The sequence below is a fragment of the Rhopalosiphum padi genome, chromosome 3 (genome assembly GCF_020882245.1).
Source record: "Rhopalosiphum padi isolate XX-2018 chromosome 3, ASM2088224v1, whole genome shotgun sequence".
Taxonomy (NCBI): Eukaryota; Metazoa; Arthropoda; class Insecta; order Hemiptera; family Aphididae; genus Rhopalosiphum; species Rhopalosiphum padi.
Window position 1 is genome coordinate 70,037,991 of NC_083599.1, and position 121,896 is coordinate 70,159,886.

Sequence of the window (121,896 nt, forward strand, 5' to 3'; positions counted from 1 at the left end):
AATAGTCATGTCTATTTTTGCTGTTTCTAATTTCGTCTGTTTCGATGTTCTTTGACATTATTTCCTTAATCTCGGATGTGGATTTTGCAACGATATTCAAATCGAACATTTGATTGGTTCGCACATGTTTATTTTTTAATATATTGGTTGTTAACCCTACGTATCTCTCTTCTGATTCTTTGATTTGTGAGGTTGGTATAAAGTCTATATATTCATTATCGGTTTCTATTTTATGCGGAATTAGTATGTCACGTGTTGCGTAAGCTTTACACGTTTCGTTTATAAATAAAATTCCTACTCCTTGTAGAAAATGATTTTCACTTCTTCTGTCATGGTCGCATGTAATGAATATGGTTTCACCTGGAGAAGCGTAAATCCATTCATTTTTGAACTGTAACTTATGGAACAAGTTTGTCTGTAGTTGCACATGCATTATTTCACAACTGTCTGGAACCTCTTTTGGATCTTGTAATAGAAGTACTTCGCAGATAGGGCGTACACTTCTTGGATGTAAAGGATAGATTTCAGGACATATTAGGAAACCACTAGCATGTTTACACAGATTTTGGTCAATTTTATCATAAGTGGAATACAGTTCTTTTGACCTAGTTATGGCTAAATAATTATGATTAGGTTTTACATATAAACAATTATTATTTTCACAACTTGGTATCGGTATTAGCTGAAAAAGAGTTAATTCATGTTGGTATACTAAAGGTACACTTAAAACAAATACAACTTTGTCATTTAAATAATAGATTGTTATGTCTGATAGAGGCATCATTTCTTGTACGTTATTTTCATTTAAATCCAGAGGTAGGTCTGTACCACTGGGTAGCCCTATCTTAATATCTAAAAATTGTTTCAGTAACTCCTGTGGACTTATCAAGTTGGGATGTATTAATCCTAATTTCGCTGTTTGTATGACGTCGAACAATATACTGGTCTCGGAAAGATATAATTCTAACATTAGATTAGCTTGTAAGAACTGAAATGATACGTAACTTTTTATACTTAATTCGGTCGTCATATTCTTAATTTCTTTCATAGCGTCCTGTAGGTTAATTACAACTAATTCCCCCTTATCTTGATTAAGTTTGATAACTCTGAGTTGTTGTTCTAAAACATTTATCTCCGTTTGGTTACTATCAGCTAACTTTTTTACATTTAAATTGGACTTTAGAACACAAAATTGATCGCATAGACCAAATAAAATTTTAGCAGCTTTGGTTATTGCTTTGAATGGTATCCCCCTTTTTGTTAATCGTGGGTGACCTATTGAATCGTAAATTATTCTTTTCTTTTCTTCCGCTACCTTGGCTAGTAATTTTATTAATGCATAAATAGTTTCACAATTTGTTTGAAACATATTTATCGTGTTTAAATGATTACATAACTTGCTCATTGCTTCAAGATATGTGTTTACGTCTTTCGTTTTTTGATAAAAGGATGATATGTCATAATACGCTACTAAGTCCCATTGGGTAGTCCGGATTTTCATCGGACCTTGATTTTCGAAGTATAGACCAGCTTGCGTATTAATTTTTCCGTCCGTATATCTTTCAATGCCGTGTATGGAATAAACGCCCATTAACATATATATTATTCTGAAAAAGTTATTTACAGGACTTATTTATGTGCTTTATTAGAACAACGTTTGTTTCATTTATTTACTAATTTATTTATTATTATTTATTTATACTTCTGAATTATACAATATATATATTTTATGAAAACAAAACTTCTCATTATAGATATAGAATGTTTTTATACATAGTCGTTAATATTAATGTTTTTTAAAATTTTAATGTTTTTTAAAATTTTTTATTTGTACTAAAAAAAACAATAATAATACTAATAATGTTTGATAATAAAGACTAACTTATGACTACTTATAACAATAAAAGAAAATTAGAGGATCCTATAGCTAAATATAATAATTATGACACAAGTGTTCATAAATCGGTCTCGAAATATTTTTTTGTATTATTTACGTGGATCCTATAGTCCCTCCTCCCCTTCTTAATTGTTATATTTTCGTTGTCATGTAACATTATTACTTCGTATGGACCTGTCCATGTTAAACTCAATGCATTCTTTTTGTTTTGTTCCTTTAATAGAACTTTATCTCCTACATGTAATTCCATCTGATTGGCTCCCTGATCGTAATATTGTTTATTCACATTTTTCTTTTCGATTAGGTTTTCCCTTGCCGTTTTATGGGTCTCTTGCATTATTCTTTTTAAATCTAACGCGTAGTTATCGTGATATTCTTTAATTATTTGATTTTTTTCTTCTTCCGTAAAATATTGTTCTTTATAAATTGTTACTTCGATATCGGTGTTTCGGAATAGGTAACGGAACATTGTACGTATGCGCTCGTAGCAGGTCAATGTCGTTAACCCTTCTAGCCTAATTATCGAGAATTGTTTAATTTGTTTTTCGATACAGAATAATTTTATTTCATTTATCGCATTATAATAGCTTTCAGCGTTAATTTCCGCGTAATGGTTGTTTTTTAGATTATAAAATATTATTAATTTGTCTAATCGATTAATCACAATAAATTTGTTATAATCGTTAAATTCTAATTGCTGCGGCAACTCGTTGCTACTTATGATTTCCCTTATCGCTGGATGTGTTATTTTTTTATCGCCCGAAATGGGTAAAATTATGTTTTCGCCGCTTTTTACGTGTTTAATACTTCCTTCTACTTCTTTTATTTTAGAGTTAAAAATTGGCTTGTTCTCCGCTATTTTAAATTCCTCGAACTCACTTATTGCCTCATCGTTCGTAACAACATGTATACGTGATAAACAATCAGCGTTCGAATGTTGTGGGCCTGCTCTATAAATTATTTCGTAATCGTACTCTTCGAGTTGTAATCTCCATCGCATTAATTGAGACGAAACGTCTTTTATATTAAATAAATATGTTAGTGGTCGGTGATCAGTTATTATTTTAAATTTTTTCCCGTATAAATATGGTCTAAAATATTTTACTGCCCAAACTATTGCTAACAATTCTTTTTGTATTACGCTATAATTTGTTTCGGCTTTATTGAGTGTCCTACTCGCGTAAGCAACCGGTTGGTCTTTTGGTACTTCGCCCTGTGATAAGATAGCCCCAATTGCATATTGGGAAGCGTCTGTCATTAAGTTAAAATTTCCATTTTCCCAATTTGGATAAATAAGTAAAGGTGGGTTCATTAATGCGTTTTTTAATTCTTGGAATGCGTCTTCACACATGTCCGTCCACACGAATGGTGTGTTCTTCTTCAATAGGTTAGTTAAGGGTTTAGCGATTTTAGCAAAGTTATCAACGAAACGGCGATAATAATTTAATAAGCCCAAGAAAGATTTGACGTCTTTCTCGGTTAAAGGTCTCGGATATTCCTTAATACATGTTAATTTATTTGGATCTGGTGTTACCCCGTTTTCGCTGATTACGTGCCCTAAATATAAAACTTCTTTACGTAGAAACGCACATTTACTAGGTTGCAGTTTTAACTTATGTAATCGTAATCGCGTAAACACTTGTTCTAACTTATTTTGATGATCTTTTAAACTTGACCCATGGACGACAATGTCATCCAGATATGCTGTGCATAACTCTTCCAAGCCCATTAAAATAGATTTCATCGCTCGCGTAAATGTTGCCGGTGCGGAACTTAGTCCGAATGGTAATCTTAGAAATTCGTAATGACCTGATTTTGTTGAAAAAGCTGTTTTGTGGGTATCCCCTTTATCTATCATTATCTGGTGATAACCACTCGCCAAGTCCAAAGTTGAGAAATACTTAGATGAGCCTAGTGATTCCAATATTTCGAGAATATTAGGTAATCCGTAAGCTTCATTTTCAGTAACCTCGTTTAATTTACGAAAATCTACACACACTCGCATTTTTTGTTTCCCGTCTGCATCTTTTTTCTTTTTCACTACTACCAGCGGAAAGTTAAATGGTGATACCGAATCTCGTATTATATTTGCCTCTTTCATTTCTTTTACTTGTTTCTCTATTTCATCTTGGTACGCGTGTGGTAGCCTATAAGGACGTATGTTAATCGGTTTTACGCACCTAGGTGTATTAATTTTGTGTGTTACTATATCTGTAGCACTCAATCTATCACCTTCTAAGAAAAATAAGTCTGAAAACCGACTACATAAATCTAATATGCTATCGCGCTCCTCGTTATTCAAATGTTCTGTACTAATGGTTTCTTTAATTTTTTTTATTCGATTAAATGAGTGATTTCCCTCATTAGCAATAAATACGTTATCGTGGTACGGTTCCCATTTCAAATTGCTCGTAGTTAATTGTTCAATTATAAACGGTTGTTCGGATATATTTACGATGTTGCTAATTATTTTATCACCTTTGACCGGACTGATACTATTAGCGATTATCACGTCTTCATTGATTTCGTATTTTTTTTACCGTTATTAATTCGTGATCGATTTTTTCATCGGCTCTAATTTGCAATACACAATTGCTCCTTGGTGGAATAATTATTGCATTATTATTTATTTTTTCTGGTATAATTAAAATTTCCTTATCCCAATCTAACACAACTTTATTTAATTTCAAAAATGTTATGCCTATTATACCTGCCTCGGGTATTGGGAAGTTATCTTGCACAATATCAAATTTAACTATAAAAGGTTGCTGTTTAATATAGATCGGTATCACTACTGATCCCACTGTTTCTACTGGACTTGAATGAATGCCCTTAATGTTTTTTTTATCCTTTTCATTTACGATGATGTGCCCTTTTAAACTTGAGATTTTTATGATGTTCATTTCAGAACCGCTATCAATTAAGAATTTAATTTCGTTTTTTACAAATTTATCGGAAAAACATGTTATGTGTTCCTGACTTATGGGTGTTATTATACGCACATTACTTCCCGATTGTATTTCCTCAATGGACCTATTTTGATTGTCTGTTTTATACTTTGTTTCCTCGAGTTTCTTTTTCTCGTTATACTTTAATTTACGGCACTCACTAATGTCATGATTATTTTTCTTACAATATTTGCAAAACTTGCTCGAATACTCTCGTTTAATCTCCGTACTGGTACTTTGACCGTTATTCGGATTCCTAAAAGTAGGTAATTTATGCTCGCTCGTTCTACACTCATTCGCGTAGTGACCCAATCTCTCGCAACGGTGGCATTTAATCGTACTTTTATCATTAAAATGTTTTTTATCGAATTTATTTTTGTTATTCTGGGATTTATTATTCACGATCGCTTTATTATAATATTCAGTTGTTTTCTCCTCCTCCATCGCGTTTATTACTGCCTCTTCAAATACTTTTATATTTCGCGCTTTTAGTATTATTCCTATCGATTGTGGAATACCTGCTATGAATACGCTTAGTGCGTGTGCTCGAACCGTTTGTGCTATTATGTTTGTTTCAGCTATTTCTTTGCCTATTGTTAGCGCGTGTGTTAATTCGTGAGCAGTTTTTTCGATCCTAATTGAGAACTCTTTAACTGATTCTTTTGTGTTTTGTCGCATTTGACTCAGTTGTACTTGTAAATACGACACCGAGTGTGCTGACCCAAAAATTGTTTTAAATAAATTTTTTAATTCGTCCCAGGTTGTAATTTCCCTGTATCTTATGGCTTCGAATGCATTGCCCTTTAATTGCGTTAATATGGCTTCTAGTATATTTGGTTTTAAAGCATCGGGGATATTTTTAAATATGAATTCGCATTTAGCCAAAAATGAAGCTAAATCGGATTCTGATCCTCCCGAGAAAGAAGGTAGTAGCTTGAGTGCCCCCTCAAAACCTAATTTATCTGAGTTAACCATTTTGATTCTTAGCGTATGTGGGTTATATGCTACTACTTGCCAATTACCGTCAGACATACAATATAATATTTAAATGACTTACAATTTTTGCATATCGCGTCGTTTCTTTAAAATTGGTCTTGAATGTTGCCCTTGGAATGCTCTGAATGTTGCCCTTGGAATGCTCTGAATGTTGCCCTTGGAATGCTCTGAATGTTGCCTTTGGAATGCTCTGAATGTTCTTCCTCTTCGCCTGGTCGTGAACGTGGTTTCGTCGGTGGGTCTCAAAGTACTTTTTTTTTTTAAAAAAAAACTTTCGTTTGATGAAGCGACCCCACACCTGACACCAAATTTTATGTAGTAACCACGTCGCTCTCACCGCTTGGTTACTTCACGCTTCTTTAACGACGAATGCACGTACACGTTGTCGACTCGGATTCGGAAGTGGTTTGTATTTAGGTTGATAAATAAGTTGATTAACACAAGTTATTAAAGTTAAAATATTTATTACTTATAAAACAAATTAGAATAATGTTTAGAATTTAAAGTGTTTCGACAGAATATAAAGTATTCTGCCGGAGAGTAGCTATTAGCACTAAAACTGGGATTTGTACTTGATGTAGGCGGCAATACGGCTGTTACAAAGTCCGCGACCTGCACAAGTACTATAAGTTGGGATTGAAGATTTAACTATCTCTGAAGTCCTCTCTAAAAAAGGCTCCTATTTATATGGTACATGTCGTGGTTAAGGAAAGGGTGATTGACGTCATAGGAAATGGCGTGATGTGCCTAAATCGGCATTAACCAATGCGGAGGCAGCATCAGTGGCTTGTTGTGGTGGCGTGATATTGTTGTAGCCGCCTGTACTTTGGAACGACGTTTTTGTGTAAAAACGTCGGTTTACTACACAATGGTGTTGTTTGAACAATCATTTAGATTTATAAATTTAAATTTATAACGGTACCATGAACTTACAGTCAACAGTCATTACATCTAACATTGGATTAAATCATGAATGCTGGTTAGTATGTTGTCGTCGTTCATCGTCGACGTAGAATATTAGTAGCTTCCCAAGTGTTGTAAATGCAAGTAGCTCGCTTGGCATAAAATGAATGATTCAACGATCTGTGTAACTGCTATCTAGAAAAACATCTTCAGTTAATATAGTGTAATGGTTGGAGGTTAAATTGTCATTATTAGCTACTAATCGTGGAGAATGAAATTATATACATGACAATTGTTGCGAAGACAACACTTAATAATTCAGAGTTGGCAACCAGCAGACCTGAAATAATAGGTAAATTACATTCTAAGCATCACAAAATTTCAGAAATTATTCAATTGAAGGGGGTGAAGCATAAATAAAAAAAATACTCTAAAATTACCAACACTTTTGAATAATACAAAATAATAATATGTGATAAGGAGAAATATTTTTGATAAGACGTAAAAATATAGTACAAGTATAACTTTTTGGTTCCTTTAATGTTAAAAGTAACTGATGGAATTCAAAAGTACAATTATTTTCAACAACTGCTACCAGCTATATAATATTATTCTCATTTTACATACAAAATTCTGATTCAATCATAATAACAACAAATTACAGATGAGTCTGTTCAATAATTAGGTTTTAGACATTATACAAAGATGGTTGCGAATAACGCTCAATTTAAATACAGTAACGACGCTGGTGTAAGCTTCAATGGTAGCCATGTAATGAAATTAATAGTAATTTTAAAACATTTTAATATCTAAGATCCATTGCCAAGACAGAAAATTACATGACAATGGTGTTGTTTGAACAATCATTTAGATTTAAAAATTTAAATTTATAACGGTACCATGAACTTACAGTCAACAGTCATTACATCTAACATTGGATTAAATCATGAATGATGGTTAGTATGTTGTCGTCGTTCATCGTCGACGTAGAATATTAGTAGCTTCCCAAGTGTTGTAAATGCAAGTAGCTCGCTTGGCATACAATGAATGATTCAACGATCTGTGTAACTGCTATCTAGAAAAACATCTTCAGTTAATATAGTGTAATGGTTGTGGGTAACTGATGGAATTCAAAAGTACAATTATTTTCAACAACTGCTAACGGCTATATAATGTTATTCCCATTTTACAAATAAACAGGACGTAGTCTCCCCTCCTCCCCGTAATGTCATCGATGAAATTTTTTTTAGATTCGTAGTGGAAAGATATATTATAGAGGTACTCGTTTATGTATACCATATTACTTGGTATGAGGTATATTTTTTTATATATACAGACGATAGACCCTCGTATAAACAATAAACCTCATAATATTATAAAAACTTTTTGATAAGATATGACATAGTATTAATTAGTAGGTACCTCAGTTAAAATAGATTTGTAATAGAATAATCGTTATTATCATCAAGTTTTGGAGTAGTAATATTGCTTTGAGTCTTGATTTCAGTCCCCTCTTTGAAGAAGAAATTTAATGTAGTTGGTATTTTGGGGTGTCAAAGTCCTGAAAAGTGTCGAGAAAAACTCTGAATAAGTAACTGAAAAACGGGAATTTTTTCGCATAACCTCTTTTCGACAAAATTAATTTTTTTATTGTGCTGTAACTCTAAAATGAATCATTGTAAATATTTTAAATTTTCATAATTTTTCCTTCAAATAACAGTAAAAAACAACTCCAGCGTCAATATCGAAAAAAATGTATGAGCGTATGAAATTTGTTTTTTTACATAATCGAATAAAATAAGGATATATTACAATTTAATTATAGGTAGTAATATAATTTATTCTACTAGTTATCCTAAATTTACAAATCATTTCCGTTCAGAATCGTTTTCGTATACAATGATATCTGTCATTGCATTCAAATTTAACACATCTACGTATTATTGTGACCTACTCATCTCCATGTCTACTATACAGCAGAGTGATATCCACTTTTTTATTTATTGTAATACAATAATTATTACTTTATATTTATATAATTCATCTATTGAATTACAAAAATATTTTTACAATATTTACATAATATAGCTTTTTGTAGGTCATTATGAATTTAATTTTTGCTTTTTTAATATGTATGGTTAAAATTACTTATTATTATTATTTTTTTTTTTTGACGACCCCTCTCGAAATAGTATCCTGGCTACATCCCTGGTTTGAACGTCCCGTGCACGTAGGGGGGTGTTATGAATATTTTTGCCTACTTAGTAGGAATGTAAAAATATTACTTGATGCAGTGCCTAATGGCTAACACTATATCCATTTTATTTTAGTGATGTTTATGAAATTGTTTTTTTGGTCCCGAGGATTATCGAGTATTCGGATGATTCTGTACCAATATTTCTATTTGTTGTCTTTCAATAAATATTTATTATGTATATATTATACTAATACTATATAATATATTTTTTTTCGTGTTCTTCAAGTATTGTTGGAGTACAGTTATTATTTATTTATTTTTTCGAGTGATTTTTTTTTTTTTTTTATTTATTAATTTTTTTATGATACTATTAATTTAAATTATATATATATATCCCACGCCACGTTGATCGCTAAATATCTTATTACCAAATCAACTAGGGTGGTGTTCATGTGTCGTTCTGGCGTTACCGGGCATTGTTTTTTAGATTTATTTAATAAACCATTTTGCTATCGACATAATTTTCTAAGGATAATAATCCTAAAATGTACACATTGTTTTTCAATTAATTTTTTTGTCGTAAGATTATAAGATATTTCTGTTCTTCTCGTTGTTTTTGGCAATTATATTCAGATTTGTTTTTGTTGTTGTCCTTAATATTTACTATCGACCGATTCTATCATTTCCGAACGTCTCGTTGTTTTTTTTTTCTTTTTTGGAATCTCAAACGAATCCGGCCATTCCAATACACGAGATTGACGGCCTCGCAACACACGCCATGCAATGGATTGTTGGCGCCAAGTATTTGTCACCACCTATCAACCCAATTGATTTGGTGTCGACAATCATTCAACAGAATCCAATTCCCCTTAGTTGTGTTCTACGAGGGTGTGGACCACGTGATACTAACGAATTACTATCGGTGTTGACTGATTTCGAAGAATCCACATCGTTCTGCGAGCAAAGTCACGATTAGCACTGACCACATCATACAAATAATCCACCAAATCCCCAAAACGAATTGAGAGGACAGGGCAACCGACAAGGTTATCGTGGATGGTACAATCGAGGACACCAACAGAGGAATCAGCCCACGGCCCCAGTTGTGGCACCTATTTATCAATTAAATGTGTTGGAAAACGAAGAAGCGCCTTACCAGTGATTGCAGAACGTAACGAGAGCCCAGGTACATCTATCTGCAACCAACCATTATCGTCACCTACTGATTTTCCTGAACGCACTGTGCAACGTCCTGAGCTTCAGGTCAACATTTTCAAAATAAGTACGCCAGCACTGTTAGACTCCGGTGCGTCCATATCCGCAGTCTCCGAGCAGTTTTTCGCTACACTGAAGAGTCAAGCTCCCACTCCATCGAAATTCTCTATGCTGCCCGTAACGAGGATGACTATTTCTACCGCCATCCAAAGCCACAGTAAGAAGACCACCCGGCAAGTGTATGTACCACTAAGTGTTTTTGGCCATGAAGCTCCGGGGATTTTTTTGGTTGTTCCACATTTGTCAACTAATTCTTGGCGATGACTGGCTCACCCAGTACGGTGTCGTTTTGAATTATGTAACCCACCAGGTCGACTAGGTCGAGTTCCCAAGATGGAACACGGTTTTTTCGTTCCGACCAGACACCGGAGATACAAAATCAACACAAATTACCTAGATTATCGTACATTAGAAGCTAGATCGATTCATTCCCAATGCAATAGAACACAGTATATCTGACATATCATCTGTGAAACAAGCAACCTTCGTCTGTTACGTGTCTACCAGTGGACTGTTTTGATAATACACAACTGGTTACCGATCCCCTTACAAAACCATGGTTTGAGTGCATCGTGAATTTCTACGAAGTCCATGAGCGTAACTAGGATTTAATAGTTACAGGGGCTAGAGTAGTATTTTCCTAGAAAACCAAAGTTCAAAATAACTGTTCAATAACTAAAATTTATAACTGTACTTATACGCCTATATTTTGATTAAAATAGTTTTAAAATATCATCATCGTTTATCACCAGGGCTCGGAAGTTTTACAAATGCATATTTTTCTTGGTTCATCCTAGAACATCCAAAGTAAGATACAAATGTGTTTCACACTTCTCTGATGTCATACACGAAAGTTAAAAGTTTGAAACATATTTGAATCTTACTTTGGATGTTCTAGAATGAACCAAGAAAAATATGCATTTGCTAGAACTTTCGAGCCCTGGTCATTAGTATTGATTGCCTCAATACAATAAAATTTCTTCCGCGATAACTATAACCAATTATTTATAAATTTGGTTTTGGTACATCCGCAATAAAACAATATGAATTATAAATATAAAATATTTATTAATTATGAATTATTTTAAACATTCTTTTTCTTATTTTTTCGGATTTGCGTTTTAGCTACAGGCTAAGCCCTCCCTAGCCCCCTACCCTTGTTACGCCGATGACGATGTCCTGGATGAGGAACGTTCAAAACTTATAAGTCTACTGGACAAATACCATAATATTTTCGATGATCGCCCCAGCCTTAACACCTTATACAGTTGCCGTTTCGAAGTATCAGAAGATGAGCCTTTTAAGGTGAAACCATATCCTGTACCATTTCCCGTAGACCTGCAGTCGAAAAGTAGCTCCAGTGGATGCTTTCATGGGGGGTTGTCGAACGCAGTTCGTCACCCTACTGTAACCCAATTGTTTGAGTAGCGAAGGCAGACGTCTCCGTTCACTTATGTATCGACGTGTGAATCGGTTGATTTTACCGATGCGAGATACGTCCGTTCCGCTTGAGGAACTTTTGATTCGATTTGGGGGGAAAACAATTTTCTCCAGTCTGGATTTCAGTGCCGGATATTGGCAAATGCCGTTACATCCAGCCATATGGAAATTCACGGCGTTTGTTTTTGAAGGATGGACCTACCAGTTCTGTGCCGTACCTTTCGGACTAAACATTTCGTATACAGCGTTCGGCAAAGCATTAGAGACTGTACTAAAAATTAGAATGAATGACACCGACAACAACCTTGACGACCTTCAAATATATGTAGACGACGTCTTAATCTCATCCACCTCATTTGATGAACACCTAGTGCACCTAGCCACTTTGTTCAAAAAAATATCTTTGTCTGGAACGACATTGAAATGATCGAAGTGCGAGTTTCTCCGACAAAAAATCAAGTTCCTTGGACACATTGTGACTCCACTCGGGATGTCTATAAATCCGTCAAGACTTCAAGCTATTCGTGAATTCTCTCAGCACTGGAATAAAAATGAGCTACAATCATTTATCGGGTTTTGTAATTTCTATCGGAAATTTTCATGTCACCGTGCCTCAATGATTAGCCCACTTATTGAACTTATAAAAAAGGATTGTATTTGGCATTTTGGGTATGAAGAACTGAAACTGTTGTTTCTAACTGAATACGGTTCGTGAATCATTTACAGAACACTATCTGTCACATCCCCAATTCGACTAGAGTTTCTACCTTCAGACTGATGCGAGTAAAGTTGGGCTAGGTGCTGAGCTGTTTCAAATATCTCCAAGTGAAGAACGACGTACGATATATTTTGTTAGCCACACCTTAAATACAGCTGAACGTAATTATTCCATAACAGAATTGGAATTGTTATCTATTGCCTTTGCTTATGAGAAATTTTGGGTATTTATCCTCGTATATCCAGTCACTGTCCTGACTGATCATCAAGCCTTAAATTTTTTATTTCAATGTCACCTACACGATGCCCAACGAACTCGGTGGACGTTACATCTTCGAGAGTTTAATTTTTTGATTTTTTGATCTAGAAGGAAGTTGTGGATGAAGGTTAGCATGTATCCCATAATGTTCTATTTCTGGATGGAGGATACTACATTTTTTCCATACCATTTCATAGCTCTTTTCTATGTCAGGAGCAATTAGGATTAGATGTTGTTTTTTTATTATTGCTTCGGTTATATCTGTGTGGAGTGTAGCTAAGACATCATGAATTGAATGAGTTTTGCGGAAGCCACATTGTTGTTTTGTGAATTTTTTGTTCGTTTACCATTTTCAAGCACTTTACTAAGGGTACTAATATGCGAAATTGGACGGAAACTAAAAATACTAAATTTGTTTTTTTCAGGTTTAATATAGGGATTACAAGTAGATGTCTTCATTGGTTATGGAATTCCATTGTTCCAGATTAAATTGTTAATTACAAGGAGGGTGTTGATAGCTTTGCCAGATAAGTTCTTCAAGAAGGTGAAAGGAATATCATCAGGTCCGGGACTTTTGCTATTACAGTTTTGCAGTGCAAGGTAGAGTTCTTTTATGTTGAATGGCTGATTGTATTCCGCGTTGTCGGGTTGAGGATTGGGGTTAATTGTAATATTTTATTCAGATTCGTTTTTAAATATTATGAAATTTCCTCATAATTTGCATTGCTGTTGTTTGATTGGAATGACTCAGCAAAGACTTGGGCAATTTCGTGGTTTGATTGTAGTTCATTTTGGTTATGGTGCGTGTGATTAGGTAGTGGCTGGTGTTTGCATCATTTGAGTGCTCGGATTTTATTCCAGACTGCTGAAGGGTTTATTCTGATATTAATTGTAGATGTGTATTAATGTCAGCAATCAAATTTGCTTTTTTTTGTGATGTACTCATATCTGGATTCAGCTTTGTATTTTTTTACCAGGATATGGTCTGATTGTAGGTTGGTTTTTTTAAAGCAGTTGAGGACTTTTTTGTATTTTGTGATTGCAGTCTTGCAATCTTCATTCTTCTATGGTATTGTTCTTTTTATCAGAGGGCGATTGGATTTTCCAATTGCTATTATAGCTGCCTTTATTATTAGTGATGATAATTTGTTAATCAGTTCATTAAAGCTGGTTTGGTTTATGTTTGGAGTGTATTCATTAGGAAGATCTAATTGGTTTTATGTGATATACTGATCAACGAGGCTGGAGAATAGATCCCAGTTTGGTGATTTGAGTTTTCATTTATTTGTAGAACCTGTTTAGAAGATTGATGGGAAAGTTGTAACTGTATTGGCCAGTGGTTGCTTCAATTGTAGTCTGGGAGGGTATCCCATTCGATACTTGGGACAATGATTGTGCTTGCTATAGATAGGTCAATTTCTGATAGATTTCCGTTAGCTGCGTTATGTCTGGTAGGGCTACTATTGTTTAGAAGTATTATGTTCGATTCTTCAAGCAATTTCTCTACTATTCGTATGAGAGGAGCCTCATAATGTATTCCGACTATTAAAGTCGCTCATCAATATGAATGGTTTTGGTAGCTGAGAAGTGACGTGGATGCTATCAAGGAGATAAATATTACATATGCATATTTGGGTTTGGAGTTTTATTGATACTGTTATGGCTACGAGATGTGTTTGGAGATTGACTTGGTGGTTTTCAATGTTGTTCTTTATAAGTATAGCGACGCCATCACTCGCTCTGATAGGGTTTACGCGGTTCCTACAATAGCTGCTGTAGATTTTTAAGTGGGCGGTTTGTCCCATTTTCAAATTGGTTTCTTAAAGAAATAGTACGCTGGGTTGTAAGTTGAAAAGTATTCGTTGTAAGTTAGTGCTTCGTTTATAGAAGCCATCTAGATTCCATTCTATAATTTTAGCTATGTTGATTAGGGTGATAAGTGGATTGTTTAATTATTCTTAGGTATTGTAATCATTCGGAATAATAAATTGGATAGTTTGGTGAGCTTGGTTTTGATGTTGTGATCGATGAGTTTAGGACGGATGGATTCTAAGAACTCATGCAAGTCTGATACACTTATTCCAGAGTCATCACATAGATCGTTAATGTTAACATTTATATTTGATGACGATTCAATAATATATTTGAACTGATAGTAGTTGATTGATGAAAGTTCGGTGAATGCATTAAGTGTAGGATAAAGTTATTCGTCCAATTTTTCTGTGTACTGTTCAATGGGTGTTAAGTTCTCATTTTTTTTTATTTTATGATTATTGTTATCAATTTTGTTTTTTTGCCATGTTATGCTCGCAAGGTTCCACTGCAGAGTTAGTAGATAGGGATCTTGGTGACTTGTTGGAGACTGGTCTTTTGGGTTGGGTGTTTTTCAGAGCTATTTCCATATAAATAATCGAGTGGGAGGAGTTATCGATATTGGTAATAGTAGTAGAGGAAATTGATGGGGTAACACTGATATTTTGAGGTATAGACTTGATTATGGGTGTTGTTTGCTTGTTAAAGGGTGTTTGCGATGAGATCGATTCTAATGATTGAATCCCGTCATTCAGGATGTATTCTCCGCAGTTCAATGTTTCATTTCCTGGTTTGCCTACCTGAGTGTGGGTGCTGTTGATTGTGTTTTCTAATGAATTTTTGCAGGAGATAATATATGGCCAGTTTTTTTACAACGGAAAAATGTTACAGTGTCATCAGTTAGAAAAATACAGAATAATATGTCCTCGATTTTGATTGAAATTGAGCTTGGTACTTTACTTGTATCACCAGAAATAATATAGATTTGTCTGCGAAAGCTGGTTATGTGGTAAAATTGTTCGGTGGCAAGTCCAGCCCTTAGCGGTGTGATGTTTGATGTTAATCTGACACCTGTATCTTGTATAGCGTTGATAATTATACCGATTGATTAATTACAGGTACACTACGAGCGCGGCGTGTGATAAGGTGACTTATCACATGGACTTCGAGTCTCCGCCGATCAATAACGGTACCACCTGGGAAAACATCGCACTCACGCACCACCCCTAGTACCTATGTGTTAGGTCTAAAGGTTTCCCCACACAGACCATCACTAAATAAACTACCTTATTAGGTCACTGAAAGTATAGGCCACGTAATACTAGTATTATTATTATTATTATTATTAATCATCCGCGCGTATGTGACCCCCTTTGTCGCCAGTCGTCTGTTCGTGCCATGGTATCGGCCGACAACGCAAAGGCACGGCACTCCATTTTCTCCCGTCTCAGTGAGATGATCCAACGTGAGTAGAAGCCATTTTTTGCTGGTGCACCGAGGGGTGACATATCCTCACACTTCGCTGGTATCTGGTAATGTTTGTGGTTAAAACCATAATTTTTTTTAAGTACATATACAAATATATCATCGTGGCGGTTACTTTACATGTTTCATGATTATTATTATTAAAAAGGTATTATTTATTATTATTATCATTGCTGTCTATTCTGACCGAGTTTTGTACCAGTCAGTTTTCTCGGCACCAACGTATCCCGCTCTGGTAATTTTTCCTCGTTTAAATTGATCAATACATTTTTACATAATACTACAAAGTTTTTACTGGTTTTTAGTTTTTTTCCTAATATTCGTGCTGCGGAGCTTTATACTCGTATACGTGTAAGCCTATATCTGCTTTAAAATTCCCATGAAATTGGAAATGTTAAGATAAGCAGACATGAACTCAGCATTAAATTTGCGTGGAAAGATTCGCAGTAGTTTATGCTGCGATCGCCTGTACTCGACATATCAGTCCACATTTCCGAGTGGAAGTGTGAATCATCTAAGTCATTGACACAAATGTAGTAAAACAATTTTGTGAGTTGCTTGTTACCTTCTGGTTGTAGAACAAACAAGTTTTCTACAAAACAACACACAACCTGATCAGGTAGAACCAATGGTAAACCAAAAACCATTTTTAAAGTACTTCCTATTTCTCATGTTTTGTCTTTGAATTCTGGCGACAATCCTAGTGCTTGAATTTTCTTCCACCATGATTGGGCTAAGTGAAATATGCATCCTCTAATTCTCGTCCATGACTATGATGAAAAGACTGCACTGTATATAGATTGTTCAAAATCTGCAAAAACTGTTGTCACATTTGTTATGTATGGTACAAGCTGATTCATAGCAATTTGGTAGGCTTCTATGGTTTTGTTTGGCAGAAGACTAAAAAACACAAATTTTCTACTGTTATAAACACGGTGAATATTTGACAAAACAGTTTAGGAGTGCTAACGAAAACAGTAGTTGTATGTTGAAATGCATCAAGATTATGTTTGCATGTAAAGACGATAACATTACTCACCTCGTCATTTTAAAAAACATAATTCTCACCATTAGTCGTTTTCAGAGATAATGTACGCATACATTCATGAAGCTCAAGGACGGTTGTAGGTAACTTGGGAAATTATCTCAATTTGGCGGCACTTATATTTTTCCGAAATCTATTCATATCAACAGTAGTCACAACATCCGACATTCCACTGTTCGCTATTTCATGCCTAATCATTTTTGTCGGGCATTCACGTAGAGCGTCACTTGCTTTCCGTTTCAACGAATTACTTATTTGTTGTCGTACTAAAGTATTGTCTGCTTCATGGCCATGATCAAGATTCTGTTCCACTATCACTTCATTTAAGACTTAAACGAAAACGGTACACCCACTTTTCTTACACTTCCACCGTGCAATATCTCCTGACAAATTTTTATAATTTGTATTGGTCAATTACAATTAATTGTTTACCAGCTTTGCTAAGCATGTACTCCATGACAAAAAATAATAAAATAAACAGAAAAACGCACAACTCTTCTCAGTTTTCATAATAAATTGTAATATTTTTATAATTTTATATAACTGACAATATGTTTAGACGCACTATAATTCGCAATAAAACGAGGACTAACATTAGATAATATTTTATAATTGTATATGATTATATATAGATTATATAGATTCGATTAACTAGCTATCAACATTCGTTATTGTAATCGGACGCAATATAGCCATTCAACAGACGACAAGGAAAAACGACCCAATACGGACTCATTAACGTCTAGCGGGAGCCGATACGGTATCATCTTACGTTAATCAGGGTTGAGACATTTCAGCCTTACTTGGGGCTTACTTTACTCTCATGGATTTGTGGGAACGAAACAGATCCACGACCTAAAGGCCGGACCACGTATGCCAGTAAGAGCAAGTTGGCGGGGCCTAGAGGTTTTAGTTTTTTTAAACATAATACAATAATGCCGTAATGCATTAACAGAAAAACAAAGAAACAAAATACTAGAAGAAATGATTTCTTTAGAAGTTCAGAAACAACTATAACAGCTCTGTACAGAAACGTGGACTTTAAAAATCCTCCCAAAGTAGGAAATCCAATGGAATCATTTGAAAAAACTAACATAATACTTTTGAACAACGCCTTGTTCTGATGACCAATTTTAGGGAATATGGATGACTACTAATACATACTTTGATTTATTTAATTTTCGATTATAATTACGTAATGCATTAACTGAAAGACAACAATCATTTTTATATACGCTTAAAGAACTTCTTAGATTCTTAGTTAAGGAATCCTGATATGATAAGGTATGATGACTAGAATACTGTAACGACCATGGAAAATACAACGGCGGGTATGATCGGCAACCCTTGAATAACTGCTTTAGATATTAATCTTTGTCGTTATAAAAGAGATCTCTTGAACGAATCTGTTCCATCCACTGAATAATTAAAAAAAGCGGGAAAATGAATTTTTGGAATTTCAGGAATAACTACAACAGCTCCTAGGTTAGGAACCTGGATTTTGAAAATCCTCCTAACGTAGGGCATACTGTGGAATTATTTTTTAAAACAATAAATTCTATGTAACAACACTTTGCCCTGATGACCGAATACTTGGAAAATGGATATCTACGAATAACGTTGAGAAACATTCTTCTCCTTGAAGTTCCTATCCGTTACGGATGTTGGAAATCATATTAAATATTGCTTATCTTTCTAACAATGAATGCATGGACGATATAGTTCAATGGATGTTATACTGAACCAATCCCGGAGATTTTTTAGCTAAGATATCCTTCGTCTACCAGCACTTTTCCTGCCTTCTATTTTTCCTTGAAGTATAAGTTGCAGCAATCCAATATCTATGGTTATTTCTCATTATGTGACCTAGGTATTTTAATTTCCGTGTTTTTATAATCTTTAGTAATATTTTTCTTTTTGAATTCTTTGAAGTGCTCACACGTTGGATGCTTGATCTGTCCATGAGATATTTAAGATACGGTGGTACAGTCACGTTTCCAATGCCTCTATTTTCTTACTCAATGTTTTAGTTAATGTCCATGTTTCGGCACCATATAATAAAATAGGAAAGATATAACATCTTAATACTCTAATCTTTGTGCCCAGTAAAAAACCATGACATTTAAGTATCTTAGACATTTTTACGAATCCACCTCTGGCCATTTCAATCCGGCATTTAACTTCCATCCCATGTTCCCAGTCCTCGTTTACCTATGTACCGAGATATTTATACTTTTGATCCTCTTCTATTTGCTGTCCCTTAATTAATATTTTTTCACTTAAATTTTGCTTTTTCATAATTACTATATATTTGGCTTTGCTAATGTTTAGAGGCAACCCAAAACTTTCACTTGTATCCACTATTCTATCTACAATTTTTCGGAGGCTTGACATATTGTTCGCGATTACAACTGTATCATTAGCGTATCTTATGTTGTTAATGCATTTACCATTTTATACCCTCATTAACTTCGTCCAAAGCTTCTCGAAGTATGAATTTTGAATATAAGTTAAATAGAAGTGGTGACAGGATGCATCCCTGTCTCACTCCTCTTTTTATTGGAATATCGTTTGCTTCTACTCGTTTAGCAGAAGTTTGGTTCCAGTATAAATTGCTTATTATACTCAGGTCTTGCTTGACAATTCCAATCACGTCTAGTATTTTTATAAGTTTATCGTGTTCAACTCTATTGAAAGCCTTTTGATAGTGAATGAAACAAGCATATACTCGTGATTGACATCCATAGCTCTTTGAATTAAGATCTGTAGGTTTTTTAGGAAATGCTATAAATGTAGATTTTAACCACTGTGTGGGTAATTTTCCAGCACTATATATTATTAAATACCCTAGTTAGCCACGTAATACTTTCCTCATCTAATAATTTTAAAAATTCTCCGTGTAAGTTATCCGGTCCTGGTGTTTTCCCATTCTTGATTTGGGATATTACCTTTTTGACTTCCTCAGTCATTATTGGCACATTATTTGTAGATGTAAACTCTGGCTGATACTCTGATCTATTACCATCCTCTAAAAGTTTTTCAATATAATTTTTCCAGGTATCTATTTTTTTATGCATTTCGAAAATTATCTGATTATTTTATCGTGTAATCTCCCATTATTGCTTACTTTAAAAATACCTATTGCTTTTTTGACTTTTTTATGCATATTGAAACTGTGATGTTTTTTCTCCAGAGCTTCTATCTCTTCTATTGGCTCTTAATCCAATTTTTATTTGCGAAACGAATTTTCTGTCATATTTGTTTTTGCAACTTTTTGTATCTTTTTTCATCGTTTTTCAGCTTTTTTCTTTTTTCCATTAAGCCTATTATTTCGTCTGACATCCACTTTTTTCTTTGTTCTTTTAGCCATTAAATTATCGTTGCCGATCGTCTCAAATTCCTTTATTATGCGCTGAATTGTATCTTCTACTTATCATTTTATTTTTCTAGTTTTTTACAAACTTCCTTTAAAGCTTTCCTCACCTTTTCTCGTGGTTCATTATTTTTAATATTCTCTTATCCCGTTGGTTTATTTGTTGCGTTTTTTTACATCTTTTGAGCCTCACTCTAAATTTCCCAATTACTGGAAAATGGTCTGACTCAATGTAAGCGTCAGGATTTGACTCGTAAAAAACTATTACGGAATCTTTTTGGAATAAGTATATAGTCAATTTGGTGCCTAACAATCCCTCCAAGTTGATCCTTTGGGGAAGTCCATGTGTATAAGCGTCGAGGAGGCCATTTGAAAAATGTGTTCGGTATTATAAGCTCTTTCTCTTTTATAAGTAACTTCATTCTATCCACGCGTTCATTTCTAACGCCTACACCATGTTCACCCACTAGAATCCCGAATTTCCCTTTGTCTATTTAGGCGTTAAAATTACCCATGATGATTGTCATATCACGTTTCTTAAATTGTTTTAGTAAACCTGATATTTCGTTATAAAATTATATTTCTAGATCCTCTGCGTTTGTAATAGGAGCATAAACTTGCGCTTTATTTATATTCTCTGGATTACCATTTATTAGTTGTGTTACCATTATTCTATCTGGTACTGGTTTGAAATTTATAACGTGTTCTTGCAATCTGCATGATACAATTAGGTCAACAACATGAATATGCCTACTATTTTCATCTCCACAATGATACACCTTGTGATTATCAATAATGCGTTGTAAATTTCCAGACCATCTCATCTCACTTATACCTATTATGTCAAATCTAAGTCTAACCATACCCGCGATTGAATTATTAATGTTTCTTGCTTTGTACATCGTCCTCAAATTTCAGGTGCATATCTTTATAGGTTCTTTCGATATGTTAATATTCTGATTAACATTTAATTTACAAGGTTTTCACCTGTTGACGACCTGAGAAGCCTTGTAGTTGTTTCTTCTCCTATCGGTTCTTAATTTTCCGAAGACCAAGTTCATCAATAAAAATATCACTAATATTCATTATGATTGCAAGGGAAAATTAATCAGGTGGTTTCTCGTTACCTTCTTGATGGAACTTTAAATTTGGAGTTACCTTCTCCTAGCCTTTGAAGACCTCTCCTCAATATGTAAGGCAGCATGTTGAAGGTATTATTAATAATAAGGAAAATTCCTTCACCCCACAACAACAATACCTTTTTTCTACTGGAATCGCCCGCCTGTGGCTTTCCACTAGTAGGAGCTCGGGGCCCCGGGTACGCTAAGCCCGTAGCACTATGTGCCCCTCTGAGGAAAAATGAATTTTTGGAATTTTAAGAATAACTACAACAGCATCTAACGGGAACCTGGATTTCCTAACGTAGGGCACCTGTGGAATTATCTGTTAAAACAATTAAATTCTTTGTAACAACATTTAGCCTTGATTACCGAATACTTGGGAAGTGGATGTCTACGAATAACTTTGATAAACTTTGATTCTTTTAATTTTTGACTTAAATGGCCGTTATATATTAATTGAAAAATAACTATAGCAGCTCCGTACAAGAACATATTAGTGTGTTTGTTTCACCGATTTTTTGTTAAGTGTTATCAATTAATATTTTTCTTATTTTATTGATTAGCTTTTTTATATGTAAGACGATTCTAACATCTCTTCCACTCTAAAAATCGATCTAATGTTCGTCTATAATTGATAATCTATTGTTAATTAGGTTATACAAACAATAACAAGAAACAAATTGCGATTGTTTAATACTAACAACGATTTATTTTCACATAATATTATTCGTACATGATTGTCATATAATATTGGTTTTCGATATATCGTGTTGTACAGCTTAAACAAATTCTGTTAGGTTTTATTAAAATGTATAAACAAAAGTGACGAAAACTTAAAAATAATCAAAAACGCAAACACAATTATTAGATACTTATTTTTAAATGGTGGTATTTATTTTCCAATACATGTATATTTTTATAACATTTTTTTCGTATAAATTTCGTTGTACAGCTTAAACATACTTCTGTTTGGTTATGTTAAAATATATATACAAAAGTGACAAAAACTTAAAAATACAAAACACAGCTATTAGGTACTTATTTTAAAATCGTAGTATTTATTTTCTAATAAAAGTTTATTATTAGGTAACAATAACAGTTAAATAACAATCTTATTATTTTTGTGCACAAAGGAAATTTTATTATTCTGGCTTACAAAATATAATAATTGTACATCAGTCAAAAGACAACAAATCAAAACTTACTCAATTCTTAACATTAACATTTATTATTTTAATTTATTACACACGATTGCTATGTAGGTGCTCTCAACAATTGGAGTGCACTAAAACTAGATAATTACAATATTAATCATTTCAAAACAATATACTATTATCAAAACAATTGGTGCATTATAATATTATAATATACAATATCGGAAAATACAAATGACGACCATCTAGGTGTCTACACGACGATCGCATTGATTTCTGGTTTTAGTATTTAAATTCCAAAGTCATCGTATACGTACTGTATATACGAGACGAAAACGCAAATCAAAACAGTACATATATATAGAAACATAGGACTCCATATACCTATGTCTCTATTTACAGCAGCATTTAGTTGCGTTGTAATTTCAATTGTATTGCTGTATTCATTTTTTTCGCGTACTTTATTTACGTACCGAACAGTTCTTACGAACAGCGAGAAGTGAGATGAATGAAAAATCAACACGACGTAACAAACATAACATGATATAATTTTTACATATTATACACTATACCCACTAGTCTATCGCTAAAGCCATAAAAGCTCACTACCCGTACTTTGTGCGCGGCATAGGGCGATTACAATTCAATTTAGTTTTGCTAAAAATGGATACGATACAAACACGGGGATGGGGATCGCTTTGTAATGAGATCCCCTTTTTCATTTTGCCTTGGGCGTACAATCAAAAGGGTTGGTGTCGCGATTGAAAAGTTGATGAAGAAAAAATTACTGATACAGGAATATAATCGTAAACAAGGAGGGGCGCGTCACAGCGGGTGCCTGCCGTGACGCACAAATGAATACAAAACAAATTTGTTTTTATGAGTTATAAAAAATTACAATTAAATATGCTGTATGATAAATTATGTCAAATGTGTCGAGTGAATTTGTTTAAAATTACGTCATTGCTGTATTATACGTATTATAAATCGTCTTATACTATAAATACAATTAGTATACAAAGATACAAAAATATAATTACACAGCTGTCGCATTGATTAACAGTTTAATAGTTTAAATATACTAGTGCATATAGAGAAACATATCTTTTTAGCTCAATCTATGTTTCCATTTACAGCAACACATAATAATTGCATTTTAATTTAAATTTAATTCTAAATATTTATTGTCGCGTACTTTATTTACGTACCGAACCAGCTCATTAGGTAATACCGAGGTATAATATTAACATCAATACGACATAACATTGTTAAATATTAATTCCGATTAAAAATGTTAAACCACATCCCACACACAAGTGTGAAATACTTTTATAGTTTTTCTGATAATTTTCAAAAACAAATCGCGTATTAAGACGTACTCACAATTAATATTTATAGGACATCCGCATTGATTTCTAGTTAAGTATTTATAAATTCTTAAGCTATCGTATACTCTAACTCTATAGTCTATTTACGAGACGAAAACGCAAGTTATATGTACTAAAATAGGGCTGGTAAATTTTTCGAACGTGATAATATGACAAAAATTACATGGTTTATTTGCCTGCGATATTAAATTATAAAAATATTATATAGGTACGTATATAAATAAGACAATTTTTTTTAAAATATGTGTTAATTTAAATGTAGTTATTGTATTTGTTAGTAAACAAATAAGATATTTAATATAAGTAAAACTAATATTTAACATTACACTTAAGTATTTATTAATTTGATGTGCTTGTTATACACTTGAGGCTAATTCTTTTGTATTCGGTTTATAATTCATTAATTTTAATTTTAACGATAAACATGCGGCACTGCATTAAACCATTAGTCGGTTTCTTAAGTAGTGTTGATAAAATCATTTCCGAAAAGATTGACTCTCTTGAATAAGTTGAAAAAGCCTCAAATTAAATTTTTTAAAAGATTTAAACAATAATGAAAAAGTATTTACATTATTGTATCATTAGTCATTACTAATTATTAAAACAAAATATAAAATTATAAAGTAAAATATAATATGTATTTTTATTTTTTTGCGGGCCATTGCAGGCACGCATGCCACGGATTTTCCATCCCTGCGACTAGCATATATAGAGAAATCCATCTTATTGGCCCAAGCTATGTTTCCGTATACAGCAGAATAATATATGTGTAGTAAATTCACCGAGAGACCAGGACAGTGGCGACAGACAAAAACTCGTCGTTCTCTACTACCTCAATCCCTGGCGGCTGCGACCCACCTACTTATCACCTGTAGCTCCCTTATTTACATTATTCGTCGTGATCACTCGGCGAATTCACAATGAATTTCAATGTTTTTGCAATCTTTTACTTTGTCGAACTTTATTTACCTCTGAACTAGTCACAATAACAACATAAGATATTTAAAAACCAATACGACATTAAAATTACGTAACAGGTTGATAAATATGATATTATTCACACGTATATCGCAATAGCCAATGCTTTTCAAAATATTTGCGATTAAAAACGTGGCTAGATTTGAATGGCTCTTTTCGTAGGTCAATTATTCTTAAGTGTGTGGAACGGGTTTATCGAATTAATTTAAATATACATCGTAAATTTATTAATATCACGAAGCAGTGAATCGTCGTACGTAGCCACGCAGGGAGTAAAATTGGCTATGTCAGAGCACTTGGTATGTAATTTATAAATGGTAATTTTAAAAGAAAATAAGTATAGGTACTTGATGTAAATGATTACAACTGTGATCGTTATGTTTTAGGTGTAGACATCGTGAGCCTTTAAACCGGATATACTATCCGAGAGTTCGACGGTGACGATTTAGGTTAGAGGCATTAGTGACACGAGTGACGGGTGGCCCCGGTGGTTCCGGATAACACCCGTATTCGGTCCGCCCGTGGCTCGGACTTTACACGATCGAGAGACCCTACCTAATTTCCTAAAGTATAAAAAAAAATACAACACATTGTTACAATTTTCTTATCACAGACGTTCCTAATGCCCTACCTACCTAACAAGTAGTCCGTGCCCAGACGATCGGTCGTCCGTGTCCCAAGTATAGAATCCTATGATGTCGCTCACTTCAACTGCACATATCCATACCTATATGTACCTATTTATAAGTGATTCCCCCTCCTGACCTACCTAAAGTTGAATATGTGCAGGGTGTGTGCAATAAATAATCAAACCTGTTGTGTGCACTAAATGACACAGCAAAATACGACAAATTTTACAGTTGACATGTGAGGACCGACGTCTGGTAACAATATGAAGATTTAGGGTTGTCGGCTTAGCTGAGATGCGCAAATAATGGGAGTGAATTGAATACAACTACGAAGCGAGGACCACGCGGGCGATTCGGGGCCGGGTCCGGGAACACTAGCCCTGAACACTCGCGGAACCTTTGCGTCTAACCTAAATATAGCAAAATAATACTATAATTTTCTTGTTTTAAAACGGTAGGTTTAATCGAGTACCTATACCTACAGGTATTGTAACGCGGTAATATTTTTAACGGTGCTGCGATTACGAGGGCAGTCACCCGAATCGTTGAATAAAATTGTTGACGAAAAGTCGAAAAGTAATGTATGAGCGTATTCACTGTACCAGGTCCCTTTCTGAAGACTCTATTAAAAAATCTAGCGTAATTTGACCGGCGCAATGGGCCATATAACGACGATTCACCACTGGCATAATAATATCTATACATTATAAATACTTATTACCTAACCATCGTCTTGCCTAGATGTCTATGTATGTAAGTACAATAACAATATTTTATATACAAACAGTATAATATCCTTAAATCTAATGTTGTATTCGTCTTCTTGTGTGTATAGCCATCATGGATAGAATCAAAGGATCCTGTCTACCGTAAGGATCACCAAACGAACGATTGAAAGTGACGGCGTTGGACAGTTTGAATCCACCAGTAGGCGGATTTGTCTCTATGCAAACACGATATTGTTCCAGCGTTTAATTTATTCCTGGAAAATGTCCAATATGGCGGTGGACGTTGCGACGAAACGGGTACGTATAATGAATTATTTTATTGTTACAGTACAATGTTAAGGAGGCGGGTCCTGCGCTGCATCTGCGACTCCGAGAATGCTCTCTCCATCTAAAATCGTGTGTATATCAAATATATAGTTGGCATCTATCTTATATAATGAAATACACGCACAATTACCTACCTTTAAATCACCGCAACTTGTATTGATGATCAGGTCCGTTCTGACAGTAGTTTCCAAGAATACTACTAAGCACTTAAACAAAACACAAATTTAAATTTAACATATTGATATTGTATGTAAAATTTCCACGTGTGATTAGGTAGGTAAACGTTTGCTATTATCAGTACAACGAGGTATATAATAATAAAATCTGATTAAAATCGAACGGGTTGATATTTACCTGTCATGTGAAGCGGTCAATTATTGTCCTCTTAAATTTTTTGCCTCGTATAGTTTATCTGTGGTTATTTTTATACCCGACACTGCAATAATGGCGCTATAGCAACATCATAAGTTCATTCACTCATCTCCTATATCACATTACAAAACATAATAACAATAAAAATCTAAAATATTACTCAAAAAAATATTTAAAATATTTTCTTAAATATGTTTATCTGTCGTCTGCAGCTCTTATACATAATCAGATCTTTTTTAATAGATAAAATATGTTTTGTAGGAATAACAAAACATATAACTAAATATGTTCGGAAAACATGTTTATAGTCCGTTCACAATAAGAATAGTAGACGGCATCGACGAGTTTCCATCGAGCGGCGGTCAGACAACACCCTTTCGTCAACCCCACCCAGTCAACTATCTGTACGCCTGTTGTGTAGTAAAGCCACGCACATGAGCATAACTCGGCTGCCGTATACCTACTATTCTTATTATGAACGGACGAATAGAAGAAGAATAACGGAAGAATAAATTATAATCCCTTATAAATTTTACCATCAACTGACATATAAATATCCTCAAATAATACATATATACAATTTTTAAGAGCATTTTTTTATAATTTAAAATCATGTTGGTATAATAATAGAAATACCCAAACACTATAATATCACAAAAACAGACCACATAAAAATTAAAGTATTAATAATAGGTACTATTAAATATATTATACTTATGTATTTTTTTTGTTCTCGTACTTTCAGATATGGACCACTACAAGTTTGAGTATTTATCAAAACATCCATTCATAGAAAATGACAATATTAAAGGATGGTATATAACGCTATATAAACAAACTGCCCGATGGTATGATCAAAAAGACTACAAATGTGATGTGAGTATACAATGTTTATGCATACATTACAGATTCGATTAATAAATTGTGACAGTAGAAGAGCGTATACAAACGGCAACGCGATTCTTGTTTATGTGCTTTTCAATTGTACGTGAATGGTTTGTGATAATACACATTGTATGTATACAGAGATAATTCTAAAACATTTCGTACTTTCAGAGATCAAATGTTCACGTTAAAAATTAAATTAAAAATCATAAATAGATCTAATGGACTTATATTATTCTCATCAGTCAACAATAACAACAAAAACTTTACCTCCCTAAACTTAACTCAACGTATAATAACTTAAGACACTTAATTACATTATTAAGACTCTTGTGTTGTATAATAACAAAAAACCCAAACGTTATTTGAGAATTTGATCGTTTACATTACATGATATATATATTTTTATAATTAATAAATGTATGCGTTATGTTAGATATAATGTCTAAGTGTTTCAACTAATCTTTAGCGAATACTATTCACTTATTAATTTAGCCTTTAAAAAAAGAAATATTTAACGGGAAAATACTTAAATAACTATAAATTAAATAATTGATCATTATTCGTCTTTGTCATTACATTTATATCACTCAACATTTAATTAATAACATATCTTACTACAATGAAAACTATTATAGCCCTAGACATGTTAATTATTGGGCCATTGAGAATAGGGTTGGGTCTCGGTGTGCTTATATAGTTAAATATAATATGTGTATCGTACGTTACGGTGCCTAATCTATTTTTTTATCTTTTTCTTCACTTACTGCAGTTGTACTCAATGCTTAATGAAGATCCGTCAATGTTGATTAGGGCGAACCATTCGTGTGATGGTCTGTCACAGAGAATGGCAAGTGATGATTACAGAGTACCAGATGGACTGCAATATTTTACAGATGGACCTGTAGCTCGTATATTTTCTAAGGATTGTTCACATCCATTTTCAGCATCAGATGCCTGGAGAAAAAACGGTCAGCGTTACAGGACGGTGTATACAGATTTGTGCCACTGCGACTATGCATATATCAATATATTACAATACCTATGGAATTCAATTATGAATCCAATAATTTGTTAAGGGGTTTTATGCTTCCAAAAATCAATACTTACTTTTTTATCTGGTCTTTGCATATAAATATATCTATAATTAACTTCATAGCTAACATATTATGTCATATTAGGTTCCAAATTTGGCGTCACCGCCGGCACAATCCCAATCTCATTCCTTAGTTATGGTGGCCGTATTATGAAAAAAACTAGAGAAATACAAAGAAGAAACAGAGAATACCAATGATTAACAGTGAATTAAAATTTTAAACTATTATATAAATACGCAATTTATAAACTATGACGAATATATAATAAAGGATCATATTATATTGTTTTAATAGCCACGAACCAAAGTTAGATACATTATTTGACAGAAAATTCAGGGAAATTTTAATAAGATAATAAATTCGTTCTGCTTGTCACACGATTCCTCGCGCAATTATATTTAATTTTTAACTTGTTAAAATTTTTTTTTTTAAGATTTTTACGCAATATAATTTGAAGTAGAATATTAAAGGTACTATTAATAAAGGTTCATAAATCTTACCTATGAAGGTTGTTTCTTAAATGATTGAAAATCCACAGGAACCGATGAAGGGAAACGTGTGACTGTTGGGTATTCCATAATTCCTGGTACATTGTTCTATGATGAGGTCCCAACTCCGCCACCACTTACTACGGTTACAAATAACTCATAGTTTGCACTACCACCACTTCATGTCAGCTTAATATTGTCTGCCAATGATTGAACGAATGAACATGCAGAACCAATTGATCAGATAAAATAAAATGTGTCTAAATGCATCGATTCCTCAACTAGGACTTCACCACAAATAGTGGCTGCATAACAAACAATTTTTGAAGATCAGTTTATTATTATTTATTTTGTAACGGTCATTGGTATTCTAAGAAATAAAATCGTTTTAATTTGCCTGATTATAGCATATCTCAAATTATTAAGTAATTAATTAACAAAAAAAATTAAAAATATTAACATTCTTTAACAATTTATTTCACCCATCAAAATACTTTTAATAACTTCTATTCAATGATTCGAACTGTTCTGAAACAAAAACGTAAACTACCTATTATTAATAATTAAATAAACTCTCAAATAATATTTTTAATTTATATTAATAAATATTAAATCTTAAATGTATTTATAAAATAAATTTAATAACAATATGTAGGTATTATTTGTATCATATTGAAAATTGATATTCGTATATGAAATATAATTAAAAAACTAGAAATTGTTCACAAAAAAATAACTCACAATATCATAATATGAAATATATGATTTAATTTTATACTAATTTTGTAAGGTAACCCAAATGTACAGTTCACTACTCGTGTTCTATTAGAAATGCAATTTTAAAAAAAAATCTGGTTGTAATAATTATCTATGTGACTGGCATATTAATAAAGATTAGTTAATAATTAATATGTATATATACCTACCTATAGTATTTTGTATTGCGCCCAGTGTATGATGAATTTAATAGATATGTGAAATTGTCAACTAAAACTTGTGTACATTTTTCCTAAAAGTGCGTTTGAAATATAATTTGAAGTACCTATTTATTATTTTCCAAAATATTTTATTTTTCATGAGATCCAATCATTCCACGCAATCTTCCGAAATAAATCACAAAGATATGACATTAAATGTGATTCCTAAAAAATAAATTTAAAATATTTTAATCATTTTTAAAATTTGATTAATCAAATATGTCAAAAGATAGATAACAAAATGTCAACTAGGCACTTGCCGTTTTGCGAGTTGCGTGAATATTTCTTAACGCGGCAACCAATTACGGCGTTTTTTACAAAAAATACGGTGACGTGGTTGGGTTACGGTCATCTGGTCTGACTATACCTGTAGCTGAAAGGAAATTGGCACGCACGCGCACGTGGAAAAAAAATTTGAACCGCCGCTCACAGAGCGTACAAAATGTTGTCATTACACTTTGGACGGCGGCCGATGTGCACTCGCGTGATTAGAAAAAACAAACAAACAAACAAACAAACAAACAAACAAACAAACAAACAAAAATACACACACCAAAAACAAAACATCAATTCTACAAAAAAAAAAAAAAATCTCTAAACTACAAACTCGCGACTTACTAGGTGACGCTAGGAGCCAGCAGCGTTGGTTGCACACAGACGCGGTGGGACCGCTACACCGCAAACGTTACCTAAATCACCGTCTCTGCAACGACAGGTGGTGGCGTGTTACCGACTGCCTGTCCCCGTCCGCCGGCCAATCCATACGCCACCGCCAATCCGAAGCCACCCAGCATCGTCGACACAACTACATCCCGCTACATCCTTTACAATCTCCATAAGTGGTGACAGACGAACCTCAAGCCACGCGTTCCATCGCTAACGTGTTTATACGCACGGCAAGTGGGGTTTACGTCCAAAGGCGTTTGCGGTTTCAAATAACTACACAAATAACAGAGCGCACCGTCTACGACTTCTCGATTCCTCTACATCGTTCCGATCATGTACGATTAAAAAACTGCTCCTCAATATTCTGGCTGAATCCGATACCGAAGGTTGTCATCGACGCCGTCGCCATCACGTCGTACACTGTACACACATAAAAAACAGACACACATGTACACAATATATCGTTCCGTATTAGCTCATTGTCATGACATGTTAAACTAGTTTATCACATTTCTACGAGTATAAGTATTAATGTAATATTAAGGTTTTTTCATTCCGTTTTCGTGTACCTATGTTATATTTGCATGTGTGTATTATTTATACGCATTTATGGTGATAAGTTATCACTGATAACTATTTACAGCGTCCAGAGGGTTTACTGTCGGTGGAAGTTGGCGGAGAAATAAACGCCACTCAACTCCTACAGATACGACGACCGTCGCTTCATCTATGGCCACTGCCTGTTGCCAGTTCACAGCACTACGACTGGGTCAAAAGCCACCTTCTCGACAGCCACATTGTCTACTTTACCACTATCTTTGCCGCAACGAACGACAATTACCATCATTCTCGACGGCTTCTATTTCCACTACCTCTACAATTACTACTACTACTCAACCTCTTCTTCCTTTTACTTTAACGGGTAACAGTTACTACAACCACGACTCACTGCCCAGTTACCGATTATTATTACCATCAATGACAGTGGCAGCAACAACACCAACAACCGAATCACTACAATTATGATTATTATTACCGGAGATGACAACTACATTATCCTCCACCACCACCAGGTAGTACTGGAACGGATTATAATTACTATTATCTCCAGTGACAGCAGCAACAGTTGTATCATCAACAACCGCAGACGCAACTGTATTCAGGGCCAATCCGGTCTAGAAAGCTACCAAGTAAAAATCGTTAGGCCGCTCAAAATATAAGCCGGTTTTAAGTGATTATTCGTATATATTTTTTTTTTTTTGTGATAAATTAGTACAAACATTGGTAGAAAATGTAATTGATTTGAATTATTTAACCGTACAGTAACTGTAGCTGTAAATTGTAATCAAACGTTAGAAATTCTAAACTCGGTAGGCCAATATCTTGCCAATCCGACAGTGACCAATACGTTCGTCTAAACAAAATGTTAATGGGCTAACGACTATGGTAACGGTTATCAGCAGCAGACAACAGACGGCGACTCACACAGAACAGGCAATTATTAGCAACAACTATTAGTAGCAACAACAAAATTACTACAACCATCAGTACGACAATGATCGCTAGTAACAAATATCACAGCCTCGTAGTACGTCACTTACGGTACAACATTAAAGCGGTGATGGTTGTAAAGTGCACACACCATAGGCGGAAATTGGGAAGGGGCTTGAGGGGACTAAGCCCCCCCAGAGCATAGCTTTATTTATATATAATGAGCATATATTGCTCAGCCCCCAGTAATTTCAATTATATAATTATGCGTGCACGGTGATCGACCAATAGTCATAAGCAGTGATGGGTGATGGTAATGGTGATAAAAAAACCAAGAAATAGCAGTTGCCTGGAACAGCTCTGCCAGTGGTGTTAATAGCAATAAAATAGTAGTTGGGTGACACCTGAACAACAATAAGAACAACTAAAGCAGTACCAGCTACGGCAGCAGCAAAATAACTGCAGTTTAGGTGGAATCATGTCGCTGTCGCCTATGCCACTGCCGACACTACACGTGGAACAGGGTTCTGTCACTGTTTCGATGTCTATATCACCACCACACCATCTGCGTCGACCGCCAAAAACCTCCAGATCACTATACTACGCTGACTACCAAGACCACTACTAATCATCCCCGTTTGCAATAGTTAGTTTCAACTTTAAAAATGTTGACGGGAAATCTTTTAGGTAATATTATAAGCTAAAATATTGTAAAAATTCAACTAAGAGAAAATTAGCTCTATTTTCACTCTAATTAACGATAACTGGCAGTAATTCCTTAATATCTTTGATCGTTGTGGTCAATTTACATATTGTTTATATCGAATGACATACATGGTTACACTTTAAGTTCAAAATTTTAATATTTTCAATCAATATCATACATTATTTACAACAAATAAAAATACTAATTTTTCCTTTTACTACAAACGTTATTTTATTTTTACAGGAATCTCATTCACATTACGCCAGAACAAACGTCGTCCACCTCCTAAAACAAACAATAGCGTCCAAACGATATCCGATAAGAGAATCATCATACTTTTAGCATTCATTCTGTTTGCTGGGCGTTTAAATAATATAGCGTGTCACTATTTCAATTAAAAAATTTGATTAAACATACACTAAATATATTTACAATAGTTAATAATCATAAAAATAGTAATAGATAATAGTAAAATCTCAACCACAATTAATGCACAATCCAGGACCGACCCAAGAGATAAATGAAACTCATTCAATCAATATATAATTTATATAGGTACTCATTAAATTTACAAACTATTAAATAATATCTTTACAAAGACACAACCATAAAAGAACTTTAAAAACTCTCAATTTTTTGTAGGTTAGGTGCTTTTTAAGTTAGGTTAAGATTACATAAATTGTCAAAAAACATATCATTTTTTGCATAGGTTTATGTAAATAACCATTTTTGACATTTTATATAAACTTTTATCTACTTTTTAAATATTGTCATAGGTTATATTAATTTTTATTTTTTATTAATAAGTTTTATGATCATAATTTGGGGACCTATCGATTCCACCAATATAGCATCGATTTCGCCAGTATCGACTCCGGGATTGGTAAATTGGGTCCCAAATGATCTTATCTCGATAAATTGGGTCCGGGAAAAAATATATAAATTAAAATATATGTGATTTTAATGTTTTTATAATATCACGTTCTAAAAAAATAATAATGGTATAAATAATCAAAAAATTGTGTCCCAGTAATAAATGTTAATATAATATGTCAAATTGTACAATATATGGTATGAATAATATAATAATCAAAAAGTTGTGTCCCGATAAAAAATGTTAATATAACATATCCACAATAAGAATAGCTGTCTATAAACACACACTAACATTATATGCAATATGACGTATTATTGTAACAGAATTATTAAAAAATATTAAAGTTTTAAGTTTTTAATATTTTAGAACTAGTTGCACCAATGGTTTATAGCTGGGACCCAACTTACCTACTACCTTTTTATAGCCGGGGCCCAACTAATCCACTGCCTACTTTTTTATACCCAGGACTCAACTTACCGCTTTCAAAATGGACAAAAATTATCGCGGACCCACAATTTACTTAGCTCCATCGACTTTGCCAGTACTGGTAGTCTAAAAACAACCTATCGATTCCGCCACCTACCAATTTTTACCTAATACCTAATTTTATAATTAAATTAATAAATAATAAATAATTCTCAATATAATAAATACAATACAATAAATTCAATTTGATAACAATTTTTATCATGTATATTGTGTTATTGTATTCTTGTATATACATAAACATAGTTAAGAGTTGTAAATTATTATCTCTTATAATGTAATGATACCAAACTAACATAATTTTTGCTTTACACTTTTTATTAATGCATTTTCACTTATAGGCACATATATACTTTACAAAGTTTGTTTTAGAAATGTTTTCATTTTGATAAGTAACTAAGTTATTTTGTCGTTCACCAGCTATAATTTCGAAATTCATTATTGTGAAGTACCTATAATGATACGAGGAAAAGTCAAGACTAACCATAATAGTGTAGGACAACTGCGCTTCTACACGTCAGATTATCATCAATTAGCGGGCAAGTTAGGTTATAATAATACTATTACAACAATAAATTAATATAAAACGATAATTTTCGTTCGGGAAGATTATTTTTACCCTGGCGGAATCGATACCTATGGCTTATCCCCTAGTATAAAAAGGTCTGGTGGAATCGATGAAACCCTCATAATTTTTATAATTTTATATAGGTATACATTTTTTTTATCTCCTTTTAGCTTAATACAATTTGATTTTTACCTTTTAATAATAAATTTTAAATTAAAATAATATTAATAGTTATCATTATAATGTTCTTCATTTTTTAATCACATCATTATATTTGGCATTGTAACTATTAGTTATAAAAATATTAATGTATAGGTACTTTTTGGTTTTACCTGCTAAGATTTTATTTCCTAATAAACTGCTTTTTTTTCAATATCGATGATCCATTTTTTATCAACTAAAATGTTTTTGTCCATGTATTTATTACCTACCTATCACGCTAATATTATTATTAATCATAATCATCAATCATCATTCAGTCAATACATTTTACATTATAATATTAAATATATATATTATATATTTTATTTTAAGGTGTCGATTGTAAATAATATATTAAATAAATAATAACTAGTACCTATAATGAAGTAAATAATACATATTATATGTATTATTCCCACAATTCCCACAAATATTACAGATTATTAACTTTAGCTATTTTCATGAGTTAACAATCTAGTTTATTTATTTATTATTTATATCTGTGTATCTCCTTATCACACGCTACATATAAATATACAATATTATTAAATAAAAGAATAAATTGTAACTGCCATTTGTCGTCTATTCGACTCTACCCTGCAAGCTGCAGTATTGACTTGTGAGTTGTGATGCACTAGTGTTTAGTTTTAGTGTATACCATTGACAATTTAGAATTTTATTTAATTAATGTACATTATTGTCTTGTTATTTAAATAATTAAAATGCCTAAAGATATTTCAAAAACTCAATTATTTATTTTACGGAGATCGATGGATATGAGTATAATTATATATGCAAAAAATGTAATAAATTAATAAACCTTATACACCTAATGGGGGAATAGGAATTTGAAAACACATTATACCACAAACCTTCAAGATGTTTCAAATAAAGTCGTTCCTGGAAAAAGTAAATCTCAAACGGTTTTATATAATTTTAGTTGTATTGTTTTATAATTATAGGGGTGGAAGGAATGACTACCAATTTCGAGAATAGACAACCAAAATTCTAGCAAATTACTCACTAAATTTTGACATAGATTTTGAATGAATTGTGCGATGTCGGTAGGCCAACTTCATGGTCGAGTTGATATAGATGTTTTTGCCATTAATGGAAGAGTTAAAGTTTTAGATTTAGTTAAATTTTAAGCGCCACATGTTATAAATATTTGAAAGTACACCAAACTTTACCTAATATAGTAATGATTCATTACTAATGAATATTAAATCGACAGAAAGTATGTAAAAAGATAATCATTTAAAAATTGTACATTATTTTATGCAATTTTCGATTAATTTAATTCAAATTTAGATTAATAAGTGACCCAAAAATAGAAATAATTACCAATGTCATATCATATTACATTTGTGAAGATAATGTGTCATTCAAAACAGTAGAAAGTGAAGGTTTTAAGGATTTTATGTAAGCAGCATGGCCGTTATATAAACTTCCGAGTAATAATACAATTAGAAAAAGAATAAGTGACATTTGTGGCGTCATGTCTGGTAAATTTAAAGAATTTCTTTCTAAAGTCAAACATATAGCTGTGACCACTGATGCATAGACGGAGACTATGCAGATGAAAAGCTTTCTCGATATAACTGTACACCTAATTGAAGATGCACATCTTGATTCAACTAAAACAAGTAATGTTTTTGCTTTCTTTAATTTATTACTTTTTAAGTAAAATAAAATATGTATCATATGTATATATATCATTGATGTACCTACTAAGCACAACACATTTTAATATTATTCAAATTTATTTAATAGTTTGATATAAGTGACAAAATGTTACTTAACTTAAAACAACCTTTGTAATTTAAAAAAAAATGTAGTTAATAATTGTGTATAACATAATTATTTAATTGTATTAATTTTCAAGAAAAATTTGTATGGTGGAATTAAATGTAAATCATACTGCAGAGTATTTGGGAAAAACTTTATTAGAAATTCTGACAATTGTACAGTAATGGTAATTGTAATGGATTGTACAAATACAGTGTAGTGACAGTTGTAACAGATAATGAAACTAATATAATAAAAGCAATAACCAAAGAATAAACCGTTAATAAGCATATCCCTTGTGTTGCGCATGAATCTTAAAGCAGATAAGGCTATTGAAAAAAACTCAAGAAATTAATGAAGATTCATAAATTAAGTCTGGTGGTGTTTCAATACTACTATCCAAAATTCGAGAAATAAAACGTTAAGTTTGTTAAAATAAGTTCAAAAGCGCAAGTGATTTGTTAAGAAATAAATAAATAAATTTAATTATTAAAATGTTTTCAAACAATAAAATAATAATGAAATCATTATTAATAAGTAATTATAACAAATATTATACTTTTCCATTTCAGGTAAAAAAGAAGGACAATATTTGAAGCCCGTCTTGTGTACGATAGTACAGCATAGAAAAATTCATTTTACATGGTTGAAAGATTTTTAAAATTAAGTATTAACTAATAATTTATCACAAATGCTTCTTACTCTCAATGGTAATGGACCATTACTAATGGTATACCTAAAATGATATCTAGTCATGATTTACGGTGTCTACAAGATATGTATTATTTATTAAGACCATTAAAAATACTTACACGAGAACTTTCTACAAAATAATATGTAATGTCCAGTAAAGTTATTCCAATAATATCAGGTACTAGGAATGACGTAATAAAGCAAAACCCAACTCAAGCAATTGCAGTACATTTGAAAAAAAAATTTTAGAATAATTGTATTATAAATGTGAATTTTATGAGCAGTAAACTATATTACCAATCTGCAAGTTGTTAGACCCAAGGTTCAAGGATATGCATTTTAAAAACCCACTTGCAAATTCAAAAGTCCAAGAAAAAATTATTAAAATGACGGATGTGAGTAAAATTATGGGAAATGATATATGTCAACGGAAGAACAAGAAAATACATACTGTAATCAATAACATACAATGTGATTCATGGAACCTTCACAAAACAATACAAACAAATAGGAGTAATGTAAAATTATTCAATAATACCTCGAAGGGAGAGTTAATTTCTTACTTAAAACGAGTTATCTTAAAACTAAATGAAAGTCCATTGATTAAATGGGAAAGTACAAAAGCAGTTTTTCCAAATCTATACAATACAATTATGCTATTAAGTATCTGCTGATTCCTGGAACATCTATACTAGCTGAACGGCTTTTTAGTAAAACCAGAGAAACTATTAGTAAAACAAGAATAGATTTATTGGTAGCAGGTTATCAAAGCTGGTTTTTTTACAACCCGTTGACAAAAGTCAATTGTAGGATTTATAAAATAATTAACCTAACCTATTAGTTATTTCCATATTATGTAGTTTGCAATGCTCAATATATTATTTTAAACTGTTTATTTTTTTAAATAATTATCATGAATTTAAAGAGAATAATGACAAACATTCTATGTTATAATTATATTGCGTTCTATCTCGTAAGTGTTTAATGAAAGAAATTATTTTCGATACATCAAAAAATTTAATAATGAAATTCGTTATATATCGACAATCGACATACAGGATTTAAATTTATCGAAATATCGGTTTTAAAATCTGTTAATCATCCTTACTTATAGGGAACAACTTATGTTGTTGATACGAACTTATCAGACATGACCACTAAACAACTATTATTATTACTATATCGTCATTATAATCCATGTATTGTGGTAACACTTTACTTGTTAAATATTGTAACTTTATAACGTGATGTCATCACGGCTGTGGTTATTATTATTATTTATTATTATTGTTATTATTCATTTTGCGTGTTTCATTTATTTATTTTATTATGGGTATTATTTCTTTATATAATAAATTAGCGTGTGCCTTTTCATACGTCCAGTAACATACGCTACGTTGTATTTATAAACATTTATGGTTTCCTTGCTTTAAAACATTCCTTTTTCTTATATACTTTTGTGTTTTGTTTACGTGTTTATTCTCAGTGGTGTGGTCATAGAGGCCGACCACTATATTTGTAAGACACTCATCTTGACTAAACACAAATACTGAAATACCTACCTATTTCATTATTTGAATTCTTTAAATACCAAGATTTTGATGTTATAAAAGATAATATAATACTTAATTAGGTTTACATATGATTGTGAAAAACCGTATAAAAAAAAAAACTGTTCTACTTATATAGATAATGTATTAGAAAACAAATTTAATATGCATAATTATAGTCATAAATATGGGTTTTAAATTTTATTAGATCTAAAAAATAGAAGAAGATTCAAGATTAATGAAATTCTCAGATGCTGTTATTAAAGTAGATTGGTTTGCTGAACAAAAAATAATTGATTTTATAAGCAATTCTATTACCTCGTATTTACAATGTAAGTAATAATTTTAACAAAATATTATGTTTATGTACGTATTAACTATATTTTTTTTAAATATTAGTTGTTCTAAAAAATGTTTTTTAAATTGATGAATTACATTTGGTGATAATTATATGTAAAGAATACTTAAAAACTAATTTATATTATGTTGCTTAAACAATAAATTCTATGGTTGTTAGTAAACGCCGTTAGCTTACCAAATTAATTTTATTTAAAAATAAATAATATTATCATTCTTATTTTAATTTAAGTCACAATAAATAAACTAGGTAAGGTTTTTATATATTTTATATACTTTAAGTAATATAATTTGTAGGTAAGTACCTATTTATTAAAAAAATATATTTTATTATAAACTTACTAGTCTTGTGATAAATGTATGTACCAAAACTTTGATACCGTTTGTCAAAAATGCTGTAATAAGGACCGCCGGCGATCTCTAGGAACTGTGACGGCCTGTGTTTGCTAGAAAAAATACTTTTAAAGCCGCTGCCGAACCTCGTACATACAATCTGTAGTCTACGTGAAGTCATGCCACACGTAAAAACGCCTTTATCCTTTGAAGTATACGAGAATACCTGAAAAATGCGTTAGTAAGGTACAGTCGATTTTTGAAAATATTTGTAAGGTTCGTGACTAACCACCAAACATTATACTACCTAATTTTATCTAGGCAAAAGAATTAATGCCGCACTGATGTTGCACTGCGTGAATCATTACTATTAAATACCTACAGGTAGGTGTATAAAACGACTGCCGGATAAAGAAGTTATAACTTTTAGGGTGTGGCACTTTTGTACATAGTCAATAACAGTCGAGCGGCTTTAGTGAGGACCACAGACGAATTGACAATGTCCGGGTAGCTTGCAAGCTTATTAGAACGAGGTTGGGATGAAAGGTGGAGCTTTAGTGAGAGCGCGTCGTTCGCATTTCCCAGGCCATGAATCACCTTTATTGTTATGGTAACGCCCCTCCCCTCGCCAACTTCATCAAAACACATAATATTGATCGAGACCTTTCACTTTCACCCTCGTATCGTACACACGACCCTTCTATAGTGAGTATGCCAATTTAGTAGGTTGCGACTAGACCCGTCAATCAATCATTGGCACCTCAAAACCATCCCCGCCGTCCACCCTGCTGATCAAGACCCTTTATGTACGATGTCGAAGCCTTCCGTTGATAATATCCTGAATATGTCCCACGCATTCACCAGTCTGGCCTCGCAGCCCAGCCAAAACTTGCAAAAGCGTAGCTATCGTTATATATTTGCCAAATATATATACGATGTGTTGGTAACGAAAAATCAATGGAGGTCGCCATTCCCGGGATCATCATCCTTGCCCTCTGCGGAACGACACATCGTCCCTTTCCTCTATTATTTACCTACTTTTAGGTTCAGAACAAAATATAATTCTATGTCAGGAAATTTAACAACGAAATGCCAATCAAATAAAATATTTATAGTACAACCACTCTACTTGTCCTTAATTGTATATTATATTAGTTTTTATAGTAATTTTTTCAAGATCTTACTTTCACACAATCGCTATTACACTGATCTTTTGCGGTTTTCAATTAAGAATTGCAAAAAAAATTGTAATTTATACTAAATATTATATTGTCTTCACTATTAAATTAATAAACAAATAAACATGCGTGTGATAATCGTTTGATTTTACTTTTTGTGCAATTTATTATATTTTAATAATTTTATTAATTTCTAAATAAAACTAGAAATAGTAAATACTTAAAAAAAAATACTCAATAACGTGAAACACTTAAGACTCAGCCATATTCACTATTGACTAAAGTGACTTGCCCATTTTTATTTTACTATGAAAGAAACATACTATTATAATATTAACCGCAACCGGTTAACCTACAATTTTAAAGCTATGAGTGTTCATAATATAAGATAAAAATACTCGTATAGGTTATTAAATATTAATTATATATTATATTAAGTAGTAGTAGGTACTAAAAGTTAATGTTAACGAACATAGCGTGTATCTAATATCTATTACCAATTAAATGAATCAGACATTCAATCAAACTTCTTTTTAAAATATTACTTTATGCGCATTCAAATTTTTAGGTCAACTAACAAAATTAAGTCACCACACATAATACACAAAATAAATTGTCAGTCAGATGGTAATACATAGGTATGTCATTATGACAAAAAAATAATAAAATAGTATTGTTGTGACGTGTAAAAGGGCATATACGTACCATTATACTGGCGGTGGACCAATTTACCGTGGACCGGAATGCTGCGCACATAAGCGTGATACGAGTAGAAGGTATTGGTGCTACCAGTGCCAATTGGACTACCGATCGGTTGCACCGAAATACGTCTACTGACAAGTTGTACGGACGAAAGCCATATTTTCGGTGAATTTTTGGGGGGCGGCATTTTGTGATCTTTGCGCGCGACCCGTGACGAAAAACGGCGGTTGCCTAGGATGCTGGTGTGATTAAAAGTTCAAGCTGTATGATAGGATTTTAGGGACATGTCTGGTAGCGATGGTGACGGGTGTCGATACGAGCGAATAATATACAGGCGAATAATGCCTGCAAACGAATTTAGTAGACTCAGTGGCACCATTTGAGTTTTATAATAGGGGTGCCAACATTTAAGCAGGCCAATTTTTTCAAAATAGTAAATAGATACAGATTTTTTTTGTGTGTAAGTCGATTGTATGGGGCTAAACTCTTGAAGGGTATATTTTAACGAATTCAAATTATTCATTAATGATTTATTTGCCTTTTGGTATAGATCCAAAAATATTTAGTATAGGTACTTATATTTAACCAATGCAATTTATTCCAAATAAAATTAATATATTATAATATTATAATAACACAATATTCCATAATAAATACATTAGTGTTTTTAAATTAATTATGCTATTCTAGCTTATACCTTCTAGTTTTTATTTTAGAAAATCTATCTAATGCTTCGTTTAAATTTATTTTGTTACCATCTTCTTTTTCTATCGCTATGACCATTAAATCACTTAATATTGTTAGTTACCCATTGAAGATATAATATTATGTAATATTTTACTAAGTGTAACCGTAAGTAGTCTGTAATGACATTATAGAAATGTTAGAAATATAGTATTGTTCTGAATTACAAGCATAATTGTATAATGGAATACCCACATAGGCCACATACACCGATGGTACGTACCTGGCTATTATATATTTATATATAGGTACCTATATTTATACTAAATTTTATTATACCGCATTTATACCTACTCAGAGCGGGGCATGATTTCAAATCTTTCAAAATCTAAAATCCAAAATCAATTCCAGAATTCTAGTCAATTCAAAAAGGATTTTGATTTTTTATTTAAAAAATCATACATGATTGAATTTTAAAATATCATTGAAATGGTTTTGATTTTCAAGTTAGTTTTTAAATTTTTTTTTTTTTATTGCATATTTTAACTTTTTTAAATTTAATTTTTCGAATTTGATTAATTAATTAATTAATTAAATTATTAAAATAATAGTATTTAATATTATGTATTAACAAAAATCAAGCTGTTTTTTAAAATTGTTTATTTACTTAAAAAACTTATAGACGTATAGTTCATGCTATAATCTAATAAAAATCTAAAAATAATAAATATTATGCGTTATTATTTATTACCTATCTACATACATAGATACATAATAATATTATATTATACATTTTGATATTATACCTACGCATTATATAGTATTCATAACAATTAATTAATAATATATTTTAATTTTTACTCATAGGCCATAGGGCATTGCCCGTGCGCCGTCGACGCATTCTGAATTTTAATCCATGCCAATAAGACTCGAAAAAAATAGGGGAGCCAAAGTATACCCTGCGCCCCTAAGTACGAGTACGCCCTCTAAAATTAAAAAAAAAAATTTCTTTTTTTTCAATCATACACCTGAACCTCTATTTTGTTAGTCGACTACTTTTTTACAAGAATTTTTTTTATTTAGTAGCTACTTGAAGCACCATAATGTATTATAAGAGACTACACAAATTTTGCAAAAAAAAAAGTAAGAAAAACTTTTATTTTTCTTCATGATTGGCTAATTATAGGCCAATAGAGATAGGTAATATTTCACCTCCTGTAAAAATTGTTTATTAAAAAAAAGACATTTGAAAATGTCAGCTAAAGAAGTTATGACTTTTTTGTTTATTTTCTTCCTCTTGTGATAGGAGAATTAATACCGGAGAATGATGACTGATGAGGTTTGGGCACTTTTCCTATTATTGCTTCAAATTATAAACATTCTTTTATCATACACATTTACTGATAATGCAATTTCTCATCTTAAACAATTAATTTTACAACTTATCTCTATGTATGTTACACTTTTTAGTGATAGCCTAAAACCAAAACATAACATTTTAGTACACTATTCAACAATAATTAAAAGTTCAGGTCCTCTTAGGTACTACCTACTGGTGTTTTCGCTATGAGGCCAAACATAAGGAATTCAAAATTTATGTATACTAGAGTAACAACTTCCAGAAAATGTAAATTTGACTATGGCTCAAAAATTTCAGTTTAAATTTGCTCAAAATGTAATGGAATTAGAAAAAAAACATTATGTTTAAAGATAAACATAGAATTATAATAAAGACACTGAAATTAACACTATTCTTATTTAATTTCATCACAGTACACTTGTTATACTGAGTTAAAATTTAATGGCATATTATACAAAGAAGGATATAATCTAACCATAAATTTCAATAAATATAAATCACATTTATTTAAAATCAGTGAAATTATAATTATTAATCAACCAGAAATTATGGTTTATTTATTTTTAGTTAAAGAAATAATATTGAATGAATTTAATTCACATATGTGTTAGTTCATATGTGGTATTATGAATTTGATGGACCTACCATAGATATCACAACTATTCCATCTGGTAAAAAATGATATGTTTAAAACCATGTTATTAATTTGATAAGCCTCAATACATATATATATACCTAGGTATTGTTGTATTAAACTTTTAATGAAATATATATGTAAATAAGAAATGTTAATATTTTAAAATTAGGTTAAGTAAACCATCATAGGTTATTGGCCTATTAGTATATGACCATAGGTAATAAGTAAAATTGCGCAATTATTTCAAATAAGTTAAACAAAACAAAACATACAATAGGTTAAGACAACAATTATTTAACATATAACAATTTAATAAAAGATACTCAATATTGTAGTAGGGTAAGAAAACAATAATATAATTTATGCATAGTCAATAAGATACTAGGTTAAAACATAAAAAAACATAATGCAATTAGTATATAATAAGGAGGATAGAAACACCAAAACGGGGTCAGTAGTGGTGATCGTGTGACTTGGTTACTACTGATCACCGCGTGTTAAATAAAGTATTGTTAAATATTTCGTGACTTCGAGTGTTCATTTATTGTGTATTTCGAGCAATAGGAGTATATGACAGTATCTATATAAAAATTTATAAAAATTTTGTATAACGTTAATATGTACTAATGTACTATTTATTTATTAATTCTCACTTTATTTATAATTATTATGATTTTAATTATTTTCAGTATCTGAAAATGGAATATATTCTATACTATGTTAATCATCTATTGTATGGTTATTTTTTCAAAATTACTTTTTTTGCGGAACATACTAACATCTCCACTTAATAAATAACCTCACCCAAAATTAGTTCAAATCTTATCTGATTTAAAGAATAATTAATTATTTTAAATAAATCAAATTATAGTAAGTTAGTAAGCTATAATTTTAAGTATAATTAGTAGCTAGTAAGTTTTCACAAAAATTTGATTTTATTAAATACCTGTATGTTGTATGTACATAATAATACACTTATATATAATAAACAAGTTATTGAGATCAAAACTGCTATCATAAGAAAGTCAAAAATTACTTTGTACACAAGCTACCTTAGGACAGTACTCAGTAGTAACCACTAATCCACGGGTGTAAGACTTGGTCCACGACAAAAGACGACAATAAAAAACTTGCTATATGGGAAAGAAAAATACTAAGAAATATATATGGACCGGTGTACAATGACAACCTAGGAATTTATGAAAAGAGACACAATGAAGAGCTATATAACCTACATAAAAAACCAAATATACTCACCTATATAAGATGTAAACGTCTAAAGTGGCTAGGACATGTGTGGAGAGTTGATGGAATTTATTAAAGAATGTTCTGATAGGAAAAATAAATAAAAAACGTTCACATGGAAGACCAAGAACAAAATGAAAAGACACCGTAGAAAAGGCTATAAGACTGATAGATGAGAAACGAGAATATAACATTAGACTGGACTTAGGACAGAGAAAAATGGAGAAGTTTACTAATGGCATGTGCAGGTCCTTAATGGACCGTTAAGATGTTGAAGAAGAAGAAGAAGGTATATATAAAATAAGTAACTAGAGTTTTGGATTTGTTGATTAGTTTATGTAATAACTAATAATTAAAATTGAAATAATTAAAAAAATATATTAACTACCTATGTTAACCTTTATTATTTAATCTAACTCAACTATACTAACAAGATAATTGTAATTTTAATAAGACTCATTAATACAATAATTTTGAGTTGTTAATTTAAAAATTGTTATTGAATAGTATTAATTATGATTATGATAATAAGAATATTTTCATTTGAAAATAGTAGTTATTAATTTAACAAGACTATTGTTAATACTATAAGATTGATATTCAGAATATTATTATCATATTAACAATTAAACATTTTGTTGGTTTGACAAAAAAACGAATAATGACAAGAGAATTATCAAACCAACTTAGTTATTTTTAAATTTGATCAGGATTTTTTTTTTAGTGCACTGTTTAAATTTGTATTTATTATTTTAGTTATTGGTGAAATTTAATTTTCAATCCATATTATAAAATTCACAGTTATTCAAAATACACTCTTTGTACCTATATGACATATGTACATTATATGTATAACAGTATAATTATTGGTCAAATTCAATCTTTAAATGGGCTGGAACGTATCATATATAAAAGAGTAATATTTAAGCAATAAAATTCGTATGACGATGAGTACCTACATTTGCGCTGTGTCAGTGGTGAGAAGAAAATAAACGTTATTATTAGGACTGGACTTTGTACTTAAATACATATTTTAACATTATTTGTAAAATGCCTACATTTTTTTTACATAATTCGTAAATTTTGACAATTTTGGTGGTTTAGTAGTATCATACATTTATACTTTGATAATAGTACTCATAAAATTTGTAATTGTATAATGTATATTGCATATAGGAAATAAGTATATGAAAGTATTAGTTAAATATTAATAACTTGATTATAGTTTATCTTACTTGTTTTTGTTCGATAACTATACATTAATGATCTTCGATTATAGGTACTTTATATTCAACAATTATTACTTTTATTAGACAAAATATATTTGCGAATTTTCAACAGTGTCAGTACTTGAGTTCGCGTGGTTATGAAAATATCTTTATATTTTATATTTTTTAAATTACATTGATTAGAAATTAAAAACAATTAATTGTAAATTATTCTTAAATTATTTAGAATTTTATTTTTATTTTACACGTTAACATAATTTAAAATTGTTCTTATTACATGTTTTTTGTTTTATACTACATAATTTGGCCATTTTAATTACATATAAATCCCAGCCCTAGGTGTTATAAAGGAAGTTGCTTTACTTCGATTATTTATAATGTTATAATATGCGATGATGAAAGTAGGTTTAAATTTATTAAATGGTTCACAAAAAAAAAATAATCGAAAATAATTCGGCCTATTTAATTACATGAAATAATGAATATATTTACATAGCAACGGACTGTATAGTCATTTGACGCGGTTATTAAATTAGCATTTTAAATTTAGAGACACAGTTAGAACATATAATCAACTAATTTTAATAACGTATTTTAAAATATACCTAAAGCAAAATTATGGAGTCATGTTGCCCAAAGAAATGCTCACCACCGCCAACTCCGGTATAAATAATATTCGCTAATATGTTACCGCTAAAAAAAAAAATAAGCTGAATGCTATAAGTGTCGAAAATGTATCTTATGTTCAAGGACATCTATAGAAAAACTAATTACAATTGTTATTTTAATTTCTATTTAAGTACCTATTAAGGAATACTTTAATAGTTGTAAGTAATAAATAGGTTACCTAAGTCTTCTTGTAACAGTGCTCACCAAAATTAAACAAATGTTTTAATTCACGATTCTAAATAGAATTTTTAAGAAATATTTAACCATTATAGTTTAACAATACCAATACCATACAGTATAATTTTAATTATATTTTTATCACTAGATGAACTGCAACATTCAACGAGTATCTCCACCTTTGGAACTTGGAGAAGGTCCACACTGGCATCAGTGTACTCAGAGCTTGTATTTCGTGGACGTACACAAAAAGAAAATTAACAAATACCATCCAGAAACCAGCTGTTATACTACCGCTACAATAGGTAAGTTCTGTATGCGTTACGGTATTATAATTAATATATATATATTAAACAATGTTTGTATGTCTTTCTCAGATTGCTGCGATCCCTTGAGTTTCATTATCCCAGTGGCTAACCAAAGTAACACTTTCTTGGTTGGCTTAGGCCCTGCTATAGGTTTAGTAAGATGGGACGGATGTTCGAATAGGGCAGAGTACAGGTACTTAAAAACAATTGACAAAACTCCGGGCAATCGTTTAAACGATGCAAAAGCTGACGCCTCCGGTCGTCTGTGGGTAGGTAAGTACTCGGAGGGTTGTTGTGAAGGTGAATGTTAGGCCATGGAATATTGATGTTTTAAGCCGGTTAATTTTTTCAAGGATCTATGGGATCTGAGATTGACAACTCAGGTAATTACCATAAGTGTAGAGGCTCACTGTACTCTGTGGATTTCGACGGCACCGTCACTAAAAGGTTGTCGAACATTAGTATCTCCAACGGTATGGCGTGGAGTTTGGACAATAAACTGTTCTACTACATAGACACTTACAAGTATGCGGTCGAGGCGTATAATTTTGATCTTGCTTCGGGAAATATCTGTAAGTAGCCCCTATGGTCGTAATATTAGATTTTATTAGTTTACGAAACAATATTATAAGTATTTTATTGGGTGTCTTTATTGTGCAGGCAACGGAAGAGTAATTTTTGATTTTAGATGCCAAAATATAACCGGTGATCCAGATGGTATGACTATCGATACAGACGGTAACCTGTGGGTAGCATGTTACAATAGTAATCACGTGAGTTTTCAAAGGATAATATTTTATTTATAGTATTAATTTTAAAACATGTTTGATTATTATTTTTGCAATAGATTATAAAAATTAATCCCAACACAAGCACAGTGTTGACGACTATCGAATTTCCTGCCTATCAGATCACATCCGTCGCTTTTGGTGGCCCAAACTTAGATCAGCTTTATGTGACCACAGCAAGTTACCGAACAACCGATTCACAAAAGTCAAAACTACCGTATTCCGGAACTCTGTTTCGAGTTATCGATACATGCTCAACCGGTTTTAACGGCGCACCTGTTAAAATTAACTTGTGCTCATTAAATTAGTTGTGCGCAATATATAGATATAACAACAAAATAAAGATTTATAAGTAGCTACAAAATATCCATTTTTGTTTATTAAAGTAAGAATTAAATATTTTTATAATTTTTATGGCTGCATATAAAGTGTGACGAAATTACTTTGTCCTTTTTTTAAAATGTAGGTATATTATAGAAACCACAATAAAACTTAATATGAGTAAAAAGATATGTCAATTACATTACCTTATATATTTTAGTTAATATTTTATTAATACAAAGGTAATCGACATATAATTTAAATTAGTATTAAAATCATAAAAATCATATAAAAGTAACTAAAAAATTAAAAAATGTTAAAAAATTTGAAGAAAAAAAATTGTGTTTTATTAAATATTATCACAAGGCATACTCTACTGCGGGCAAATATTACAAATCAATTGTAACTTTATAATATTTGATAGACTTATTTAAATAATTATTTTTTACAATATTAATAACTAACTATTATTCGTTATTGATAGTTAATAATTATATAAATATATATTATTAATTTTACTTTTATTTTTTATCAACTACTAACTAGTAATGATTATTGATTATTATTAGAGCCCGGTTTTATAATATGCAAATTCATATTCTTCTACTATTTGCCTAGAATACTTTTGATAACAAATGTTAACGTTTCGTTATGTGTAGATTCTATATGGTTAATTTTTATTTCTATATGTTTTTGTATATTTGAATAAAAATGCATATTAATTTCATATCACTGGTCTTCTGAATAGTTGCATAAATGCTGCATATTCTACAACTATAATAATAATAATCATTAAAGCTATATCTTTATTCAATAAAATAGTCATATTTACGATAATCGTAAATAACCCATTACCTATAATGTACATCGATAAGTTATCGGAAAACAACGAAAAATATTAGATTTTCTAGTGATAAATTTGGTCAGGTATAGATTTTGCTTGATCTAAACTTACAAATGTTATTTCAAAAAATAATGGATATTCTACATTGAAAAAAAATGATTAACAGTGAGATAACGAAATGTGACGAAGACACAGTTAAATTTTGTATCAAAACCATAAATTATAGTTTACTAATTTGTAAAAAAAAATCATTTTGCATATTTTTGCATATTTATGAAATGAATTATAACCAATTTAAAGAATATTACAATAATCTGATAAAAGTTATAATTAGTATTTTTATTATTTATTTTTTACTACGAGTATTGTATTTAAATATTAAGTATCTGGTTTATTAATGAATAAAAATTAAACGTTTTTTAAATAATGGTTTTGAAAAAACATAGTCGTATATTATATTTTGTATAATGATAGTATTTATAAACAGGGCCGTTCTAAGACCAGGCCCATGCCTCAAGCCACACGGCTTAGACTTCTCGTTTGGGCCCCGCGCTCACGCATTTGTAAAATCTTTCGTTTTCTTTAAACATAACGATTTGCATATATATATTACGAATTTGCACTAAGTTCATTAATATGGTATAATTTATTAAATAAATAAGCAAAACTTTGCAAATGAAAATATTTCAATTGATTTTGCTGTAAATAATTTTAAAGACCCAAAGGAATTTTAATTAAAAATCGATAAAATGGATTTAATGAAGCAAAAACATATTTATAAAATTATAAACAAATCGATATTATATCAGTTTAAACCTAAAAGCAAAATTTTGAAAAAAAAATGTTTAGGTATGAAAGTTCTAATCATTTGTCAACGATTTTTTTTTTACCAATATTAGATCAAGGAATTATATCTATCAATCAAAGATTAACCCAATTGGATTATTTTCACAATTATTTCTCTTTGATATTAGCAATTTATCTACTGTTGATTCGGATACATTGATAAAGAGTTGCCAAGATCAGCAAGATTTACAGATTCTTTTACAGATTGGCGAAAACATGGAAATAAGTGGAGCTGAATTGTATGATGAACTTTGTCTTCTCTCAGAAATAATAAAAAAAGGTACTTCACCTCTTCAAGTTTTACAAACAATCCTTAGCAATAGTGTTAGTGATGACTGCAGACTGATGTTTATTCTAATGTTGCTAAAGCATTAAGGATTATGCATACATAACCAGTTACAACAGCAACAGCAAAAAGATCATTCTCTAAATTAAAATTAATAAAAGATTACCTAAGAACTACATTAGATCAGAAAGAAACCACAAATTTAGCGATAATATCAATTGAACATGAAATAGTACTATAGTAGACGAAATAGGTTTTGATGATATTGTTGCTTATCTTAAATCAAGAAAAATTAATTTTTAATTATTATTTTTATATTTTTTGTTACCTACAAATCGACAATATTGATATATTATAAATTTAGAAATATTATAAAAATATATCACAATTTAATCATAATATAGAGTATATATTATATGTGTTACCTATAGCTATGTATATGATACAAAATAATTTTAATAAAGGTAACAAAGATAGTTTAAGTGAGATACTGGTAAAGGTAATAGGTAAAAATACTTAGCATATGCTTACATTGAAATGGTAGAGGTACGGAAGTGTAATTACTAATTACCCTTGTTCGGAACGAACTACATATTTTTGTAGGCCCCGCAATTTTTAGGAATGGCCCTGCTTATAATATTTTATTTATTTATTTATAATTTTTGATATATTATTCAATAATTATTCATGTACACATTTTCAATTTTCATACCAAATTATTACTGATGATAACCCTAATATATATGTAACCAAAAAATTAATGTTTACATTAAATTACAGAATTAAAAAATGGAATCACTTAATCATGTCTGTAAAATACCTAATAGAGGAATTGCTAATTTAAGAGCAACAAAACATCGAATGCGAGAAAAGGGAAGAAGAATAGAAAAAGAAACATTTTATACGGTTATATATCATTTTTAAATTATATCGGTAGAAAATATCATTTACGTTTAGGTAGTCATCTAACAAATTTATATTATCAATTAGATGATTTAAAAAATGGTAATCGTGAAAATATTTCTTATTCAGTATTCTCCAATTCCTGGCTACTTTTAACTAATTTTATTTTAATAATATTATTGTTTAAATATTGATTACTATTTTATAAATAAATATATTATATATTTTGTGCACTAAACAATGACAACAATAACAATATACATTAAATTTGCCTCGTTGCAGGTTGTTATAGACAGTTTCAAACAATTATGGGGTTATAGGTACCTTTAGCAGCTCTATGGCTCATAATCATTCCAAAAGGCTTTTTAAAATCCGATAATTGTCGATTAACCGTTATTATATTACAATTCACTTATGAAATAAAAAAAATTCAAAAAGTCGGTGCGTGTAGATACTTAGTGATTTATTCTTTGATATAAAAAATGCCAGTGTTATTTACATTGAACACTTACCTCGCAGTAGCATATGTGCACTCGTGCGGTAGCATCGATGATGTAGCTGGGACGATTACTGTTCGATCACTGCGGACGACGGGCGCGATATATGAGGGTGAGAGATGAGAGCAAATCGAATATCGTGTTATATAATATGTTTGTATACTGTATAGTGTATAGTAATACATTTTTTGGGTGTGTGATGATGGGGGTAGTGGTGGTAGTGGTGGTGGTGATGGCTTTGACAAGGGTAGATACGGGACTACTGGTACAGGATCGCGTCCCCTCGGCTTGTGCAAGCACAACTTTGCTGGGAACGACCTGCATTGTTGCCAACCCCAGCCGAACGACTCCGGCCACCGATAGTTCACACAACAAGATTTTCAATATGAACAAATTCACGAAATGTCAGACGTCGATTATGGTAAACAATATTTTTTTTTTTAGTTGAAAAACTACTTGGGCTGACGCAAAGTGACCTTGTTTATAAACTCAAACATATTTTCGCTTATTTAAAAATCAAACCACTTAAATTACCTGATTCGTTTGTTAAGCATAATACAATATTTATAGCTAATATATTTTTTACTTTCATAAATCCGTTTTCGATATTAATTTGATCGAGTTATTGCAGGCGCGCGCATATTTTGTATCACTTGCAACCGATGCGAGTAATCGTTAGAAGTTACACATGGACTACGCATCACATAATAAATAATTTATTATATCTACTCACGAAAACACCGGCGTCGAATTAACTGATTGTTACAACAATTAACATTGATTACTAAGAATACAAATCAATTTTTTTGAATTCATGAAATATAGATTTTTTAATAAGAAATTTTAATAACGTATCAATTAATTCTCTTATATAATTTGAATTTATTTATTTATTGCATTTTTGAATTTTGGATTAATTAATTTTTTTTTTAAATCATTGTATGGTATTTTTCACAATTTTTTCCCTTGTATTTAAAATATAAGATCCTATATAATTATTTTTAATTAATGTAGTGTGTTTGGACTCGAAGGTGGATACAAAGGGGGACAATAAGGGAATTTTTACGCATAACCACTTCGACAAAATCGATTTTTTGATTTTGCTGTAACTCAAAAACGAATCATTGTAAATAGGTACTTGACATTTTCACCAATTTTATATGAGCATTATCTATTTACGATTAAATTTTCAAAATATTTGGAATTTTTTAAACTATTTATAGACCATTGAAATTTTCAATTTTTCTAAAAAAATTTTCTTGAAATACCGATAAAAAAAATTTGGCTTTCCAAAAAATTTTTAAAATTTATTACAAGGTTTATTGTAAGTTGTTCTTATTGTATTAAAAAAAAAAAAAATCAAAAATCGTTTGTTACAATTTTTGTTTATAAGCATTTAAAGTTCAAATGTTTATGAAATATATCAAAATCACGAAAACTTGCAAAGAATTTTGAAGTTGAAAATTCGTAAAATTTGTGTAATTTATATCTAAGGTTAAAAAACCCAACCCAATAAGGTTCTCCATAATTTTTTCTTCAAATAACTGTAAAAAAAAATTCCAGCGTCAATATAGAAAAAATTTTAACGATATATTACAATTTAAATATAGATAATATTGTAATAATGTAATATATCCTACTAATTATCCTAGACTGATAAATAATCTCCATTCAGAATCGTTTTTCTTATACAATGATTGTGATACCTAGCTGTCATTGCATTCAAATTTAACACATTCATTATAGTGACCTACTCATCTCCATCTCTATTATACAGCAGAACGATATCCACTTGCCCGCCTTTTTTTTATTATTAGTAAATGCATCTTTAAGTATTATATAATATTATATTAATATACTTAATATAGTAATATACATACAAAAATTAAATTAAAATCCAAGTGCATTTTATACTATAATTTTTAATATTTTAAATGCAATTTTTGCATTTTTTTGAGATTTAAAATGCATTTTTCAAAGTGTTTAGTGCATTAAATTCACAGCATTATAAATAAATAACGATACCACTTGGCACTTTTGTCATATCGATTGTAGAGTACGGTGACGGTCGTTGACCTTACGACGGCGGTAACTTTACGTTTACACGCCGGACGCACGAGAATCGTACGTATATAACGGACTAATATAATATACGGATAGTAGGTGGTGTATGGCACCCCAGACCCGCACATACACGACCCGCACACGTGGAGTACCAGTCCGGTTGGTACGATGCCACGCGAAAGGTATGACAAGTGAGTGAAGTGGTGCACTTAAACAACCAACGCGGAGCCGGAGTGTACGCATTTACGCAAATAATGACGATCTGAATAGAAAGGCACGATCCGTACACAAACGTCGCATAAAAAACAATGTGGATGTGATATAAAAAGCAGGCTCGCCGTCACGGCGTCACGCCGAAGTTCTGGATGACAGTAGCGAAAAACAGAAATAACCGCCGCTCGCCGGAGAACCGGTGGTCGGAGACGCCAGTCAACAAAAGTTTTGCACAGACGCAATGCCAGCGTTAGCGCAACAGCTGAGTGACGACAAACACCATGTCTCGTGGATATGTGGATATGTTGTTACTAGCGCGAATAAGCTCGGATTTAAACTAATTTGTATAGTATGTAGTATGTACGTAATCTATGAAATATATCATTTATATTACATAAATGTAGCTTATAAAATAAATATTTAACTATTATTACTTAATGGTTAATAAACTATTTTTCATTATTAAAATATCTTTTAACCTAGTACAGGTATATAATTTAAACAATTACACTTAATTTATTAATATGCCAATTCTTGGGGATTCTCAAAATCAGAACATTTAATTCTTGAATTCTTGAAATATCTCAATTTATTACAGAGATAAGAGTATAGAGTAACGTGCAATTAATTCAATTTTACTTCATTTAAATACAATTATTTATCAATTCATTTATAAATTTAAAGTCTTAATCCTGATTTTGATATATAGGTACACAATACCGTCAATACCTATATAATTTTTTTTAAGTCTGATTTCAAATAATGAAATACAAAAACTAGATTCTAAATAGTTATAATTAATTTCCAAAATAATTGTAAATATTAGAAATTAATATAACATTATGGGGGAACTTAAAACACATATAACTATTATTACTATAAAATATAAATTGAAGGGATTTACACAACTATAACTATAGGTAGTCTATAAAATACAAGATTTCTCTACAAAATAAGAAACATACAAGACAAAACAAAAAACAAAATCATTAAATATAAAATTTAATAATAGTCGACAATAAGATGCATATAACATCACTAATAGTTTATTTTAAGTAGATATAATGTCATAATGTCAAATTCATGTTTATTCAATCTAGAGTATGTGGTATGATTATGTAGATATTAGAGAGTGTTAACAATAATTTTTGACTATGATTCATTTAATTTTTTTAACAAATGTAGTTTTGTTATAATTATTGTTTATGTCATAAACTTTATGATGGATAACAGTGGCATTTCAAGTATCTATTACACATTTTGTAAATTAAAAACAGAGAAAAAACATTACTATATATGTACTATATCGTGTATATTTATATAGAAAATGAATTTTTATTGGTTAATAATCATAAATATTAATTAATATGATTAATTAGGCACCTACCAGTATTATATGATTTTTAGGTATACACTTTTAATTGTTTTATTAGGTACTCAAACAAAAAATAAATAGGCCACTATATAAATTATTATAGTAGAATTAAAGAGTACTTGAAACTTCGTAATACGCTTAACTCTCGTTTTCGATCATCTGCGGAATAGAGTAGCACAACAATCGGAAATAAGCAAATTCCTTGGTTAATCCGTAAATTACAAATTAAAACAAAAATGCTTATTTTGTTATTGTAAAATTTTATTATTTAACATTAAATAGTATTCAAAGAAAATTGATATTTTAAAATATTCATACAATAAATATAACATTACCATTTATTTTTTAAAAACAAATTTAGTGAATTGTTTTTTTTTTTTATAAACACTATTTGCGATTGAAATTTTTAACAATATTTTATCGCAGTAGGGATTGTATTGCCTGATTTTTCCAGATTTAATATTAAATAACACTGTAATCTACGGATAATTGAAAGTTTAATGTATAATTTAAATAATGATGTATTGTTGAAAAATACATAAAATAAAAATTATTAAACAACAATATACTTACATCGCTCAAATAATCTGTTTTCAATATTTTAATATTGAAAAATCCTTGGATTGTATTTTTTTGAATATTACAATATTTTAATTTGTAATTTTTCTTTTACACAATTATTGACCATTAGTATAAAAATGTATAATATATTATTTAAATAAATAATTTATCTCAATATTAATATGTAAATAAATTAAAATTAACATTTTGAATGGTTAAATTTTTTTGTACTGTATATTGTAGGTAGTTTATCAAGACAAAGATATTATGGACAAGATATTTATAATGTAGAATTTGCATATCCATTTTTTATAGAGGAGGGAAACTGTTTGATTATTGATAAACCTATATAAATTCAATAGAGCTTTGATAGTTGGGATGAATTCGTATTACTGATTTGTATAGATTACAAGAGGATTTTTAAGATTAACTACTCGAATAACTAAGATTTTTATTTTTATTTCCACCGCCTTTTTATTTATTGTACAATTTTGAATATACTTTATTTCCAATATAAATTTATTGAAACAATAGGTAATAAAAATGACAAAATTGTTTTTGTTGATAAAAATACTTTATAGATTAATTAGGTTTAAGGAATTCTAAGCATACATTTAGAAACAAATGGATTTATATGCCGTTCTACTATATTTGTAAAAGCAATTTTTTCTTAAAAGCTAATGCCAAATATATTTCAGATTATCAAAATTAATGACATTAGCTTTCATGTAAAATTAATAAAATTATTAATTATATAGTGTACTTGGTTATATTGTAATTTATAATAATTACGTAAATTAAAATTAAAATATAAATAAATTATGTGCGAAACAAACAATGAGCATGTATATAAAAGATAAAATTGTTTTATAATTAATAATAATAACCACTATACATAATAAAATAATAACAATTGCAACCAATCCAGTTACCAGCACACATAACAAAAAATAAAGAAATATATTTTAATATAAATATATATATATATATATATATATATATGTATATGTTAATAAATGAAATAGTAGTTTTGCAATAAAATATTAAAGATAATCATAATGGAATAAGATAGAAATTTAAGATAATAAAAATCACAATGCACAGTGATGATTCGTTTTAACATTCTTAAACATAATAATTGATGTTGATAAAACAAATACATTCACTGGCATATATAAAAAAACAAATGTGGCACAAATAATAAGTTTAAAAATTTAAAAATTATAAACAGCTATTGGTTTCTCAAACAGCAAAGTCATTTTTTACTGATATTGGCTGATGTAGTAACGGTATCACTGACACTACTGACGCCAATTTTTTCTGGTTGAATTGGTGGTGGGCCCGATATTACCAGATCATCGTCCAACAAATTTAGGATTGGAGTAACAGTTGATGTCATAGTGGCCAAGCTACCGCCCATACCAACACCACTACCATCACCAACTATAGGAAACTGTTGTTGATAATACTGTGGCTGCTGTTGATGTTGGTTGAAGGATACTGTCGCCATTGGCGGCTGCTGATAAATATAATTATTAGGAGTTGTTGGTACCGTATTAAACGTAGTTGCTGGCATCACCGTTGTTGGTGGATGATGTTGGAGTTGTTGATAATAACTACTGCCAATACTAGTAGTGTTGTTTGACAATGACGGTTGTTGCTGCAAACTACTAGTTACTGCAGAGGTCGTCAAAATCGATGGTGGTTGCATTTGAAGTTGTTGCTGATGATGTGGTTGGTACAGTTGGGAAGCTTGTTGCTGTAGTGGTGATGGATAGTAAAATTTAGCAGTAGTATTTCCGACTGAAGTTGTTAATTGCTGGGGCTGTTGTTGTTGTTGTAACTGTTGATACATCTGAGGTGTTTGTGTTTGTTGTTGGTACAGTTGAGGATGCTGCTGTGGATACAATTGAGGCTGCATTTGCTGTTGGTACAAATGTGGCTGCTGTGGTATCTGTTGCTGAGGTTTCTGTTCCTGTAGTTGCTGTTGATACATTTGAAGTTGTTGTTGTTGCTGCTGCTGTTGTTGTTGTTGTTGCTGCTGCTGTTGTTGTTGTTGTTGTTGCTGCTGCTGTTGTTGTTGTTGTTGCTGCTGCTGCTGCTGCTGTTGTTGTTGTTGCTGCTGCTGTTGCTGTAGCAATTGTGATGGTAATTGATGATAGAAATTGGCAACAGTTGATGTACCACCACTAGTGGAAATGGAAGACGATTGTGTTACTGCTGATAGACTACTACTGTTAACACTAGCTGTCGAAATTGGAGGTGAAGACATCGGCAATGATGACTGTATACCAGCAGATAAACCATTATTTCCCCCTATTAATTGCTGTTGATTTTGTTGTACAAATACACCTGCTGTTCCAACATTTGTCGCACCAGCATTGGTGGCCGCTGTTGAATTTTGTTGTTGGTACTTTTGTGGCGGATAAAACTGTTGCTGTCGTGATGCTAATAATGTATGAGGATGGTGATAACCATAACCACTGGCAGCGCCATAACCAATACCACTGTATTGTGATGGTAGAGGCCGTTGCAAAACTGCAACTGCTGCTGCTGCATTTGGGAAGACATCACTACTACTACTTTGACTATAAGAAGAAATTACGTTTTGGCTACTGCCATTATTATCATTCAAATGGAGAGCATTCATCAAAGGCATCGCGGGTAAATCAATATCACCACTAGTAGCTGCAGCAGTCATAATGTTGTTGTATGATGATGATGGTAGTGCAGATTTACTTGTGAGTAATTGATAATTATAATAGTTATAAGGGATAGATGATGACGATATCGAAGGAGATGGAAGTGATGAAGTAGAAGAATTTTCTGGTGCTGTCAGTGCTGTTGAACCTGCAGAAACATTGTAAGCAGTTGGATATGAATAATGTGTTGATATTGCAGATGCTGGCTGTTGCTGACTGTTATGACGATTATAAGTTCCTTTTGTAGAAGGTAGATTGTTAGCATAGTATTGAATGCTACCATCATTGGGGTTAAATGAAGATGACGGCGGTAGTTGTACTTGATTATGACGGTACTGGTGATAATATTGTTTTTGCTGTTGTTGCTGTTCAGATCCAAGAGGTGAAAGTCTGCGAAGATGGTTATGCTGCTCGTCCCAATGACTGCTTCCAAGAGGTGCAACTGGCTTATTAGGTCCACCACTACTGCCAAAACTTTTAATCAAAGCAGCCAAGTCATCCTGTTGATGATCTTGATCATCAATGCCCGAGACAGCAGCAAGTAAATCATCAAGACCACCAATTGTGGCAGTTGAGTCATCATCCAAATCTTGTGTCGTGGCTTCCCACTTTTGATGTTGTTTTATCATCTGATCCCGTTGTTCGGTTTGCACTTGGCACGTGCCTGTTTATAACAAAATATACAATTTATTACAGATATTGACAAAACCATATGTAAAAACGCTATTGTGGTAATGGTTAAATAGAATATAACTGATAAATTCCTAAAGAATTACACACCTTTTACACGTTGTAATAATTTTGATACGTTAGTCAACAATCGTTGATAGAAATCTAAGCCCTTTGCACACCGTTCAGCTAGAACCGCGTCTGGAAGTAGTCCACAGTTCGGTGATGCTGCCATAGTTTCACCACAAGTTTCTAATGGTGTCCCACCATTGGAAACCACAAAACTTTCGTATGCATCTAATAAAGACGATACAAGAGTCCGACGTCGTTGCATGGCATTGGCAAATGCTCGTCGTTCAGGTGCAGCTCGTGCATATGCCGACCTCACAGCATCCAAAATGTTTAGTTGGGCTGACAGGTTCTGATCAATCATGCTTACCTTTTTTTTTAAATATATACATATTAATCGTCGAGTTTTTATTTATTAAATTAATCTTTAAGAAGATTTTAAAGGTTTAATTAGAAACAACAATGTATGAACTCAACTTAATACTATAAATTGCAATTAAAGAAATAGAGAGTGATTTACATTTAAACAAAATATATGTAATAAAAAATTATTATACTTAAATGCAAGGTTGGGTATTAATAAGTTACTTTTATTTTAACTTTTAACTTGGCAAGTTAAACTTTTTTCCATGATATGTAGCTACTTATAAATGTATTATTTATCTATAGATTTAATACATAAAAAATTGTTTATTTATATATATATATATATTTACATAAAAAAAAATTTGGAAATATCAAATATTATTTATTTATTAATATAATATTATATGTAAATAAGCATTTACTAAATTTAACTACATTTAACTATGTTCTATGCATAGTAATTTAATTACTGTGGGGTATCAAATACATTTATTTTAATTTTTCTAAATAATTATAAAATTTAAAAAATAAATTTTTAATAATTACAATTATTTTATTTGCTTTGAAATTTGTGTTTTATAAAATAAATCTCTCAGATAAAAACTGAAATGATCCATAGATGACTACTATTATATATAACTATTTACTAACTATACTTTTGTTTATAGTTATAATAATACATGTTAGTACTCACCAAATTTCCGTAGCGATCATCCAATCTTTTTTTCACCGCCACAGTAACATCAACATCAGAACCTCGTAGTTCTCCTAGCATTTCTGCTTCTTCCATCCCTGCAGCTGCGGCGTCCTTATCCTCTCGGTTCATTTCGTCTCGAAGTCGGACCAATAGCGTCTGGCGTTGCTCACGTACTTCTTTCATTTTGCCAACTACCATATTAAGCCGATCCAAACGTTTTATTGATTCTCGTTGCAACATTCGTAATCGACTATCACTACCATCGTCTGATTCAGAGTCTTCATTTTGGTCCGATGATTCTACTAGTAGATAGGTAAGTAAAAAATGCAGTTTATTTAATATAATATTATATCTAAGTGTTATATATTGTATAACATGAGTTTCCCTGGAATGATAATACTTACCAGCATCATAAGACGATTCCACAGAACCAGAGGCAGCAACTTCAGACGCGATGGCAGATATCGCAGGACGAGCTGGCGGTAAGCGTGCCGCTAGTTCAGCCGGTGGTAATGCTAGCAGCTCTAGGTCCCGGCGACGACGATCCCGTACTGCTCGACTAAGAGTCACCCAGCTGTCTCGTGCCCGGCCAACGTGTGCTTCTCTATACCGGGAAGCTTCTCGGCGTAATTCACGCATCCTACCAGCAGAGTAATCATATGGACGACCAACCGTACGCCGATATTCGGAGTCCCCAAGTTCTTCAGTCTGATTATGTTTACGCAACACAAATTGTCAACAAACACAAATATCAGATCAAAATAATGAAGTAGTTAAAACATACTAATATAATAATAAAATAAAATTGAGCATATAAAACTAGACAAATTTTTCATATCAAATATAATATATGAGTTTATACAAAGTAACAGACACAAAACCTACTAAACATGAAAACACACAAATATATTGTTTCAGAAGAATCATTTGTCAACAAATTTTATCAAATTACATACAACTAATTATTACATGATGATTTAGGTGTCCATTTTAATTTTTATTATATAAATGTATTAAATATGGATAAGCTTATCTTTTTATCTTTCTTTCTTAATTTATTTATTTGTACTAAATACAAAAATTTATTTTGTATATATTATGTATTCTGGCACAAAAGAACTTCTAATTATTTTTACTTTTTTGCAAAATTTAAAAATAATTTTTATTTTTTTGTAAAATTATCTCTAAAAAATAATAATATATTCTATCAAAAAATTACTGTCAATATAGCTCCAAAATATCTCTACAGAAAAATAGCTCTATATAAAGTATTAAAATGTTATATATAACTTAAAAATAATACAATATACTTGTCATTAATAAATATATATATATTAGTATTTAGTAGTAACAAAATGTTCAAACATAAAATAAATTAAAAACCATATATACATTAAAATTGTTCTACTAGCCTTCACAATTTTGTGACATTTCTTTGTAGGAATTTAATTTTACTTTTGTATAAACTAATAATATCTGTATAATTTTATTGTTCGAAGTTAAGCATGTGTACAACAATTATTTAAATACTATATTTTAATTTTAAGAAAGATATTTTGTTGACTTACATAAATACATATAGAAGTAACTTGGGCATATACAATTTATATATTTTAGGAGAGAAGTTATTTTATAATCGATAATAATTATTTTAACTACATTTAAAACGTTGTCAAAAATTACCCAGTAGGTAGAAAAAACTAATAATCATTAATTATCAGATATGTAATACCTTTAGAAATCTATCTATTTCATCCAGCATACCATCTACAGCTTGGACCGCAGCTGATAGTCGAGCCATGTCAATGTCCAACTGATCTTCTTCAACTGCACTAGATGTAGTTCCATTCTTTTCTTGTTGTTGTTGCAATAAGGCTTGATATGCAGCACAACAATTTACCAATTGCTTTTATTCGCAACAATAATAAATATTCAACACAAGATCAACAAAAATTAGTAACAGAAATAATCAATAAGAATAAATAATAACATTAAAGTGAGTGCTTACTTGTGGGAGTTCTGATACATCATTATTTTCATTACTACCATCGCTAAATTCACTATTTTTGCCTTTATACATTTCTAAGCACTCTAGATGTAATGTGTCTGAGAATTCATTTAAACGGTCATCTGCTTCTTGGCACAATGATTGCATATCTGCTTCAAGGTTGCACTTCTCTGTTCTGTTAAAACCAGTATAAAAAAATACAGAAATATGATTATTAGTACAATATTATGATGACATGCTTATTTAAATTAAACATATCTCACTAAATAACATTAACATCTTAAACTATATCATTATTCATTATTATTAAAAATCAAATTACCTAATAGTTATGAATAATGTACAATTATAAAATATTTATTTAAGTGTTTTTAAGTGTATTTATTTTTTCTATAGATGTTAATTACTAAATAAAACATTTATATTTCAATTTAACTTAATTGATAAATATAAATATAAATGAGTATATTCAAGTTGATAAGTAAATTAACTTAAAATACAATAAAAATTCATGTACACGGTGTATTTGATCCTGTATTAAAATATTTCAATAAATTGAAGTAATATTTTCTTATTGATCTTAAGTTTGAAAAAAATTGTTCAATACTTTTATTGGTAGAATTATCCAATAACAAAAGAAATTTTCATAAAAAATGTTATTATATATTAGATTATTAATTATAAATTATTTAATTCTAAAAAATAACTCTTTTCCACTGTTTGTAGTGAACAATTTTGGCAAATTAAAGGTGTTATATTATGTTCTTTACATATTATATACAATAACCATTTATTGCACAAATTTGATGTTTTTAGTTTTTTTTTTATCTTCCAGGAACATTTTACATCTTTTGTCGCAGATTCTAAAAACCATCTTTTAGAACATGAAGCATGTATTAATACACAATATACTATTTTCTTATTTAAGACTATGATTGTTTTAAATTATTTAATATATAATGAATGATTAATTTTATAATTTGATTAATAGCTTATAAGTCTAAGCTTGTTTAATCCTTTAATAATTGCATTTAAAAAATACCTAGTTATATTCCTAAACAAGTTCAATAGTATCGACTATAATATTAATTCATTTTCATTATCTCTGAACAGCATAAAACTATTTAACTATTTCTATAATATAAATCTTAAAAATTATAAATTTTTATTTTATTATTTATAAAATAATAAATCATTAAGGTTTAATTAATATAACATGACCTTTATACTATATTCCTCCAACTTTAGATATTTATTTTTATATTTCAATATATAGTACTGCAGTCCATTTAAGAGGCCTCACTACGGTTATTATTTAAATGACAACATTTAGGCAATTCATAATCTTGTCTTAGTCACCCAAGATCTATGCGTTAGTTGTAAATGAAATTCAAAGCGGGTACTGGCTGGAGCCAAAGGTGGATGCCACTCTCGTATGGGCATGCACATGTCAATAACTCAATAACAATAAAAATTCACTATACAAATTTTACGACAACTTATTTATTGATATGACAAAATTCAAATTAGTTAACGTTGTCTCATCTTAATTCTGAAAAAAAAATTACTTAAATTCAGCAGAAAAATGTCTTTATTTTCCAGTTTTAATTTTAATTATGACTTAAATAATTCATATTTTCAAGTTTTTATTGACACTTCATTATAATATGATTTAATTTTTACAAAGTATTCTGTACGGTCTATATTGACAATTTTCTACAATGTTTAATTTTTTTATTTCAGAATCAAAATCAAATATCTTAAACCAACTTCGAATTTGTCAAAACTTAAGGTCTTTTGAGCTTAAATTGACAGCAGTAGCGAGGCCCCTTAATATTCTATGGATAGAATAATTAAATTATTTATGAGAATTGCATCAAAATCAGTATATTTTATTAACTCAATATTATACCAACCGGTACATTGCAGCTCGATGACGGGTAATTGTAGGCACTAGATCTTTGAATAATGTAGTTGTAGTAACATTAGATGACTCATTATTATTGGAGACCAGAACAACAGTTAATAGCTCAGGATCATCAACACCAAATGCTATAGGCTTGACCAGAGATGCACCCTTGACCCTATCTAACTGACGACGATTAATATTGGTTTTAGATGAAGTATTTCCTAAACAATCACTATCATCGTCATCAGACAGCACAGGAACCACAGGTTCATGATAGATAAGCTCATTTTCTGACTTAGCTGCTCGCCACTTTGCTGCAGCCACATCCATTGCAAATGACAAAGTATCTCTTCGCATCTCCAATTCCTTCACAAAATAAAATAATAACAAGAATTAACTATTACTTTGTCCAGTGCAAGAACATTCCGTAAGAATTTTGTGCATTTCCACTCAACAATCTACTATCAAGATCAATTCTACTATGGCAGGGTGTGGCGTGGAAATGCGCAAAAAGAATTGAATTTAATCCAATTATGGTGTGATTCTCTTGCTGAACAAAGTATAGATATTGAATGTTTCATACTAATACATAACAGTAATAATTATAATAATAGTTTTAACAATATAAATACCTGTCCACAAAGTCTGATGAAGAATAAATATAAAACTATATAAAACTATGATTATTTTGAATGATTATAAGAAGACATTTATACTATTAATAATACTATTAATTATTATAAATTAGACATTTATATTGACTAAAATGTGAATTCTAAAATAAAGACATTAATATCGACTAGTAAAAGACAAGAGGGTGTAAATTATATTTAGGGACTAATCTAACCACAAAGTAACCACTATAACCATATATTAATAAGATATTTAATTTTTAGTATTCATTACAATTAAGTTTAAATGAAGAATTCTAAATTCATAAATCTAGGTTAACATTTTAGTCATTACTCCTTATACTCCTCTTACTTTGGCAGCCGCAGATCGACCAGCGCCTGAGCGTCCATGTTCTGATTGTAAGTAATAGTAGTAGTCATCATCTGCTGAATCTTCATCTTTAGACATCGATGCTGCTGTTTTACCACCACTTTCCGATATCAAACCAGCTCGGCCGAGCAAATTTACTGCTCGTCGGTAATATGACACACGGGTCCCCATTTGCTGCAGCTGATCCTGGACATGTTGTCCCTGAAATAGGGCAGTTACTGCACCATAATATCTGCATTTGAACTCAGAGTATAGTCTCCACTTCTATAAAACATTAAATAATAGTTTTTCAACCAATTAGTATTGATTCAAACCTCTATAACAGTATTTTCAACCTTTGTATTATGGCAAAAATGTATTAAAATATTTTATACTTAGCAACACAATAAATAAAATAGGAATAATGGGCTATATTACATATATTTAATATTTAATTTTGATTGATAATGTAAAATTAAAAATAATAAAGAAAAAATATAACATAAAAATAATGATAAATGTTGATAATAGATAATTTATATTTAATCTTTAATCATTATAGAAATTATAATAAATACCTTTTATTTTTGGAAATTGTGTCAAAAATGTTTGTACATTTTGTATCATTTAATATACTTTGCGAAACATTTGGACTTATTTAACGATAGACTGGTTGAGAAACACTACTCTATTGACATAGAGTAGTTGAGAATGACTACTGAGAGTAGAACTACATAATTTACTCACCTCAAGCCTATTGGTGCTTATACAATACGGCTCTCGTTCCACTCTTTGAACTGCATCCACTGCTCCAGCAAAATACTCACATATCATAGCTGATACTTTAGCTACATTGATAATATTAAAACAAAATTAATAATAATAATTTAATAGTATACTCGAGCATAGATAATAGAAAGTTACATCAGTTTGAAAATTTTTAATTGGCCAACTTTAGTTATAAGACTAACTTTAAGCAATAATTATAAAAATTTAATTTGAAATAATAATTTGCTTTTTTTTTATTATTCAAAAACAGTTTTAGATTTTGAACAATAAAAAAATAATATTTATGTATTAGAATAAAAAAAGAATTTGTTTCATTCTTTTTTTTATTTATATACATTCATTCTTCACAATGAATTGATACAACAGAAAATGTTATTAACTCATTATTTTATTTACTTGTGGATATTTTAGTGAAATTATTAAGTAACTTTTTTAATATTTGAAAGTGATAATATATCCACAGTTTAGATAATACATAAATTAATTTAAATTTAATTTAAATTATACATACACTATGCTGCCTAATCAATATAGTAACATATTTACTATACACAGCTTCTTAAAAATTGTTCTGTTGGCATGCTTCAATTGAATTTATTTATAAGGTATATAATTTGTGTGTACCTATTATAAGAGGTTTTCGGCCATCCATCATGCTTTTCTCCAGTATGCACTCTTGGGCTTGTGCTAGTGTCACATTGTATGCAAATTCAAGAGCTGCACGGCTTGCAACTTGCGGCTGCTGTCGATGGTTCCACTTAGTTTGTTCATTATTGGATCCATCTCCACCAAGCAATTGCTAGAAATAAAACGTATAAACACAATATAATATATTAGCACTAAACACATATAGTTTGTACAGGTTACTTAAATCTATTGAATATAATAGTATAATATGATAATTGCATATAAAAATACCTGAAAAGCCCATGCAGCACACTGCAAGTGTGTGCAAGCTATCTTAAGAGCATTGTTTGATGGAATTTCTCCATCAACTGTTGTTGGCATACTGGACGATACTAATGGTGGTGACCTATCCTGTGCTGCAGCTAGCCGGCTATGAGCCGCACCCACATTATACAACACACACCTCATCTCATATCCAATATTGCCATTATCAACTAAAGATGTAGCGTCCACATTATTTTTCATTTGATGCTGTAGGTTTGTTTTGCCACCAAGAGCTCGTTTCCTAAACATTAAATAAACTTCATTAATTATTATGACATTAAGATGAAGTTATATCTCATAAGCAAAATAAGTACTTGAACTTAAGATTACAGTAGTGATTTTCTATATATAACATTAACTATAAAATACATTGAATTTTAACTGTGAATACTTGCCATTTAAATATCAATGGTTTTGATTCTCTAGCCGTCCCAACTTCAACATCATCATAAGATTCTTTTAGTCCTGTACCTTGTTGCTGCAACAGTTTAGGAAACTTATCTGTTAATCGAACAAGGTTTGCATAGTAACGTTTTAATGCTGTGCACTCTTCTACACTGCAAGCTGATGACATCATGACATTCATAGCAGATTGTCTGAGTCCAAGTAATGTGTCAATGTCAGCAGAATACAAACTGGGATCTCGGTCATATGATTTTTGTATTTCCTGTGTAAAATATAAATTATAAATTATACGTATACACAAGAGCTAATTAAGTGCAATAAATATATTTTAGTTAAAAAAAGTCTTAGTTTTTTTTTACCCCAACCAATAAATTACCTAATGTGCAACATGGAAAATTTTTATTTAGAAGAACCACTACTTGCGTAGTTAGTACGTTAGATTTAGTATTAGAGCGAATACCCTTGACAAAAAGTTAAGAACATTTTACATTATCTATATCTGTATGTTGACTGTTTTATAATATTTCAAATTTTTAGGTAAATTGTAAGTATATATAAAATATTACTATTGTAAAATGTCTATGATCAAACAAACATAATGCACATTTTAAGTTTTACAATTGTTCAATTCATAATATTAAATCCAACAGCACAACATAGTTCATCTAAACAAAAAATTTCTATGATGCGTATGGAGTAGAGATAAAATATAAAGAGTATAACAATATCATCTTAATAGGACTTAAGTCCATGTAGCATTTAAACCTATCACCTGATTAGACTATTGGATTTTAGTACGACAGATTTTAATTTTGAAAATAGATTTAAAAAAATCTGATCATATCAAATGAATTAATGCATTTATGAATTTTAGTTTTTAATTTACATACTAATTAATTTATATTAACTAACTTTACTTATTTGTGTTAAATTAATAATAATTGTATGTTATTATTAAACTATTTTATCATAACTGAATTTTTTACCTACCCAAATAAATTTTAAAAAATATTGGTAACTCGACTCAATTAGTAATTTTTATGAACTTATCCTATCTAAAAATAATTATTAATAAATTAACTTTAATAATTAGTGATATAATAACCACAACTTATTTATTTATACAAATTGAATAATATGATCATATTTTTATTTTGAATACTATAAATAAGTACACTATTTGATATATTATTAATTCAAGATACTATTACTTTGCATAAATATCATCAGACCAATTTTTTTTACATGTATCTAAAAGCATAATTTATTGTATTTTAACAAATAAGAACTTTTTCTTATTAGCATTAGGTATATAATTTAATATTTACATGATTTAAAGCTGATGAAAAATCAGGTTTCTGGTTGTAAACACACTGTTTGGCTGGTAAGCCAATCATATATAATCGTGGTACACCTTCCATTTCAATTTAGTTGCGCGTTGATTTACAAAAAATATTGTTTTGTTTACTGTAAGTGTTCTTTGTGATTAAACCATACAGTGTCGAACCTTCCATGCGTGGTTTTACCACTGTAACCGGGATTATACTCTCAGCAGTAGTAATAACTTAGGTATTAGCACCTATGTTGACAGTGAAAATTCATCGAAATCAATAGCAGCAGTGAAAGGTTCACGCTACACGCATCAGCAGTTACGATCCCTCAAAGTTTATAATTGCCGCCGCACTGAAACAGTATTTAAAAAATGATATATTCATAATTATTAATACAAAATTATCCGCTAGAAGACAAAAAACACTTGATACCACTCACGACCTGAATTGATCTCGCTGCCGCCGCCGCCCTATTTCAACAATATCGATGTAGATCGCGACGACAATGGCAACGAGACCGTCATATTCACGTGTAATATTCATCTTGTGCATACGCCTACTTACTACTTACCAGTAAACAGAAATGACAAAACGCCGCGCCCGTCTCACTTCTGGATTACAGATCGTGCCGGATACAACGATAGAAAACGACCGATCACAACGAATGCCGAACGAAACGATCACAATGGTCTCGCTAAAACACGGTAATGGTTAACGGTGACCGAGTTGCGAGGGACGCGAAACAAGTGTCGGTCAATCGCACCGACGTCGCGATGATTGTTGTAGAATTGTAGACAACTAGAAAGAATCGTTTGCGATGACGACGGATTAACAACACCACGGATGCACTTGCAATTATTCGTTCGGTGGCCGCCGTTACCCTTACCACATCGATTAAGCAGATTAAGTTATCACTGAATCACTGCGATAACGCACTGTCGTGTAGATACATATTTTATTGGTCATGCGCACGGTAGAATACTCAACGTATATTAATATTCTACGCCGCTGTGGAACAGCACTTTATTGTCGCCGCGGCTGCGCCAAGTACTATGTCTTCCGTGATTATAACTACCTCCACTCGTGATTGATTCAACTGTGTTAAGTGATTCAATCGTATGATTTATTGCTATATGATAACATTTGGAGACTCCAAATTGGAGTTAAGTTATCAAATTATTTTAATGTAGAGTTCAATGCCTCCATCGCGAGTCACGAATTCACGACGTCAAGCAGCGCGCGTCAAACAACAAAATGTCAATAACACGAATGGAATTGACACTGCACTCTGCTCACACTACTGAATACTGAAACAGTGAAACCGTTTTAGTTGTTCACGTTTTAAACTATTCGTTCTTACTTCCGTTAAATAACTATACGACAATTTTAAGCTACAGCGATCGATCCGTGCAAACGGCTAACATTTGAAACAAGTTGTTACCTATTTTATAAATTTCTCTTGCGTTGTGGACTTTTTCAGTTATGAAAAAAGTATCCATTGTATCCAACCCATAATGTTTATTGCTTTATATAAACCAACACAAAAAAGATTCTGTTAGTTCCTAACACTGTAAATTGTGTGATGGTGATAGGAGATTGCCTTCGCACCTTATTTCTTTTATCAAAAAATATTAGGACTCCAGATTAAGTTAGGACTACTAGCTTAAGGGTTTAATTCCTATAATTACACCTATGTAAATGACGCCATTTATGATTTACATGTTGAGATATTGTGAAAGAATGTATTGCTTAAATTGAATATGTTACGTGCATGCATACCAATCCAGAAATAATGCCACATCTTTGAAAATATAGATCTCTAATGAAGAAGCGCAGATCTAGGCTAGGGCTATCTGTCGTCATTTAGCTGACTTTCTGAAAATGAATTTGATGACTGAGAGATGTACCTAAAAAGTGTCCTTCAACACGTAACCTCGGTTTATTTGTAATAACTATTATTATTTCATTATTTGTGATAGAAGGCAATTTATTTTATCATGCGCCCACAGGTTTTCCATGAACCAGTGCAGTTATAATATATTAATATTACATGGCCCCAAATTTATTTTTTTGATACCTACTTAATTTAAATAATTTTTTTCTTAAAGTTACAGTTTATAAATTATAATGCATAACGCATTAATGCTTTTCAATTTCTCATGTTTTCCTTACATAAATTCAAAAATATTGCAAATTCATGGCCAAAATTTTAACCCGCGTGAAACTAGTGCAACTGCACTATTTATTTGTACTCTACGTGGGCGCCACCGGGTACGCCAATATTCAGTATTATCAATTGTCAATATTTTGTACTGTAATGATATGCGTTTCCATTTATCTTAAGTTAAATATGGACTCCAATGAGTTCAATGTGTCTTACTGTTCAATATATATTTGAATATTTAATTTTTATAAATTTATAATATCAATAAAATTTAACCATAACATTAGAATACTTATATATGTACATAATTCCCACGAAAAAAAATAATGCGGAGGCGTAAAGCTATAACGCCTATAATATGACAAATCGACAACAATCAACTCACATTTCTTAACAAACATAAAGTAGCCATAACAATCTCGCCAACAAAAAAGAACAAGGAATCACTATTGTTTTATAAATAAAGGAAGGGCGTAGCCTTTACTCTTATACTCATTAAATTACTGTCCTTTTATTTATTTTTTTTTTTATTTCCTTAATCTGTTTACTTAATATAAAAATAAAGATAAGTCTTGTGGTCGTCGCGTCGTCGGTCGAACTTTTAACGAGATAATGAATAGATATTGAACTATTGAAGTAACGGCAGTGGGCCGACCTGACGCTCTAGTAGATAAATGAAGGTGATATTAGTAAGTTATACTTATAAGTTATAACTATACAGACAAATTACAGTACAATTAGTATACAGACATACAGTTCGATTTCGATGATTGATAAAAAAATTATATATATAATTATAACAATTAATTAACTATTTTTTTTCTTATTATAATATTATATACTATTTATCCTGATCATTTCTTGAATCTACGATACTGAAACTTCTTCGACAAAGACGAGAAAAAGGTACCAGCTGAGACTATATAGTATTGAAAATTCGTAAATAACCAATTATTACCTACCTACCTAATTTAGATTATTTATGTTATCTTTCTATTTTTCACAGTACTCGCTTCACACTTGTATCATTGGTGCAAATAGGGGGGGGGGGCTAAGAGGGACTTACACCTACCCAAAATTATGCCAAATCCTCATCAAGTTAGTACTAACTATATGAAGTGAACATTATTTAACTGACAATTTTTAAATTAATTCCACTAGATATTATTGAAAAATTGTGAACAGTATTTTTGCGATGTATGATATCATAGAATATATAAAAACACCAACGATAATAATATAATTACGTTATATTATTTCCTATAGAAAATGTGGTGAGAGAATAATATCACCAAACAATGCAATATTATTTTACCACAGATTAACATATTATTCAAATATAATATTATACAATATCTATGTCGGAGTCTATGACCACAGAGGTAAGATAATACGTTCAGTATTTATCAGCTGTGTACTTTATTCTATTTGCTTTATAGCATGAACTATGTTCATGCTTTATAGATAGACACGACAAAGATATTAAAATATTAAATAATGTAAGAAATAATTTGTATTTGTATGTGAATAACAGTAGTTGGGGCCGTTAGTGGTACAATTTAGAATCTGAGCATAGCGATGAATATATCGTTTTTAAAATGTGTTTTGTTATAATATATATTTTTTATGTCTATTATATTATATTATTATCTTTTGGAGTAGACAAGCAGTACATAAAAAATTGGATCTAATTTGTACTAAAAAATTTGAAGTATTAAAATAAAATCGATTTTTCGTGTACCTAATTCCATTTAGTATTAAATAATATTATAATCAAACAAAAATAAATGTGTTTATACATCGATTTTTCATATTATTTAAATATTTAGCTTAATATACAATATTTTTTTGTTTTGTTTTGTATACTTAATATAAAATAATACTATATAATATATATTGTATTTAGAGTTGTCACAAGTTAATAAACTGTATTTACGTGATTTTGAAAAACTTACAAAAAAAAGGCTGTTTAGGAAGATTATTTTATATTTATCTTTGAAAGATATTATTTTTATATTTTTCTTGAAACTATACATCAAATAACAAGCAACAAATAACCTAATAATATTATTGTCATTAAATGAATAACAAAAAAAGTATGACTAAAAAATCAGATTATACATTAATATGGACCGAATATGTCATGATAAGAGAATGGTGATAATCAGGGTGCGGATTTATATGTATTATAAATTCAAAAATATATAAATATGTAGGTATGTATTTATTTTTATCCAAATATACACTTAAAAATACAAAATATGTAAAAAAAAAATGTTTTTATTCTAAAAAAAAAATTATAAAATAAGTGTATTCACTTCATTAGATTATTATTTTATTAACATCAATTAGGAATACATTCAAATTAAGTATTTATTCATTGGAATTATGACATTCTTCATCGTCAAAAAAACAATTGACAATCATATACTTTTTTAGGTTGTCAAAAGTAAATCGACGTCAATTAGGATACAATATATTTTATACGTCAACAAAAGTTATTGCAGCAAATTTAAAAGCCTAATTCAGTAAGAATAAATTCAATTGAAGTTTGTGTATCGCAAGGTTAGTTTAGGTTTATGATCGCGTGGTGTGGACTATGGAGAGTTGCAACTCACGATTATTATTAGCACACATACGGACTGGAGAAGATAAAAACACATAATATAAAAGAGTGATGCAGTACTAATTTTCTAAATAGCTGAATATTTAACAAAAATATGTAATATAAGTAAATTATGTAAAAATATGTAATTAATATCAAATATGTAAAAATATGTAATATCAACCATAGCTTAAAATAATCAGATAGTCCTGTAACATATTTCTATAAAGGAATCATTCGAATATTATCATTCGCGACAAATATGTAAATACATACAAATCTGCATCCTAATGAGAATTATATTTTATCGCAATCATTTTGTGAATTGAAGAATCTAAGCAATAATACGTTATATAAACTCAATGGTCTATTGTATATGATCATATCTCTTGAAAAAATTATTATTATACTTTATATAATATATCTTAATCCAATGGTTCTAGAATAGTTATAGAATGTAATGGGATAACAAGCTAGTTTAGATAATGCCCTAATCGCTTAGATTCATCTACCATAATATTTACTATGATTATTTCACTAAACAATTTAGCCACTATTCTCATTACATATGATCTTAGAATGTAGTATGACAAAATCAAAATATATTAAAATTCAAAATAATTAGTTATTTAATATTTAATAGTTATAGTAAATACAAATATATAATTTCAACAATATTATCACAATAGCATTTGATAAATGATGTAATATTTATAGACATGTATTGGTCTTGGAAGTCCTCTTTCTGCTTTTGTACAATAGACCACTCCTATTATGGCCCACTATAGCATCACTATAGATCTGTTTCTAGTCTAACCATCCAATTATGCACTCACGGAGTACCTTTTCATTGTGGTGCCACTCATGATGATTCACTCCTGGCACAGTGTACTCCACCAATCGATCCGTCATGTCTAGCTGATGTAATCCAATTGGGTCATTATCACTGTATATGTCATCTTGTCGCCGCTCCCGCATAGATATCAGTTTACCAGAACTATCCAATACAGCAAATTGACTGTAAAAAGTTAAGACTTTCATTGGTAAATAAATGTGAAACAATTACACATTTATTATATAATTATAAAGTAAATTATGAGTACCTGGATTGCCACGGCGAAATAACTCCATCGTCAGGCCCACCAATTAATACCAGTCTCTGCAGTCGAGTCAGACCCAGTTTCTTGGTATTAGGGTTAGAGCTACTACTATTTTCTGCATAGTCATTATCGTGGGCCAAAACTACAGCCATAATTGTATTAACATCTGTTGTAACATTGTTAGCATCAATGTTATTGTCGTTATGGCTTTCAGCAATCTTGACAGTAGCAGCGGAGACTGCTGCTATAGCAGTAGCAATGCGTGCTTCAACCATTTTTGGTGAGTCATCATCAGTCTTTGCTACATTTGTAGTGCTACCGGTTACTGCGGTAGATGTATTGACCATCATAGCTTTCATATCATTATCATTATATTGTTGTAAATTAAAATCACTTGATTTTTGTTGTTTAACATTATCAATTACCGCAAGATAAGCACTGTATTTAAGGTATAGGTCCCTATGTCTGGGATCATACCAATAATTAGCTACAGACAGAGCCCGTTGACCCAACCGTGTGTAGAACAACTCATATGCAGTACGGGCTGTCAGTGCAGGAAACATTTTAGTGAAACACTCAGCTAAAAAATTATAATATAAAAATTATTATTAATAAGTATCACCATTTTTTTCAATATAATATATTATATATACGAGTAGACCAACACTTTTTATCGCAATTTTAGTATAAACATAAGAAAAAACATATTTTTCATGTGTAACAAATTTCTAGTTTCTGAACATAAATAAGTGTTTAGAATAACTTAAGTTCAATACAAGTGAACCACCAATATGAGAACCAATGTAAGTCACAAAATATTGAAAACTGAGATAATACATAGAATGTGTTATCTATGGATAGATTCATGTGAGAAAATTAAAAAAAAATTAGTTTTTTGCAGAAAACTACTACTTCTTTTTGTCTTATCATTAAAAAAAAATTAAAATAATACAGTGATAGTTCTGCTTAATGTGATCACATTGGTTTAGATCATTTTGATTCTATTAACCGGTTGATTCCATAAAATTTTTTTTTTTTTATGAGAATATTTATGTGTATGTTTAAAATTAAATTAAAATAAAATAAAGTAAAGAAACTATATATTTTTAATTGTACTTGAGAATCCACTAATTTCAATTTAATATTATTCTGAAATTAAAATCCATATTCAGTAAATATAATATATACATAATATTTAATTATTTAAAATTAAATAAATAATAATGTATGTACATTGTACCTATAACTTTTGGAAAAACTGAAAAGTATCGTTTTCGACATATTTTTGAATAGCTCCTTTTAACTTTTTCAAAACAATTCTTGTTTCTTTTTAGTAAAAGTTTGAAATACCAATAAAACGATAAGAATGTTCTTAAAAATGATTCAATTCTCTGGTACTCGGTGATTCTAATAAAAGGTTAATTTAACATTAGTAACATAAGATCTGGTTTGGGATTTTCAATTTTGATTCCAATAAACGGTTGATTCTATAAACCAGTGATCACATTAAACGGAACACATTATATTTTAATAATATTATTTTATTGGAGAAATAGGAACTGACTATGAATATATACATGAATCGAATAAACATAAATCCAGTATGAATTGTAATTGAGCCGTGCATTTACACCATGGGGAATCATGTATTGTAGAAACAAAGAAAGTCTAGGAACTTAACATGTATCTCCCACAGGTCAAAACATAGTTGTTTTTTTTTTTGTTTGCAGAGTTTTTTTCATTACACCTTTAGACCTCTCGGTTTATCTACCATAATATATACCTTATATCATGGGTCACCAAATGGCAGCCCGCTGGCCGCATTTTATCCAACCCATAGACAAATATAAATAGCCCATATTACAACATTATACGTGTTATTATTGTAAATTATTATTTTTGTTAAATATTATTGGTTTTTTAAATAATGTAAATACATACTTAGAATTTTGAAGGCCCGTGAAAAGCTTTTAGATCCCTAATGTGGTAGTCCCTTATAATACTGGTAGCGTAAAAACAGTTTTATATTTCCAAAAATTAATTGATATGGTAAGCAGGTTTAAAAATAGTAAAATGTCATTATAATATTGAGAGTATTATAGATAGATATCGGTGTAATATGCATATTTTTATAAGACAAAAATACAGAAAAATATTTTTAATCAACCTGTAATAATGTGTAGCTAAAGTCAGATCCACACTAGGATGAATATTGTTGTCGAACATGTTTGTACGAAATGTTTCTTGACTCGATGAACTAGTGCTACTGTGATTTCAAATGTTTCACAACAGTGTTCATCCTAGTGCAGACACGTCTTAAGAAGGCTAGAGTATAGCATGTTGTCAATAGTAAAATTTAGGCTATTCATATGACATTACATTTGCACCGAATTAATGTATGAGTAGTAAATAAATATTAATGTATGTAACATTTATCACTTAACTAGTAAAATACAACTATCATACGTGCATGCACATGCCAAATATATATTATATATATTTAATATATTTTTGTTTGCATAACTATAACAACTACTAAATCAGTAATAAATTAATCATACTTCCTAAAGTTTGATTGTAATTTTGAAACAAATGATGAATTCATAATATAGCTATTTATGAATCATATTTACTATTAAAAATTTGATGTACCCAAAATAAATACAAATGTAACACAATTATTTCATAAAAATTTAAAATTGAATTCTTAAATAGTCTAAATATTTTGTCATAGAATTTATACATTAAAAATTAAAATCGGACATTACAAAAATGTGTAATTTATCACTGCTTATTTGTTTAAAAAATATGTATACTGTGATCAAAAACACATACCACCATATTGTCCTCCTTGCGGTGAACTAAGCGATACAAATGTCCTAACATTGTGCTCAGTACCATATTCTTCTATCATGCCCCTTGCTATGAGTCCGCCTTGTGAGTATCCTAAAAAATGTAAACATAGATTTTAGCTAAATTTGTAATATGTAAATGAAAAAATAAATAAAATAATGTATATCTACTAACCTACTTATATAAATATATTTACCTATAACATGAACACCTTCTGGATGCAACGAACATATTTTTAATAGGTCATCAGCTAACTTCTTTGTCTGTCGCCACAATGGTTCTAAGCTAGCTAAGCCACAGAACCTGTCTATGACATATGTTTTGGTGCCTGGATGTAACTGTTAAACATACAGACATAAAGTTATGTTAAGTTATAGTGATTAGCAGATTTTCAACATGATTCTTACAATAACTTGACAGTATATAACTACCATTAAATTAAATTATTTGAATAAAAGTAATGTATAACTCTCTTCTTGGTAAGGAAATAATTTTTAAACATAGAAATGTTAAAAAAATACAAACATGACACAACTAAAATTGTTGAACACTATTATTATTTAAAGGTATGAGAAATAAATGTCTCTGAACGTTAATAATTGAAATGTTATATCGCAAGTTCGAATACCTAATTTTAATATAATATTTTATTTGTAAATACTGATTGCAAAATTTTAATTATTGAAGTTTTTTTTATATGTGTGCTTTCATATGTAACTTGCTTCAAAAAGTATCATACTATCTAATAATGTTATGTGATTTTTAATTATGTACTAATTCAAATATATATAATTTAACTAATAATTTTAAGTATCTATAAATTATAATATGACAACATTTAAAAAAAATGTAAAGTTGGATTATGTGATTAAGTTGTTTAATACCGTGTGATTTATTTATGTACAATTAAAATGTATATAAATTTGACTAATTTTAGGTATATATATTATAAATATAGCAAAATTTTACAAAACTGAAAACATATTAATTTATTCTGTTTTTTGTAGTTACAAAATGCATAATCTTGCTCTATAGCAACAACCAACTTTTTCAACTTTTAAAATTAAAATAAATTTTTTAAATTATTTTTACGTATTCTATTGCTTTAGAACTATCCAAAAACAATTTTTTAACAAAAAAAAAATCAAAAAAATCATGCATTGTAGAGCTAAGTATTTGAAAAATAAGCACTTAAAATACATTTTTAATGTAGCTATTCCAGTAATGTTTAAACACATTAATGAAACAAGTAACTAGATTAATTTATAGTATTTAAAATAATTGTAAAAGAAAATAATTTTCTTGCTTACAATATTTATAATAATGAGCTATTAACTACTAAGTACTGAATATTTATTGTTTACATTCATAATAAATTATATAATAATTTCTCACCTCAGCTATACGAGCAGCCAGATGTTGCATTGTGCTAACATCACCAGTCATCAAACCATGTACAATGATTACTGGCCTATATGGCTGTTTTGGCGTTGATGTATTGTTACATTCATTTGACTCGCTCATTGTCATCAGATCTGATCGTTGTGTTTCAACGTCACCACCAGGTTGCTACTATTTCTTTTAATTAATATCGTCGTTGATAATACACTCGCTATTGAACAATACACACATATATCTATCATAAAATTTAAAAAAATTACGGTACGACTTACAGTCACTTATACTACTCACGCAAAAAAAAACACGAAGCAAATGGTCCTCACCACTGACTGCTGACAAAGGACATTCATTAACTAGAAACCAAAAAGTGACATAAAGCACAAAAACAAAAGTCACAAAGTAAAAAGGCTGGTCACTATTGTTTCGGAGTGTTTAAATTACTTCACTAGTATTAAATATTAATACTATAGTTTAGTGACTAGTTAGTTACTTAATTATCGTTATTTATTATACAAAAGAAAAGCATTGATAACGTTTCGGCGGCGGAAAAACAAAATTGTGTAAATTTAGTTGCCTATATAGGTTGCTAAAAAAGGAGTTTGTACTATCGCACATTAATACATTAATATTTTGACAATAATATAGTAGGTACTTTCTACTAGTTCTACTTCACTGGTTATCTATAAAGTTATTAGTTTATATTATTACTTAATACTTATTATTTAGTAAATGTATCTAAATATTGATTGTTTACCTAACGTAAATTAAAGTGTATGTTCAATGTTGTAAATGTGTAATACAAGAAGACAACCTGCTACTTGGTGTCTTAGATTTTGTATACTATACACATAATAAAAAATTACATTTAAAAAAATCTATTAAATGTTAATACTTGAAAATATTACAGATTGTATAATCTTTCCTACCTTTTAATATCATTACTTTATAAATTATATTATTTTAAATGTAAGTTATTTTTTTTTAAGTGTTGAATAAAAAATGTATTAAAATACTTAAAATTATACAGTGGACGCCGATTATAAGACTCGCAGATATAAAGTTCACTGTTCAGTCGCTTATTAGTTATTAGACTCAAAATCGTCTGGGATGATTTGGGCGTATCTAAAATCTAAATATATTATAAAAAATTCGGTTAATAGACTCAAATTTCGCAAAAAAAAATTGTAAAAAATAAACAGTTTTGGTTAAAATTTAGAAATAAATTGGTTTTCAAAAATTACCTATTTTTTTGGATTATTTCTGGTTTCGATTCATGCTTTATAATGTATGTATGTACAACAAATTTTATTACATTACACATTTTTTGCAATTATCGTATGTTATATATATATTAAAGTAGATTAAAATTAAAGCAAATAATGTAGTAAAATAAAATTCATAAATACCTATGTAATTACATTTTTTTCCCTACTTCGGCTATAAGACTAACCTAAATCTTAAGGTTTTTAGCAAATAACACATTTCTTAGCAAAAATTTTAAAAATTTATTAATATGATTTTAGATTCTGAACGGAGTGATGAATGTATTGATTTTACAATGATGTGTGTGTTTTTTTTTTTTGTGTCTCAACACGTTTTGGTGTAATAATAATGATTTGATTTTTGACTTCAGCCCCTCTTTGGAAAGGAAAATTCATTTAGTTGGTACTTTGGGGGGGGAGGAGTCAAAAGTAAAAAATTTCCAGTAGTTTTCAAAAGCGTCAGGAAAACCCTGAAAAAATAACGGAAAAACTCCATTTTTACGCATAACCACTTTTCGACAAAATCGATTTTTTGATTTTGCTGTAACTCAAAAACGAATCATTGTAAATACTTGAAATTTTCACCAAATGTTTATATTAGCGTTATCTATTTACGATTAAATTTTCAAAATATTTTGATCTTTTTTTAAATAACTTATAGACAATTGAAATTTTCGACTTTGCTAAGTTTTTTTTTTTTTGAAATGACTATAAAAAAATTGGCTATCCAAAAAATCTTTAAAATTTAATACATGGTTTATTATAAGTTGTCTTTATCATAGTAAAACAAAATCAAAAATCGTTAGACATAATTTTTGTTTAAAAGCATTTAAAGTTCAAATGTTTACGAAATATATCAAATTCGCGAAAATTTGCAATGAATTTTGAAGTTGAAAATTCATAAAATTTTGTGATTTATACCTAAGGTTAGAAAACCCAATACAAGGTTATTCATACGTTTTCCTTCGAGTAACTGTAAAAAAATATTCCAGCGTCAATATAGAAAAAACTTTATGAGCGTATGAAATTTAGTTTTTTACGAAATCGCATAAAATAACGATATATATTACAATTTAAATATAGGTAATAATATAATATATCCTACTAATTATCATTGACTGACAAATTATCTTCGTTCAGAATCGTTTTTCGTATACAATGATATCTGTTATTGTATTCAAATTTAACACATCCATTATAGTGGCCAACACTCGATCTCTACTATACTCGCTCTACAGCAGAGCGTTACCCACTTGCCCACCTTTTTTCATTGATATTTGAAATTCAAATTTTAACTAAATTTGATATTTAAATAAAGAATAACGGTTTAATCATTTAAATGTGGTTCAACAATAACCGCGGAGACTTCAAATTTGTTGGTACTAGGTATATTGTTATTATATTTTACTGTATTGCAATGGCTTCTTCGGAGTAATTAAATTCATTTTAATCTATTTCCTATTTATACCTCAGCCTGCTGTAATAATAATAGTAAAATAGTACCTAGTTAAAAATAAACTAATATAGGCTTACCACTAACAGATAGTCTACATTCCGTATCGTAAGTAATTACGAGTATCTACACAATAATGTATCAATGAATTTAAGTATAAAACACGAACTACCATTATACAGTTAACTTGTTTAAAACTCAAACTCAATGGCGAGTTACACTCAACACTTACTGTCAACTATACAGCAGAGTGATTACCTAAACGTCTTAAACTGTTTACCTTTTACTTTTCTATGTAATTTTAAATAAGTATGCATGATTTAAAAAAATGTGATATGCAATAAGTAAATAATTAATATTTAAAGTGATAAAACCAATAAATCATATTACTGATAGACGTAATGAACCAATATAGGTGGGTTAATAGGTATATAATATGCTTGAAAGTAATAAAACTATATATATTATATTTGATATATATATATTTAATAAGTAATATTAAGGTGGAGTATTATGATTATTGTTAATCTTATAAGATTCATAGTGATAAGAATATGATTGTAACGAAAAATTGCATAAGTACTTAGGTATTTACTATTTAGGTGATAGGTATTCACTTCAGAGTTTCAGACACTTATATACTATTCTACTCACTACTAAGTTTGAGAATAGTACTAACACTACTAACAATTTATACAAGCATAAATGTTTTACTGGGAATATTGTCTAATTTTCTTAAAGTAGAAAGACTACATATTCTGGGATGCAATTATAGAAAAGAGATTAAATGCAATACTCACTAATCAACCATACAAAAATATACTACTAGATGCTTTCCAGTTATTCAACATAGAACAGACAAAAGATCAACCACGGTTCCGGCCATTTATTATAAACTTTAAATTTAAAAAATTTAATTTTAATTTTAAATTCTAAAGATTTATCAATGGATTGTCTTCATGTCATTCATATCATTGTGCTTACATTTTATTAATTTATGTAGCTTAATGTTCATGTAAAACAGATAGCTAGTAAAATAATAATAAAAAAAATTATTTTATGAAAGATAATATAGTAGGTATATAAAAAAAATAATATGAGTAATAAAATATAGGTAATAATATTTGTTTATAAGATTGGTTATAGGTACCTGCTAAAAAAAGACTGAAGCTATTAAATATAAGTATAAATACATGGCATATTACTATTATACTACTATAGAATACCTTTAGATTGTTAGAAAATACTTTTAGGCGCTCTGGTTTAAGAAATGGGTAGGAACTTAAAATTAATATGCAGTTATAGCTCTCACAGTCTCACATAAAAAACTCAAACAGTAAACAAAATAATAAAGTCATGAAGCGTTTATATATCATAAAAATAGTGACTAAGGGTTAAAAAGAAAACAATGAATATTTAAAAAGAGATCTTCCTCTTAATACAATTATCAAAGTAAATCCTTTTCATTAGTATAATTTTGCTAATGTTGATGCTTTAGAACGTTTATTTATTGTCTGTCCCAGAAGTGAAAGTTACATTTTGGTAGTACATTGCTGATTGACTTTCCTTTTATTAAGCAATAAAACATAATACAATATATCAAGACTTCAAACACAACCAAATTACATTATTTCACTAGCAAATGACGCACTAACTCTCAGACCTTGGATGGTGCAGACTGTGGTATAAATATGCTTAATATATAAAATGCTATATAAAATGGCATTTCCTTCATTGCATTAAAGGATTAGAGATAGTGATAAAATTAATGATTAATGCATTAATATGTTATTTTTTAATATATTATATAAAGTTTCTATTAAATTATTTTAAATTATTGTTATATTTTTTTTAATTATCAAATTTATGATATATTATGTTTTAAAAATAATTATAGAATCGTATTTTTTTATTCTATAAGTAATAAATAAATGATTTATATCATTTGTAACACAGCTAATGTTAATTTAATGATTCTTAATGACTTATAAAATAATAAAAAATAAACTAAGATTATAAATAATATTAAAATATCATCTTATATTTAATTAGCCGTTTTATTTTTATGACCAAGTAATATTATTATAATTATAAAATGTTGACTAGTATACCATCAATAATAAATTTAATTGTCTGATTTATAACTCTAAGAAAGTGTATTTTGTATCAATGTAACATAGGTACAATTATTAAGGTCACTCAAATAATTGGTCACATTAAATTGTGTGACCACAATTACTACTTTTACATTTTAAAGTATTTTGAAATTAACACCTAACTAATTAAAAGTTATGTATTATTATATTTATTTTTAATTTTAAAATTATAATTAACATCAAGCTGGGAAAAACTGATCACGGACAAAGCCTACCTGGGTAATTCAACTAGTAGTGCCTAACATCTAATTTAAAAATATTGCATATTTTATCTGCTGTTATTAAATAATAGTAGTTAATTAGTAATATACAACTGCAACATCCAAACCATTTTTTAAAATTAAATATATATTTTCTTAACTATTTGCGAAATAGTAATAAATATACTAGATTAACTAGAATAATAATACTAACCAAATATCCAATCATCAGGGATTCATTGAATTCTTTGAATTATGATGTACATTTACATATATGCATTTATCATATTAGGTTGGTATTGTGGCAAAACCGTTTAATTCATTTTTATCAAATTTTACAGAAGTAAAAATCTATGAAACTTGTGATTGGATTAAATATTACATGTTAATTAAATGTATTGTTGATTTGACTCAATAAATAAAAAGATCAATTTTTTTTTGTTATAAAAATTTAACTTATTTTTATTTTAAGAAATTTTGAGATACAAAGTTTTACTGTAACCTTTTTTGAAGAAAACAATTTTTTAATTCACACTTCTAATTTATATTTTATCAGAATACCATTTTATTAAAAATAAATCACTAATGAAGAATTTATGTATTTTGATAAAGCTTGCCAAAGCAAAACTCCCTAACTCATAAGTTAGTAATATTATCTTACTTTCTTGATTTTTAATCAAGTATGGTAATCGAAATGAAAAAAGTCTGAATTTTTAAAACTTCAAGAATTTTTGTTAAATAGGAAAATGATAAAAATGTAACTCAGTTGTAATGAGTAGGTGAATAATTAAGCTAGCTTTACCATAAAATATTAATGAGAGAAATCCGATATCACACCCAAGCGGTATAACGATTTGAATCCACAAAAATGTTGGCCTTAACAATCCCAAAATGTCTATTTTTTTTAACTTTTCTCCAAAACTATTATAGCTAAAAAGTTGGTGAATAGCTCATTAAAAAAGGATTATCAAGCAGATACAAAATATGAGATTAAAAATTTTCAAAAAAAATTATTTAATTTTTCAGTTAAAAAAAATAGTTTATTTTTTACTAGATTTTCATTTAGCGCGGTAGATTACCAAAACTGAAGACCGATTTTGTTATTTGGGGTCGTGTTAGATTCACATTGGTTAGGGAAAGTGCTGTAAAGATTTTCAGAACTTCATCTTCAATTGTTAACTCAGTACAAATCTATAAAGCTGAAAAACATAAAAAACGCCCAATAAAATGTGTTTTAATTTTTTTTTTTGATGCTCTGTAGTGAATTAACTATAAAAGATAAAGTTTTGAATATCTTCACTGCACTTCTCCTAGCCAATGTGAATCTAACAAGACCACAAACAACAAAATCCGCTCTATGGTTTCAGAGATCGAGATCTATCTCACTAAATGAAAATGAAAATAAAATACATTATACATACACATTGGATACAATTAATAAATTTCTAAAAATTGAAAATCAAGAAAGTTTACAAGCCGATATCTACATAGATAATCTCTTTATTATCTATGGATATCTGACCTGGCAAGCGTTTTTTGTCGTAATTTTAGTGTTTTACTTTTTTGTATCTTAATAATTTATCATATTATATAATAAAATATTATATTATCATATTATATTATATTACTAAATATAACTATCAAAAATTAGTTATCGTGATATCAAAATGTGTAGAAAAATACAGTGTATCCATTAAAAAGAATAAGTTATTTTAAATGACTATTGATCTTATTAAATCTAATGTATACAAATTTGACTATTTAAAATAAAAAATAAATTCTATATTCATATATTATGTCTATTTAAAATCACTGAATAATTATTACATAATGGTATCTAATATTTGTAGTAATATTGACACTTATTTATTTAATGTACTCAATTTTTAAATTAATTATTACTGCATACATTAGCTGGCATTAATAAATAAATGTGTCAATTGAAATTCATGTAACAATTATAATTGAAAACTACCCGGTTAATAAATTAAAAAATCTTTAGCAATCATAATAAATATTACAATGAATATCTAACAACTAAAATATAAACAAATCTAAAAACCTATTTCATTATGCTGAACACGTTTTATTTTTAAATGTATATATTTTGACAAAAAGAACATGTATAGTGCTTATATATAACTAACACATAAACTTAACAAAAATAAAATATTTAATTAAAAACAATTGTTGATTAATAAAATATAAATTAATTAATATAGGTACATACAAAATAAAACTGAAGTTTTGAAATAAAAATCTTGATTAATGTAACTCAATCCAAATACCATTTATAGAGGGATTATAATTGATTACATGTAATAGGATAAATAGTTGTAATAATAAACATAAATCAAATGTTAATTACAAAAATTATAGCCCTAACAAACAGTTCATTAAATAAGTTAATTATTTACAATTTATAGTTGACATGTCGTATAATTTAAGTATGACAATATAAGCATTATAGTAGTATATAATATTAATTACATTAGTTTTAAATTTCACTGAAGTCATTCAAATGAATGTTTAATAAAAATTAATATATAAAATTATATAAAATAAAATATAAATATATAAAGAATAGTGTATACTATAATAAGTACCTATTTATTATTTATAAATTATAATACATCTTTTTGTTGATATAAAATTTTTATGTTCCTATATTTACATGCAAATTTCAATTGAATATTTATTTTATTCTTATTATTATTTACATTTTATAAATGTCAATTAAATTAAATATATATTGTTTTTAAAGTTATATTTTGAAAAATTCTAAATCTTTTGTGCTTAAAATTATTGCTTTATATTAGTATTCACTATTTAGTTACTTATTTATATTTTTATTTGTATAAATATCATTTATAAATAAAAATAACAAAATACATGAATTATTAATATCAACTATTTTAACTAAAACGAACCAAATTACAATTTAATTGTTAAAGAAAAGTTATAATGAGTTATTATAAATTAACATCTAACATTATCATCATGCAATAAATACATTAAAAAAAAATTAACAATTGAGCATAACAGTATGATAAAAGTAATAAAAATTTAAACAAATTAAATTCTTGATGAAAAATATATATTTTTTTTAAAACAAAAACAAAACAAATTACATTAATTATTAGATTTATGGATATAAAATAAAACAAAATATATTTACATTTTAGAAATATAATAATATTGGTATACAATAACAAAACATGAAACTATTATAGTTATAGTAATGTTAACTGATTACCATGAATATTTATCAGTACGCAGCCTTGCAATTTATTACAAGTTTATACATAGTTAGAAAATATATTAATGCAAATAAGAGTAAACATCAGCTTGTTTAATAGTTAAAATTAGGGCTCAGAAACTATACAAATAAAATTACACTTTATAATTAAAGTTAACTTATTAAATATTAATTATATTACCTATTGTATATTACATATTATATTTTTATTAAAAAATAAAACAAACAAGGGTATACTAAGCCATATTAAAACATGATCAAAATGTTTTATTGTAGTAAAAAAGTATTATTTTTTTACTTTGCACAAATTTTCTGAAAATTAAATATATATGTTAATAATTCAATATGAAATACATAAGGTAATAAAAGACAATTATAGTATGCAAATAAATAAAAATAAACATTTTTTCTAAAAATTGACAAAGTATATATTTTAAATGTTTGTTTAAAATCTCTTTCTGTCGGATATAATAAGTTCCTAGTTTGAACATTCATAAACTGGGAGCATTTTGAAAAATATGTAACTCATACAACTTTAATCCCTATTAATAGTACCATATAAAATAAATATTATTTTTTTAAGCCTCAATATTAATGTATAAATATATCATGATTTTAAACATCATTGTTATGTTTGAATATTCCTTGTATTATCTCAGGCTGTTCTATTTGATGTTGTTGTAAGTTACTGCATCTGTGGCTTACAAGTTTTGAAAGAGCTTCACGCAAACGGCTATTTTCGATTTTCAGTTTCCGATTTTCTTCAGAAAGTAGCTCCCACCTCTGTTTTCGCTTTATTCTACACCGTTTCGCGGCTGACCTGTATCAAATTATTTATTTTTATCAATTACTAATTTTATAGTCTATATACAGCCATACATTACAGCCAACAATACTAATATTTTATTGACATTACTGTACACTTCAATAATAAATAAAGTTATTACTTTATTAGGTATTATTTTAGTATCATTGATTATATATTTTAGTATAATATAATAGCTATACATAACCAAAATTTAAGACTGAATTTTGTATAATATGTATGAAACTATTTTCTATATCAATGTTTCCTAACCTTATTGCTTACTTCGACTTCTATAAGCATATACAGGGTGATTTTTTTATCATTAAACACTCATTATTTAAAAAATGTTTGTCCTATAGGTTTGGCTGTAAGGTGTTGGTACAAGATTCATCACTGCATCAGTCGATAATGAGTTCAGCACATATGAAAATATGTACCTCCTATTATTATTTGTTACCTATGTGACTACGGCTACTGGTCTTCAGAAACAAGAAGTATTATAAAGCCGAAAACTGCCCAACTTTGAAAAGCTATCTTGCTAAAAAATTAATTAAAAATAATAATTTGAACAATAAAATTCAGAAAAAAAAGTCCTATTAATTTAGTTTATTCTAAATAAAATATAAGTTGCTATTAAAAAATCAAAAGTTGATAGTAGTTTCACTATTAAATAAAAGGGTGAAAAAATATAAATTTCATACAGTTTGAAAAAAGCATGAAACAGAATATTTTGAAAAAAAAAATGTATAAAAGTCAATACTTGACAAAATAGTAATAAGAAAAAATGAATCACTGTATTTACATATACAAATAATTGTCTTATAAGTGTATGAAAATCTGGCATTTGATGATAAAACAAAAATTAAATCATTGTGAGTGTTATGTAGTAGGAGAAGTATTACAGGTACCTGTTTCTTTCTAACATTTCTTGTTTTCGTTTCTGTTTTAACTGCTGCTTTCGACTATTGCAGTCTTCATCTTCCTGGCCATTACTATTATAGTTTTCATGTTCTATTCTATCAATATTTGTAACAATATCAATGTCTTTATTCTGCTGTTCCAATAGTTGACCGAGTTTATCACGGCTTTCAGTAATGAGTGAAGGCTTCTGGCGCTTCTGTAGCAGTTGCTTTACTAATAGATTCTGTTTAAGAGTCTTTAATTGATCATAAACATAAAAATGTTATATCATTATTACTTAAAAAAAATATTTAGAAAAATTTAGTTTATTTAATAGTAATAGTAGTTACGAAAAAATTAAAGATTGTTAAATGCCAACCTGTTTAATTGTATTTGAATCATTATTGACATTGATGATTACACGGCCATTATCAACATCAATTTCTTCATCATAGAAATCTTGATCATGGTGTGTTATTGTTGTTGTGTCAATAACACTAGTTGTGGTTGTAGTTGTCGGAACAATGAATTTATGCTGATCGATTAATTGTTGGTGAGGTTGATGTTCAGGTTGTATAGGAAGAGTTGAGTTACGTAATTGTTGTTGTGGATGCTCCACCATCATAACTAAGACACTTCTAGTTGGCACCTATCAAAAAAAAATAAAACCAATTATATATTTAAAATTTGTACATGGCTATAAAGTCAACTTACTTCTGCTGTTGACGTGATATAAACATTTTGCTGAGGTTCTACTTGAGATTGAGGTACAGTAGTTGTATTCATCTTATTAGATTCAACTGATGCTGTTGTTGTAGAAATCATATCTATCATTGTGGAAGTTTTTACAACTGAAATAATATTATTTAAAACGTAAACAAGCCAATTTCTAATGTAAAAATGGTAATAGGTTTTTTCTATTTATGTGAGAATATGCATTGAAATAATTCATAATTTTTTCTTACAACTTACGAGAACATGCTAAGTACCTACCTATTAAAGTAGATAGATAGTTTTTATTTAAACACAAAATATATAAATTGTAAAAAAAAACCTAGATATATTTTTAAGTTATTTCAATAATCTTAAAGAAAAATGTTATATAATTTATTATTTGGGTTGGAATTATATCTAAATTTAACACTTACTACTATTGTTATTGGATGTGTTAACAACAGTAGTTGTCGCTATGAATGGGGTGTTTAAATCACCATCATTGTTATCATTGTGATTGAAAAGATTTTCTGATGGATTAGCTTCATTTTGTTGTTGTTGTTGCAATACAGCTTGTTTAAATGTTTCGTCAAATGGATTAGCCATCATCATGGTTGTCACAATTGCTGTCGATGATGAGTCAAATAAATTTGAAGAAATAGGTTGTCCAGTTGATGTTGCCGTGGTGATTACTGTAGCAGCATTAGATGTAGGGGCTGTACTAATAGTTGTATCACCTGTTGGTCCAGTTAACGAAGACATTACTACAATGTTTTGTAAATCGTGAAATAAACCCATATCATCACAATGCCTAATGAATGTATTTGGAGTGGGTAGCTGCTGCTGTTCATTATGCTCTGTAGAAGTAGTAGTAGTCGTCGTCATCATTGACATTGATGTTGTAACCGATGGAATAACTGGTGTGAGAAGTGGTATATTTAACTGTTGTTGTTGCTGTGGAGATGATAGCATTAATAAAGGAGGCTGTGATGGTGATAATTCTTCTGTGGTTGGTACAGGTGATAGTGGGTCGGGTGGTGCTGTAACCAGAAAATATTCAGAAATCATTACACATGAGACATTGCTACATTTTAAATTTTATATTTTTAAATTTTTATGTATTAGAAATTAGTACATGTATAATACCTGTCATTATTTAAAGGTATTTTAAGACTTTATTTCTCAAATGAATGCAATATTTTTATTTTGTTCTTTTTTTAAATATAAGAAATTATCGTCACTTAGATTTATTATATAATGTATGGTATACGAAGCTTTTAAGAATAAACTCAAATATTTAAAATTTTAAAATTCTTTAAATATTATTATTTAAACTATAATTATTGTTAATTAGTTTAAATATTACTAATTTGTATTACTGTGTAACCTGGGTACTATGTAGGTACAGTTGTTAAAAATCTATTTTCAATACTTGTTGATCATCATAGCAATAAAATATGCCTAAGGTAAATTATATCTATAGTATGAGTAAACTATGTCTATTTTATAATATATTATATAAATTTTAATAAAATGTATTTTCTTCAAAACTTCAAAACAAATACACTAAATACAAAATTTTATTTAAATAATTATAATACTCGTACATCTATCAAAATTATTGTTTGTCAATGATAACAATGATGTTAGTTGTTAGGTATGAAGTCGAATGTATCTTACTTTGGTAATAGTAATAGTATGCCATTCTATCGCATTCGTTTTCTTAATAATATAGCTGGTCGTTACTGCAGTGGCTGCGACATTCGTTCGTTTGATGGCTACAAAGAAAAACGAACAACATACATTAATCGTTGTAATGAGACACATGCCTATGTACGTGTTGTTAATAACTACTGTGGGCTCATCGACAACGATAATAAAGTGTTCGTCACGTCTCGTGCAACAAAGTGGTGAAAAATACCAAAAACATAATTTTGTTGTTGAAAAACGATGAAACAGTAGCGGACGGCGCGGCGACGGAACTTTTACTTTCAAAAAGTTTAAAAGTCGGTCGCCGCGCTCTCAATGCACGCGCGTTATCATTTAGACGACGCGACGTTTGTATTATCTATACTAGTTGGTACTCACGTGATAGCGATACTCGAGGCTGTGGACGTCGTGGTACCGGAACAGTAGTTACCATTGACTTATTAACAAATTAATAAAGTTACTAACCGCAGCTGCAGCTAGCAGACGCCTTGACTGAACCTAACTTTGTGACATGAGTTGTGAGTACGTGACTACTATATTGACTGCAGCTCACCGGCCTCCGGCAGAATATGTGAGCCAGCCGTAATTCGTGATTCCCCGTCTTCAACAGCTACCTATACAAATCGAAGTGCTGGCGGAGCGACACGCGCCGTCCGTGGAGGTAGCGATTGTTAGTACCTCCACAGTTCACCGGATCTCGTTATCACATCCCGCCGCCGTCGTAATCACGTAAACATTCTAAACTCAATCGATGAATAACGAATGATTTATGATTCAGTTTAAAATATAGTTTTCGAACGACTAACGACTGTAACCGACTATATTTTAGTATTTACTATTTTTTTTCGTTTCTGTTCCAAGCCCCTATACGCAATGCGTTTTATCATAAATCGACCAGAGCGGGTAGCAGAAGACATCGACGCTAATGCTGTTGCGACCGATCAACAGGCAATACACCTGTTGCCATGCAAGATCCACACGCGCAAACCAGATGATGATCGCCAGACGACGACAGCTCCGGTCGATCGATACTTTAGTCCATACACCAAAGCCACAACAGATGATGAAGCCGCCTTGTGGCACGCGTCATTGCGTGGTAAGCCATTGACGGGCGTCAAACTTAGTATGCCCGATGGCTATGTTGGTGTATTGTGCGTCAGCGAGGAGGATGATGGCAGTCGTAATACAGTCAACGATTCTACAACTGCAGCCGTTACAGGGGAAATAACTGAACAACTGATGTACTGGAATTGGGACCGAATTCCGACGCGTGAAGACCCATTGCTGTCAGCACTTGACTGGGTTCGGGTATCTGAAGCCATCATGACCAACAATGACTGACACTATTATTTTGTATGTTCCTACAATAATGCTTGCGTTTATTTTTTCAATTTATTTTTCATTACAAAGATATACCTTATTCATTCTAATTTTTAAATACTATCAATTAATATTTAATATTGTATATTACATAAAGTTTAATTTTTATAGTAAAGTACTTTTATAATTACACATTATTAAATATTTATTGATAACAGCAAACTAGTTTCCTTTTTTATGAACCTAGTAAAGCTTTAAACATACATATAATGATTTATGTTTATATAACATAATATAACTAAATATTTATTTATAAAAAAAAATGTCTTGAGAACAAGCAATTCATCTATTGTGTAAAATTGTATGTACATAGTATATTATTGTGTTGAACACTCTCAGTTTGACCATATTATTAAAATATAATACTATTAAAGGTAATATAAAAATATTATAAAATGTATGTAATATGGGTACAACTGATAAGTATAGAAAGTAAATTTAGTATTACTAAATACTAAAATGTTATGTATCTATTAAATAAGTACTATTTAATCCACCTTATGCAATAATTAAAAAAACAATTATTTATATACTTAACATCATTAGGCTAATAATTGTAACAAAATAACGAATAGTAACAGTAATAATTGTATGGAACACCAACTTGTATGTGTTGTCTTTATCTTACAAACATACAAAATATGTTAGGTTCACAACAATTTATTTCATAGTTATTTTTAAAATTACAATGAATTTATATATTATAAAGTTTTAAGACATATTTTAGGATTTTGTACTTTTTAAAAGCATATTTATGATTTTTATGACTCGACGAATCAAGAATCACTTATTATTATTTCACTCATAAAAGTTATTATGGCTAATTGAACTTATTAATAAAAATAGGTAAGAATGGTAAGATAACTAATCGTAATCAATAACCGAAAATGTCCAATTGGTATTGCATAACAATATCAGATAAATACGTAATATTATATTGTATCGTACCTATCGTACTCGTCAGTCCTGGTTCATACTCGTGTGGTGCGTTAATAAAATAAATAATTTTAAAATTATGAAAATGAAAAATTCTAACACTTTTTTTTAGAGCATATTTTAGTAATTTTTAGGACAACTGCATACATATTTTATAGGTTTTTAGGGCATATAATTGTTAGCCCTAAAAATAGCTAAAAAGTGAATATAATTACAGAGGTTGTTTGAAAAAAAAGCCACACAATGGCCTTTATAATTTGTTGGGTTTTTTTTAATTATATACTCACAGATTTATATATAACAAATAAATAAATCTGTATATTTACTTAATAGTTAAAATGACAAATGTTCACTCTATTTTCGCTTCTGGCATCTTATAATTACTGGGAATTACGTTAATTGATAATTAATGAGTCATGGATTAAGGGGTTTAATGTGAGCATGGAATATTATAGAAATATTTTGCTCCTTGAACAGTTTATAGATGAAAATCAGTGTGAACATTTTGGAGACGATTAGTCAGAAATGGTATTATATGTATATGAATGTATTACAATACATTGTAATACAATACATATGGGGAGTTCAATATAAATTTCTTAAATAATAACAGTTCAACAACTTTTTATACACAAGAACGCAATACACAACTAATACAAAGGAGTATGAGTTTCCATTATTGGTAAGTTTAGATCATATATTAAATAGATATCAATACTATTGAGTATTCACCGAGTATTTGATTTCCATTATTAAAAATCAACCAGCTAATTTCATTTAATATTTATAAATAAAAAGAATTAATTATTAATTATCATTTATTAATTAATTATTGTACAAATTCAACATTTTAAATAGAAATAATATGAAACTTGAACAATTGTTAATCTAGAAATTAAATTTAACCTTAACAATTAGTTATTTTTGAATTGCGATACAATTTGTTGGAACACCAGCTTTTGTAATAATGTGAACTTGGAGATCATAAGCACTTGCCTTATTTTTGACTACCTCTATATCATCTGGGTTTTTGTTCAACATAACTGTTAATACATCTTCATCATCATTATAAAACTCGATTAAATGTGTATCGAATACTTCCCAAAATTTAGGAGCCAACCTTTCATTGTCATCAGCATTGTCGTCATCTTTAAATGTCATTATTTCAATGTTACGATGAAATTCTTTATCTTTTTTTAATTTATGAATTTCACTATGTATCGTTTCATTTTGAGGTTCAAGTTTCAATGCAATTTGAATCTTTTTATTTGCTTCTGTAAAATCTTTAAGTAAGCGTAATGCTTTTCCCCAGTTGAAAAATAATTTTACAGAGTGCTTGGAAAATCTTTCTGAATATTTCATTGCTTCTATACCCATACGACAAACTTTATGAAAAGCACATTGCTTTAAATAGCACAAGCTTAAATTAGTATAAAGCTTATTCAAATATTTCATCATTTCTATTTCTTCATTGTTATTTTTGCATCCAGCTATATGCAGTAGTTCCAGTGCCCGGTTATATTTAAATATAGCTTTATCTACATTTCTAAGTTTAAATTGTTCATTAGCTTCAAGATGCAATTTTTTAACTTGTACAAGATTTTTATTAAATAAGTTAGGATCGCGGTTATCCCTATCAAAGGTTAAGACATTTTCAGGTGATAAATAGGAAACAAGATGGATATCAAATAGAATAGTTGCGTTTGGTGGTATGCGAGGTGGGCATCCTAATTCTCTGTAAGCCAATTCTGGCTTTATTATAAACCTTGAGAGTTCACCCATAGTCATTGTTTTAATACCTATTTCTAATCCTGGTATAAGTTCACCATTACCCAATGTAAAACGTTTAGGTCGTCTTCCTTGAACATATGTTACATCAAATGGTTCTTGAATGTTTGATAAATAAGCAATGTAATGTACAAAAACTACATAGTTTTCTGGTACAACTTGACCGACTCCTGCAATGTAGACAAATAATTATTATAATTTATACTATTTAACTAATTAAGAATATTAAATAACTATTTAAAAATGCACTTATGTTCCGATTTAAAACATTAACTATTATAGTTTTAAAAAATGAAGGTCTTATATATTGTCGTCATTAATTTAGACAATGGTATTGTGGAAGAAAATGATTCGGAAGCACTTGTGTAGATAACGAGTCTTGAGAAGACATCAAAACCCACATGCTTTATCTTCCAAACATACAACCAACATTCCATATTTGTGTTGTAATATGTTTAATATTAAGAGAACATTATACCTGCATGTGTTACATATAATATAGACAATTTTCATTCAGCAGGATTAATTTTGTGATATTAGATTAAATTAATCTATCATCAAATTTAAAGGTAAGAATATTATTTAGAAAATATTATATGCTTTTATTGATATTATTGTTTTAAAGTGAATTATAGCTATGTAAAATATTACAACTTTAAAATAATAATATCAATAAAAGCATATAATATTTTCTAAATAATATTCTTACCTTTAAATTTGATAATAAAATAAATTTACTCTAATATAGAAGGTAAAATCACAAAATGTGTTCGGCTGAACATAAATTTGGTATAATGTACATTAGTAAGTCAGAGACAACATATGCAGATAATGTCCTCTTAAAAGCAAAACCTATTGCCAAACTTACATGGCAATACTAATTATTCAGAGAAACTCATAAGATTTTATTAATATTTATTTTAAAGTGAGCTATAATTATGGCTTATATAAATGTATATGTCATATTAAAATTAAAATATCAATAAAAGTCTGCAAGGTGCCTGAGCTAATAAGTCATTCACTTTAATATAAAAGAGAAAAACACAAAATTAGTTCTGTTGAACACTGATTTGCATCTTGGCATATTAAACTCGTATATTTAAAATATAAAGACATGAGATAAAGATTTTTATGTCTTCTTAAGACTATCGACGTCTACATAAGTGCTTATGAAATTTTCTTTCATTGCAAAACTAAATTTAATTAAATAAACGGCAACAAAATATGGGACCCTAATTTTATAAAATTACATTAAGAACTTTTAAGTTAGAATATTTTTGTTTTACATTCTATTTTAATGATTATTTATTATATTTTTAAAACATATAATAATTTCTACTAAAAATAAGTGTATGCAATATCATTATTTAATTAGGTATTTAATCAGTGCCGCAATAACCGGGTGTGTTGCGTGTGTCAAACACACGGGCCCAGGGCCCCAACCTATAATGGGGGGCCCAATGATAAAAATTGAAAAGTATGTAGAAAGAAAAAAATAAAAAGATTTTGTTATAATAATATAATAATAATTAATAATTATTGAACAATAGATCGATTTTGTCTTCTACAACACAACGTTATCGTATATTAACGTTTCTTTTGCGGCCCGTATAACCGAAATTAAAAATAGTTTGGTTGCAATTGATTAAAGCGCGTCATGCGAAGGAACGCGTATTTTGACCGGCCTATATAGTATGAGTTGAGAGATCCTTTTCAAAGCTTAAACTTATCAAAAATTACTTACGAAACTCCATCGGTCAAGAGAGACTTTCAAGTATAGCTTTGCTTAATATTGAAAGACAACAAACAAATGATATTAACATAGAAAATATAATTGACAATTTTGCCAACAAAAAGGCAAGAAAAAAGAATTTTTTAAAGTGAGTAATGTATTTTTTTTTTCAATTTTTTAATTGGCTGTTAATGCTTATGTATAGTGTGTTCAATTAAATTGTTACTTGATAATTATTTATATTTAAAATTAATAAAAAAAGGTTACAAATTATTACATTTATTTATTTGTAAATACATACCTGTATGTGTTTTCCTTATGTTAACCTTATTTTTGTTTATATTTGTATGAGTAAAAATTCAAAATTCCAAAGTATGTTTTCAAATTTGGAAAAATTAATTTTCAAGACAGGGGGGGGGGCATTAATTTTATTTGCACACGGGCCCAAATTGGTGTAGTTGCGGCACTGTATTTAATCTATGTATTTATAACTAAATTATTTAAAATAAAATTACTAAGTACCAACATATATGTAGAGAGGTTGTTAAAAAAACATAAATATTCAAAAAATTGTTAAATTCCTACTTAAAAAATAAAATTTTAAACATAATATATAGCACCGCACTTAAGACTCTTGTAAGTTGTTACTAATAGTAAAATAATAGATACTCATAAGATAGTTAATTCCTCATTAATTAAATTTCAAGTATAGAAATCTAAGAGCTAAGATGTTTAAGATGATTTGTTAATTGTTAATTTTTAATCAGTAATAAAAATTTAAAAATCTATACTAACCTTGTTCCAGTAATATTTTTAACACCTTGCGATCGCCAGTAACATCTTCATAGTTTGTATTAGTAATGAGGTGGTTAAAAGACTCAAGATTGTCACCTTCCTCTCCAATCATATCGAAGTTAATAAACTCAGCCAGCTCATCTGAATTATAAGAAAACATATCGTTAAAGTCTTCTTTGGGTGTGTTATCCACCGTAAAACAGTATCCGTCCTGTGTATTCAGTATTTCTTCTGACGCTGTTTTGAGTATATTGAGTAAATTGGGCGGAAGGTCGGTAGTGTCGTCAGCCATTGTGAATAATTCAAATAGATTACGACGTATACGAAGTTATTCGTTGGTTATTGACAAAATCCGATATTTATTTTGTCTTGATCCTTCAGTTGACGTTATAATAAATTGCAAGATGGTATCTGGTACAAATCTGGAAATTCAGTAAATTAATTTTAGCTACACAATTAAAAATACTCTTAAGAATTCAAGAAGGATCAGCTAAATATAAAAATCTAGTATAAACCTGTAATAGTGTAATAATATTGGAGTTTCACGTGTTAATTGATTTGTGCTCTAGAAAATGATAATATTCTAGAAATATAAAAATTTAAAATCAAATCAAATAACGTAAAGATATTCGTATCTCGCAACGATAGATACGGAATACGCGAACACGGAAAAAGTCAAAGTACGTGTATATATTGTAAGCAACTGTGGTGTGTGGAAGAAATAATAATTTTATAACGATAGTGGGTTTGGTCCAGTTCTTCCCCTGATAAGGAGATTTGATTAATAACCGATATGAAGTTATTCATCGAGTTTGGGTAACTGCTTGGAGATAATTGTAAACTCTTTGAAAAATAGTTCTAGGTTATGTCGTTTTCTACATGCACAAACCATGATTTGCAATAAACCACAATAACGATGCGCGTCTCTTAGCCGTTTGACGTTTTTCATTGGTCCTTCGTTCGTACCGACTAACGACGCTTGATTACATTGTTCACTGCCCGCCAATTTGCGCGTCTGTTCACTGTTTACTGTTGTAGGCACGCACATCGGCACATTAAAGTGGCGTCTCTCCTCTCTGTTGGTTGTTTCATTTTTCATGTTGTTTTCATTTTTGAATTAAATTGAAATTTGTCTTTAATTAATAGTGAATGAAGTGCGTCCTATAACCGTCTGTTACTAGTTCATCGTAAATAATAAATGTAGCTAACTGCATTAACCGCTGAAGTTTGTCGCGTTTAGTCTCCGAGTGCCGACGTTTGTACTTTTTGGTTTCTCTGGTCCATGATTGTTTGAAGAACCATTAATCATGAGTCAAATGCACCTACATAGTGAAAACTTCGATTTGTGCAGAGTTTGCCTGTTGGAACCCGAGTCCGACAGAAGTATGAGATTCGTTCACATTTTTACGACTGTTCACGGAGATTTTATATTGAAGAAACAATTGGAAGAATTATTAGGAATTAAAGTACGTATATAGCTGATATGATAAATAATAAAAAAAAAATATAAGAACAATGAAATAAAATTGATATTTAAAATGTTCCTTAGGTTGAAGCAAATGATGTAAAACCCAAAATGGTTTGCGATAGCTGCTTTAAATCATTATTTAGTTTTCATGAGATGAAAAAGAAAGCAGCGGAATCTAAAATCGTCATCAATTACATCGCTTTAAAAAAAGTAACCATTATTATTTACGCTTATTTATTTATTTTTTTTTATTTAATTTTTGGGTGCCTTTGTACTTAGCATATCTATGATATATATATTTAATTTCAAAATGCTTCTACATAATATGGTATGTTTTTATAAATTAATGTTAGTATATGCCTATGTATGTTAGTAAGCATTATTAAATTATAGAAACTTATACATAAGTGTTTCTTAGGTATGTATTTATTTAAATCTCTGTTCTATTCTGTAATATACAGTGGAACCTCGATAAGTCAAAATAAATGCTGTTCCCTTGCTAAACCTCGATTACTTGAAAGAAAAACTGTAGATAACTTGAATATTCAGAATTCATAATATAGACAGATAACTACGGATAACTTTTATAATTATTTGTCTAATCTGCTTGTGCATTCCGATAATTTAATATAAGCATGTTTATTATTATATTTTTCATTTGGCTTATTTATACTGCGTTTGATATTATTCGAGATATTACGAGAGGTGTTATTAAGGGGCCTCGCTACTGCCGTCTATTTGAGCTCTAAAGACGTTAAATTTTGACAAAATTAAAGTTAGTTTAAGATGTCCGATTTTGATTTTGAAAATAATTCTGAACTCGACAGAAAATTGTCTATAGATCATCTGGTACAATTAAATCTTATATTCTAATGAAGTAGTAATAAAAACTTAAAAATATGAATTTTTCAAAACATAATATAAAATTTAAAATTAAAATTAAAACTGGAAAGTTTTGTACGATCTACATTTTTCTGCTGAATTTAAATATCTTTTCAGAATTAAGATCGAAAAACGTTAACTAACTTTAATTTTGTCAAATTAACGAGTAAGTTGTCGTAAAATTTGTATAGTGAATTTTTAATGTTATCGAGTTATTGATATGTGCATGCGCGTACGAGAGTGGCAACCGTCGATGATTCCAGCCGGTACCCGCATTGAATTTCACTTACACTAATAATCATTTACAACTAATACATAGATTTCGCCGGCTAAGACGAGATTATGAATTGCCTAAATGTTGTCCCTTAAGAGGATGTCACACTGTTTGTTTTCTCTCTCTAGCCCACGCGCCACATAGACAAAACGCATTTACGCAGTCTGAGTAGAACTCTATCAATTTTGGTTCTGGAGTAAATATACCTATTACAAAATTAAATTTTGATAATATATCTGAGTACAAGACGATGAGTTTTTTCCATTATTCTCAATACACAACGTTAATTATATCATTTAGAAATAGCTATAAATTACAACTTTTTTAAATAACCTTTAAATTTTCAAAATTTCAATTTTTTTTAAAAAACTCATCGTCTTGTACTCGGTAATATTATCAAAATTTAATTTTATAATAGGTATATTTACTCTAGAACCAAAATTGAGCAAGTTCTACTCAGACTGCGTAAATGCGTTTTGTCTATGTTGTGCGTGAGCTAAAGAGAGAAAACAGTATGCTGATATCCTCTTAAATAATATCCGTAACAAGGCCCCTTAATTGATATCGATCAGTTACAAGTATGGTGGTATCAAATGTAAAAATTATTAATTATTTAATGATATTTTTTAGTTATAATTTTAAAATAATAACAATACCTTGAACAATACACACTGTAATTATATAATTATATGTGTATACTATAACTATATAATAGTTAAAAACTTATGAAGTCTACATTTTTTCTTAAAACTTTGATAATTTTAAAACCTCTATAAGTTGAAGAAATAGCATTTCCCTTGAATTTAGGTTTCATGAGGTTCCACTATATATGTATTTAATTTGTATTTATTTATTATCATGTGTTGTCTCTATCTTACAAGTGTATAACATTATATGTTTAGGCTCAGTGATTCTAATTTAGCTGCGTTAGTTAAGAGGATGTCAGCAAACTGTTTTCTCTCTAGCCCATGCGCAACATAGACAAAACGCATTTACGCATTCTGAGTAGAATTCGCTCAATTTTGGTTCTAGAGTAAATATACCTATTATAAAATTAAATTTTGACAATATTTTTGAGTTCAAGATGATGAGTTTTTTGAAAAAAATTAAAATTTTGAAAAGTTAAAGGTTATTTAAAAATGTTGGAATTTATAACTATTTCTAAACTATATAATTAACGTTGTATAGGAAATAATGGAAAAAACCCATCGTCTTGTACTCAGAAATATTATCAAAATGTAATTTTATAATAAGTATATTTACTCTAGAACCAAAATTGAGCGATCCTACTCAGACTGTGTAAATGTGTTTTGTCTATGTTGCGCATGGGCTAGAGAGAGTAAACAAACTGTGTGCTAACATCCTCTTAAGGCTGTTGAAAGCCAACCATTTTTAAGGGGTTGTATTTAAGCAATATTCGTGAGTTATGTGTATAATAATAAAATATTTACTTTTATTAGATATCTATTGTTATTTATTTTTAATATAAGAATTTGGTATTGTACAAAAACTCTTCATTTTTAAAATGCTTATTAGTTATTAACTATAATATAGCTATAATTATAATTTACATTAGATTATAAAATTATTTTTCTGGTAAGTACTTACTGATAAATAATAAATCAAAATATTTACATTGCAACGTTATAAATTATTATTGCCATTTGACATTTATTTTTAAAATTTAAAAGTTCTATATTAATACATATTTTTTAATAGTTATAAGTAATTAATATTGTTATGTACTTATGGATTAACTGTAGCCTGTAGATGTACTTTTAGTTACATTATTGATTGGCAGAAAGATAATTGCTAAGAAATTGAAAAAAAAAAAATTGTAACGAGAAAATAACATAAGTTACTTTTCTATTTGAAAAGTAATGTAATTTCATTACAATTTTATTAGAGTAACGAGTAAAGTAACTTAATTACATTTATCTCTAAGTAACGAGTAAAATAATTTTATTACTTTTTAAAAGTAACTTACCCAACATTGTGCTATTAGTAGTGTTTAATTATTCCATAGTGATCAGGTAAGCCGATCCCCATAAAATATTACCTTAGGATAAGATTAACTGTACCAGAGCAAAATAAAGCACTAGAAGTAGTTTGAGAAAAATATAGAAATATTTTCATTGATCAATGACTAATAAATAAATAAAATTAAAAATTGTTTTTCTTAGTTATGCAATTTATATATTTTTACAGATATTCTGAATTTTGGTAAATAACACCTTCCTATAATAAAATCTGATCTATAAGTATTCAATAACTAATACATTAACTATCTATGAACCGACAGATTTATTAAAGAAAGAATGTTTAAATTTCAAAATTTGTCACAGTATTTAATTTTATTATTTAAACACCACTTTTGGTAAACTTGGAAGGAGTGGTATTTTGTTCATTTATTACATGTGATTGTGTTTCTATTTAAAAATACTTCTCATAGGATTTTATTTTTATCAGCAATTTCAATTGTTTACTTGAATTTAAAATTAGAAGTAATTTTTTTACTATTCATTACTATTAGCTTCAAATATATCTGCGTACTCTATTTTTAGAATATGGACATTTTTTCTATTATTCTCGATAAGTCATCTATAATCTATTCAAAATGAGATTGTACCTCAGTAGCTAACTTGTGCGCATGGGCGTGGCTTCGTTCCGCAGTACTATCATAAGCTTTTTTTGAACTATTGTTTCACTGTAGGTAGGGGAAGTGTCTGACTGTCCTGACAAAAACTGGTCGTCGCCGAGGTACAATCTCGTTTGACCTACATACCTATATATATATTCCGTTTATAATATTTTAAAACAACTACACTTATACAAATTGTCTTAACTACCTAGAGTTGGTACTATGTACAGAATATTACTTTTCAGATATAGCCCAATAGACTGTATAATTAATTCAAAAACAATATAAAAATTTTATTTAGCCATTGATTTCATAATGCATTTATATTCTACTTCCTTTTTAATTATTTATACTAGCTATACCTGTATAACCTGTGCCCAAGTTTTTTACAAACCATATACAAAATAACGGGAGGTCTAATTTTGTATAATATTACATGTTATATGTAGTCAATTACTGTCTGTAATAAGTTTTCTTATCTCATAATTCCAAAGCCGGGAGGTTGACTTTTACTTAATCACCTCAAAACTCAATTTAATTTTAAAATTTAAATTTTTTTTGATTCTGAGCCATAAGTGTAGATTTTACAATGACGTTTTTTTTTAATTTTGGTGTCATCAATTTTTGAGACAGAAACAATAAACAAATACTTTTATTCTCAACTTTAAGGCTAGTCAATGGTTTCTGATAAAAAATTAGATCTAGATGATACTTTTGAAAGATAAAAATTGATAATTCACGGTATTTTTAAAAATAATTGGGGGGAAAAAAACTAAGAAAATGAGAATTTATTTTAAAACCTAATATAAAATTGATTTTATTTTTTGGTATATCTCTTGTTTTCTTTGTTTTTATAAAGAATCATAGATCTATGATATTTTTTTAGTTTTTTTTCAGACATTTATTTTTTGATCAAAAAGTTTGAAAATATAAGACAAAGTTCCTCTTAAATTATTAAATATTAAAAAAGAAAATTTTTAAAAATATTAAAGACATGAACACAATTTTTTTTTTATAAGCATTTTAAGTTGAATTTTTCATAAAATTTAACAAAACCATAATAATTTTGTAGTTAAAAATTGGGTTAAAAATAGATATTCTTACCTTATAATTGAAAAATTAATAAAAAAAAAAAAACATTCTATTAATTACTTTAAAATGTAATTTAACCTCTTTTATCCATCTACTCACTTATGTACTAATGGAAAGATGGGGAGGACAACCTCGCTGAAATTCTCAGGAAGAATTAATTTCTTTTGATATTTAATTTGTTGATCAAAAATGATGAAAAATCTAAATATATTGTACTTATTTGAATTAATTGTATTTTACTTAGGTATCACAAATTATCAATGAATAAAATAAAAAATGTACATCTTAAAATAATAATATAATATAATATTTATAATTTTGATTATAAATATTAAATAATATAGCTTAACATTGTCTTATGCAAGTATCAATAGTATTCAAGTATTTCCTAAAAATTGTTGTTATCACATATTACTACAACACTGTATCCAATAATAGCTTGAATAGGTATTGCATATTTTTTTTGAATGTTAAAAAACATAATCTATTCAAATTTACAAAATGTTTAATTCAGACCATCCAATTTGTTAATTTAAAAATAACCACCGCCCTAATAAATAAAATCTGGTCTAAGTATGCAACTGCATCTAACAATCAAAACATTCTCTCTAATTAAAAAAATAGTATTTTAAGACTATTTAACTTTATTCATTACTTTAATCTAGTACTTTACTTTTATTTATATAAAAACTTAGAATCTGTTATTAAATTAATCTTTCTAATATCATATTTTAGCGTTGTTGATGTGTACAGTGTACCTATCTACAGCGAGATCTGCAATATTAATTTTTAATATTATTACTAAGTGAATATTCCAAAACTATTCAAGTTTAAATTTTAAAATATGCTTATCTAGGTTATAGATGTAAATAATGTTTATTTTTAAATATACATGTATATCAAAATTTAATTAATAATTTTGAATTTTGTACAATTTAAGTATTTACAATTTTCTTTGAAAGCATCAGTTTATAAATTGTGAACCTATTTATTTCTTTAATACATATTTACTGTCTATTATTGCCACATTGCCACTCTTGAAATATTCACTAATGTATATCCCACTCTTGATTAATTCTAATTAGGGTTCTAAATTTGAAATGTTTCAATTGAAATATTTCAAAATTGAAAATTTCACTCTTTTTGAAATATTGAAAAATATTTTTTTCTTTTTTTAAATGTATTCGGTTATAGTTGATTAGAAATAATATATTGATTATATACAGAAAATATTGATAGTAAATATGCAAAAATATGCACTATAAATTTTTGATATTTACCACTTGTATTATTTTAATTGGGTCCTTATTGGTATTATTATTATTATTTATTATAAATATTTTCTTTATTTCGCTTAATAAACCAACTTTTGAAAATTTTCACTTGCAAGTTGACGTGATTATAAATTTTAAGATAAAATAATTTATATTTTATTTTTCATTGCAAGAAAATAAATTTCATGAAATTTTAAAACCCTAATTCTAATTACAGTGTTCCCTCGTTAAAACAATTGTGATGGGACCACAAAATTACCGATTCATTTAAAAAAAATTGTGTAAACCGATGTGTTATTTTACACTCGAATACATATTTTTTTATTTATGTAGGTTCTTCAAAAAATAAATTTACATTACTTTGGTACATATTACATATAAACGAATTTGAATTAAATTTTTTTTTTTTTAATTTAAAACATGTAGATTTCTGAGTGATTATAGCTTGATAGTTTTCTAGGCTGATTTCTGATAAACTGAGGAATTAAAAAAACCTATCTTATAGTGTAGAGCCATTTTCGGGACCGAAAAACCAGTTCGCATTATCCAATAATTTGTGTTAACCGAGTTTGTGTTAATGACGTACTGTAATTATATTTTTATAATTATTATAGGATTTAATTATATACTTTACTGTTAGAAATCATGACTTAACAGATAGATATCAATTATTACAATATTTTGTACAAATTTTAGTTTGAATAAAACTAGTTGTAGTTACATTAAAATTGTTATTTGGTGAAAAACCAAGATAATGGTATTATATTTATTTGAACTTAGAACATAACATTATAATTTATAAAAAAACTTGATTCTATGTATAAATGTATATATATATATTAATAGCTTATGTTTTATATTGGGGAAAAAATTAACTTAAAAATAAAATTAATTAATTTACGGGTTCCTGCAGATCATGGAAAACAATTTAACTTGTTAAGTAAAAAAATTATTTTTAAATAAAAAGTAACTTATTAAGTATTTAATTTACTTAAAGTTGACTCAAACTTATAATGTCCAGTCTAGGAAATTGTATTTCCTACTTTGGACATGCCACTTTTTCTATCCAAATATAACAAAAACTAAAATGAAATGAACTGCTTATTTATTAAAAAATTAAAAAAAGATTTTTATGCAACTTAGTTATTAAATTTTAAAAATTTACCTTGCTATTCAATTGAAAATTTTTAATTATTGCTATAAAAATGTACTTACATTTTAATATATTGATTTGAATCTAAAATATCTATATTCATAAATTATGCTATTTTTAAGTTTCAGCAAGAAATACTTTTGAGTAACATTATAGCTATACAGAGTGTCCCGTGAGGATTCACCTAGTGTCATTTATATATATATAATGAAGTTATCATGTTTGTGTTAAAAGACTCACATGTACAAAGACTATATTTTTGTATTATTATATGAACACGAGCCATGTGTTTGATAACACTATCAATATTAAATTATTCACAATTTTTCTCGAAACTTAAAAAAAATATTAAAAATCATGAGATCACTAAAAATAAAATGTTGAAGCGTCAAAGTGTCAGAAAAATAAACTTTACAAAATGGCTGATTTTTTTTTACTTTTTTACCAAAACATTAAATTAAATTAAAATGTTAATTAAATACCTAGTCCTTGTTTCTGTGAGTCTCTTAAAAAGAAAATAGAATTATAGTATCTCCATTATTTCAAAAGATATTGCTATAGGTAAATCCTCACAATACTCCCAGTATAAATTTATATTTATCTACAAAAAAATGAGCACATTTTTGTGATTTTAACAAATTTTTGTATTTTTGTTTTTAGTTTGGTGCTACTAACCCTGGAACGTCTAAGGAATTAAACTCATCACAGAATTTGAGTGATAACAAACAATCAGTTATTTACCAGAGGAATTTAAATGACCCTTGTAGTAGTGGTAGTAGTAGTAGTTTCTCTAAACAGGGTACTTCTAGTTGTTCACTGACTTTTAATAATTCAAATTCGGGATATGTTGCTAATGAATCTGATGATGACTCTGTTCAAATAGTAGCTTTAAACGAAATTATTAAAGTAGATGAAGACAGTGAAGACAGTGAAGGCAGTGAAGATGGTGAATACCGTGAACCTGATGATATAGAAGATTTTTTAAGGGAATTAAATGCAAATGCATCAGACAACGAAGAATCTGTTAATAATGATATTAAAACTGAATTCGTATATACATCAAACGATGAAGAATCTGCTGATAATACATTTTGCTCGGAAGCAAGAGATGTGCCTTCAACATCTGGATATCAACCTATTTGCAAAAATAATGAAAATGAAAAATTATACTACTGTTCCATCTGTAAAAAAGAGAATTTGCTCAATCATGATTGTTCTCGAAACAATAAAAATTTTTCTACTTGCTTGGTACCTAATTGTCACATTTTATCAAGATCAAAAGAAGATTTTTTACCACATTATCAATTACATATTGGTATGTCTCCTTCAGCAGATATGTGCAACCGTTGTTATCAAGAAATAAAAAGTTCTGACCATGTTGTCAATGGTTATCACAGACACTGTAATAATGTTAATACATTTAAATGTTATACATGCAATATTATATTTCATAATATGGGAGAATTTGCCCATCATAAATTGAAAAAACATAATGGCCTACTGATGGACTCTAATAACAATTATTTATGCTTGTATTGTGAAGAATCTTCTCCTGAGCTTCCAGATATCATTGAACATATTAAGCAATGTCTTGAAAGTCAGGCACAAACTGGAACTACAATTCGTATGAAACTAAAAATACCTACTACAGCTAAAACAGAATTAATACCTGTTGCAAGAAAAACTTTGAACAAAAAGAAGGTTCAACGTAAAAAAAGAAATAAAAGAAACAATAAACGTACATCAAAAATGGTACTTTTTACTTGTTTGAAACCTTCTTGTAATTTTATCTACCAAACCTTTACTTTATTTAAACAACATTATCGTGAACATTTTGGACTTGGGACTAAATTGGTATGTTGGCAATGTTGTAAAGCTTTTAATGATTTGACTGGTCTTAGAGCTCATCAAGTAAGAGAAGTCTGTTGTACACCTGGCATGTTCAAATGCACTGCATGCCCTGAAAAATTTGATGATATTCAATCTATAAGCAAACATAAATATATAAATCACGATGCTACTTTAATAGCCGCTAAAAGAAATAATAAAACTATTTCGTGTGAGTTTTGTAAATATGAAATTAATGTATTAGATTTTAAAACTCATGTGACCGCATGTAAAATGAAGAATAACATCAAAAATACTGATCCTCTGGAAAATCATAAAGACTGCTTTAAATGTAAGTTTTGTGTAAAAGTGTTTCATTCAAGAGTATCCGTGTCAAATCATATGAGAAGTCATAAATCATCATTAAATAAAACATCTTAAATTTGTCCAACATTCAAGAAATAGAGTGTCAGTAATAGAATATTACTTAATATAGACTATACTATTAAACTAGGAGTAAATTATTAGTTCTATTTTATGTTTTGTTTTATATTTATATACATTGCTCTCATTTTTTCCTTTACAATGTATATTTGAATATTATTTTAATTAGATGTAACATTTATTTTAATTATGGAAAATAATTTGTTCCATATAATTTTGAAGTTTTTGATTAGTTTAATAGGCAGGCTAGCAACTAAATTGACATGAGAACAAAATAAATATATCAAAAAAACTGCTTATATTAGAAAGTATAAAGGCACTTATAAATGTAAGTTTTGTAAAAGTGTTTCATTCAAGAGTATCCGTGTCAAATCATATGAGAAGTCATAAATCATCATTAAATAAAACATCTTAAATTTGTCCAACATTCAAGAAATAGAGTGTCAGTAATAGAATATTACTTAATATAGACTATACTATTAAACTAGGAGTAAATTATTAGTTCTATTTTATGTTTTGTTTTATATTTATATACATTGCTCTCATTTTTTCCTTTACAATGTATTTTTGAATATTATTTTAATTAGATGTAACATTTATTTTAATTAGATATAACATTTATTTTAATTATGGAAAATAATTTGTTCCATATAATTTTAAAGTTTTTGATTAGTTTAATAGGCAGGCTAGCAACTAAATTGACATGAGAACAAATAAATATATCAAAAAACTGCTTATATCAGAAAGTATAAAGGCACTTATAAATGTAAGTTTTGTAAAAGTGTTTCATTCAATAGTATCCTTATCAAGCCACAAGAGATGTCACAAACAACCGTCTTTAAATGAAAAACATATTGAATTCATCCAACATTCAAGAAACAAATTATCAGTAGCAGGATACAACATTATATAGACTACTATTAAACTAGGATTAAATTATTAGTTTTATTTTATATTTTTTTGTATGTTTCTATACATTGCTCTCATTTTTTTCTTTATAATGTATTTTTGAATATTTTTTCATATAGATGTAATAGATGTAACATTTATTTTAATTATGGAGAATAGTTTGTTCCATATAATTTTGAAGTTCTTGATTAGTTTATTATGTCAGCAACTAATTTGCGTTAAAATAAGGATATTAGATTAAGTTTTTAAATGTATAAGTAACAGTTGATAATTTTCAAACATTATTAAAAACAATTAAAAAGTTATTAAAAGGATACAAAATCTGTTTCAATGAAAAATAAAATTGAAAAAAAAGTAATAAGTATTTCATCTTACTGACAAATATCTTGAATTTGTTATACTTTAATTATAATTTTAAAACTAATTAATTGTTTATGTTAAGAAAATTATCTTCATTGACTGGACAACATAAAATAGAAATAATGTTTTTATGCTAGAGCTTAATACTACAATTATTTGTTCTGTGTTTTGTTTTTAGTCATTTTTTTCTTTTTTATGTTATATATTTGAATATTTTTTTTAATTATAACACTTTTAAGTATGGAAAATAATTTGTCCCATATATTTTTTAATTTTCAATTGGTAGAAGGTCAGCAACAAAATCCTATTAAAATTAGGATATTACATAATGTTTTGTAATGTATAAGTTACTGTCAATGATATTTAGACATTATTTTAATTTATAGTTGGCTGTTTTTTCTTGTTGGTATTAATATTATTAAGGTAGTTTCCCTGCAACGTCCAAAGAGTGGAACAGCGCGACGTCATGACGTTGTGTCTAGACGCTTACACTATGTCTTGACCAGTAGTTGACGCTAGATACCACGTCTGGACGCTGCATGGAAATCGTACCTTAAGCTAATCATTTTAATGAATGGCTATCAAAAGCAGATAATGTCACAAAAACTTAATTAAAAATAATTATTATTGTGATTCGTCATTATTATTAACAACAATAAACTTAATAGAGTTTTATAACTAATTAGGGACTTAAAGCAAAAAATAACATATGATGAATTATTAGTTAAAAACAATTAATTTTGTATTCAAAAAGTATTATAATTTTAAAAGAATTAAATACTATTGTATTGTCACATGATGAACTGCAATCACATTTTAAAGAACTGAGCTACTTAGCTAAATGACATATATTTATTAGAATATTGCAGTAACATCTATCGAATCCTTAAGATTCTATAGTACTGCTGTCTCGAGTTCCTTTATGAAGAGAAACAATTACTTTTTTATTTGATAAATGGAGAAAATTTTCAAGGCTGACTTTTTCTTTGCAAGCAAACATTTTAATCCTATAATACAAATATCTTAGAAAATAAAATAACCATTCTACTATACATATCTAATTTCTACATTAGTTTTTATAATTTTTTTTATTTATGGTTAACTAAATTTACAATATTGATGTTTATTTTTTATTATAATAAATAATTTTTTAAAAGTGAGCAAGTTAATGAAAATATTCACTTGTGTCAGTTTAGGTTAGGTTTATATCTAGTTATAAGTTATAAGTTAATAGTTAACAAACAATATACTCATTTAACTCTTTAAGTTAAAATTAGTTAATTTTACATTTTAATCATAACCAGTCGCGCTTATAACTTAATCGTGAAACATACAACTTATTAATAATAACAAAACATTTATCCAACTACATTCTTATTTAAACCAAATTATTAAATTAAGTAATATTAATTATTTTTTTATTTGTATTTAAAATAATTTTATAAAGCTTGAAAAATCAATAAAAAAAAAATGTCACAGCACTTAAACAATTTATGAAATTTGTGACCTGGTTATATATGCAAGGAAATATCAGCGACATTGGATTTTAACAGACAACTGCAAGAGAAATTGAAAATGGTGATAACCATTGAATTCGCAAAAAACTGAAAAATTCAATGGCTAGGATATGTAATGCACAATAATGCAGATACAGCAATTAGGTTAGAGTACTAAACTGGAAGCCAGAAGGCAAAAGAACATGGAGTCGTCGCTCTCAGAAAACAGATTAATGTAATAGACCAGTTAATATCCATTTTGAGTTTTTTTTAACATCATTAAGTATGGAAAAAAATAACTAAGGTTAATTTAATGGTCTATAATCTATATTTAACTTAATAATTGTTTATCAAATTAAAAAAATTATAGTTCATTTTTTGTTAATTTTTATGACATTTTTAAAAAAAAATTTACAACGACTTAAATAGTTCTTCATTATTGATGTATTGCATACCATTAAAATGATGTCACAGTAGTTCCGATGTTGTGTATTTAGTTTAAATGTTAGTGTAAAGAAACCTATTATCAAACTTAATGATGGTGTTCTCTCGATTAATTTTGAAGTGATTTATGAGTATGTAAAATGTTCATAATTAACAAAATTAAAGCATCGTAAAATACCAACGAGTGAACACAGGTTATGTCCTTGGCTATCAGTTTGATAATAGGTCGATTCACACTAAAATTTAAGCTAATAACAAAAAATTGAAACTGGTGATTGTACATTTTGGTATGTTATGTGTTAGTAATTACAAAGACAATTCATCATGCGGGTACTATGTCTTGTTAAGAACATAATTTAATATTTAACTAAATTTTCTTATTTGTTTAACTTGGCCGGCTTTGTTAAGTAAAAAGCCAACTGGTGCTACCTCTACTGGCTAGCATTATGTACACCGAAACAGCTGCTAATGTCCATACGTGCATTGGCCAGCGGGACGTGTGTGCCCTGTGAACCTGTCTAGTGCAGTCATGCCACTTGTTTCAACACCTGCTATACGCTACAACAATTGCTATAGCTGTCTGTGCAGTACCGTATTACATGTTTATAAAACCTGAGCGTTATAAGACTAAGAATAATGGGGAAAGAATTATATTAGAGAGCCCGATACAGGCCTTTCCCCAAACACGATTTACCAAAGTTGGAGCGAGTACCTTTACGCCAGTGTAGTTGTTCGTACTTATAATTATTTTTGCCAAAAAAAACACTTAACATTTTCAATAAAAATACACTGAAATTATACGCGAGACTTAAATTATTTGAACAAAAGCTATTGTACTATCCATACATGGTTGCCTGCATATACGTAAACCGCTACAGATTTAGTGGAGTTGGAGTAATTTAATTTTTTACAGCAGAATTTTTTTTGAAAATTATTCGATTCTACAGGGTCAAGAAGGTAATTCATCAACAAATCATTGTTGAGGAAGATCAACTGCAATATGTTTACTTCGACGACTAAAGTAATCCCTTATTGTTGCCGCTCAACTAGGAGGTTAGATCTATGAGAGACCACTGAGACCATGAACTACAAGTTGCTATACAAAAGATAACAAAAGCATTCAAATGTAAAACGGAAATAAGTGATACTATTGATTACACCAATTGAGTATGATCTGGGGATAACAAAAATAATTTAAAAGGTGATAAAAAGAACGTAATGATGATATGACTAAATTATTAAATCAAAATTTCAAACAAAACAAACAATATTCAAAGTGGATCTATGTATATTTAACAAGACAAATCGCTTATTTAATTTGGTAGAAACACCATTTTTTTTTCTAAAAAAACATCAGATTACGTCTGTATACATGATCCATGGACGGATATCAAATACGAATACCTACACAAAATATATATATTTGATTAGGAATGTGATAAGGAAACGAGATATTCACATACACTAATTATTTCATATTCGGAGGAATATAGTGTTTAAAATGTAAAAATTCTAAAAATATATAGAAAATAGAAAATATAGACATAAATACAATTTATTTATATTTTATTATATTCATTTAATCACTAGATAATACAATATTACTAATATTACTAATAACAATTTTTATTTATATTATATCAATACAGATCTCATTTATTTTCTTATATTATAATTTATAACTATTAATTATTTTTATTATATTATATTATAATTTATAACTATTAATTATTTTTATTATATTATATTATTATTATATTACACTAACTATATATTTTGTTCTATTAATGGAAAAACATGATTATGTAACTATTAACCAATGTAAAAAAATTTTTATCAAATAATATAAACACTATTACAATCAATGTAAAATTGAAAAATAATGGATGGAAATGAAATGTTTAATGTAAATTTATAAAATATTGTAAATGAATTTAAATACTCGTAATAACTCGTATTTTTACTGAATTGTAAATTAACTAAACTCTAAAAGATTTCTGTCTTGGAAGTTTAAGAAGTGTAAGTTTAAGACAAATATTTTTTTTCTAATGAAAATTATAATATAATTATTATTTCATATATATTATTGACGCCTGAATAATAATATTTATGTCTAAAAATTAATACTGTATAATATAGAACATTGAATTTTAATTCAAAAGCCATCGAAGGTTAGGTTGCCATTAAAGTAGCCATTATATGATTATATTATAATAAAGACTGTGAATTTGAGGGAGTGCATTTTTTTTTGTGGTTGTGAAACGTAGCTTTGTAAGTATATAAATTGAATTATGTAACATTAATTCCATTTACAAAACTTTTATTTTGAATTTTTTGACGTTTTTGGCTTTTTAGGTTATATATTTTTTTTTTTTAGTTCATGTTTTGGTATTTTTAATTAAATTCCATTAATTAACATCTTTGAAAACATTTTAAAAATGTTTTTTGCAAATAGCATAAAGAATTAATAAATTTCAAAATCAAAATTCAAATTAAATCAACTTTTTATTTAATAAATACATTTTTATGCATATAATATACTAATATCAATATAAATATAAAAATTAAAAACCATTTTAAGTGCATTTTGTACTATAATTTTTCACATTTTAAATGCATTTTATATTGAACTTTTTTAACATTTTAAATTCATTATTTTAAGATTTTTTAGTGCATTAAATTCATAGCCCTAATTATAATTATACTACTACTACCACTAGTACCACTAATAATAATAAAAGATAGTTGACCAATGAGATAATTGGATAAAAAATAACTTAATTTATTGTATAGGGATTATCTTCTACAATGTTAACATCTGGTTCAATGTAATACACTTTAGCAACAGCAATAAATAGTAGATCCACTATGGTATTTATAGCATTAAAAATCTTGGCTATTGCTTGAAGTTTGATATATCTATGAACCTTAGCAGATGGAATAAAATCACCTATGGGGGGAGATGAACCTTAGTAGCTTGAATATTAGGAATATTCCCTGGTCATATATTATTATAATTATTTATTTATTTCAAATTGATTATTGGTAAAAAGAACAGGACGACTATAATGTTAATAAACTATGTAAAATAATATTTTATAATAATATAATAGATTTAAGTAAAAACTTTCTCTTTACATAAAAAACAAAAATTAAAACTTTTTTCTGTACTATGAGAGCAATGTAAAAATTCTTTGACTGTAATTACACTAGTTGTCCAAATTATGGTGGAATTAACTCTCATAGAATTCATGATGAATTTCATTTTAATTCTTCTTGCTTTTTATAATTATTCAATCAATTAATGATCGGCGATATGTTGTTCCATTACAATATTATTTAAGTGTTCTATGACCAACAAGTTATTTTCAAGTAATTATTAAGATAACATTTTAAATAAAAACTAAAACCACAAAGATAATGTCTACTACAACCAAGGCAATTGAAATAAAAAATAATAATTTTTCAACTCTTATCTAAAATAAATTACTTATTTACATATACACAGCAAAGATATAAGTGAAAATTAAGCTGTTGTTGATGGGTTAAAATTTATAAAATATTAGTAAAATTATTTTAACTTTTAGTTTTAAATATTATTTTTATAAATACATTTGTGCATTAACTCGAATACATATTTTATTTTATAGGTAGTTATCAGTGGCGGTTTATCCCAAAAATGGGCCTGTGTGCAAAACTAAAAAAAGGCCCTCCTCCTACATATTTTTATTCTAAATAATATAGATATACATAAATTTATATTTTATCAAAATGATATACTGATATCAGATAAAGGAAAAAAGAACCATTTGAAATTGAAAACAATTTTTTTACTTTTTCGTACATAACTGAATTTTTTAAATTTTTTTTTTTTTGTGAAACGTTGGGCAATAATGGGCCCCCCAAGCCGAGGGCCCGTGGCATTTGCACACATCACACACATGTATGACATTTGACAATAACTGGTAGTTATATTTAATGGATTCAAAAATGTTTATATAAAGAAATTCAAATATTCAAATAATTTTTAATATTATAATAAATTAGTTTGATATTTCATAAAATAAATTTAGGTATCACATAATATTAACTATTTTTGTAATATAAAGTACATTCAAATATAAATAAAAACATTTAAAAAATAAAATAATAAATAAATACTTAAATTTTTAAAAATTTTGAAAAAACAAATTGATTAAACATTTTTTGTTTGTTAGATTTTATTATTTGACTCACATAACATTTTTTATGTCATGATGCATCACTTGAAATGTTTAACAATAATATTGATATCTAATAATATTATAGAAGACCCATACAAAAATAATATCTAACAATTTTATAAAAATTTAATAGTTAATATAAAAAAAAAAAATATTTTAAAAGGTGAGAAAAAGTATTAGGAATATATTATAAAACTGATAACTTAGAAATTTACCTACATTTACAGTTAATTTAAATTCATACAGCTACTAATTATTTTCTTATTTTTAGAGTAAACGGTTATGTACTATTATGGACTTCAGTGTCATATGCAGCCCCGAATTGGCAAGATATTGAATTATCGAGCTTAAGAATTTCTAACGTTTGATTACAGCTACAGCTACTATACAATTTAAATAATTCAAATTAATTATATTTTCTACCAACGATTGTACTAATTTAATTAAAAAAAAAAAACTACTAACACTCAAAACCAACTCATATTTTGAGCAGCTCACCGAGTTTTTCTTGGTAGCTCTTCAGACCAATCCGGCCCTGATCAATATGTGTGCTTTAGGACCTGCTAAATATTAGTGGTTGCTCAGTTGCTGATTAATACTGATGAAATAAATAAATTTTTATTGTTAAAATAAAGTTAAAACCTATTTAATAAATAAATAAAATTAACCTTACCTTATGCTATAAAGTTAATATAAAATATACCTTCTCACAAAAAAAAAGTATTATATTAAATATCTACTTGAAATAATATGATATAGTAAAATTAATGTATAGTTACTTTAAATAACTATGTGTTGTACAATAATTTAACTAGGTACACTATTATATAAAAATTATATTTTACTCTAAATAATATAACATACATTAAGCATTTGGCATAGGTATATGTTATGTCATTATAGTAGGTGTTATACGTTTTTCAATTATTATTCGAGTACCAAATATGAAATAACTATAGAATTATCTAAAACTACATTAACTGGTCTATAATATTATAAATTCGTATTAAAACGGATTATATGGTACCAATACATCTTTATCGACCTCGGATCTGATTATGGAATGTAATATAATAAAGACAACCTCGGTCTTATAATGTTATCGTTTTTATTGTTTATAATAAAATTGACAAATTTAAAAATAAAAATTAATAATAATTAAAGTGACACAATAATCGTAATCGTAATTACAAAATAGCGAAGTATTTATAATTGTGTTTAATAATTTCTATTTTACACAATTTTTGTGTAACTTGTTCATAATTTACACCTAATCAAATATCTACCTAAGTATATCAAACCCATCTCTGAATTCAATGAACAAAATTTAACTTAATACCAGTGCCGTAAGCCGTAACTACTCTGCGTGACGCCCTTGGCGAATTTTATTTTGGTGCTTATTATTGATTATTGTATAGGTATAATTTTTATATAAATGCAATAATATTACATTCTTACGTAGTTACGTGTTAATAAAAATACTGCTATATTTTTTTTAATAATTGAGTCTTTATAGCTAATGAGTTACCTATAATAGATTGTTCATATTATGTAAGTTTTAATTTACAAAAAAAAAAAATAAACCAAAAAAGCACGTATCTTATTATATGTAAATACATATATTATAATATAAAATATTTCTATAAATCATTGTCATTAATATTAAAATATCTTTCTAGCCTTTGCTGCCGTGAAATCGACTATACTCTATGTAACGTCGTCATAGCTGATTGAATTGCTCGTTTTAAGAGTTATGATCTTTTTGAAACTGTACATATTAAAATGATCATAATTTACTTAAAAATAATAATATCAATAAAAGGCTACGTGGGGCCCTGGATAATTATCTTTTACCTTTAAATTTTATAATAGGACAGTTTACTCTAATATCAAAACTAACAGCACAATATTGAAAATAGTGATCGAAAATTTCCTATATCGCACATGTATACGACGGAGACAACACATGCGGGTTCTACGTCGTCTTAAATTCAATCGTTAATATTCCAAAATTTAAGATGTTCCTGTCCTAACGTTGAGCGTAGAATAACTCTACGCCGTAGATCGTTATTTTTATAATTTTTAATTTACTAAAACTTCGTTCACAAGAAACCACTCTCACTGGAAGAGTAAGAAAAATTCTTAGGGTTATTTCTATGTTTGGATTTATATCTTTTAAAGAATTAGAATTTATCACGATGATCAGATATTCAGTTCCAATAGAGAGATCAGAGATGCTATATTTAAATCGGAAAACAGTGACAACACTTGGTGTTTGAAACATATTAGTTCTAAAACTAACTCTGTTCCATCTAAATATTTCATTGCAAAATCAGATGCATATTTATTATTTTTTTTATTATATCGTCTGATTGATGATATAGGTAACTAACAGATTATTTCGATTAAAATTGAGGTTTTAACTAAAATTAAAAATAAATAAAATAAGTTTGATAAAAATGTCTCTAATATATACATATATGTGTGTATAATTATTTATTTGCAATACGTAATAAATTAAATTAAATAAACATACTTGATAGTTGATACACCGTAGTTCAGGAGTACAGCACTTAGCTGGCTCTTGTATCGAAAAACACTATTACTGAAGAATTACACTAAGTAGATAGGTACTTACTATATAAAATACGGAAACCGACTGGTGACTAACGAGAAACGTAGGTATAGTGTATAAGTACTAATATAGAGATAAACTTTAATCTCTGTTCTGTATAGAATATAGATATATTATATTAAATCAAGTTGGGTATCTGCCGTTATATTAGTTAAATAGTTGGGAAACCCGGTCGTTTGTTGTAATCATTATAGTCGTTCCTCGTTCGTGCCCATGTGCCCATGTTTCATACACGCAAAAATAATATATATATATTTATTGATATATAATATGAATTTAAAAGTAATAAATACTTATAAATAAACATCATCAGGTCATTTTTGTGCATTATATATTTATGTTTGTTTTTAATAAAACTAAATAATTAATAAGAAAAAAATGTTATAAAAAAAACTAATTTTAATTCAACTCAAATACGCCCTTTACTTTACTGCGCCTTTAGCAAACGCCCATTCGCCAACCTCTTGTTACTGAACTTAACGCCATATAAATATTTTTAAAAAGTGGAAAATATTCAAGTTGTATAACATACAATAACGTCAATAACACAATGTTCATGATAAAATTATATAAAAAATATTATAATCTAATAATAGCCAACCCAGTGCTTGGTAAGTTCCTTTAAAAAAGGAACCAAATCTTTTACCATTTTGGTCTAGACTCTAGAAGAAAAGAACTATTTCCTTTCCTCATTCCTTTTAAATATAAAGTAAAATTAAATTAAAAATACAGGTACATTTTTATATTATAATTGTTTTTAAATTTTAACATAACACATTGTTAATACTTAATACTAATAATAGACAATAGTCAATAGTATAGTAATAGTTATATACTATTATAACTTAAATATACCAGAGACGTGTTCATGGGGTGATTAGGGTGTCATATCCCCCTTTGGATTTTTTGTTATGATTATTATTAACTACATGAAAAAAAAAATTAGCTATTAAAATGATTAAAATTTTATTCCGTAAAAATAAAGATTATTATTATGTTTACGATATATTGTAATAATGTAATCCCCCCTCCACCGAAATTTTTTCTAGTTGCGCCACTGGTGTTAACCAACATAAAAAACATATCATGCATAATAGGTAGGGCATATACAATACATACGCATTTTAAAGCTATCGATTTTCATAATTAACCGTACAATTTTTTTTACATTACATTAGTAAATAGTAACGATAAACCGTTAAAAACATATAATATAATACATTTTTGTAAGAAATATTCCTTTATCGCTAAAATCTTAAGAAACATTAATTTATTCAAAATATACTAAAAATAAAAATTGTATGTCAATGTTTTAGAAATATATGTTCAACTGCAAACCACTTGATCGATAATCAAATTGCATAAAAATATTTGTTTCAATAATTGTCGATTCCTTATCGATAAGAAAAAAAAATGATAAAATATTAAAATAATTTCAGTTCCATCTACTACTAATCGCACTGGTTTAAACGTAAGTATATACATCAATACATCATTATCATGTGGAAAATTTAATGAAGCTGTAAATGCTAGAAAAACACGTAGGCACATCGCCAAGACCTGCGATTTCATCAAGATAGGCTCATC

The 121,896-nt window shown here is 28.9% G+C and overlaps 7 protein-coding genes and 1 long non-coding RNA gene across 14 annotated transcripts; 3 read left to right on the forward strand and 5 right to left on the reverse strand.

Moving 5' to 3' along the window:
- Window positions 1-22,677: 22,677 nt before the first annotated feature.
- On the reverse strand, window positions 22,678-29,043 carry LOC132927972 (uncharacterized). Its single transcript, XR_009661918.1, has 4 exons — window positions 28,697-29,043; window positions 27,027-27,156; window positions 26,807-26,878; window positions 22,678-26,733 (listed from the first exon to the last, which is right to left on the reverse strand). It is a non-coding gene; the product is annotated as an uncharacterized LOC132927972 (long non-coding RNA).
- An 18,817-nt stretch (window positions 29,044-47,860) lies between these two features.
- On the forward strand, window positions 47,861-49,492 carry LOC132927355 (regucalcin-like). The gene is made up of 6 exons (XM_060991866.1): window positions 47,861-47,905; window positions 48,237-48,393; window positions 48,466-48,669; window positions 48,750-48,968; window positions 49,057-49,169; window positions 49,244-49,492. The coding sequence occupies exons 1-6, from the start codon at window positions 47,861-47,863 to the stop codon at window positions 49,490-49,492; spliced, it is 987 nt and encodes a 328-aa protein (XP_060847849.1).
- Window positions 49,493-57,723: 8,231 nt separating this feature from the next.
- LOC132923999 (uncharacterized) lies at window positions 57,724-70,942 on the reverse strand. 2 transcript variants are annotated; one of them, XM_060988049.1, is made up of 14 exons: window positions 70,543-70,942; window positions 69,969-70,323; window positions 68,631-68,902; window positions 68,203-68,476; window positions 67,909-68,083; window positions 67,243-67,343; window positions 66,499-66,780; window positions 65,522-65,880; window positions 63,606-63,780; window positions 63,330-63,503; window positions 62,002-62,305; window positions 61,595-61,896; window positions 60,577-60,904; window positions 57,724-60,460 (listed from the first exon to the last, which is right to left on the reverse strand). In XM_060988049.1, exons 2-14 carry the CDS (start codon window positions 70,059-70,061, stop codon window positions 58,350-58,352), a joined length of 4,950 nt encoding a protein of 1,649 aa, XP_060844032.1. In that variant the 5' UTR covers window positions 70,062-70,323; window positions 70,543-70,942; the 3' UTR covers window positions 57,724-58,349. The 2 variants fall into 2 exon arrangements, with proteins under 2 accessions (XP_060844032.1, XP_060844030.1); XM_060988047.1 differs by having other exon boundaries at window positions 61,595-61,899.
- Window positions 70,943-75,345: 4,403 nt separating this feature from the next.
- LOC132926925 (uncharacterized) lies at window positions 75,346-80,607 on the reverse strand. 3 transcript variants are annotated; one of them, XM_060991350.1, is made up of 6 exons: window positions 80,386-80,607; window positions 80,089-80,305; window positions 78,890-79,031; window positions 78,676-78,786; window positions 75,844-76,420; window positions 75,346-75,758 (listed from the first exon to the last, which is right to left on the reverse strand). In XM_060991350.1, the coding sequence occupies exons 2-6, from the start codon at window positions 80,221-80,223 to the stop codon at window positions 75,548-75,550; spliced, it is 1,176 nt and encodes a 391-aa protein (XP_060847333.1). In that variant the 5' UTR covers window positions 80,224-80,305; window positions 80,386-80,607; the 3' UTR covers window positions 75,346-75,547. The 3 variants fall into 3 exon arrangements, with proteins under 3 accessions (XP_060847333.1, XP_060847334.1, XP_060847332.1); XM_060991351.1 differs by having other exon boundaries at window positions 80,089-80,329; XM_060991349.1 differs by having other exon boundaries at window positions 80,367-80,607.
- An 8,246-nt stretch (window positions 80,608-88,853) lies between these two features.
- On the reverse strand, window positions 88,854-93,141 carry LOC132926551 (RING finger protein B-like). 3 transcript variants are annotated; one of them, XM_060990918.1, is made up of 7 exons: window positions 92,935-93,141; window positions 92,527-92,624; window positions 91,281-91,886; window positions 90,847-90,983; window positions 90,512-90,781; window positions 90,141-90,388; window positions 88,854-89,244 (listed from the first exon to the last, which is right to left on the reverse strand). In XM_060990918.1, the coding sequence occupies exons 2-7, from the start codon at window positions 92,549-92,551 to the stop codon at window positions 89,040-89,042; spliced, it is 1,491 nt and encodes a 496-aa protein (XP_060846901.1). In that variant the 5' UTR covers window positions 92,552-92,624; window positions 92,935-93,141; the 3' UTR covers window positions 88,854-89,039. The 3 variants fall into 3 exon arrangements, with proteins under 3 accessions (XP_060846901.1, XP_060846903.1, XP_060846902.1); XM_060990920.1 differs by having other exon boundaries at window positions 93,022-93,112; XM_060990919.1 differs by lacking the exon at window positions 92,935-93,141 and adding an exon at window positions 92,701-92,900.
- A 151-nt stretch (window positions 93,142-93,292) lies between these two features.
- On the forward strand, window positions 93,293-94,098 carry LOC132926552 (ribonuclease H2 subunit C). The gene has a single exon (XM_060990921.1). It carries the CDS (start codon window positions 93,430-93,432, stop codon window positions 93,895-93,897), a length of 468 nt encoding a protein of 155 aa, XP_060846904.1. The 5' UTR covers window positions 93,293-93,429; the 3' UTR covers window positions 93,898-94,098.
- Window positions 94,099-95,672: 1,574 nt separating this feature from the next.
- Window positions 95,673-120,340, reverse strand: LOC132927245 (inactive peptidyl-prolyl cis-trans isomerase FKBP6-like). Of its 2 annotated transcripts, none has more exons than XM_060991746.1 (3): window positions 120,211-120,340; window positions 99,188-99,609; window positions 95,673-96,830 (listed from the first exon to the last, which is right to left on the reverse strand). In XM_060991746.1, the coding sequence occupies exons 2-3, from the start codon at window positions 99,477-99,479 to the stop codon at window positions 95,791-95,793; spliced, it is 1,332 nt and encodes a 443-aa protein (XP_060847729.1). In that variant the 5' UTR covers window positions 99,480-99,609; window positions 120,211-120,340; the 3' UTR covers window positions 95,673-95,790. The 2 variants fall into 2 exon arrangements, with proteins under 2 accessions (XP_060847729.1, XP_060847728.1); XM_060991745.1 differs by lacking the exon at window positions 120,211-120,340 and adding an exon at window positions 99,703-99,912.
- Window positions 100,099-110,743, forward strand: LOC132927244 (zinc finger protein Xfin-like). The gene is made up of 3 exons (XM_060991744.1): window positions 100,099-100,653; window positions 100,737-100,865; window positions 108,632-110,743. Exons 1-3 carry the CDS (start codon window positions 100,495-100,497, stop codon window positions 110,237-110,239), a joined length of 1,896 nt encoding a protein of 631 aa, XP_060847727.1. The 5' UTR covers window positions 100,099-100,494; the 3' UTR covers window positions 110,240-110,743.
- Window positions 120,341-121,896: the final 1,556 nt, after the last annotated feature.

Coding starts and splice junctions, on each gene's coding strand:
- LOC132927355 (XM_060991866.1), top strand. CDS start 47,861: ATGGAGTCATGTTGCCCAAAGAAATGCTCACCACCGCCAACTCCG. Junction 47,906..48,236: donor GCTCACCACCGCCAACTCCG/GTATAAATAATA, acceptor TTTTATCACTAG/ATGAACTGCAACATTCAACG. Junction 48,670..48,749: donor CTCCGGTCGTCTGTGGGTAG/GTAAGTACTCGG, acceptor AATTTTTTCAAG/GATCTATGGGATCTGAGATT.
- LOC132923999 (XM_060988047.1), bottom strand. CDS start 70,061: ATGGAAGGTGTACCACGATTATATATGATTGGCTTACCAGCCAAACAG. Junction 68,903..69,968: donor TTTCATCAGCTTTAAATCAT/GTAAATATTAAA, acceptor TATTTTACACAG/GAAATACAAAAATCATATGA. Junction 65,881..66,498: donor GTCGATCTGCGGCTGCCAAA/GTAAGAGGAGTA, acceptor TATTTTGTGAAG/GAATTGGAGATGCGAAGAGA.
- LOC132926925 (XM_060991350.1), bottom strand. CDS start 80,223: ATGACAATGAGCGAGTCAAATGAATGTAACAATACATCAACGCCAAAA. Junction 78,787..78,889: donor AGAAGGTGTTCATGTTATAG/GTAAATATATTT, acceptor TACATTTTTTAG/GATACTCACAAGGCGGACTC. Junction 76,421..78,675: donor GCAAGGAGGACAATATGGTG/GTATGTGTTTTT, acceptor ATAATTTTTTAG/CTGAGTGTTTCACTAAAATG.
- LOC132926551 (XM_060990918.1), bottom strand. CDS start 92,551: ATGGCATACTATTACTATTACCAAA. Junction 91,887..92,526: donor ATACTATTACTATTACCAAA/GTAAGATACATT, acceptor TTCTGGTTACAG/CACCACCCGACCCACTATCA. Junction 90,984..91,280: donor CACATCCAATAACAATAGTA/GTAAGTGTTAAA, acceptor ATATTATTTCAG/TTGTAAAAACTTCCACAATG.
- LOC132926552 (XM_060990921.1), top strand. CDS start 93,430: ATGCGTTTTATCATAAATCGACCAGAGCGGGTAGCAGAAGACATCGAC.
- LOC132927245 (XM_060991746.1), bottom strand. CDS start 99,479: ATGGCTGACGACACTACCGACCTTCCGCCCAATTTACTCAATATACTC. Junction 96,831..99,187: donor AAAAATATTACTGGAACAAG/GTTAGTATAGAT, acceptor TCTACATTGCAG/GAGTCGGTCAAGTTGTACCA.
- LOC132927244 (XM_060991744.1), top strand. CDS start 100,495: ATGAGTCAAATGCACCTACATAGTGAAAACTTCGATTTGTGCAGAGTT. Junction 100,654..100,736: donor AAGAATTATTAGGAATTAAA/GTACGTATATAG, acceptor AATGTTCCTTAG/GTTGAAGCAAATGATGTAAA. Junction 100,866..108,631: donor ATTACATCGCTTTAAAAAAA/GTAACCATTATT, acceptor TTTTGTTTTTAG/TTTGGTGCTACTAACCCTGG.